The 137,072-nt window shown below is 52.6% G+C and overlaps 6 protein-coding genes across 30 annotated transcripts in view; 3 read left to right on the forward strand and 3 right to left on the reverse strand.

Moving 5' to 3' along the window:
* Positions 1-733: 733 nt before the first annotated feature.
* KATNB1 (katanin regulatory subunit B1) lies at positions 734-19,101 on the forward strand. 7 transcript variants are annotated; one of them, XM_068955428.1, is made up of 21 exons: positions 734-811; positions 1,316-1,614; positions 4,313-4,443; positions 6,573-6,690; positions 8,491-8,591; positions 9,159-9,200; positions 9,862-9,945; positions 10,737-10,852; positions 11,361-11,432; positions 11,678-11,828; positions 12,277-12,464; positions 12,589-12,722; positions 13,490-13,540; positions 13,715-13,791; positions 14,458-14,577; positions 15,580-15,729; positions 16,062-16,138; positions 16,574-16,648; positions 17,354-17,470; positions 18,093-18,257; positions 18,669-19,101. In XM_068955428.1, exons 2-20 carry the CDS (start codon positions 1,575-1,577, stop codon positions 18,223-18,225), a joined length of 1,977 nt encoding a protein of 658 aa, XP_068811529.1. In that variant the 5' UTR covers positions 734-811; positions 1,316-1,574; the 3' UTR covers positions 18,226-18,257; positions 18,669-19,101. The 7 variants fall into 7 exon arrangements, with proteins under 7 accessions (XP_068811529.1, XP_068811527.1, XP_068811528.1 ...); XM_068955432.1 differs by lacking the exon at positions 734-811 and adding exons at positions 897-1,103; positions 7,776-7,985 and having other exon boundaries at positions 18,093-19,101; XM_068955429.1 differs by lacking the exon at positions 734-811 and adding an exon at positions 907-1,103.
* A 1,953-nt stretch (positions 19,102-21,054) lies between these two features.
* KIFC3 (kinesin family member C3) lies at positions 21,055-57,880 on the reverse strand. 8 transcript variants are annotated; one of them, XM_068955668.1, is made up of 22 exons: positions 57,750-57,880; positions 52,391-53,020; positions 40,897-41,011; positions 38,319-38,464; positions 36,153-36,294; positions 33,868-34,064; positions 30,172-30,237; positions 29,603-29,743; positions 29,275-29,514; positions 28,853-29,026; positions 28,503-28,650; positions 28,230-28,360; positions 27,966-28,077; positions 27,566-27,747; positions 27,174-27,278; positions 26,600-26,730; positions 25,498-25,621; positions 24,596-24,725; positions 24,126-24,355; positions 23,133-23,267; positions 22,659-22,767; positions 21,055-22,541 (listed from the first exon to the last, which is right to left on the reverse strand). In XM_068955668.1, the coding sequence occupies exons 2-22, from the start codon at positions 52,631-52,633 to the stop codon at positions 22,516-22,518; spliced, it is 3,027 nt and encodes a 1,008-aa protein (XP_068811769.1). In that variant the 5' UTR covers positions 52,634-53,020; positions 57,750-57,880; the 3' UTR covers positions 21,055-22,515. The 8 variants fall into 8 exon arrangements, with proteins under 8 accessions (XP_068811769.1, XP_068811771.1, XP_068811770.1 ...); XM_068955670.1 differs by lacking the exons at positions 52,391-53,020; positions 57,750-57,880 and adding an exon at positions 48,482-52,361; XM_068955669.1 differs by lacking the exons at positions 52,391-53,020; positions 57,750-57,880 and adding an exon at positions 47,890-48,462.
* On the reverse strand, positions 57,472-98,988 carry CNGB1 (cyclic nucleotide gated channel subunit beta 1). Its single transcript, XM_068956374.1, has 32 exons — positions 98,875-98,988; positions 98,550-98,601; positions 98,244-98,307; positions 97,858-97,987; positions 97,519-97,561; positions 97,105-97,186; positions 96,672-96,753; positions 90,292-90,334; positions 89,748-89,874; positions 89,579-89,654; positions 89,299-89,332; positions 85,199-85,373; positions 83,079-83,141; positions 81,230-81,359; positions 79,322-79,565; positions 77,750-77,894; positions 72,149-72,223; positions 70,879-71,036; positions 69,955-70,134; positions 68,974-69,182; positions 67,653-67,703; positions 66,910-66,996; positions 66,421-66,485; positions 65,736-65,858; positions 65,328-65,469; positions 64,839-64,998; positions 63,943-64,040; positions 63,773-63,856; positions 63,038-63,156; positions 62,490-62,636; positions 61,596-61,791; positions 57,472-60,115 (listed from the first exon to the last, which is right to left on the reverse strand). The coding sequence occupies exons 1-32, from the start codon at positions 98,986-98,988 to the stop codon at positions 59,912-59,914; spliced, it is 3,702 nt and encodes a 1,233-aa protein (XP_068812475.1). The 3' UTR covers positions 57,472-59,911.
* Positions 98,989-110,198: 11,210 nt separating this feature from the next.
* On the reverse strand, positions 110,199-122,353 carry ZNF319 (zinc finger protein 319). Of its 4 annotated transcripts, none has more exons than XM_068955349.1 (2): positions 122,288-122,353; positions 110,199-118,750 (listed from the first exon to the last, which is right to left on the reverse strand). In XM_068955349.1, exon 2 carries the CDS (start codon positions 118,363-118,365, stop codon positions 116,704-116,706), a length of 1,662 nt encoding a protein of 553 aa, XP_068811450.1. In that variant the 5' UTR covers positions 118,366-118,750; positions 122,288-122,353; the 3' UTR covers positions 110,199-116,703. The 4 variants fall into 4 exon arrangements, with proteins under 4 accessions (XP_068811450.1, XP_068811449.1, XP_009664346.1 ...); XM_068955348.1 differs by lacking the exon at positions 122,288-122,353 and adding an exon at positions 121,185-121,295; XM_009666051.2 differs by lacking the exon at positions 122,288-122,353 and adding an exon at positions 120,600-120,737.
* USB1 (U6 snRNA biogenesis phosphodiesterase 1) lies at positions 121,783-128,366 on the forward strand. Of its 8 annotated transcripts, none has more exons than XM_068955354.1 (7): positions 121,783-121,908; positions 122,320-122,477; positions 123,430-123,613; positions 124,181-124,234; positions 125,628-125,733; positions 126,683-126,766; positions 127,123-128,366. In XM_068955354.1, the coding sequence occupies exons 1-7, from the start codon at positions 121,808-121,810 to the stop codon at positions 127,225-127,227; spliced, it is 792 nt and encodes a 263-aa protein (XP_068811455.1). In that variant the 5' UTR covers positions 121,783-121,807; the 3' UTR covers positions 127,228-128,366. The 8 variants fall into 8 exon arrangements, 7 of the variants coding, with proteins under 7 accessions (XP_068811455.1, XP_068811454.1, XP_068811458.1 ...); XM_068955353.1 differs by having other exon boundaries at positions 121,788-121,908; positions 122,317-122,477; XM_068955357.1 differs by having other exon boundaries at positions 121,792-121,908; positions 125,628-125,846.
* A 3,679-nt stretch (positions 128,367-132,045) lies between these two features.
* The window catches only part of MMP15 (matrix metallopeptidase 15), a 9,492-nt gene continuing 4,465 nt past the window's right edge, over positions 132,046-137,072 (forward strand). Inside the window, exons 1-4 of one of the 2 annotated variants that reach the window (XM_068955360.1) lie at positions 132,046-132,183; positions 135,743-135,891; positions 136,318-136,440; positions 136,773-137,072. The exon at positions 136,773-137,072 is cut by the window's right edge and continues 8 nt beyond it. In XM_068955360.1, the coding sequence (XP_068811461.1) occupies positions 132,046-132,183; positions 135,743-135,891; positions 136,318-136,440; positions 136,773-137,072 (710 nt within the window). Of the gene's footprint in view, positions 132,184-134,270; positions 134,698-135,742; positions 135,892-136,317; positions 136,441-136,772 lie in introns of those variants that run through there. The other variant, XM_068955359.1, reaches the window with a different exon arrangement.

Consider the following 137,072-nt stretch of genomic DNA (forward strand, 5'->3'; position numbering starts at 1 on the left):
GACATGATGTAACTTGATTTCAGAAGGACTTTGAGAGCACCTGGTAAGCACTGTCCTGAGTGAAAAGAGAAAAGCGAGCCGAGGCCGCGGCAAGACAGACACAGGGCGGCTAGCGAGGCCCTGAGCAGGTGCCAGCGCTGCCTGGCGAAAAGCCGCGCCGGGGGGGGGGGAGGGGGGGGGCCCAGCCGGGTCCCCGGGAGGCCCGCTCCCACCGCAGCCGCGCCAGCGGCACCCGAGGACGGAAGACATCCCGCAGGGACGCCCAGCGCGGAGCCCCGGGCAGGGCCCCAGGGCGGCCGCAGCGCTCCGAGGCGCAGGAGCCCGGCAAGGACCTGCCGGCCGCCGCCTCCCCTGCCGCGCCGGCCGCACAGAGGCCGAGGCCCCACCGCAAAATGGCGGCAATACAGCTTCAGCGCGCCGCTGAACCGATCGCCCTCCTCATTGGCTGAGGTCGAAGGGCTTCGCCAAGAAGCTGCGTGGTGAATGGCCAGCAGCTCTGCGGTTGCTGAGGCAACCCCCCCCCACTTCCCATTGGCCGAGCCTGTTCACGGAGGCCGGGCAACCGCGCCACTAGGCGGTGTTGAAGAGCGGGGGGGGGGCTCAGCGGCGCCTTGGATTGGCCGGGGCGCGGGGGTGGGCCCGGATGAGGGCGGCGGCCGCGATTGGGCGGCGGGCGGGCGGGGGCGGGGCGCGGGCCGAGGTTTGTTGTGCGGGGCCGGTTGTCAGGCAGCGGCGCGGGGGGATGGGCGCGGGCGGCGGCGGGAGCAGCGGGGCCCGCGCGGGGGAGCCGCCGCCGCCGCCGGCGCCGCAGGTAGAGCCGGGCGGGGGCGGCTCCCGGCGGGCGGGGGCGCTGCGGGGGGCCCAGCTTCGGGCGGGCGGCGCCGGGCCGCGGGCGCGCAGCGGCGCGGGGGCGGCTGGGCCCCGCCGGCCGCCGCGGCCGCCGCTCAAACGAACACCGGCCGCCGCCCGCTCGTCGTAGGCCGGTGTAAACGGCGGGCAGAGCGGCCCCGGTGCGGCCGAGGCGGCCTGAGAAGCACTGGCCTCCCTCCCTTCCCTGCCCCGACCCCCAGGAAGCCTCCGCAGGGGCGCCCCGTGGACCCGCTGTAATTACTGTCATGGTCGTTACCGTGGCAGGGCCAGACCGCGTTAGCTTCGCCGTCATCCTGCTCTGCCGCCGGGCTTGAGGCTGGCGGCAGGGTGGCTCCCCTGTCACTGTGCTTGCCGCTGGCTTGGCGCTGACCTTCCCGCTCAGCGGAAGAGCACTGCAGGGGAGGGGATGGTACTGTAACCCTGATGAGTCTTTTTTCCACTTCAGGCCCGTGTCATGTTGATCCAGATGAAGATTAAGTCCAAACTGAAGATCTGGTCGGTGACAGGAGAAAGGCAGTTGTTCTGGATGCGCTAGGATACGTCTTTTGAAAGAGGAGGCTCATCAGGCTGGATGCGTCTAAGCAGATCAAAAGGCGGCAGCTGAGGCTGGGGGGTTGAGCCCCACACAAATCTAGATAGTGGAGCTTTGCTGGGAGGAAGAAGGCACTTCTCCTGTGGCTGTCAGAAAAGCATCACACTAAGAGATGGCAGTGTCTGTCACCACTAAGACAGCATGGAAGCTGCGTGAGTGTCTCAGGCTTCTCTCCTGTCCTTTATGAAGTAGAACAGAGGAGTTTTCTCAACTGACAAGGGGGAAGAGAGAGACTATTTGTGATATGAATGAGCTACTTTCTTCCTTGAGTATGAAAGCCATATCTCCCTTTCTAAGTTGAGGAGTGTTTCAAAAAGTGTTTTTGAAAAGGACTGAAGCAACATAGTGGAGAAGTATAGGACCTTGTCATTACTATTTTCAAAGGGTAATGAATGGTCTGTATTTTTTCTGATTAGTTTTTGAAATGCTCTCCTAAATTTCTAGTAAGCAAAACCCATGTGACTCTACTGCAGTACAATAACAGCCAAGGAACCGATTGAAAACCATATAGAGCCCAGCTTGCTGTGGAGAGTTCTCTAGGTATTGTGTTAGCTGGTTTGGGGTTGCTCTTCATTTGTTACAGAAGGTATACCAAATTCTTTGCTGCAGGAGGGATAGGGTGATCTTTGCAGGACCTGAATGTCTCAGTCTCTTGAAATTGCTTTATAAGAGACAGTACGAATCTACTGCTTTTACTTTCATTATTTTTCCTTAGAAAGAGCAGTAAACAGTAACTAATTGTCAGTTTCTGATTGCTTTTCTGGTCACTGACTGGTAATTTTATAGGAGCTGCGAAGGAGTTGTTAGGAGCAACGGGAAGTAAATGGTTGCTCAGAAATGTGCGTTTTAGGCCAGTGATTTGAGGCCTAGCAGAAATATAGTAACATTGACTGGCAATACATTAATGGGCCTGAGGTGATTGACTTTGTTAATATATGATAACTAATTATGTATAGTAGCGAACCCTTGCAGTATAGCCAGTATTGATCATTTCATGTGTTTTTGAGCAGAAAACCAGTTTGTGATGTTTTTCCGTTCCTGAAGCTCCCAAGTTACAGGAAAAGTTGGAATTTGGTCTCAAATCGCCATTCTGTTTAAGTGGACAGAAGCTCTTGATCTTGTTTTACTGTCCTTTTCAGAGTAAGCAGCATTCTGAGTGTTAGAAAATGTTTTAATGATGTTGATTAGGAGTTTCCTATCACTGGGCTGGTGAGTGATAGCCAGTGATGATGCTTCATGAAAAAGGTTTGTGGGTTTAAGTAAATTGACACTTCCCTGGGGGAGAGGGTGGTGCTGCCTGGCCCAGGCTGGCATGAGGTTATAAGCTGGCTTTTATAAACACAGGGTTTAGTGCTTCAGCAATGACTCTTAAACTTCTAATATATTATTAAGAACAAAATCAAGAGAAGGAAAAGGTGGAACTGCTGACACACTCATTTTAACAGCAGTGCTCAGCGTATATACTTTCAATTTTAAATAGTCAGCTGGTCCCTTAATACTAATTGTATTGATTGTTACCTTCAATTTCATCTATGCTTACATATTTTCCTGTTGCATTGTCATACAGAAGATTAGTCTTTCAACACAGTGCAAGTACATTTTCAGATTTGCCCTTCTCATTTAATTTACAGTCCAGCTGCCTTTATAATTTGAAAGATGTTGGTCCAGCTGAAGTGAAAGTTGCGCAGTCTTGCTTTCAAAAAAGCACTCTTGACAGCCTCAGATCAAAATACCTATAATTATTATTGCTGCAGTCCTAATGTCCCTTTGGATTAGTGTCTCATGTTAAAATCATCAGATTGTTCCTCCCACTAAAACAATCTGAACAAAAGCTGAATTGATTACTACCTAGCCTTTTTGCGAACAAATTTTGTAAGTATTATGCATGCACATCTGGTGGACTTTCACAGAAGAGAACTGTAAGAGGAAGAAATTGGTAAATACGTTTGACAAAAGTTCCTGCCAAAAATTGGGGTGGATTTTACAATTCCTTATGAAAACAGATATCTCTGCAAAGATGCCCTTGTTTGGCTTCTCCTTACCCCCAAATTTGTTTCTTTATAGTAAGACTTCCCTCAAGTTCTGTCATTGTGAAGCCCTCACAATATCAAGCCTTTCCTTCAGCCTCCAGCTTTTTAAGTCTTTTAAAATTATTTGCATTTGTTCTTTTCTGCCCTTTAAAATATGTATTCATCCTTCCTTTGCTGCTGTTTCACACTGTCTGCATTGTTAAATTTCACCTGGGTAACATAGTGGGAATGTAGCAAAGCCTCTGCCAAAGCTCAGAGAAGGGAGCTCCACCTATCCCCGATGCTGAGTCTGACTTTTTTTCTCTGTTAGGCAACAAACTGTACTGCTGTTAATCTCCCAGTTCCTCTCAGGTTAGACAGTCTTCTGCTGCTTACTAGAACAGTGTTGGAGGGCCTTTCTCTAGATGGTTGTGGCTGCTTCATATCATTCCAACTTCTGAAACAGCTCAGCTTACTGAAACCCACCCAAGTATAGAAGGTAAAGCAGCTTCTGTAAGCAGGTTGCTACAGTCGAGCAAATCTTCTTAAAGAGCTACTGAGTTGCTACTAGTGAGAGAAGATGCTGTTGTAAGTGACGTGCATGCTGGAGTCGCAAAGAGCGGTCAGCAGTGTCTTGAATACAGCAGACAGAGCCAAGGAGGACTGTTTCAAGCAAGATAATAGTATGACTTCTTATCTGAACTCTGGGTTGCTGCAGCTTGTCCAATGGGAACTGGGAAGTTTTTCTGGAAAGAGAAAGTTCTTAGCCCTCTGGGAGGGATGGGATGGAAGATGTTTATATCAGTCTGTAATGACTGTTTGCTTGCTTTGTTTTGTGCAGAAGAGATCACAGCTCACAGCAGCAATGTGTCCTCACTAGTCCTGGGGAAAAGTTCAGGCCGGCTGCTGGCAACTGGAGGAGATGACTGTCGGGTCAACATATGGTCAGTTAACAAGCCCAACTGCATCATGGTAAGGACTGGTCTGTTTTCAACTTTTGGGAGATGGGAATACTAATTCTGAGATGTGGAGGGTGGGAAAGGAGGAAAAAGATGTTTGGGTTGTAGCTTGTGCAACGGTTGAATAGAGTTTACCAACAGAAAGTGGGATGATCTGATTCTAGCCTGAGATAGGGACAGAATTCAAGTAAGTAATTGGTGAGCAGCACTGCTCCAGAGACAATCCAGGATGCTTGTTGCTTCAGGTAGGCCAGTATTTGCTCACTCATAAATATTGAGCGTTCTGTTACTAGGTTACAGATAATTAAATGCAGAGTTTTGTACAAGGTCAGCTAGTTTTATAGCGTAAGCTACAGGGGCTAGTTTTGTGCCCTGGACTTTGCCCTCACAGAGGGAAACATCTCAAGCAGGATATGTTCCCACCTGTTCCACAGTCACTTTCTGTCAGCGCAGTGCTTGTCAGAATAGTTTGCTGACTTGACTGTGGGCTGAGGAAGAGTAATACTGGGTACAGCATGTTAGAAAGAGTCCAATTACCACAGTAGTTACCACTAACACACACTGTAAGTATATTTAACAATTGTTTGTCATGCATCCTCCGCCTTTGATTGGATGTTGTGGAAAAGCATCTTTAGCAAGTGTCCCTTGTCGCTTGTTTTGTTAACAATATAATTAATGCTGCGTTATGAAAAGTATTTCTCTAACCAGTGTGAACCTTCTGAGGAAAAAGTAGGGAAAGTAGGATCAAAAAAGCTAGAAGAAGAGAGTTTCTACTTTATTTTACCATTTGTTTACTGAGATCAAGATAAAGAGGTTGAAATAGATGCAAAAGGGGTTTCTCACCCTTGGTGGGACTGCAATTTTTTCATAGTAAGTTTACGCTGTGTTTTTCAGGCCATTTCCAGTGACACGACAGCAGTTTGACAGGGGGAAAGACCGAATAACTCCCTATCCCTTCTGTGGGAGCAGAGAACTATAGCTCTCCCGTGCTTTTCTGGGAGCCCTAGGTGTTAGGAGCTTGTATTTCTAAAGGGCAAGGATTGACTGGAGCTACTGAGATCTTGTGCTGTTGCTATGTGTCGAGAATCTGGAGTTTTGGGGTTGTGTTTTGTTTTTTGTTCTCTGAAATTCATCTTTCATATTTACATTGTTAGGATTTCAGATATTTATGTGTGGGGAAGAGGGAGAAAAGGAACTTTTCAGGTAGCCTAGTAACTTCTGGTTTAAGTTTGAGCTTTGTTTCTCACTAAGGTTATGACTGTTACTGCTTGGAGTATTGCAATTGCAGATGAAATCCATCAGGACAGGTGGCTTTGAGCTGGAGTTCCCAGCCTCTGTAAATGTGGGGGAAGCACAGAGCTGGCTTAACTGTTTAAAATACCTGTTTGAGGATAAAGACTAGAATATAATATTGCTTAATTGACAACTAAAAGGTCTACAATAGCAGTATGTATGTTGATTAGTTTTCTAGAGCTATTCCTAATATTCTTGTGTTTTAATTAAAATCTGACCTTTTCAAAATACATTTATAATTTGTAAACTTTTAGATGCTCAAGGATGAAAGGAACTGCATACATGTGAATTATTACTTTTGCCTCAAGTTAATACTTTAGCAATGGCACAACGTTGTCACTGCGACGCCCAGCACTGGCAGCAGCGTATGGTTTTTTGCTTATGTGAAGGTTTCGAAGTAGCCCTGGTTTTGCTCTTGCTTTGATTTTGTAACCAGTTCGTGACACTTATGTGACCCATTTAGAACGAGTGTGGTGTCATTGTGCTTGCACAGCGTAATTTTTGTAATGTGAGCATGTGTCAACCTTATGCGGGCATCCACACCTAAAGTTTAACTAGCCATGTCTCTGTTGATGCATCCTTCAAAAATTAGCTAAAGAATAGCGTGCCAGAAAGTGGGGAGAACTTGGAGGATGTGTGCACAGTGCTCTATACGGGGATGGTCTTTAGGATGCCCTACCACCCTGATAGCTGGTGGAGCAGAAGGACCAGCACCACAGCCAGATTTTCCCAAATCATGGCTAAATACTTTAGTTACCAATCGAGTGTCAACCATGCAATTATGGCCATAAACTTTACACAGGACTCTGTCATTAGCCATTGATCATGACTCTTGTTTTTTTCTTGCAGAGCTTGACAGGCCATACAACACCCATTGAGAGCCTACAGATCAATACAAACGAGGAACTTATTGTTGCAGGGTCCCAGTCAGGGTCCATTCGAGTTTGGGACCTGGAAGCTGCCAAAAGTATGTTTCCATGTGTTTTGGCTTCTGTTTATGCATGCTTTTTGGAATATTCTTATGCTTAATATCTTTGCTGACCTGGAAGGTTCCCAGCTAAGAAGGAGCAGGACGTTGCTTTCGTCTTAATTTCCGATTCTGTTAGAGGGCTTTTGTGCAGTTCCAGCTGAGACTGTAGAGCTGTGTATGCACACTTGAGCAGAAGTACATACGTATGTTCTGGAGATTGATCTAAGGAACTAGCTTCTAGGATTTTGACCTGAGCATGCTGAAATCTGTATTCCAGATGAGTTTGTATGCATCTGTAGGGTAACTAGCCACGTAGAAATTGTATTCAGATTCTCAGCTTAAAATTTTGGACCTTAATTAAAAGGATACTGTAAATCTAAAATCAGTTTCCAAGTTTTAAGTATTTTAATTTCTGCAGAAGCCCAGGAATCCCCCTGCCTGCTGCTCTCTTGTTCTAATTTTTAGGTTCCATTTTAATTTTCTTTTTTCCTCAAGTGATTTTCTCGTCCTCTGTTTATGCTTGGCCACATAAATAGACAAGGGCCTAATTTATAATAAATCATAAAAGCTGTATACTCATTGAACTCTGATCCTTTAAAGGAATACTGTTGAATCATATTTTGTTTATTGCATTTTTCTCAAATGCTAAAGCAGTAACTTTCTGAGTGCATTCCAGCAGAAATACTATAAAATGAATGAATGAATGTTTCTTATAGTTTGCTACTTGCTCCTCGTCAGAACATGTAAAAAAACCAGACTTTCATTGGCTGAGCTAAGAAAGCAAAAAGCAGATGGCATAAATAATAAAGAGCACTTTTTCATTCAGGTGTTTAGAATCAGTTCGGTTATAAAATAGCTTGGCTCAACCAGTGGAAAGTAACTGATCTTGCTGAATTTATTACAGACACTGGCTCATAGGTCTAGTACAAATGACTGCTCCTGGTCTGGCTCAAGAGCTAATTTCTGCCATGGGAATAATGAGACTGTCCCAGATGACTGATGATGGAGAGAGATTGCTTCTGTCATTATGTGAGCAATTTTTCTTCCTCGAAGTTGAGCTCTACATTCATCTCTGCTTTCAGAGATATGATGTACCTGTTCTACTGGTCTGTACTGGATTCCAGAATTGCAGGAGGTGTTACTTGGTGGATGACTGGCGGAAGAACTGTGATCATTTTCTTTGCCTCCTGCTTCCTGAGCATCCCTTCCCTGCACGATCTTTGGGACGCTTCTTGCAAGGGGCAGTTGGAGGAATCCAGTGTAAATGTTGGAACATAAGTGGTGGAAACCAGGCATGTGTCCACGCTGTGGCACAGCGACCTAGGAAAGAGTCTGTGTAATATCTGAAAGGCAAACGACGCAGATAGTCAAGTGTCCCTTTCACTTTTTTGCTAGAAAGTGTTTTTTTCCCTTCACTTTGCACTCTTTGCAACAAGCGGAAGGATAAACAGCTGCCTGACAGCTGCCTCAAAGTGTGACTTTTTAGTTTTATTTTCAGAGCAGAGACCTTTGAGTTTTATTCATAGATTCCATACCCAAGGACAGGAATTTCATTAGGATCACTGACCACAGGCCCTCTATTGCCGTTTCTTTGCATTGCAAGGGTAAACTTGGAAATGTTTCCATGGACTAATGCACACAGATGAATAAACTACATCAGGCATGTCTAATGTATATTGTATTAGCATCTATTTAATGGTGAAGATAGTATGGCTAAACTGCATGCTGTGTGGGGAAACAAACTGCTACATATTTGCTCCCCATTCTTTCTCTCTGCTCCACTTCTCTTTTTCCCAGTTCTTCGTACGTTACTGGGTCACAAAGCGAATATCTGCAGCCTCGATTTCCATCCTTTTGGAAGCTTTGTGGCATCTGGTTCTCTGGACACAAACATTAAGGTAAAGCCCAGCTTCTCCTAGGGATTGCCCTCTTTACTTGCAGCATCTTTGTTGTGAAGAGGGACAGAATATGTTTTGTGCCAAGCTGTTGGCGGATGTTGTATATCATCATTTGCATGCATGTGGGCAGGTGTATTTGTGAATGCTTGTGAAATTCTTGCATGTATTTTTACAAGTGTAACTCAATGATTCATTTGTGATTCATCTCTTATGGAATGCAGCTCATTCCACAAAGCTCTTGGAGTTTGGTGCCGGATGAGACCTGGTGTTAGCAAGTGTAGATGCACTGATTTGTATGGATTGCATCGGCTTTCATCAGGCTGGTATTTGACTCTAGGAGCTGAGCTTCCGTAGTTTGAAATACCTTACAGAAGTGGTTCTCACTTTCAAAGTTAGGTCAGGAGGTATACCAAGAGCAGACATAGGTTTAGTTGCCCCTTCAGGAGTTTCATTCTACAGCGTTTATCAGCTCTGTGACAGGAATAGCTCTTGTTCCAATGTGACTCTTGGGGCCGTCCCCCATATGTCATTCTAAGCCTGTGGTTTGTTTCCTTTTCTTCCCTGTAGCTCTGGGATGTAAGAAGAAAAGGCTGTGTCTTCAGATACAAGGTAAAATGCCTCTCTAGCTTTTGGGAGAAGAGGGGAGGAAAGTTCCTGTCTAGGACAAGTGTGCAAGCCTTTAAGCGATTATCTGATTAACTTCTTAGCTTCCTGATATAAAAATAACATCTGCCTCATTTATGAAGTGGTCTTATAAACCTCTGTATGCCTCTTTGAACTGTATGGGGACAGGAAATGGTTATTGTAAGAGTCACTGTGGAGTGGTTGACTTCAGCGGGGGGTGGAGAGCATCCATGAGTAAGTGTTTCTTTATACTGTGTTTATTACCAGGCAAGCCTCCACTGCACTGAGGCGATTCTATTCTTGGGCAAAGAACTCGCTGTACATTAAATTCACCTAGAAACCAACGTAATGGCACAGCAGTCCCGTCTGACCTCTCAGAAGTTTGTGTAACTTAGAGATTTGTATTAAGCCAGATTTCTATTTACCGCTCTTACACTGATGCAAAAAATGTCTAGATGGTAGAGTTTATGCCCGTTTAACATGGATAGCTTTTGAGAGTAATTTTTAAGTGTTCTTAAGAGCTGTGGAGTCTCTGATGCAGTTACTTGATTTTATTTTTATTATATTATATACAATAGAAAGGTAGAAGCCAGAATTTCCTCTAAAGGAAAAAAACCCACAATGCTACTTATGTTTCTCGTTTCAGGGTCACACACAAGCTGTTCGGTGTCTCCGATTTAGTCCTGATGGGAAATGGTTAGCCTCTGCTGCTGATGATCACACTGTAAAGGTAATTTATCTGTTAACTATTACTATGACATCCTCTTTGTAGGCTCATGGTACATAGGACTGCGGGGACTGTCTTTTTACCAGCTCTCTCATAGCCCCCTTTTGTTCATTGGGCAGCAGTGTGAGCCCTGTAGCCTTGCAGGGGAAGTCTGTTTATGGGGATCTTGTCCAGTGGCCCCAAACATGCAGACATGAGTTGCATCTGATGAAATGTACTTATCCAACAGATGTCTTGGCACTATACACATGAAAGTTCAAGTTTCAGTGATGGGTAGAATTGTGATACCTGAACATTGGTCTCTGTTGTCTTAGTAAGTGTTACAGGATGAGTTGACCGCAGCACATTGCTTCACCGTATTATTTTCTGGCTCTGCTCTGGTAATTCAGTTAGAGATGTGCTATATTACACATTGCTCGCAGGAAAAATTAACTGTTAAAGGATTCAGAGCTTTAGTGTTTTTGTTGGTTTGCTTTTAAGATTTAATTTGCTGGAATAAGTGGAACTGCTCTATTTTATCCCAGTCTCTAAATATAAAATAGAAACTTTTTGGGGACAAATTAGCAAGTAAAACTAAATAGAAAATGTAAAAGAGAATGACCAAATAATGGGGGAAAAATGCAGTCTTTAATGACTGGGACGGTAGTCCTTCTCTGATCATTGCTTTCCCTGACAAACTTAAGTATGTTCTTGGAGGGGGAGAAGGATTAGAATTGCCAGTAGAAGGAAACGCATAGTATGATTCTCTAACATTAAATCTTTTCAAGAGTCTCTCTGTTCTTTCCTTCTTCTAGCTATGGGATCTGGCTGCTGGGAAGATAATGTTTGAATTTACAGGACATACTGGCCCAGTAAACGTTGTTGAATTCCATCCCAATGAATACCTTTTGGCTTCTGGCAGCTCTGACAGGTACAGGAGAGGAAAGAGAAAGCAGGGAATTGTATATGTCAGCTCCCTTTCCTGATGCCCTGATGTTCCTTTTGAGAACACAGTACATGGGTTTGAGTTGTGTGACAATCCTGTCATTGCAAGAGACTGTGATTTAGCAAACAACATGTCACATCTGTGATGTGCAGGGTATGGAGATTCTACCTTCTCATCCAAAACTGATGGCACTTTCTGCCATATGCAATAGGCTTGAGAGGCGCACTGATCCAGCTGACTTTTTATCTGATCAGCTTTGCTATACTAGCAGGCAGTCCTTAGCTCTGGTCAGTTCTAAGAACCTATACATGTTTAGAGCCTCTGTGCATTTGTGGCTGGATCCACAGATCTTAGCTAGACTAGCTTTCTCTGTAGGTTCGTCATATATGCACAACACTGAAAGTCATTCTAGCTCTTAGTGTATTATTTAATACTAAATCCTACAGCAGATTCCAGAGAGATGAGCAATGATTTTTCTTCTGTTGTATTACAGGACTGTCCGATTCTGGGACTTGGAGAAGTTTCAAGTTGTGAGCTGTATTGAAGAGGAGGCCACTCCAGTCAGGTATATTAAATTTCTACCACAGAGACTAAAGGGAGGGTGAAAGGAGGGTTTCATGAAGGAGACTTTGTTGTGGAAAAGTATGGGCTGCTGGAGATGTTGCACGAGTTCGCGGGATCTGTAGACTCAGTGTTTAAAAACCTGGTCAGAGGTGTTCAGTGAAATCAGGGATACAGCCCTGGGGTGTTTGTGGCAGTGAGTAAGTTTGGAAAGGTGTGTCTAAATCTTCATCTCCTGCCTTCTCCCAGGTGTGTTCTTTTCAACCCTGATGGCTGCTGCTTGTATAGTGGCTTCCAGGATTCACTGCGTGTGTACGGCTGGGAGCCAGAACGCTGTTTTGATGTGGTCTTGGTGAACTGGGGAAAAGTAGCTGACTTATCTATCTGCAACAACCAGCTGGTAAGCTACTGTTTATGAGGAATGGGGAGAGGCAGCTGCAAAACACAAGATAAAATCCTGCTATGTGCTTGCAGGCCTTCTGAACTTTAAGCCTTGTGTCAGACTGTAAGTGACCAGGCAGTGTGGCTGGCACTTAGACAAAGCTTTTGTGCTTTTGCGTTCAGCTGCCTCATGCTCCATTTCACTTCTCTTTGACTTCTGGAGGGAGGAACCAGGGCTTGGTTTGACCAGGAATTAGAAACCATACTTGGCCAAAGCTTCATCAAAATTCATAGTCTTTCATAAAACATGGGCAGTTTCAAATTGAAAAAGCCAAAGCACTGAACTGAGAAATTCTCAAACACTGCTGCTCAGGGTTACTCCCGTGACTAAGGCTGGCACCCCCCCCCCCCCACACACACACACACTTTTCGGTGAATTACCTTGATCTTTTCCTTTCCTTTTCCAGATAGGAGTTTCCTTTGCGCAAAGCACAGTCTCCTCTTTTGTTGTGGATCTCAGCAGAGTCACAAAATCAGGTTCCATTCTTCATGGGTTGATCAGGGATGACAAGCCTCTTGTTCAGCCAACCCCCGCAGGGTCTTCCCTTCGCCGCATCTACGACAGGCCATCAGCTAGCTGCAGCAAGCCACAAAGGTAAGGGAATCTGCTGGTTTGTCATAATTCCAAGGTTTTGAGAGAACGTACCAGGAGCTTAGCGCTCTTACTCTAACAGGGTCTCTGTGACTGGTCCTGCCAACATCTCTTTTTTTTTTCACAGCAGGGTGAAGCACAACTCAGAGAGTGAGAGACGCAGTCCCAGCAGTGAAGATGACCGGGATGAGAAGGAATCAAAAGCTGAGATCCAGAACCCAGAGGACTACAAAGAGATCTTCCAGCCCAAGAACTCCATCTGTTAGTACCAGAGTTTGTTGTGCTTTTGAATGGTGGTTAGATCAGAGCTGTAGGCACTAAACTGATGCAGAAGTGAACTTTGGCTTACTGTCATAGTTAAAAAACCTTTATTTAATATTCTGTGCTCTAAACCATGGCTCATGTTGGTGACCTACTAGAAGGTTGCACCTTAACTAGGGTGCAGTGATGTCTGGTTGAGGTCTCGCCAGTGTGTGCATGCAGCTTTCCTGTCCTGATTAGGAAGGTCCATTGTGTTACAGGATCTCTTTGCTTGGGATTCTGGTGTATACAAAATCAGGAATTTCCAGCAGCCTCCATTAAAGAAGAAGAGAGAAAATTTTGTTCAAGCAGTTGTTGTTTAGGAGGCACAAGACCCTCCTCTCATTTTTCTGTAAATGTGAAAAATGAGATATACTATCCAAATGATTAATAGTCATTGTTTTGATTTACGTATGTTAGAATTTAGTTGGATGTGAAGTTTTTCTAATATAATTTGTCATGACAGTGCTTTTTCTTACAGTTCATCTCCCTTCAGCAATGAAATGTGTGGGTTAATTTTGCCCCTCCCAGTCATGATGGCTAAAAACCTTCGACTAAACTCAACAATAACACTAAGTTCCGGAGTAGATAACTCTGCTTGCTGTATCACCGATTGCCTAATCTGTGGCATTGTTGGAGTTCTCCCAGCTCCAAGGCTGACCTATCACTAATCTGTAGCCTTGGATGCTCCATCAGTTTTTTCCCCCCCTCCCCCTCTTTTTCTGTAGCTCGAACTCCTCCACGAAACAATGAGCCCTTTCCAGCCCCTCCTGAGGATGGTGAGTATAAAAATGACCCCTTGGAGTGAATGAGGTTAAGAGCCCTTAGATGTGGAAAGTTGCATCTCTGCAGAAATGACTACCTCTAGTCTAGCTATACAGACCTGTTTGCTGTAAGCTTCTCCCAAAAGGAACAATCAGTTTCTGCTTTTCCACTTCTTTCCGTCTTGGTAGAGCCTGTAACTGTAAAGGAAGCAGTGAAGCCCAGCCAAGCTGTGGATGTCCAGACCCCATTGCCAAAGCAGGAACATGTACGTACTGTATAACCTGTTAATAACTCTTCACACCCCCACCATATGAAAGATATATGAGTGCCTGAGACTTTACTGTTTCTTATCAAGCCGATTCCTTTATTGAAGAGCAGTAAAGGTGCAGCTCTGATCTGTGGTAGGCCATGTGTCTCACTGGAGCGGTAGGCTTGAAGGCCGGGCCTCCAGCAGATGTTGATTCTACTGCTTTTGTTCGTTTCTCATCGTTTCAGTCTGGTTTCTCCTTCCATCTCAAAATTGGGGCGCTCTGAGGAGACACAAGTGACAGATTTCTGAGGATGCTCAAACTGAGACTACTTAATAGCCAAAATCTCAGTCAGCCTACATGACAGGATACGTTATACTAACACCTTTAGAATTCCCTCTTTGCCTTTGAGCTGGCCATAGCCCATTGCCTTAATTTTAGATGCTAGTATCAATGACAGCACTCAGCATTTTTGCTGGAGCATCCCCATATTCTTCTCAAACCTTAATTAATTCTCGCTGTATACCTGAGAGATATTTTATTGCCTCTTAAGCCATGCTAGCAAATCAGAGACTGTTTTTGCGTTAGGAGGCTGCTTTGAGAGGGAAGTGGGTCAGGAAAGAGGGCGTCTGACTAGGGCCAGATTGTTGTTGCTGTAGCTCTCATTCAACTTTCTTCTGCAGTCTGACCCAGTTCAGAGGCCTCCGGTTGCCTCCTCAACTCCTGTGACCAGAACAGAGTCATCAGTGATTCCTGCAGCAAGGAACGAGCCCATTGGCCTGAAGGCCTCTGACTTTTTACCAGTAAGTTTCTCTGCACAAAAATGTCCAGATTGGTTCTGTGTTAGGTGTCATCGGAAAGGGGGTCCTCAGAGGTATAGGAGGGTCTTTTCAGGTATTTTCTGCAGCCTGCGGTCCTCGTTATTGAATGCAGCAGCCAAAGAACACGTTATATTCTGTTCTCCCTCTGCTCACTTCGTTCTTTCCCTTCCAGCCTACTCTCCTGCCTCCCAACTGCCTTGACTTGCAGTTCCTGTTGAATTAGTAGCTCAGGATCGCTGGACTGGGCCCCCATTGTGCTTGGCATTAGGCTGATGCAAACACAACGGTATTGGTCCATGCTCACTGAGAACATATGGTTAAAGCAGAGAACAAGGACGCTGATCCATTCCATTCCATGTGCTAGACAGTGATTCATTTAGAAAATTGATGTCTGCCATTACACATATACAATTATTTCACAAGAATCTTTGCCTCTTGCATCTCAGGCGCTTCTTTGCCTCACTCAGGAGGATGTGCCCTGTTCCAATACAAGAGAAAGACCAGAGCACCCTCATGATCCCAAACTCAAAACGTGAACTGATGAAGTAGAGGTTCCAGCTTGGCCTAGGCAGGAATCAAACTTAGCATCTGAAAAATTGTGCAAGATAGATGTTTTTTAATATATGCTTCTGATTTCAGAAGAACATTTTGCGTTGAAAAATAGGGCTTGCATGGAAACTTTTCATCAAAATGTATTGGCTTTGAAAACTTAATTTGTCTTCACTTTTTTCCTTTCTTAATTTTGAAAGTTTTTCCAAGGCTTCAAACTTCTGTTTGTGATTAACCTAGTAGAAAACACAGAAGTGAGTAGCTGAAATCGGAACAAATTGAGCGTTTCCATATCAAAGCGTTCTTAAAACAGTCTGCTTAGGGGTCAGTATCTCCAGGCCAAAATCAGCTCTCACCTAGGTCTTGAGAAAGCTCCTACCCTTTCTGCACCATCCTGCTGTGTTATTGCTTCTCCATTGGTGTCTGTATTTGCAGGCTGTGAAAAACCAAAGTCAGACTGAGCTCGTGGATGAGGAAGCCATGTCCCAGATCAGGAAAGGCCATGAGACCATGTGTGTGGTGCTCACTAGCCGCCACAAGAACCTGGACACTGTGCGGGCTGTATGGAGCACTGGTGACATTAAGGCAAGGATGTGGAGATATTTGAGGATCAGTAGGGGAGCAGCTGAGCAGCTTTCTTGGCTGGGCTGGAACTGATTTTCTCTTGTGCAAAATGTGGGTTTTCACAGCTTCTCTCCCCAGCAGCATGCCACAGAGTGCTGCTGTGTCCAAATTGTGGTTGTATAGCCCCAAAGAAATGGGGAGAGAAGTTTCTTATGCGAGAATTGTCTTCTCTTCTCTAACAAACTTTCCACGTTTCCTCTACTTTGACTTTGGAAAGCAGTGCTTGCTAATTGCATTAGTCTAGCCAGTTCAAACTTTGCAATAAATTTATTCTAGTTCCCTTTCTCTCTCAGACCTCTGTGGACTCTGCTGTGGCAATCAACGATCTCTCTGTTGTTGTGGACCTCTTGAATATTGTCAACCAGAAAGCGTAAGTCTTGGGGAGCTAGTGGTTGGGGTACACAAGAACTATCTAGCTGGGTGTCAGGAGTACTGCATCGTACCTGCCTCTCATCCAGTGGGCCAAGACATGCATATACTTGCATGTTTCAAGACATGAAATGCATATGCTTTTAGTCAAATCTTCAAGTCTGTAGTGCTGGTAGTTGTACAGGGTCTTTCCTATAGGCAAATGATGTCTCACAAGGAAAATCAAAAGTTTCAGAGCTTCATCAAATGATTCTTCGAGGAGTCGGTAAAAAAACGAGAGAACCTGCCGTTTTCTGTCACAAGGGGGAGTCAGTGAACTTACTCAGTAAACCAGAGTGCAGCTGGCTGGGATTTTTTGTCAGAAAGCATTATTTGTGTTGAATGAGCCTTGTAAGGCCTCAGTGTCCAGTCTTAGAATGTATCCTTTTCTTTCCAGGTCTCTCTGGAAGTTGGATCTGTGCACTATAGTCCTACCACAGATAGAAAAACTACTCCAAAGTAAATATGAAAGGTGAGGCCACCAGAACACGCAGTGGGCTAGGGGACAAGGAACTGTGTGAACGTTCATAAGAGAACTCCACTGGGTATTTTGTAGACGAAGGCAAATCCTGGAAAAATCACAGCAGGTATAGTATAACACCTGGAAAAGAGCAGATGAGTTGCAAAGTATCTGTGGGAAAAGATACAGAAAATATGTGTGGGCAAGAAGTCCTTATTAAGAGCAGGATGTTGAGATTCACTGTAGATATGCTGGACTGAAGGTACTTTTGCCAGCCAGGAGTGGTGGGAGAAGTTAATATAGAACAAGTGGGCTTCAGACACCAATAGAAATGAAACTGCTGATGTGAACAAGGGGAATGAAGTCCTGCAGCAGCCCTGGGATCATTTGGAAGATTGCTTTGAACCTCATCGCTGAGTGGGAAAGAAATGAAGCCTCTCTCTCAAGAGGGTTTTTTCTGCTCTTCCTTCTTACCAGAAGAGATGGTATATGTCAGGCCCTTTCCAAAACGCTCAACTTCTCAGTCTCAGCTTGAACGAAGACCACGTTGGTCCTTGTGGTTGCTTTCTTTTCCTAGTTACAAGTGATGGAGAGGGATTGTTTAAGGACATTATTCTGAGTGACTGGATGTGTGTGAGGGCTGTATGGTGTGTACAGCCAGGTGCTGGGAGGAAAGGAGTTAATCAAGTGGCACCTGGTTCTCTGCTTGTTTTTCAGTTATGTACAGACTGGCTGTACCTCTTTGAAACTCATTCTCCAGCGATTCCTGCCACTGATCACAGACATCCTTGCTGCACCACCCTCTGTTGGGGTGGACATCACCAGAGAGGAAAGGTGGGGCGCTTCTTCACCTCTACTTCCTTTCAAACCAGCCTTTCCCTTGGGAAAGCTTTGCTCCTTCCCATCGAGGCTTTGATACCAGACTGGGCATACCTTCCCTTTGGTTTCCAAATACCATGTGTGTCTCCCCTCCTGGTCTCAGAGGGAAGGGTCAAGGATTGCTTTTCCTTCTGTCTCTGCGTATTAGGTCATATCTAGCTGAAGTGAGAGTGTGTAAGGAATAAAGTCAGCCTGTGGCTACAGTCCTTACCTCGCAAGGCACTTGGGTTGTCGGCAAGGCCTGGGATTCCCAGCTCTCTCTCATTCGCAGCAGGGTAGCTCCGCTCTGAGAATTGACTCTCTAGAAACAACACCTCTTTCCTCCCCAGACTTTCCTGCCAAAGGGGAAAATAAGAGTGAAAGAGCCGTGCATATATGCCGTTCTCCCGCATCATCAGGATGTGGGTTGAAGGCATGTTGTTTCTGCACAGCCACACTCGCATTCCAGCCTCTTCCAGGCCTTTGGCTGAGCCTGTGTTTCCTCTCCTGACCGAGTTGAATCTCGGGTACCCCCAGGAACAAAAACATCTCCGAAGCAGCTGAGGATTCATGCTGTCTCTGCTGTCTGTCTTTGCAGGCTCCATAAATGCAAGCTGTGCTACAAGCAGCTGAAAAACATCAGCAACATCGTCAAGAACAAGTCTGGGCTCAGCGGCCGCCATGGTAGTGCCTTCCGGGAACTGCATCTCCTCATGGCTGTCTTGGAGTGACAGCTGCCACCTCCTCACATGCAAACATACAGGTGGCCAAACTTCCCTCTGTTCTTGGTCTGGCTGGATTTCACCAGTCTAGCTGCGTATCCATCTTCTTCCCCAGCATGGTAGGGAACTGGAACCTGGCTGGCTGGCTGGTCACCTGCCCAACCCCAGTGCCTTATGGGCTGGATTAAAAACCTGAGTGGAGATGCCTGTGCTGTGTGAGAGGACCTGACTGGCTGAGGGTGCTGCAAAGTCCTTGTAGGGAAGCGGCTTCATTTCAGCTCTTCATTTCATCGTCAAGCTCTTAGTTGCTCTGTCTCTGTGTGCTGGACTTTCCCTGACAGGAGGGCTCTGAACCTGCTGTCACTCTTCCTTCACCCATGTGTGCTGTTGGTTCTTGTTACTTGGCTCTGCAGCTGGGGCCATCTGGGCCTGCTCTCTTTGTCTCTCTGCAGCGTGCTGAGGACTGCAGTTTCTGCCCCGCAAGTCTGCTATTGGATGGAGTGCCCTTTTCCTGCAGCATGGACGTGACCTCATCTGCTGGCATCTGGGACTGGCCCCTTTGGATTGCTTCAAAAAACATGAGCCAGGACACTGTTCCACCCTGCCTGACATAGTCTCAAGGACCTGTTTGGAGAGGAGGTTGTCTCATAGCTTCTCAAAATCCCTGCTGGTAACCCTGGGCCACATAAGTTATCTTCAGACTGTTGCTGGGAACTGAGGTCTACCTGAATCTGTTAAAATATGTGACTTAAACAGGACTTGTCATGTGTGTTTGCCTTTGGGGGTAAGGTTTTGGGAGGGTGGAGAGCAGAGGGACATGGACTAATGTCTTTCTACATCCACTGGACTCTCAGAGATTTCTTTTTCAATAAATGGCTGTCAGAACCTTTCTGTCCCTCTTTCTTCTTTCTTGCGGGGAAGAGGTTCCTCTTGGTACTTCCCCTGCCCCTCCCAGCCTGTCTCCCATTATACACTGGAGCCTGTTCTTTGGGAAACTGTAACTTATAATGAATTTTATTAAAAAGATTTGTAACATTTTTTTAAAATGTGTTAAATGCCTCAATCTCTTTAACTACTGTTCACCCTGGTAGGGCTCCTGGCTGGGAGCTTACAGGGAGAGTAGGGCTCTATTTTCTGGATATCTGAAAGGGGAGCCTGCAGTTTTCTCACTCTGCCTGCTGGGAAGCTGCAATGAATAAGTGGCTGCATACGTCCCATCCTAGTCCTAGAGAGACCATACTACTAGGTGGCTTGCTGAAATGCTGGAGGTTTCAATCTGTGGGTTACTTCCCACAGCTGGGGCTTTAATAGCATTGTCATCATTTGCAGCTTGTCCTCCTTGGTCTGATACAGATCTCTTCTCCCTATCTCTGATTTCCAGCAGATCTCTGCATAGTGGCACATAGTTTAGGCTCTATCTCCAGGTTTGTACAGCACTTCGTCTATATGTTATTCTGTGGCATTATTACACCAGATGCTGGTGTTTGGGGAGATGGGTGAACCTGTCTCGGGTACGTCTAATGGAGCCAGCAGGAAAGCTAAAAGCAATCCATACCTTACTGATACTTCACTCCAATAGAGTGAAGTTTTAGGAACAAAAGGAGGCTTAGGCTTATGAGTGTTTTATTCACCTTCTCCAACTGTAGTTTCCCCGCTTACCTGCCTGAGAGGGAACATGACTTGTTCTCCTGCTGCTGTTTGGGGTTGTGTAACTTGCCACCAGGGAGGGGTGAGGATGCCACCTGAGGGCTTGCTTGGTCTAACCACACCTGAGCAGCCTTATGGAGCAGTTGGGGGGGGGGGGGGGCTCACCTGAACTAGGTGCAGGCGGCTGGCCCGTATCCTGCTTGTGGCTGATGTTTGGTTTGCTCTTCCTAAAATGCTGACACCGTACATGTTAACAGTTAGGTCCCAGCTTGTATTCTGCCATCATGTTCATGCCTGCAAGCCAGTACCAGTACAGGGAAGTGTTTTGGTGTGCTCCTGCCCAGAACGGTCCCTGCTGCAAGCTTCCTTCCCACTGGCCTTCACGGTCTGATATGGCTCAGCAGGATTATTGGGGGGGAGGGGGGGGGAGGGGGAACAGCACAGGACTGCTGATGGCTCATGCAGCAAGAGACCCTGGCAGGAGGCAATCTCAAGAAAAGCTGAGCTAGGCTGAAGGAGCTGGCTGCTCAGCGAGCACCAAGGAAGGCACGGAGAGCGTGCTGGCTGCCTGCCAGCCTGTAGCTGCTTGCTACTTAACCCCGGGGGCGTTCTGGAGATATTTCCATGGCTGGTGTGAAAAGGCTCCGAAAACCTCCCGCCTCCAGCTGGTGATCACGCACAGAACCAGGAAAACACAATAGGGAGCAAGAAGCTGCAGTAACAAATCCTGACGCAGCGGGAAAGTGTGAAAAGGCAGGCTAAGCAGGGATGTAAATGCTAGCCAGAGTAGTCTCAGCTGGGAACTTGGGCAGTAAGCACTGGAGCAGGTCTGGCAGATGAGTGCAGTAGGAGTCTAACTCTGTGCAGCAGTGGAGGCAAAAAAGCATCTCTGTGCATGCTGCAGAGTCACCTCCCTGGGAGAGGAGGCTACCCCTTTTGGCAAGCTCATCCGCCAGCTTACAAAGCGCCGGGGGGGGGGGGGGGGGGCAAAAACCATCTCTGCTGCCAGCAAGCAGCTGCAAGAGGATAGTGGGGGGTTTTTTTGTGTGTGTGTGTTTTTTTTTTTTAAATGGATGCTTTCTAGCAAGCCAGGAAAGGAGCCAGGGCCGGGGGGGGGGGGGGGGGGGGAGGGCATGCTGCAGGCAGCAGCAGCAGCCCTCGAGGAGCAGACTAACAGCAGTGCACGAGAACTGGCTTCAACAGTTTATTTAAAATAAGTTTTGTTACAAAACAGGCTTTTATTTTTATTAAAATACATAGAAACATCTAATCTTACAAAAGGCTAGATTTAGTTTTCCTTAGTTTTAAATAGAGTACGTTGCTGAAGAGTAACGCGAGAGAGGGTGGTGGGGGGAAGGAGGCCTCAGCGCACTTGGTCAGTTAGTTGTCGTATGAGGAAGCGCAACCGAAGGCCCTTGGCAATGCGGACAGGCGCCCCAGGAGGCGGACTGGGGGCACACGCTGTCTCCTTCACCCATCCCACCCTCAGCCGCCATCCAGCCTTCAGTATAGATAAGCCAACAGGAGTTTGGGCTGGAGGATTTCTCCCCCCCCCCCCCCCCACGCCATTTGGAGACCATGTAAACAGGGTATAAATACGTCAAACACTCTCATCTCGACCACACCGTGATCTCGCTCGACAAGACAACTCTTAAATAACTTTACAGTAGCTTCATCTGAGCCTGCCGGGACCGGCGCCCGCCGCCTGCGTTGGGCGGGCGCGCTCGCGCTGGCGGCCGCGGGGCGATGCGCGCACCCACGCCGAGGGCAGCTGGGCTCGCGCGCGGCCCCCAAGGCCGCCCTCATGCAACCGCAGCGGGTCGGAGAAACCCGCAGGGAAAGGACCCACGCAGACCCTTGACTTCAAACGGATAAAACGTGCCCTTGAGCGGCACCGCAGCGCTCGGCGCGCCAGGACCCGGCCTTTGGGGAAGGTGCCGCCAGCTCGGCCCCCGCTGGCGGCCCGGGGGCTCCCAGCGGAGCGGGACACAGCGAGCCCGTGCGCTTCGGCCGCCGCGCCCCGCTGGCTCTTCCCGCTCCTCGCTGCGGCCCCGGCTGCGCGGCTGGGGCAGGCGGGACGCGCGGGCGCAGCAGGCTGCCTTCGTGCCTCGTCTTGCCTCGCAAGCGCCGTGGCCGGGCTCGAGGCGGATGACTCCACCCATTGCTGCGGCCGCCGCCGCTCCGGCGGGGGACACCGGCCTCATCGGGTCCAGGCGGAGGGGCCGGGCCGGCCGCGCTGGCCTTCCCGCTCGGAGCCGGCGGGCTGGGGAGCGAAAGCAGCGCCACCTCCACCCGCTCCCCCTCCGCCGGGCCGGGAGCGCCTCGGGCCGGGCCAGGGGCTGCCGCCGGGAACCGCGGCGTCGGGGGCCGGCGGTGGCGGGGGGCTCAGCCTCACCCCCCCGGCCCCGGCCGCAGCGGCCTGGCCTGAGGCTGGCGTCCGGCCGGGAGGCCCCGGCCCCTCGAGGAAACCCACGGGTGAGCGGCCCCCACAGCGGGCTGCCGGCACCTGCGGCTCTCGGGGGCCGGGACGCGGCAGCTGGGGAGCGGGGACAGCGCCGAAGCCTTCCCGCCTTTCAAAGGGCGGCTGGCTGGCCGCAGGGCCGCGAGCGCTCGGGTCCTGGCCGGGGTCTGGCACCCGGAGCCAGCGCGCCATCACACGGGCACCGGCCTCAGCTTCCCTGCAAGGAGACCCAGCAGGGTTAGGCCGCGGCAGGGGCGCCCGCCGCTGGCTGCCGAGCGCCCGGCGCCGCCGAGCGCCCGCCGAAGCGCGGCCCTCCGCCAGTGCTGCTGCCCACCTGCCGTCTGGAGCTTCCTGCGGATGGAGGCGGCGCGGCCGGCGGGCGGCCCCGGGCTGGGCGACGAGTGGCCCCGGCTGGCGGGCGGCGCGGCCCCCGGCGGGTCGCTCTGCGGAGAGGGCAGGGCAGGGCGGCCGGTCGGCCGGGGCGCCAGGGACAGCGCTCCCCGCTGCCAGCGGCACCGGGGCACCAGCATGCAGGGGGACAGGGAGGGCTCCGCCATGGGGCCTGCCACAAGACAGGGGTGGAAGGGGCTGAACGCCCCGCACCAGGCCGGGCATGCGGGCTGGAGGGGCAGCAGAGCAGGACTGCGCCACCGGGGGCACAGCGCCAAGCCAGGTGCCCCCCAAGGCACCCCATGGCGATGCACCCACAGGAAGAGGCGCTAACCGCCCCCAAGGAACGGGCGTTGCAGAGAAACGGGGGCACAAAACACCCCGGCAGCAAGAGGGAGCGCGACAGCAGCCCGGTTACCTCCAGCTGCTCCTGGCTGGGCCAGGTCGCCAGCTCTGCCTTGCGGGACACGGGGCCCAGCTCCACGGAGCGAACCCTCTCGGCGAACTTGAGGGAGCAGAGCGTCTCGCTGGTGTTCTTCTCGGCTGGCGAGACCTGCGGCCGCACGGAAACGGGTGGCACGGGTCACCCAGCGGGCCACCCTGGGAGCCCCGCTCCCTGGCAGCACTCAGCTGTCCCCAGCTCTTGGCTGCGGCCAGCGCGCCGCTTTGGGGCCACCAAGCCGCTATTATTAACCCGCCTCTCCCAGCATAGCACCGTCCATTTGCCTGGAGTTCATCATCCACGTCAAATGTCCCTTGTAACCACCCCCCCACCCCCCTGTTGGTTACAGGGGGCATATTTGTCCAGGAAAAGGGAAGCTGAAAAAAGCCACAGCAGGTGGCAACAGTTCAGTGCCTCCCCGCAAAGGGAGAAGGGCAGACACAGGCATTCGGGGGATTTAGGGCGAATTCCTGGAGGGCAGAGGACGGAGAAGCTGCATGAGCCTAAAACCGCCCGGACACGGGAGGGGACAGGAGTCTGCTCCGCGCAAGGACGCCATGTCCATAGGACACGGAGATGAGTGGGGCGCCATCTCGAGACGGTCCGATTGACACCAGTGCAGGACAGCCCCTGGGGACAGCCGGTGGCCCTTGGTCCCCGGCCGAGCTTCTGCTGCCAGCGGGAGTGAGGACTGGTGCTACATCAGCACCCGCTGCGCTTGATCACTCGTCGCGCTGAAGAAAATCGCCCAAGTCAGCTGGCTTCTGCAGCCACACGGGCATCTGCCACGCTGCGAGCACTTTTTTCTCCACAAAGCACGCACCTGGGAACGGCGCTGCCCTCCCTGGGCGCTACGCAGGGGACCCCCTCACTTTAGCGAGCGCATTTTGTTCCCAACCTTCGCTCCCATCACCCTTGCGGGAGCCAAATGGGAGTTTTCAGCGGGGGTCAGGCGCCCACTGCCCCTACCTGCACCACCATGAGCGTTTTGCTGTCTCCGCTGAGGGAGTCCTGGAGCAAGTAGGTCAGCTTGGAGTTGCGGAAGGGCACGTGGCCCTGCCGGGAGCGCAGGGCGTAGATCACGTCACCCAGCGCCGACAGCGACTTGTTGATGTACTGTGCCTCGCGGAGCCGGCTCCCCTCCGCGCCCGACCTCCCCACCCGCTCCGATCCGGCCAGGTCCACCAAGTTCAGCTTCCCTGGGGGCAGAGACCCAAAAAAAAATCCCCCCCCACCCGGGTACGCGTCAGGGCCGCAACCTGCTACCACCGCGGGTCCGACCCCTCCAGGGTGCTAATGGTGCCAGGATCAGGTGGCAAGGACCAAACCCGACCTGTGCAAAAAGCTGGGCTGCGAGGACGTGCCGGACCAGGAGCGTCTCATGAGCTGGCAGCGCGCAGCCCCGATGCCCCAGCCAGGGGCTCGCGCGAGGCACCCACCTGTGGTGCGCAGCCCTGTGCTGCGGTCGAGCCCGCGGACGGTGACGATGAGGAGCGCGTGGGAGCGGGAGCTGTGCTCATTGAGGTTGGTGCACTCTGTCGCCCGGTTGACGTGGCCGAACTCGAAGACCTGTGAGGGAGGCCGAGGCGCTGAGTCCCCGCGTCCGCCCTAGCCCTTCCCGGCCCGCAGCCCACGCCTGCCGCACGGGACCTGCCAGCCCGGGGAAATAAGCTGGCCTCCAGCCCCCTGCAAGGTGCTCACGCCTCGGAGGGCGTGCTGCCGCCCACCAGGGTGATGAGAGCTGTCAGGTCTCAGGCTAGGCGACGTATGGGAATCAGATGGCGAACGCTAGTCAGGGTGAAGCGAATGCAAAGCAGGGAAGTCTGGTATCCTGCTAATCCCCTGAGAGCCACCCAGGCCCCAAACTTTTTATTTTTAAACCCTTGGGGGCTCACAGAGTCGTTGCCTTCCAAGCTCATCGCGCAGCACAGAGCTTGTCACACTACACCCAGGGCCCTATTTTGGTCTCCGTTGCTCCCCAGCACTTCACAAATGCTCCTGCTGTGGCAGGGCCCAGCAACTCCCATTGCTCTCTGCCCAGCAGACCTGCCATCTCCTCCGGTTATTTTTGTGGGTCAGGAAAGAGCAGTCACCCGTAAATGGAGAAAGGCAGCCCACTGCCGCGTGCTGCGGTGCGGCGATTTTAGCATCTCAGCCTCCCTGGCTGGGGCTACCGCTGCCCGAGTGGCTTTGGGATGGCTTTACCCTGTGCCCAATTCCCTTTGCAAGCCTGGAGGTGCCGAGCTGTCCCTCTCCCTTCCTCTGTTTTCCTACCCACGAGTTTTAATGCTGCCTTCCCCTGCCGGCCAGCCTGCCAGCAGGACCCACTGGCTGGTCTCACCTTGTTGATGTCTTCCACGCTCTGCACCCTGAACTCGGTCAGCCCGGGCACGTAGAGCTGCCCGCTGCCGTCCGGGCACAGCTTGATCTCCAGCTTCTCCTGAGGCTCCTTCCCCAGCAAGTCCCTGGGGAGAGGGGACCCCTGAGCCTCCCACAGCCCCCATGGGGGCGGCGCTGCCACCCCATGCGGCCCCAGACAGCCTCCCCCATCCCTGCGCAGCCCCAGCGGCTGCTCCCCCGCGCGCTTGGCTGGCTCGGAGGCAGCCAGCCCCGCTGGGACCTCCTCGCTCTGCGGCTTGCAAGAGGAGCCATTTCCTCCCAGGCAGTTCCCTAACCTATTTATAGTGCTCGGCTCTTTCAATTTTCTGCCGGCTGTGAGACGCGTTACTGCAGAGCAGATGTGCAGCCCCCGGCACCTGCTCCCACCTGAGCCAGGCTGCACTCGCCTTTTTTTATTCTTTCATTATCATCCCTCCCCAAGACACGACGTTTTCCCCCACCCGGCGCCCGTGGGTGGCTGCATTATCTCCTGCTGCCCGGAGTTTCTTCCCTCGGCACCTCCATCCGGGTGGAGAAGCGGGCAGGAAAGGAAAATGTTTCTCATTCCCTGAGCATCTAATTTACGGTTTCTAAATATAACAGCCAGCGAGCCCAATGCAGCGCAGGAAGGCGGATCCCCTGCCTGTTAAACTGCTGCCGGGGTTTCAAAGCCGTTAGAGGAAAAAGGGGCAGGAGCTGGGGCGCCGGCAGGCGCAGGAGCGACCGCAGTTGCTGTTCCAACGGCCTTGGCAGGGCAGAGCGGCTATATAAGTAGACGGTAGCCAAGGAACGGGGGGTTGGGAGCAATCCCAGCCGAGCGCTTGGAAAGGGCGGCTCGCAGCGGAAGAAAAAAATCCTTACACGGCCAAATCCACGGCCCCAAGCGCTGGGAACAAGATGTACGGCCAAGGAACAGCTGGCAGGGCCAAGGGCCTCACAAAGGTGCAGGAGCAGCCACCCCTTCACAAAGCGGGCTCTCCTTGCCCAAAACACCCCATCAGCTCTGCAGCCCCTCGGCCTTCGAGCTTGCTGGGTTTGCAGCTGCCCAGCTCCCCAGCTGCTACCTGAGCGCCTCGTTGTAAATCTCAGCCACGCTGACAGTGATGGCGTAGTCCCAGTCAGCCGCCTTGCTCCGCACCTCGGCAAAGAGTAGCTGCAGGGCCCGCTGGTTGATCCCTGGGTTTGCACGCGTTCCCTAATGAATTAGAGAGAGAAGGGTATTAAATAAAAAAAGCCCTCTTGCCTTTTTTCGGCACGGATGACAGCCAAGCAAAAGCAAATCCCAAGCCAGGTGCCTGTGGCTCGGTGGTACGTCCCTGGTGCTGGCAGCGAAGCCCGTGGGACTGCAGCAACAAACTGCTTTGAGTTTCTACCTGCATGCGTTCTGCACCAAATCACACACTGCCAGCAAACACCACCCGAGGCACAAATAGCGCTTGGCCACTCTCACTCTCAGGTCCTCGGAGCAAGGGGAGAGCTTGCAAGCGGTCCCTTGAGACTGTCACTTATTCACACAGAGGCTGCTCCATCAGCAGGACCACCCGCCTGGAGGAGCGATGGTGCCGTGACGTGGGATGCAGCAGGCAGCGCAGGACAGAAAACCCAGGAAGAAGAGGGAAGCAAAGCTGGCAGATTTACCTCCATTGTGTACGTTTTGCCGGCCCCCGTCTGCCCGTAGGCAAATATGCAGACATTGTAGCCATCGATGCAGGAGGTGACCAGGGCCTGAACCTCTTGAAATACCTGTTGAGGACAGGGGAGCGTCACAAAGGATTTCCCCATGCCTTTTGCGCTGCAGCCCCGTGAGCTGCGGCATCAAGGAGCCCTGTGCCCCTGCAAGGCGACGGCAAAACACGTGCTTGCTCACCCCCCAGGGTAGCTTTTGCCCAATTACTGTCCCTTTGGAGGACAATACCATCACTTCCATCCCGCCCCAACCAGTCCATGACCCAAAGAGATAATTTGTCTTAGCAAGCAGCATCTTCATGAGGCTACGGCAGCACTGCAGGGGTGGACATAGCTGTACTTACATCCTCCTGGGTTGCTTGCGGGGGAAAGACCTTGTCCAGCTCAAACGACACATGCTTCCCTTTGTGCATTAGGTGCAGCACAGCGTCATCGTCTGGGTCGAACGTCACTGCATTGGCTGCTTCCGCACCTTCCCCATCCTCCTTCGTTATGGGCCGGACTCGCCCAAACACACGGATATTGCCTTTAGGAGGAAAGCAGAAACCAACTCAGACCCCTGGTCCATCTTCTCGCCTCTAGATAATCCTGCTGCCGCCACAGGCATCGTCAAGCACCACATGGGCTTAACATAACCTGCTCGACCATCTTGCCGCACCACAGCCCCAGACTCCCAGAGACACGCAGCCAGGCCACACACGTCCAGAGACAACCAACGAGGGGCTGCTGGTGTCTCCCACACACCTTTCAGCCGCACTAGCTCATTGTGACACTTCTTGCGGAGCTGCAGCTCCCTGCGGTACTTCCTCAGGAGCTCCTGGTTGGTGCTGTTCACCTCCTCGATGGCTTGTCCGATCTGAGTGAGAGGGGAGACAGTCACCACCCCCAGCATGGCCATCCCAGCCCTCCCATCTCCAGACCGCTCCATCCTCCCACAGAGGTGGAAATAGGGGACGACGTTGCCTCCGGCTCCTCCATACTGCCTGGGGTGCATCCACGGGTCCTTACCTCCGACCTGGCACTCCGCAGGGTCTCCTGGAGGAGCAGGGGAAAGTCGCGGACCTGCCGCTTCAAGCTGTTGTAGTCGTTGGTGAGGGTGCGGAGCGCTGGCTGCAGCGTGAGCAGGTTCGTCCGAACCCCTGCAAACACAAGACATGCGTCACCCATGCTGAGTAGAGGCTGGGGAGATCCCAGCCCCTAAGCCAGGGCACTTCCCACCCAGCCAGGTGATACAGAGCCGGTTGCAAGCCCCGCTGCACATGGATCCGCTGCCCTCCTCACCCGCCAGGTTCTCGTGCACCGCTTTCATCTCCACTTGAGCGCGGGAAAATGCCTCTTCAATAGCTCGGTTCTTCTCATCCTCCATGGCTTGCATTTCCTCCAGCATCTGCCCGTGCGCCCGCTCCAGCTCGGCCTCATACATTACGATCTGGCGAGGGGAGCAGGCAGGCGGTAACACCACTACCACCCTGCTTGGCCCAGCACAGCTGCACTCGGGCATCCGGCTGGCCAAGGGGAATGCGCACTGAATGCAGCTCTAGCAGGGAAGAGCGAGGGGATGCATGCAAATCCTTTCCGACGTGTGCCTCGCGAGCTCGGGGGCTGCCTGGCTCCCGCAACACCCCGAGTACCTGCGCTCGGAGCTGCGCGGCTGTCTTCTGTGAGCTCTGCAGCTGCTGCTCCATCTCCTTCAGCACCTGCCTCTGCATTCCCACCTGCTCCTGCAGGTACTGGTTTCTGGACTGGGTCTCGCATAGCGCCTGCTTCGCCTTGGACGACTCCACTTCCACTGTTTTGATGATGTACTGCGGGAAAATGGCCCGGACATGAAATGTCAGGATTGACCTGGCGGAGTTAATTCACAAAGATATGGCCCCGATATGGGGCCAACCATATCACCCAGCCAGCAGCATCACGATGCCCAGCTCCCAGCTCTTCTTGCGCATCCCTGGTGGCCAGAAGAGGACATGCCCAAATGAGAGAGCCCCGCTGGTGGGGAAGAACGACTTCCTAGGGCGGCAGGATGCTGAGTGTGCCGTCCTGCAGAGCTCACCTTGATCTGCTGGGGCTGGGACTTGAGGCTGGCAATGGTCTCCTGGCTGTCCCGCAGCCGCCGGCTGAGCCGCTCCTCCTCCTCGGCTTTCTCAGCGAGGGAGTCCTTCAGCCGCAACTCCACCTCAGCCAGGCGGTTCGTCTTCTGCTGCACCTCGAGGTCCAGCTCGGAAAGCTTGGCCCGCGCCTCCTCCACCTCCCGCTGCAGCTGGGCGAGCCTCTCCTGCAACCTACCGTTCTCCTGCGGGGCCAAAAACCGCAGAGTCGAGGGCACCATTACCTCGTGAGGCGCTGGGCTCCCGTCACCGCTGCGCTGCTGGGTGACTCACCTGGACGTGCTCGCAGGCCAGGCACTGAGCCTGCTGCTGCCGCAGCGCCCGCAGCTCACCCTCGCAGGCTTTCATCTCCTGCCGCAAGCGCTCGTTCTCCGCCGCCAGCAGATCACGGTGCTTCTCCAAGTCCGTGCCGCCCTGCGAGTGCAAAGGACGGTGGTGGCGGCGGGGGGATAAAATCACGCCTCGGCCCCTTCTGTGGGGAGCCGGAGCCTTCAGCTCCAGAAGTGTTAAGGTAGAGAGCATGTTTCGCGGAGGAGGGCATCAGGTCAGGGATCTTCGGGAAAAGGCACCGCTCTGAAGAAACGCCCCAGGGCCGCTGGTTGCGTTGCAAAGAAATTCCCACAGAAAGCAATGGACCTCCACTCCTCTCTCGTGGCTGGGTTAAATGGCAACGGCATCGAAGCTGCAGCTCCAGGAATATTCCCGGTCTCATGCTGGTGCTGCTAAGCCACGTCATCCTGCTGAACAACCCCTGCTCCCGTGTTGAACGCCAGGACCCCCCTGCTCCAACCCAGACAGCAACGGCCACCCGCAGGGGAAAGGATCAACGTCAAAGAACTCACCAGCTCCGAGCGGAGCCTGCTGATTTCCTCAGCTTGATCCAGGAGATTCGCCTTCAAATCGTCAACCTGGCAACAGAGACAAGGTTAGCCAGTGGGCATGCCACCAGCTCCGGCCACCAACGGCCCGATGCTGCAGCCTCCAGGCAGCCCGCGGGGTGAGAAAAGTCACTCTGAGGAAAAGACCCCAAGGGAAAAAAAAAGAAAATCATCCCATTCCACGACCATGGAGCAGCAGAGAGTCATTTCCCTCAGGGATTTATTCCCTCCGATTTGAAGCGCCGCAGAGGCGGCCTCCAGTGCTCCCTGCACAGGTCTCACCGGAACACCAAATCACACCGTGGAGAACTCCTCTCCCTCCATCCCTTCGCCAACACTCGACCTTGCTCTGCCCAGTTTCGCTCTGGTTCCCCCAAGAAAGTTCCCCCCAAGAAAGGTTCTCTGAACCTGAGAAAAAACTTCTTCACTGTGAGGGTGACAGAGCATTGGAACAGGTTGCCCAGAGAGGTAGTGGAGTCTCCTTCGCTGGAGATATTCAAAACCCGTCTGGATGTGATCCTGGGCAATGTGCTCTAGGTGACCCTGCTTGAACAGGGAGGTTGGACTAGATGATCTCCAGAGGTCCCATCCAACCTCAACGATTCTGTGAAAGGTTTCTCCTCCAAATAGGCTGGATCACACCTTCATTACACCTTAATTTTCCACCTCACTATGAGAGCCTGATTCACAGGAGCAGATTAAAACAAGTGTTAATGAAAGGCCTACTTCTCAGTTATACCACAGGTATAATCTGTCCACACTGAGTATTAGCAGAAGCCATTATTAAAGAAATAACATCTTCTCTAGAGGAAGAAAAGAGACCTGTCCACAATTGTGTTTAAAGAGCCAGAAGCACCTCATCCTGCCCTTGCAATAGAGCTTTACTTTGCCTTCTCTTTTATTGTTGCTTTTTCTTTCTAGGAAAGTTGCCCTCAAAGAAAGAGGGGGAGCAGAAACTCTTCAAGAAGTCAAAGCGTCATGGGAGGACGCTCCCAGCTGCGCCACCACTCCATACAGAACATCTGCCCATCACCCAGACAGGCCTGCCCTCCTCACAAAACCGGGCAGACTTTAGCAATCTCATATTTTTTTGCACAGATTGCCTTTGGTTTGCAACTCGGCTGCTTTCCTTCCTGCTGCAGGAGGCAGGGAGGCTACGGAGAAAACATGACTGCAGTGATTCAACTCAACTGCTGCAGCTACCGCTTTGAGGAAGTCAGCTGCATCACAGGGACCGATGGGTTTTATTTTGCAGCGGTTGTCCACGTTTTCGATGCCTTGCCAAAGGCACCGTCCTTGTTCCAGGCCCCTTCTGCCCGAAAGCCCGTGCCCGCACCGACTGCATCCTCCTCGCTCTCCCCACAAACCCTCGGTCCAGCTCCGGCTGCAGGAATCTGGGGCTTCCCCGAGCCCGGCGCGCGGAGGAGGAGAGGGGTTGGCTCAGGGCCCTGTGAGAAGCTGTGACACAGCTAAATCCACCCCCCAGAAACTGGGAGCAGGATATTGCCTCATCTGCATAACCAGCCTGTTATAAACAATCAGGGCTCCATGGACCATAATTTAGGAACTGCTGATTTATAACAAATGCAAATGTGCTTGCATTGTGCTGTAATTAATTATGCCAAGTTATTAAGCCACTCCTTTTGGAGATGCCAGAGCAGCAGGCAGACGGCGAGCAGTCTTGGCACAGCACGGCGTGCTCCACCGAGGCACCACCGGCAAACGCGGCCCAGATGCAAGTTTTACAAGGCAAGTTTTACGTACTTAAGGCTACGAGCCTGGCTTGAAAACAAAGCTGTTCCCTTGTCGAGTGTTATGAAACTGCCATCTGTAATGCTGCTCCTGCGCTCAAGCCGGGAGAAGGAAAGCAAGCAGTCACCCTGCTGGCACCAGCTAACTTATCCTCCCGGTTTGTTTTGGAAAATTCAGTTTCCGTACTCAGTAAGATGGATTATCAAGATATATAAAAGTATTCACGTCCATAGCTTAGCTCTTATTGCAGTGGCTCATGTGCCTTCCTTGCCGCAGGTTAACTTTAAGCTAAAATAGCATTTGGAAGGGGGAGTGAAAAAGACCAGAGCTACGAATTTTTGTAGGAAAGACTCCACGCCGCCAACCTGAATATACAGCAAGCAAACGTGCGTTTAAGAGGCTGCCCGCTGTGGTGGGAACCTCTCGCCTCACACACTTCCAGTCACAGTCATGTCCCTCCACTGCCCCATACACGCTTTAAAAGCGGCATTTCCAGAAGTTCACAGACAAACACTCATTTAATAGAAAAACAAAACAAAACAACAGCAACAAAAAATAACAGCGCCGGGAAGGCGTTTACCAGCAGTATGTCCAGCATCAGCAGAAAATTCACACTGGAGAGGATGGCTCATCTCTGCTCCCTGGGGCAAGCGGCACCGGGAGATGCTGATCCACCTCCCGGTGAGCCGCCTCGCTGGGGAGAGGAGGAGCCGCTCTGGCCCTACCCGCACCTCGTCGGGCATCTCTGGCTGGATCCCGCTCTCCAGAGGCGACGGGGACTCTCTTGTGGCTCGATCCGGCTCTATGTGCGGCCCTGCCATCCCCAAGCCTGGGAAGCACTGGCTCGGGCTTCGTTTTGGCCGAGCTTGGTCCCCGCACTGGGGAGTCACCAGCCCCCACAAGCTGCTGCCTGCCACTGGCTCCCGTGCCGATGACCAGCTCACGGAGGGCTGGATCCTGCCTGCGCTCGCAATTGTGTCACGCAGACTATACCAGCCAAATCCCGGACAATTACAGCCACCTTTCTGACACTAGTGGAACAAGCAAAACCTGACTGTGATAGCTTCCACAACATCCACATGCAAATGTTTTTATTAGCAGCTTGTATTTCAATCTCTCTGTAATGAAAAAGGTCCTCACACCGAGAGATAAGTTTGTATTGTTACACTAAATGTTTAGGGGTTTGGCTTGGAGAGGCTGAAAAGGGGGTTTTGCCCTCAAAGGCAAGGCAAGGTTTTTGTACCAACTCAAACCTCTGTTTTTCCTCCAGTTGAAACAATCCACTCCTTTAACCACTTTCTTCTTCTTAAGTAGGCGACACTCTCCTTTAGCACTCAGTTTTTACTTCCTGACTTTTGAAAGTTGCTAAAATTAATTTGTTTGGTCGGTTTTACCAGCTCATCCTGAGATATGTCTTTCTTGCACGGGGAGGACTGATAATTGCACCAGAGCTGTGCTTCCAGCTCTCCCAAGCCTGCGATGCCCAATCCTTACAGGCCATGTCACATCCAAGGATCTGTAAGCGTTTGCCAGCTTTGCTGGAGTGCCACAATAACATCAATTAGGTGATTACAACCATTACAACGAAGACACAACGTTGCTTGGCCAAGCGCTGGGATAGCTGAAGCCAGAAGGGTAGCCGCGAGAGGAGCTCCGAATATTCTAGCTCCCAGATCCCTGCTCTCATTAAACATCTGAGCTGATTACAGCTGGCCAGCAGAGAAGATGCTTCGTGCTGTCTGTCCAGGTCCTAACCTCCTTTAAGATGCATCTCTTGCTAACAGTGTGGCCTCTGGCATTGCACACAAGCACGTTCAAAATGCAACACTCAAACCGAGCCATACCTGGAAACCTTGACTGTGCCTCTCTTTATTCCCCTGCCCCGTCCTTCCCCTGCCCATGCCATACCTGGCCTTGCAGCTGGACAGACACAGTGATTTCTTTGTTTTCCTGGGTGGAGAGTTTCTCCTGCAGAGCCAGCAGCTCCTGCTGCAGCTGCAGTTTCTCCTCCTGCAGGTGAGCCATTGATTCGACCATCTTCTGGATCACCGGGAACTGCCGCACTCCTGGCAGGCTGGCACGTTTCCCACTGTAAAGCCTCCCACCTGCAATGGGAAGAGTGTTCAAAGCAAAGGCAGAGCAGGTCGGAGAAGCCTGCCTCGAGGGGCAATGGGGCAACAGCATCCCAGTACAAAGGTAGGGTCTTTGGCTAAATGAAGAGTCCCCACACAGGCTGCAGTGGTGATGGAGATCGCAGGAAACAAGACTGGCAGAAGTACTGCCTGTCCAGGGACTATCTACCATCCTCGCAGAAGTACTGCATGTTGGGGGACTATCTACCATCCTCGCAGAAGTACTGCATGTCGCGGGACTACCGACCACCTGTGCATGCAAAACTACAAATGTGTTTAAGCCTGTGTAGAATTAAAGTTGAGGGATCCAGAGGTCAGTGGAAGTAAATCCCGATTCATCAGCAAGTTAAAGAACGGTCTGTACACATAACGTCAAACTCGCTTCTAGACTGAAAAGGCAACAGAAACCAACGATGTGTGGGGAGCCACATCCCAAGCACCACCACGCAGACCACAGCCAGCTGGAGCAGACCAAGGTGCAACACCTGAGAAGCCAGGGTGGCAATACGCTATGGGTTTAGGAAAGCAAAGAGAAAGAGGGGCTCAGCTCAGCCCGGGGACTTTGCTTCTTGCCCAGGTCCATGATACGAAGCCCACAGGAGGGCTGGCTCAGAGCCTCGCATGGCTGGTGTTTGAACCTGTTTCAGATGGGAGGTATCTGCACGATTTCGTGTGACAGGCCTTCTTTGCAGCTGCATCAAACTTGCCCAAATGCAATGGCTTGGGAGGAACTACTGGGGACCAGCCCTGCATCCCGTATCAGTCCTCCACCCTCAAAACAGCTCGATGCTTGCTAGCGAGGCATCCCGCTCCCCTCCCCGGACAGGCTCTAGAGGCAACAACTACCTGGCTAACATTTGCAGCTTCAGCAGATGCCGCAGCAGATCTGCAGATGCCAGCAGAGATGCTGGGCATTTAATGCCATAAAACAGAACATCTGCTGTAGGGTTGTTTTGCACATTTTCCAAGCGTAGGAAGAAACATCACACCAAGATGTCAAAGAACGTGGCTAGGAAGTCAAGTTCTTGGCAGTTAGGGATGGCTAAACAGAGGTTGGCCGCGCAGCCCCAGTCGGGGCGCCGTGCACGTATGTATTATGACACAGCCCAATTACATGACGAGATACTTTGTTTTCTATGGTGCTGCCACTTCACTCAGATAAATACTGCCTTTACTACATCACTCTGATTCATCCCTAGAGCCCCATATCCTTTTTTCTGAATGAGCAGGTGCTTGTGGAAAGATATGTGATCGTGTTATTAAAGACTGCATCATAACATACAAATATAATGGAAGCCAAATTAAAATTGTATTGGTACCCTGAACAGCAATATTGCCTAATCTTTGTGTGTCTGGCTTTATAACCTGCCTAATATTATTTTAAACATAGTTTTCTGCGCGCATTATAGTCATTGGGGCTCACAGAAGCCTACCTGGACGTACATCAGAGTCTACAAAATTAATCCTTAAATTACTCGGTCATTCCCAAGGAGGAATGAGCTGGCCCTGACTCATTTCCAACGTGGAGGCGAAGCTCCACGGTGGTGTGAAGAGACAGTCGCTGCCCACAAAGCCAGTCGTCAGCATCACAGCCTGATTGCAGCGGCCTCCCCTGCCCCGAATTAAATTCATGGCTACTTGAAGTGGCACCGTCCTGAGGCTTGAAAGGCAAAAGGTGATGCTGGGAACTGTTTGGCGCTCTGCCACAGCTGATGCCACCTGCTTTATATAAAATGTTTGCAACGAAAGAAGCTGACTTTGCTGCAAGACTTCATTTGGCACAGGTTACAAATAGCTGTGCCTTCTGGTTTAAAACATGCTTGCATGAACCAGACTTGTTCTCTCTATGTTTAAAGGAGTTCAGAAGCCAGCGGAGAGGGCAGAAAATCAAACAAGTGCCAGGATCTAAGCATAGCTCTGCTGTCAGTTTTGTGGGCAAGCACGGGACTACGCAAGAATATTTTCACAAGGGGCGATTTTTTTGCCTTCCTGCCTCAGGCCGGGGACCCTAAAGCCGCGGATCGGCACGCATCGCCCCGCGGCCACCACTCTCCCCGTTACCTGCTTTCTCAACGTTCATCGTGGGGGCTGGCGGCGTGGGCTGCGGGGCCGGCGGCGGGGCGCGCCGCTGCGTCTCCTCCTGCCACTGCTCCCCGTCGCGCAGCGCCGGCACCCAGGGCTTGCACGCCGCCTCCGGCAAGGCCTGCGTCCAGGACAGAAACACAGGGTGGCGTGACTGCGGCCGGCACCGCTCCCCCCGCTCTGCTGCCTGCCCGGCACCCGGCGCGCTGAGCCTGAGCATCTCGCGCTGCAGACGCGCTCCGCTCGCGTTGCCGCTTCGCCCTCTTCACAAAAGCTGACAGGGTCCCGCTGCTGCTTGAGCCCGGCTGAGCAGCAGCAGCTCCCTGCACCCTCCTGCACAGACCCAAATCACGTCGTTTGTCCCAGTTAGCTTCAGGTGACCCAGGCAATGGGTCTCTGTGACTCTCCAAGGACAATTTCACCTCGTTCTAGGAGATTTTAATGTCAGGAAGTTTCAGTGATGTCTGGCTTTAAAAAAAATCTTACCGATCCTCTCTTTCCCTGTTGCTTAGGCGCTGCAAAATATTGCTGGATGGTCTTCTATCTCCACCCTTCAGAGTAATTTTGTCAAGATAAACTTACCTGGTTGCTTTAAGACCTTCTCATAAACAACTGCTTCCATCACCTTGATCCTTTAGTTTTTGTCTATATTCTCTCTAAAGAAAGCCCCTGGACTGCACAGTGTCAAAGATGAAGTCCTCGTGCTGCCTGGCACTTTGGACTCCTTAGACATGTAGCGCCAGCCCCGGTGTGAAAGCCAAACGCCCTCCTGGTGCTCAGCACTGGCAGGTCACACTGCAAGCTAACTTCTACTTCACTCTCCAAGCACCTTTTAATGCCACAAAGCAGGAGTCAGAGGCACCCATTCAGATGGGGCACAATTTCCAACTCGGATAAAACTGGAGAAGAAATCGGGAAGGAGGGAGGGGAGTACAGGGAAGGTCAAAAGTGCAGGCATCTGTTCTATAACTGTATGTTCACTGGCTTGCGAGGGGAAAAAAAAATCTGTTTTTTCTGTGGTAGAAAAGTGCTGGCAGCATGCTTTCCGAAAGGCAAGCCACTCATTAGCTAAGGCTGCACAATTGCTCCCTACCCTGGTCAAAAGTTCCTTTTCTTACTTATATCTTATCTCGGAGCAGGTGGCGTTATTCCGCCAGCGAGCAATGTCAAAGAAATATGTCTCATGCCGGCAAAGGGAGACAGAGCGGCGAATCCTCATTACAAGCAAAATGTTTCTGAGTGCAATTTAGGAGGAGGAGGCAGCACAATCCACAGAGAGCTGTCAAGACTGGAGACTTGCATTTCTAAGGTGCCTTCATTTGAAGTTCCAGAAGGCTTTTGCTGAAGGGAATTCATTAAGGCTTATTCAAAGCTAGTTTGAGATAACAAGGTATTTTCCTTCCTTTCAAAGGAGCAGAATTTAAATGATTAGCCTGAAGCGCAAAATGAACCGTGACAGCAATGTAAACAGCACCCAGGTGTCCTGACACTGTCCCCCATCTTCACCCGCCTTGCACAACGTGCTGATCTGCAGCCCTGGGTTCGAGGCAGAGCGTTTGCTTATCTCCCTCCTGCTCTGAATTCTTCTGATTATGCAAGTCAAGAAAAGCCGTAGAAAAATGGCACTGTGGTCTGTCCGTTTTGCCTGCCTGAAAACTTGCCAGAGAGCTGACACATTGTTTCCCCCGCCGCTTCCCTCTCCACTGAGACCCACAAGGATCAGAGCAGAGACCGGAAGGAATCGTGCCCTTAAAGGGGAAAAGCTCTGTTCAAAAAAGGCGGCGCCGAAACCTAGGGGGCAACGAGCTGATCCACCGAGAGAGAGGGGAGAGCCGCTCACGGCAGCCGGCAGCTGCTCGAGAGAAGGCCGAGCAGCGGGACGCCCGGGAGGAGCCGGGCTCTCGCGGGCTGGTCCTGGAGCTCAGCCCCACGCCGCCTCCAGTCCCGCGGCTCAGCGGCACGCAGGGTGTCCTTTGCAGCACCCCACGCGCAGCCATCTGGTATAAAATTTAGGTGGCAATCACCCCTGCAGACACACAGCTGGCAAGATCCATGCTTGCGCACTTGCAGCCAGTCCCCGCTGCAGAGCGCGGCATGTTTTCGGTCTCCCAGCTCTAACTCTGCAGAGCACCAAGCGTTTCTTACCTGGAGGGTCAGGTAGAGACCGTGCGGACTTCCAGCCTCCGGCCAGCTCACACTTAGGATTTTATGCTGGAGTAGGGCAGGCAACACAGGAATGTGGGCAGAGGCGGCCTCCTCACTCCCAGCGATGAGTGAATCCTGCCCACTGCCTGAGACAGAGCAAAAACCGCCACTGAATGAACTGGCTGCGGACGGCCACGAAGGAGGGGTGCAGCCGTCGGCCCGGCCCAGCCTCGCCCAGCAAACCCACCTCCGTTGTCCCTCTTCCGCCCCCGGCTGGCCGCCACCCCACCGGTAAGGTGAAGCCAGTATCAAAGCTCCCCTCGGCTCACAAGAGCATCACAAATCGCAGTGCAGCTCTTGCCCGTCTGCTGCCCAAAACGCGTCAGGTTGCTGGCGAGTCCGTGAGCTCTGCACGTGACCTCAGCCAGCGATACCTCCCCGGTACAGAAAGAAGCGGAGCAAAACACTAAACAGAGGTCCAGCTCTGGAGCTGAGGCAGCTGAGATCTGGCAAGCTCATCTCACGTGCTCCTTGTGATGTGTCCATCATTTAGAAAATGAGCACCATAAAAGGACTCAGTATTATTAAGATCCTTGGCAATGTTAACTAGAGAAATGAGCCCTTCGGGGTAAGACCAGTTGGCTATGACTTGCGTGCTAGTTATGGGAAATCAGGTTGGAGCCTTCACGTGTCTTTAGAGAGTGCTGCAAGGGGGCCATACCCAGAGGAGCACCACCTTGCCATCACCCCATGCCAGCTCTGTCCCTCCGCTGCTAACCCCTCCTCGCATCAGCACTGGCCAGCTCGTCTCCTCTCTGCCCCTCGCCGAGTGACTCTGCTTCCCGCTATCCTATCTCCCAAAAGCTGCCAAACCCAGTTTGCATCACGGAAACCAGCCTGACGGACCCTGCCCGGGTGAGCTCACGCCACTGCCCCCAAACACGCTGCTTTGTCACACAACCAAACCCAAAAGGCAGCGGCCAGAACAGGGCAGCTGTTTGGTGCCCTTTCAAGACAAACGGAAGGAAAATACTGTCTTGAGGAGCTTTTTCTCCCTGGCTAAGGCTCTGGCCGCGGCTCTGCCACAGCACGGGCACAGGGATGTGGGCAGGAAAAGGCAGGGCACAAACTGAGCGCTCTCAGGGCGAGCTGCACGGCGGAGACTTCCATGCCAACTGCTGCAACGTGCTTTGTCCACAAGAGCTGCCAGACGCCCGAAAAAACCCTCAGCGCAAAATCCCCAGGAGCTCCTCTGCCTGTAACACAGGCTACCATGAACACATCGCCCCCACGCTCGTCCTCAGCACCAGCAGCTCCCGCCAGAATTTAAAGATTTGACGCAGTAAAGCCTCATCTGCTCAAGCAACCAGTTTCCTCCAGAGGTTTCCACCGTCGGGGCAGGATCCCAAACTCGTCACAGGTGCTCGGGCCAGGTGAGGTGGAAGCACTGCCCGGAGCAAGAGATCCTTTTGTCCTTTCATCTCACCAAGCAAGCCAGGTCATGGCTCTGGACCTCTCCCTCCCAGCCTGCCATTAGCAATAACAACATCTCACACATGCTGGGAAAATTAAACACTCCGACAGCACGCGGAGAGCCTTGGATCCAAGCTGAGCCCGAGCAATTTCTTTACCTTCCTCTCCCCTCACCCGAGAGGCCACAGGTGGAGGGAAACCACAGCGGACACCTCCTCGTTACCCCGTGGGGCTCGTTCCCGGCCACCTAACGAGAAAGGAATGCGACCGGGCCGCCGGGCAGAGAGGAAGCAGTGAAGAAACCCCATTTTCAGCCTCTTTGATGCTGACCAGTCCTACCGCTTTGCAAGGCACGTCTGCTCTCGCTGCTAGCCAGAGCAGCCTCCCAGCGCCAGAGAGGAAGCAGCCCGCAGATAAGCTGCCGCCAGCGTTTAGGAATGCAAACGTCAAAGAGCGAACAGCGAAAGAGCCCAAACAGCCCGGGCATTTTCAACTTGTTTTTTTTTCCCCAAAATCCAGCATGCAGCTCCCGAGTGACCCTGGCACCGGGAAGTGCCTGGCAGCAATGAAGGTGGTAACGGCTGCTGCCTCCCAAGCAGGCAGTGGCAGGTTTCGACAAGCAGCCTGCCACTCGCCTGAAAAATACTGGGGCTGCCGCGAAAAAAAACATTAAACTAAACTCACCTACGTGGTCTATGTGCTGCGGCGAGATAACAAATCCTCCCGAGGAGCCGAGACGCAGGATGCGCGAGGGCTGTATGCGCTGCCTGCCATGCCTATCGCTCTGTTTTCTTTCTCTACTTGTTAAATTTTAACCTTTCTGCCCAGGTTTCTCCCCCAAAAGAGGGCTAGCGCTTTGCTCCGGCCAGCCCGGGAGGAAGGCAGAGGCCCTCCTGGGTGCTCAGCCCCTGGTCACCTACGTGCCTGCTTCCAAATCCGTTTCTCAAAACCTTAGCTCTGACATCTGGAAAGAAATGTGAAAAATGCAGGCTTGCTGGTTCCCTAGCCTCTCCTCCCCGAAGTGTGAGAAAGGGTGTGAGCAAAGTAGGCTGAGCCTGAAGGGAAGGGAAGGGAAGGAAGGGACGAGCCGCCGCGCGATACTCACCTTCCAAGGGAAGGGCCTTTTTTTTCCACGCGTTGCTCACGGAGGGTCCCAGCTCCCAGGTCTTGCAGGATGCGATCATGGCATAGGGGTCCCAAGTGCAGCGACAGCTCGGCGCCTACGACAAAGCGCAAGGAAAGACATTGCAGGCTGCCTTGGATTCGAGCTGGTGATAAACTGAAGAGCCCAGGAGACTGTATTGCAGCAAACCATGACAGCAATAACGTCCTCGACTTGCTTCCTAAGCCCACATAAAGTTGCATCTCTCCACATTTTCAGACCAGAAAAAAAAAACAGAAAAAAAACCCCGGAAAATACTAAGCTTGCTAAACACACCCGGCGGATGTTATATAAACTGTGTCTGTAATTAATTTACTCATTCCTCTATCCTTTCCAGACTCCTCCAAAGGCTGAACGTGATTTATTTTGTTTTAAACGTCAGGGCTGTGAACTGCCCAGGGCGACACCCAGTAGAGGCCGGGCAGCCAACGACAACCTCCCACCCGCGCTGCAGCCCAGACTGCTCCGATCGCCCCTCCGGAGACCACCGCGGCAAGGGCAGCGCCCACCCTGGCCCCCGCTGGTTTCTCCACCGCCGCCTCTGCGCACAGCTGTTCCCGGTTCGCAGGCGCCCGCCGGTAGCGGAGCCCCGAGCCGGGTTTGCAGCCCGCCCCCGCCCCCGGGGCCGCCGCCTGCAGCCCCCGCCCGCCGCAGAGCTCACTTGTTGCCCGCCGCTGCGCTGCGCTGCGCTGCGCGGCCCCCGCGGCCGCCCGGGGAGGGGGAGCGCGAGCGCGGCCCCGCCGCAGGGGGCACCGCCGCGGGGCGGCCCCGGCCCCGCTCCCGCCGCCCCCGGGGCTCCCTGCCCGGGCGAGCCCCGCCAGCCCCCGCGGACTGAAGGAGCCGCAGCCCGGCCCGGCCCGGAGCCGCTGCCGCCCCCCGGGACCACTCACCGGCGGCGGCGGCGGCGGCCGGCCCCATCCCCGCCCGCCCGGGCCGCTTCGGCAACGGAAACGCTGAGCTCCTCCCCGGTGCCCGTTGCCATGGAAACCCCCGAAAACCCGCGGCGGCGGCGGAGGTGGGGGGGCGGAGGCAGGCCTCCCCCCGGCCCCCCACCCCGCGCGGCGGCGGCGGCTCCGGCCCTCCTGCGGGCCCGGGGGGACCGGGGGGACCGGGGAGCCCCGGCCCTTCTCGCCCTGCCCCAGGGAGCTCCCGCTGCCGCCCCCGGGTCCCCCCTCCGCCCACCCGCGTGGTGGAGCCGGTGACGTGGGGGCCGCTCCCCGGCAGCCCCGGCGCACACCTATAGCGAGGTCGCCGCCACCCGAGCAGAGAAGGGCCCGCTGGAGGGCTCACTGCCCTCCTTCCCAAAGGAGCGGGGCACGGCCCGCTTCTGGCAGCCTCCGCAGCATCTCTCACCAATGCAAGGACGAAAGTCCTGCAGTTGTGTCTGCCCAGTCCAGCGCAACCCGTGGGGTCACTGCACCGTGGGACGACACTGCAGAGCCACCCAGGTGGAGCTGGACATGTTTGTGTTGCAGATGTGCCATCGCTTTGGGTCCTCATCCCAGCCCAGTGCTGCTCTAGCTCACCATAATTACAAAAGAGCCACACGCCGTAACAAATTGCTGCTTAACGCTCCGCATCAGCAGGAAGGTGACCTGGGTGCCGGTGGCCTACACATCTCCTCTTTGAGAACCCAAAGGTTAAATTGCAAATTCACCTTCTTCCTCACCAAGTCCTCACTAGCACAGCTCGACTCCAAAATGCTGTCGCAGCCCAGCTGCGCTTGCACGGGCCGGAGAGCAGGCTGACAGCACAGCAGGGAACTTCCCCTTCTTTGCCCCAAAACGCGACCTGGAAGTGGGTATGGAAGAAACCTTGGCAAGAAAGGGTGTGGAGAGAGTCAAAGCGGCTGCTAGTACTCGTGGGGAAAGGGAGTACGGGTCAGAGCCTAGCACTGCACAGCCGCCGGGCAAAACGCTCATCTCCTCCGTGGTGAAAAATGAGAAGAATGTGGACAAAGCCTCCCCATGCGCACCCAGACCCTGCCGCTTGGTAACGAAATGATTTGGTTGGGAATGAGCTTGTAAGGAGCAGGCAGAGCAGAAAAAGAAATCCCAGCTTCTCTTTTGTCCATCTCATCCTTTGTCTCCTCCACAACCTGCTCGGATGCCCAGTGCTGCCCACTCACGTAAGATCTGGTGGTTTGCTGAGAGCTCTGGAGATGACTCTGGAGATGGGCCTGAGACCCAGCTCTCCCAGGGAAAACTATTTCTATCCTGCGGATGTGAAGAAAGCAGCAAAATATGGCTTGAGATCTCTCAAAGGGCTCTTGTATCAGAAAGCAAACAGAAAGGCTCTGGTATTCATGAATAAAAAGTTCTATTTTAGATATATTTGTATGCTTTTCCAGCACATGGTTTGTAGCTATCTGTCTATATTACACATGTAATTATTATGTGAATCTCTGATTTGGGAGACGCATGTTACTCATGATTTGTTAATGGTAATTAACTGACAATACCGGATATTTCCCACAACAAAATGTAAATCAGCATCTGTGGCTGCAGTAGGCACCCACGTGCTGACAGCTCACTTCCATATGCCCACGACTGGCACTGCGCTGCCTGCCTGCTCACACAAAATTGAGGGTTACCATCCAAGCGCGCACCCACAGCTGCTGCAGAAGCAGGCTTGTGCCGGGGTGGGTGTCAGCGCCAGCGACCCTCTCCCCGCAGAGGCCCTTCCAGCCAGGCGTGGGAACTGGGAGCCCCCGTGACGCGGGGCGGGTGGCCAGCTTGGGCTCGGCGCCCTGCGGATACGGGCAGACGCTTTTAGGTCGGCGCTGGTGCCCGTCCCGCCGGGCAGAGAGGGCAGAGCAGGGCGGCGCCGGGAGGCGGCCCGTCTTTGCCTTGACAAATGTGCGGAGATGCTCAGCTGGACGGCCTGGCCGAGAAACGCGCATTTTATAACAGAAGTCTTGTAGTGTCGAAAAGAAAAAAGTGCTGCTGGTCAGTGGAAAGCGATGAATGTGCTGCCTTCGCGTGCCAGAGAATGAAGCTAACGCCTCCTTTCACCTCCTGCACGGCTGTGCTGAACCACAGAGTTTCACAGACTTCTTTTGGGCAGTTAGGGAGCAGGAGTCAGTGTTGTTCCTTCAGCTCCGACACCATCCCAGCGCTTCCCCCTGCTCAGACTAGCTCTAAGAGCAAAACCAGCCCCCGAGCTGGCTTGGGTCCGCTCCATCCCTGCCCCGGGGATGGCAGGGGCCAGAAGAGAAGAGACCACAGGAAATAAAAACGCACATACGAGCTCTTGCTCTGCTCGGTGCTATGAACGGGTCTCATAAAACGCTGCCCTATTTTTCTGCTGCAGCTCCCTCGCTCCAGCCGTTCTTCCTAACTGCCCCAGCGCTGGGAGGAGAGATCGCCTCTGCCTTCCCCTGCAATCATCTGCCAGGCGAGTGCCTGATTTGCCAGCAACAAGTGGCACTTTGGCAAGGTGCATCCACCGCACGGTCCTGCAGCTGCCTCCACCTCTGCGCAGCAGACGCCTTTGCAGAGCAGGGAGCGCAGCAGCAGCAGCAACACCCAGAGGAAAGCGCTGAGCGTCTGCAAAGCGGCGCCTCCCTTTTTCTTCATCTGAGCTTTTCTTCACGGTTCCAGCACACTGCCCTCTGGGTGGATGTGTGTGTGTGTGCACAGGCACATGCATCCACGCAGGCCCTGACCAGCAAAGCATGAAACGTATATCTGCATGGCGTAATGCAGTGCTAAGCAAAGACACAGGAGCGATCTCCGAGCAAGCTTAACGCCGGTACAGGCGCCGGCGTAGCTGTGTCAGCATGATGCTCCATCTGATGTAATGATGTCCCCTGCTTCTCGGCAGGGCTGATGAGGCCGGGCAGAGCGTGCAGTGACATGGACGCATCCCCATGACTCGTGTTGTGCTGGAGCGCTGCGCAGCTCGGACAGCTGTGCTCCGAAATCTGCTAGTCCCTTTGTGGTTATGTATTGCTCTTAATTTCATTGTCAGGCCAAGGACAAGAGAATATGATATTCATCAGGTGCATGCGTATATCAAGGGGCTCCGGGGAAGCGTGAAAGAAATCCCTCCTGCATCTCTCCAAGGAGGCAGGTTTCTGCCAAAGTCAGGGAAATCACTCGTCCAGCGCCGCGGAGGGCAGGCGAAGGAGGGGGAAGCCCCGGCGAGCGGCGGCTGATGGCCCCTCTGCATTGCAGGTCGCTCCGGCGCGGCACAGCCCAGCGACTGCTACTGCAGCAAGAGCTGCTCCCGGGGGCAGAGTGCGCGGCTCCCCCTCCCCGCAGGGCACCGGCGGGGAGCTCAGGGGCCTTTCGGGTGCCTGCCGGCAATGCCTTTTGCTGCATTACCTTTTACAGAACCCTTGGCTTTGGTTAGATAAACTCGACCTGCAACTTATCCCAAAGCTGTGCGTGGAAATAAAGGTGGCAGATGCAGGGCTCTCCATACCTTGCCGAGTGCCAGAAGCCATGAGTGCTGAAGAAAGCTTCCCATATAGCACCCGGCTGCCATACCCCTCGATATACATGACTGCGCCACTCCTGTGCTTAAAATTATACCCTGGCTTGAGTGTGTCACTAGGCTGAGCCTATGGCTGTGGGCTGCCTTCTGGGTCCATTCAACGAGCTTTCGTTCACTTCCATCATACGGGAAAGAAAAATCCTTCAGGCTGGGCTAAAGCAGAATAAATCTGTTGCCAACAGAAGGGAAGTAACTCTCATAAATCTTATGCAGCATACACAGCTCTGGCACGACTACTGACTATGAAGAAATGGGAAACAATTAGTTGTGATGATTTGCATAAATATCCTCTTATCCATGCAGTTCATTCGGCTGGTCTTATGATAATATTGACACAGGAAAAGTTATCTTATAGATTCCAATAGCAACTGTAATGCTGCGTTGTCATTGACTTAATTTAGGAGCTGTAAGGGTAAAATCACGTTTATGCAAATTACTTTAACCAGTAAGTAATTTCCTGTCTTTTGAATGCATCAGGTTTTTCATGGCATTGCAATTATGCGAGGTGCAGAAGTTGTATCAATTACATCAAATAAGTCTAAATTAACACGGCATATATGCGCGAATTCCTCCTTTCAGAAAAATAAGTCAATGCATAAGCAGGGTGCAGAATTAGATATGCAGATGGATTTGAATGCAAATTGTCAGCTGTTAGTGTTCAAAACTGGGGGGGCAATTGCGCAGGGGGCAATAGCTGCCGGCAGACGAGCTGAGAGGCTGCGGCTCTCCCTGGAAGAGTGGGGATCCTCCGTCCCCCCGCGTTGAACTGAGGGTGTGCTGGCTGAAGCTGCAGTAACGCCCGTTAATCAGCAGCGCGGAGCCGAGGGCATTTCGTCTGTGGCTTAGGGCATGAGGGGAAACACTTTCTGGGGCTGAATACCTGAAAAGTCTCACTAAATGCAACTGCCTTTCCCACGCTCCTTTACGAATCCCACCACGTAAATAAAAGTGCCTTTACCACTCCATTTCATCTATGCCACAGCCAGGGCCAGGGACTTTGTGAGGATGGAAGAGGATGTTAAGTGGCTTCACTTTGGCCGAGCACGGGGGCTGACTCATGTCCTCGGGGCTCAGCCGAACCACTCAGCTCCTTTTCATGCCACACAGCCACCAGCTAAAATATTTAGCATGTGGCTATTAGTCGTGCTCAGAGAATGCCCATGGGGATGGTTTCCCCTTCAGAGACGGAGGTACAGGACTATGTGATGGGATCAAAGCATGAGATAAGCAATGTTCTCCTTAGCCCCGCTGCAGCTGCGGCACCGCTCGGGGAACAGTGAGCAGCGCAGGGAGCCCCTGCATGCGGCAGGTAACCCTAGATCCCCACTGTGCGCCCCCATTTGCAAGGCTTGACCTAAATTGGCTGCCATAATCTCAGCCTGGCCAGCTAGCAAGGCTCTGGCCTGCCTTTTGTTATCATTCCCAGGTCAGGTTTCCCAGCCGGCACCTACTGGGAACTGAGCATGCACCGGCTGATGGACCGCCAAAAAGGTATTTTTAGAAACGCTGTTTTGCAGGCTGACGGTGAGCAGCGGCAAAGAGCAGTGCTCGCGGCCAGCGGCAGCCTGCCGTGTGCCCGGCAGGGAAACGGGGAGGCGAGGTGCCATGGGATGCGCTGCCACGCGGGCAGAGACCCCAGCGCACTTCGCTGCACCCAGCACCACGGCCTGGCCCAGAGCAGGGATAGGAAGATACAGCCGGGATGAGCTGCGCTCACTACCGTTAACGTCCATCTAATGGGAGCTGGGTAGTAAGTGCTGCAGTGTGACAACTGCTCTCAGTTCTCTGCCAAGAAATCCCCTGGCACACGTGCTTTCACAGCTGGAAGCAAAGCAGCCTCATGCAGCCGAAAAGGCGGTAGAGCAGCGTGCAGCTGATTTCTCTTTTTTCCCTTTTCTCGCCGCGCTCTGATGTGCCGCCATTCACGCAGCCAGCAGGGCTGGCAGTTTTTGCTCTTGCTATCAGTGCATCCTCTCCCAAATGGGAAAAGCCTCATGGTTTTGGCTGCCTGCTCAAGAGAAAAATACAGGAGTACTTCAGCTGGGCTGGGGAAGGATCAATTTGCACTGGGAAAACAGCATACGGGAAGCTTGCCCAGAGCTATTAGACCCGCTTGCATGCAGCACATGCGCTCAGAAACCTCTCAGATAGCGAGAAAGAAGGTAGCTGTTAAGCCAGGCAGGTTAAATTCACATTTTACTTACCCAATGGAGTGCGATGGATTAAGGGAAGCTCCAGCAACCGAAGCGCAGCGCTAATTGGTGCCTTTTGCATTAGCCGTTTGCTCTGCCCCAAGCAAATATTTAACCTACATCTGTAAGACCTCCGGGGAGACAGCCGCAAAATCCTAGCAAAAATGTAACCCCCCTCCCCTCCTCCCTAGGAGCGACGTGCTAACAGCCGTCGCTCGTCCAGAAACGGCAGACGGGCGCATACCTGAAGCCGCTCATGCACTTCGATGGTCCTTGGAGAAAACTCCCACCCGCAGAACTGGACGTAATGAGAAAGTATCCCCAGAGAGCAATTAATTATAACCAAGCTCATTATTATAATTTCGTTCCTTCCTGAGAGCCCCAAACCAGGGGATTTCTCGGCGTTGCGGAGGTACCGTTTGCCAAGCCCACAGAAAATGATTAGCAAAGTAATAACAACCCCCCGCATTCCTTGCTATTTCATGCAAAGATATCTAAGCTCTTTAGCAAGTTTTAATTAAGTCCTAGCATGCTCAGGAGAAATTTGTACTCATTTGCAAGTTCAGAAACTGAATTAATTAAGCCCGGAGGCTCCGATCCGGCGATAGGGCTGTTTTGAGCGCGGCGCAGCGCGGGACCTGGGGAGGGGTATTTCAAAGGTTGCTGCAAGCTGCCTTTGCCCAGGTCGCGCCTGGGGCTGTTGCAAACCTCCTCTATAGCGACTCTCTCTCAAAGCCTAGGGTTTTTTTGCCGGTGTCGTGCAACACGCAGCGGCCGCTGCGGGTCTTCCCCCCTTTCCCAATTTCCTGCCCAGACCGGCAGCGCAAGGCACCTACCTTTTCCCTCTGCCATGGTCTGCAGCCAGCTGCAGCTGGCTCGAACACCGCAACCTTGCACCTTTTTGGTCCCCTCCGCTCAGCGAGGTGCCGCGGGGCTCACCCTGCGCGGCGCTGGGCAGCCTCCCAGCCGCCAGCCCGGCCGCTGCGGTGGGGAGGCGCCTGCGGCTCACCTGCCAAGTCGTTAATGTTTCATGCCGTTAACCAACACAGGCTCCTGCTTATCAGGCACTTCTTAGAAACAAGGCTAAAAATAAGCACGAGATGTCCCCGCTGAGGCTCAAACTGCCCTGCAATACCCCCGCGGCCGGGAGATACTGCTTCGAACAGACCCGGTGAGGGGGCAGCTGGATGCCAAGTCAGTTCGATCCAGGATGTTTTAACCAGCAAATCAGTCTTAAGGCCAGGCTGGAGGGCTCGGTCTGTGCCAACCGGGGGCTCGTGCAGTCCCCGCTCTGGCAGGGGTTCGTCGCTGTTCCATCTCCGGCGTTTTCTGTGATTCTTCGTAACCGCTAAACTCCGCAAGGACGGAAGCGGCGGGCAGGTCGCTGGGATTTTTTTTTGTTTTTAGCCTTTCATGACCCCTGCCGCTGATTTGCTCCCCGAAGCCAAGATCTGCCGGGGTCACTGAGCCCGTTGGTCTACCTGGCGGTGAGACACAAGGTGCTCGGAAAGAGGATTAAGGTTTCTTCTGCAGAAGCCGCAGGAGCAATCTCCTTTAAAAAATACACTCTGTTCTCAGGAAAATCCGTTATTTTTAGTGCCCCCCAAAGGGTGCTGGGCTTTGGAGAGGAAATGAAGGAAAAGCGGTAGTTCTGAATAATTTAGAAATCAGAGTTTGGGAGATGGCATAAGTGGCAGCGCCACACTGGGGCGGGCTGGAGGAGTGCGTGGCCGAATAGCAGCCAAATAGCAGCCAGCGAGTTGAGGTATGTGCACAGTTCGTTAAATATACAGGTCAGATTTACAGCTAGCGTAAATTTGTGCAGGGACGCATGGCCCAAACGCACTAAGGTAAGTCAGTCAGAGCCTTAGCAGCGGAGGGGAACTCTCTCTGCGATCCTAAAATGAACGCACCCACAGAAAGGAAAACGTTGTGGCAGAGGGGAAGCCATAAGGTGGGCTCAGCCTCTTTCCACCAGCAGCCTCAAAGCTGCACAATAATTAGAAGAGAGGACTATTTAAAAGAAGTGGGATATTCCCTACTGGATTTAAATAGCCTTCCTGCTAACCGGCTTTCACTGCTCGATATTGATCTGTCTGCAAAATCCCGCTGCAAGTTCATCTCGGCATGGGTACAGCAGCAGTGGTGCCCGCCACCACCAGGTCCCCAGCGCACTCTCTGTCACCTATAGATTTTCACATGTCCCAGGGCGCTTTAGCAAGCATCACCCATTCACTCTCCTTTTCCTCCTGCAGCTAAGCAGCAGGAGGTATTGCGACAGCAACATTGTGCAGCTTCTAAACCGAAAGCTCACCGGCAGGACGGAAATGTTATCCTCCCATGTATTATTTACACCCGCTATGTATAATGGATGTCACTACGCCCGTAGCCTGCGCTTTGCTGCGAGGCAGCTCTGCACCCCCTGCTCATGGGTGTGCGCCGGCAGCGTTTAGGGCAGTTTTAAAGGGCTGCTCCCAGGAGACTTCAGACATGGTCAGACTGACATGTTTTTAGAGCAATTTGTTAAAACCTGTTAAAACCGGCTGCAATGAGACAAGAGTCAGAGAGTTGGTTTATATGACGCCTAATGTGACCGATTGGGGTAAAAGATGGAGCTAACTTTGTCCCCTCTTGGTAGCCGCTCCGGCACGGGGTCCGGACGTTGTGTCTCCCAGCAGAAAGTGAGCAGAGCTATGGCTTCGTGCCTCCAGCGCGTGCGTCGGGTGCACTGTTAGGATGCTCATTCCTTTCAGAGACCTCAATTTCTGCTAGCGTCATGGGGACGTCACCCCAACTCACAGCTTCCCCGCGTTATGGGGCATCACCTTCCTTGCACGTCCTTGACCTCGAGTGGGCCAGCCCAGCACATGCTAGTGCTGCCTCCTGTTTATGGAGGAAAACAGCCGGGCTCTTTCAAGGTTAACTGAGTGAAATGTGTTTAAGGGCGAGTTAATGATTGTGGACCCAACTGTGACCACATTCTCACTTCTTCTAAGGTATAGTTGAGATGTGGAAGAAAATTGCCCTTGATTAATAGGAACGAAGCCCATTTGCCTTATTTTAAGCATGATCTCGTGGCAGAAGATGTGGAGGGAGATGAAAACTGCTCATCCGCATCCTCGCCCAGCACGAGACACGGCCAATGCTTGGTGTGAGCACCAAGCTCTCCAACGCGAGGCAGAACCCCAAAGCTACGTCCCCATTTCCAACCCAAAGCTACATCCCCACATCCAACCCAAAGCTACATCCCCACATCCAACCCAAAGCTATGTGCCCATATCCAACCCAAAGCTACATCCCCACATCCAACCCAAAGCTACGTCCCCAAGTCCTGACTGAATGCACCCAGCCCGGCCCTCGGATGAAGACAAGGATGCTGTCCCTGCCTGTGAGCTGGGGACCCTCAAGAGCGCTTCCAAAACTGAGAAACAAGTGAAGGGTCGCAGGAGGGATCCACAAATCTATGTGCAGACTTACAGGCGAATGTATTTTTGCTCTTCAGAAGACTAACATGCAAATAGGTATGCAACTGCTACTGAAATTCATGCTATTTAAAAATAAAAGCACAGGTTCTCCCTCCTGCACTGGTACTTCAAAGACAGTTTTCTGTCACAGCAGATGACAGGGTTTTCAAATTGCAAATAAAGTGCTATATGCTTCCCTCAAACAGGTTTTACACCAAAAGAAGGTGGTCTATCTCTTGGTTAGGTCGGTGGAAGGTCAGAAGAGGATCAAACGAAACATCGTATTCACCACCTTAGCCTCAAAACTCAGGTTTAAAGGAGGCGGAGCAACACGAAGGTGTGAAACGATATTTTCACCAAAAAAAAAAAAGTTTATGGTGTATGCCCAATGAATATTAAACAGCCACACATTTCATGGCTCTGCTGCCTGCTAGGGGCATGGTACTTAGCATTGCGTGAAGAGATTTAATTTGTATTTACAAACAGGAATAGACTCACATTCATATTTCTTTGCATACATCTCCATGATCAGCACAAGAGGAGCACGGTAAGAAAGGTGAAAGCAAGTCTTCTCCGTCAAGCATTCCCTTAAGCAATCACGCCAAGCTGGCAGAACAGGGAACTACTGAAGAAAATCCTTCTCCCCTGGCTGCTGTGACATTGCCGCTCTGCTCCCTACAGCCAGCTGCTTTAGTGGGCGAGAGCTGGCAACAGTTTTGGCTATAATTCACAAATAGTGCAATGCGTTCTCGTAGGCAAACCTTCCCTCACGCTGCAAACTGAAACGGCACAGCAGTCATATTACTGGGTTTTTTTTTTCATGCAAATCTTCCTGTGTTTTGAGGTTTAGACTGGGATCCTGTAAAGAAGTTTGGTGAAAAACGAAGAAGGATGAGATGAAAAAGGAAATTTTGAGAGAGCTACCCGCGCGGCGGCGTTAGGGTGCTCACTGCCGTAGCCAGCATAACTGAGGTGAGAACAGGAGGCTCTGGGACTAAAAATTTTTGATCTAGGTATCTCCTTCCTATGTTTTAATCTTGAAGCAATTCCACCAGAGGAAAAGTACTGCTTAAGTAACCTCTTGGGAGATGGCACGTTACAATTAAGCGAAGGCATACAAATATCGCTGCGCATTTCACGAAAACTGCTGACATCCAAAGGAGACCTTCAGGTTTGCTTGCGAAGCAAACTTTGCTTAAGCTGAAGGTGCACTGTGCCACTCACTCGCCTCCCCCGGGCCCAGCAGAGGGGCAGCACCGTCCCCACCCCACTGACGCTCACCTGCGCGCCGGCCCGGGCCAGCTCGGACCCTGGGCAGACCTTTCCGAAACAGCGTCCAGCCCGTGGGTAGCTCCGCAGGGCATGAGCAGGCGGGCAGCAGTCCCTCCTGGCTCTGCGAGCCTTCTCGCTGTGGCTGGGAAGCGTCTCCACAGCCTGCCTCTGGCCACGTTCCTCGCTCCGCTTTTTATTTCCTTTGATCCAGCTGTGCATGGAGAGTCCTATCAGAGCACTTAAGGTATACATGGCTGTAGGGGAACGGCCAGAGCTTCGCACGGAGTGTCCGGCTGGATGCAAGGATGGGAAACCCAGCTGTAAGCACGGCCAGAGCGGCGGGCTTTCCCATGCCAGGCTGCCCCGCGGGAGCCAGCCGCGCGGGCGGCATTCACCCGGGCTGGCGCCCCGGGCCGCTCTCCTGTGCAGGGTGCAGGATGGCGCGCGACGAAGCCGTGCCCTCTGCTCAGGGGCTTTTCAGCTGCTCCGCTCTCGTCGTGGGTTAAGGCTGGGGATGACTTTCCCGTGCTGCGGGCCAGCTGCCTCGGGCCAGCTACTTTCTTGGCTGAGCTGAACTGCTGGTGGCTCTGACTCGTGTGCGGCCAGAGATGGAGCAAGCAATGTCCCTTCCGCTCCCATCTGTCAGTGTATTAAGAAAATGAAAGCAGATTAAAGTCCATCCCCAACTGAGCACGGTTGGTCCCTGGCAAATTGCTGACACAACCTCTTTATTAGCATTGACAAGCAGGTGTATTTTTCACCCCACTCAGATAACCGGATTGAGAAGAGATTGGGTTTTTAGGGTCGGTTGCTCTGAATATTGGCTCTAGTCAAAAGAGGAGTTTTAGTCACAAAGGAGAAGGGTCATAGCTGCGTTTTTGCCCTTGATCAGGGCCAGGGAGCGCCCTTCTTCTCCGTGGCACAGCTGGGCTGCGGACACATGACGAAGAGGCGGAAGGGGGCTCAGTGGAGAGGAGTGGGGAACCGCTTCAGTAAAGCTACACCTTTGGACCTGACCAGCTCCATGGGCTGGAGCCCAATGGCAGGTTTTAGTAGCGGCCAGAAGCTCTCTCATTTCTTGAGGAAGGAAGCTTGCAAAGCTCCATTTCCCTCCAGCTAATCTCCCGGTTCAGGCCCAAAAGGTGCTTTATAGAAGCCAGCCAGCAACAGTGAAACCAGGGAGATCTGCAAAGCAAACAGCGATCAACTGAAAAGCCTTTGGTTACTGTTCCATAGGGTGTTTGCCAAGACACACAGATCATATCGGGCTAATTTACAAAAGAAAAACCAACATAACTAGCGGGCAGGAAAACACTTTAATAAAAGGTGCATTAAATGTAAAAAGTGATAGCGCTAAGAGGTCAAGCCATTTTTAAAGGCTGGAAAAACAGGAAATGTCAGGCAAATTGCATTCTTGAGTTGCCTCTGCATAATATATATTGAAGTATGCACTTGTCACCTTTTGTAATAGGATTTCAGGTTGCTAGCAAGGCATTTATAAAATCCAGAGATTGCCCAATGACAGGGTAGTGACATTACACCCAGTGTAACGCTGCCCTAAGCACCTTGACTTCCAGAGGGCCAAACTCATCCGAGGGAGACTCAGGCGACTTTCGCCTACATGTCGTCTTCTGCTTGAGCCTTAACAAAGATTTTGCTGTTGGAGTTGCACGCAGCCAGCTCTGAAGGCAGCCGGGGCGGCTCGGCCGAGCGCCTTGCTCGCGCGCTAGCCGAACGCAGTCGGTAACCATGGCAGCGAACAGATTTTTCACGTGACGCTGGTATTTTTGCAGTACAAAAGAGCCTCTTATCTAGACTGAGTAGTCTGGCTTGTCTTCATTCCTCCAGTTATTGCAAAGACAGAGCGCTCCCCGGGGCATGGCCCACGAGGATGCCTGGCATATTCGGGCCCCAGGACCCCTCCACGACCCGCAGGCCAGGACATGGGAGCTAGTGGGGTGCAAAAAGGTGCGCATGCGTGTGCCGTGGCAATGGTCTGGCTGCAGGGAGGCAAAAACAGTCCCCGTTCCTTATAAAACAGCTAAAGTTGAACAGCATAGAGGTTGTCATCACAGCGTGCATAAGCTTTAGTGGTCACCTCTGCACTGCATTCGCGACCCGATTGCAACTGTGCAAAGTCTAATGTGCGTTGGGACATGCCGCTCCTTGGCGATCGCCGCCCACCGCTGGCGGAGATGTCCCTCAACAGCCACATCGACATACCCACAGTCCAATTTATCTCACTTTTTTGGTTGTTTACATTGTCCCCCAACTATCCCTCCAGTTTCACCCAGAAACCTGTTTTTACAGTTTCACTCTTTGGCTTCCTGTTCTCCAAATGCTTCACGTGCTCAAAGCGACTTCTAAAAGTCGAAAAAAACACTTGAAATAAAGCCAGTATCTTGACTTCAGATGACGCAAAATCAACTCACTGCATTTTGTTCAAGCTGCCCAAAACATTCACCCTTGGGCAGGGACCAGACTTGGAAAGCTTCACCCCAAAACGGGAACCAGTCAATGAGGAATGAGTGGGAAAAGGGAAAATGGCATCCAAGCTTGAGCCAGAACAGCTGCTGTTAACAGGTACTGGCGTGTGTAACCACGCATTTATGTACTTCTCTATATGACCCCTTTGCAAATGATGATCTGGCCTTCTCTCAGTGCATTAATTCCAGTGGGAATATTGCTACACCTATTTACTCGACTTAAAATGAGATTTCGGCTTCAATACATCACGAGGTCAAGGCCAGAGAAAACAAGGACTCGTATTAGCTCTGTTTTATAGCAAGGTAAAGATGGACGCAGGGGAATTTAATTGCAGCCACAACTCAAAGCAGATGTACGCAACAGAAACAAATATAGGAAGAGAAAGTGATTTATAGACTGTTTGCAGAACTAAGAGCGTGTCCTGCTGGTTGAGATCTCCAGGTTTCAAGATTAAAGTGTTTAATTTTGTTTCAAGCTTTATAATTAAACGCCATTTAACTGGGCTTTCCGTTTATCCTGCAATTTCTTTACGGACACAAGACTAATCCACAAACCTGCTTATTAGTTTTTTTACTTTCATTATAACCTTATCAGCGATTAACCTCCAATTGCTCTTAATCTTTTAAAAAGATTGCCCTAACCATAGATATGGAGAGGATACCTGCCCTGTTTCTGTCCATAGGAAAGCAACTTTCTATGCAGTTAAATATCTCTGTCGGGTTATATTGTTCCTTTTGCAATTGAATCTTTCTGTCTATGATATATTTGTTCTCAGACTTTGTGCAGAACACTAAATCAGCCTCAGTTTTCTGAAAGATATAACAGCATAGGCCCCACGGAAAATCTTGTGTCTGCCATGTGAATACACAAAACCACCAGTAAAGATACCACTTGTGATTTGAGGGCAAAAATTAGCACATTAATAAAGAGCTAACAACAGCATACTCTACTATTTCCTTCAACAAAGTTACCTCTTCCACTTATTACTCAAAAGTAGGAAAAGGAAAAATATTGGTGCAAGAATATCTAGTTTCCACGAATATGGACATCTGAGAAATCAGTTATAAATGAAAGGCACTATAAATCAGTGGACGGGATGGCATTGCAGAATTTGCAGTGTTATGGTTGGTGCTGGATTGGCAATAAGCAACCCATAGACTATAAAAATATTATGCAAGGAGCAGAGACATCTGTATGAGATCAATACAGCACTTGAATGACATTGAAACGGAATGAGCAAAAGCTAAAAAAGCAATAAAAATATATGGAGCATTACAAAATCATTCAGGAACATTATGAGGGCAGTGGAAACAACAGACTTGTGATAAGCATATGGTGTAAAAGTATCTAATAGGAACCAACATAAAGGAAACTCATCGCAAATGCAGCAAAATTGGATTGTAGCACTGCGTGGTAAATAAATGGATTTGTAAAAATCAGCAGAAACCCAGTTTTATGATCAACCCCCAAACCCAACAGAGACGCTACATGGGCCTGGAGCTGCCCATATGCTCAGCTTATGTGGCAGGGCTGTCATTTCCAAGTAGTCCCGCGCAGTGAATGGCTCTGGGCTCAAGGCTCCAAATGTGCCTCTAAGCCCAGCCCTACCTTGACCTGAATTATTACCTGGGGAAAGGGCTAAAGCCATAAGCAGCTCGCAAAGGAGGATAACTTTAAATCTTCATGTGTTTCCAGAATTACCAGTTATGTTTCCATTATTATCTAATGCTACATCTTGAGAACCAAGATCTTCATACCTACGTATTTATCAATTAAGAAAAAACTTTTTTTCTCCTTATAGAGATAAAAATAATGTATAAAAATCTCAGCTGCTAGAATTATGCGACCATCAGAAGTTTACTGGAAAATTAGTGAACCCATGTGGCTTGGCTTTTTACTCCTGTCCTTGTCTCCATGTGATTCTGGGAAAATCTTAGGAGGACTGTTTTCTCATTCAGCTGGAGCAGAAATGTTCCCGAAAGAGTATTTGTCTTCTTACATAGTCTAAGCATTGCATTAATTTCATAGGCCACAATGCTGATTTAGTAATATATACATTTTAGTATCACAGGCTTGAAATAGTCCCCCAAATTGTTTAGGAATGGTTCTTTCTTACGAATATTCACCTTGTTTTTCTGTGTGTGAGTGAATTTGAATATAAGTCATACGAAAGGATGCCTCTATTATTTTGCACAGACTAGTCACCCGAAGCATAGATGTTTTAATTTTGGACTGACTTTTTAAGGTGTGTTTTGTTCATTCACAGAGATTAGCCATGTCAGTGGACAACACACCTTCTCCCACTTTGGAGGTAAGACAGTTTCCAGAAATCTTAATATTTTGCAGCCAGCCTTCACCAAGGCATTGCTGGTTCCCAGTTTTCAACCACACCGTTTCAGACTAGAAACTTCTTATAGATGTGCTCACATAAAGTCAACATATAAACATTGCTGAATTCAATAAAAAGCCCCAGACCTTTAATTTGATGTTTAAGAATGTATGCCTGCACATAAGAATGAAGCCTGCACATCAATTTTGCTTTCAAAAGAATAAAAAGGAGGAAAACACCTGGAATTTTGAAATAAAATCACAGAAAACTGACTGCAGTCTAAGTGGGGTTTATTGTAAATACATTGGATCGTGAAAGCCATTAAAGTGTACTATTTATTTAAACTATTTTTACAAATCATATAAAAAGGTAGTGTGAAATCAGAATCCCAGTTTGACTTTTACACGTTTTCTGGTTTGATCATTTAAATTTTTATACAGTGAAAAAACACTTGGTGCTCCCCACCAAAACCTTCCACCAAGAAGGGCATCCGGGAACAAATTGTAAATGATTAAGGATGAGAAATATTTAGAGAGGTTTTGATGCTCTTACCAGAGTTCAGGCTTTTCTCTGCAATCTTAAGGACAGTGGCAGCCTCAGATCCTCCTGTAACATAGTGGAGTTTCCTGAAGTTTTATTTAAAAGAAACCAAGTCATCGCTAATTAACATTAACACATATACTGGCTTTTTCCTCCACAGGAACTCATGTTTTTTAGCAAGAGTGAGAAAAAAAAAATGCAGCTATTACAGCAAAGCACAAAAACCCATCATGAGGTCGAGAGCAACAAAAAGGTTCTTTATGAAAAGAAGAATTGTTACAAATAACGACATGCGCTGATGACACCTGCACTGTGATACCTTTTATTATGAGCTCTGCTGTTTCGTAGGCAGACTCACCAAACCTGCAGTACCTGTCTGAGTATTTGCTGAACGGCCGAAATTTCCCTTGACTGTGTCTCAGGGACTGCTCCGTGCAGCAAAATGCGCCTCATTTTTTTCTTCCGAAGGAAGGAAAACTGGCTTCGTTTGACAGAGCAGGCGATGCTGCAGAGACCTGGCAAGCAGAAACCCAGGGGACAAGATTTGCATCTTCCCCCAATTAAGCATCATATCAAGAGTGCCTGTTTGCCTCCTCATCCCAGGAAAGCAAAACTTGTGTTTTTTGTATTAGAATAAATAGCGATGAAGGAGTAAATGAGCGCAGCTTTCAGTGGACAGGGGGAGGCTGGGCTGGACTTTATCCATCTGAGAAGCTTGACTCTTCCACGCAGTCATCGCATCTCTGCTCAGCAGCTTGCCTTAGAGTGACGACGAGGTTAAGGAAGCTGAAAGATTGGTGACGTTGGAGAAAGCAGGCACCGCGAGCCTGCAGCTCGGTGTGCGGGGTGTAAGACCAGGACCCTCATCTTCTCTCCCAGCACCACATGTCTCGCCGTTAAGCAGGGAACCGAGGCGTTGAGAGCACTCTCTGACAATAACAGACATTGTCCAAAGCGAGAGCGGCTTCGTGAAGGCAAAGTGTCTGAGATCCAACAAAACGACGGGAAGGGCTTGGGAACTGGCCGTCAGAAAGGTTGGCAGGTCACGGGCGCACAGGGAAGCACGTGGTGACCAACACACTGTGGGATCAACGGCACCTCTGCTTGCACATGGCTGACTCTGGGCTAAATGTGAAATACTGGCTTGGAGAGCATAACACTTATCTCACTTCTCTTTTCTGTTGCAGCTAGAAATCAGCAAGGCTTTTCACCTTCTTAATTCTGTTTTCCTCTTCTGTGGTGGCAGAACCATGGAAAACCAAGGCCGGAAGGGCTTTCCAGGGGCCATCTCCTGGTCCGAGACGGGCTCAGTTATACTTCTGTCATCCCCAAAAGAAGTTTGTCAAATCTGTCCTTAAAAACTGCCAATGATGGAGAGCCTACAACAGCCCTGGCAGTCTAATCCTGTCACTCACTCCTCTTTCCAACAGCAAACCCGAATTACTCTTGACGCAACGTACTACTTTTTCTCTTGTCCGCTCTTTCCTCAGAGATGGCATCTTTTACAGTTTTGCTCATTTTTGCATCCTCTAATTAGGCTACACCTATGTGGAATCGCATCCTGAGTGGGGCAGAAGAGGATCCTCATGTGTCTTGCAGGCTATGCATGCCAGGGTGGACTTTGATTTTTTCCTTACACTATGATTTGACCTCTGTTCAGCTTGTGAGACTAACCCAAATCCTTTCCAGATGAATCACTTGGTAACTGTTTGTGACAAGCTTGAGTTCAACAGAGGAATCTTATTTTTTTTCCCTTTGTGTTTACCTCTGGCTAAGCAAAGACTCAGATTTCAAAGGAGAATAACTCTTCATTTTTCATCTGAACAGACATTCATTAACCACTCAGAGCTGTAAAAAATGATTTCTTCAGGGCTACCTCTCTGTAAGGCTGGTTTTTGAGGCAAGAGGGCTGGCCTGGTTTTTAGTAGGAATACTCATAAAGATGCTCAATAAAACCTGATTTCCAGAGTGCAGGAGCTTTATGTAGTTCTAGGTGATATGGCGAAGGGTTTTATCAACAGTGGGTGAAGGTCTAAGTAGAAAAGAAAGGCAGAGCCTATCGACATCACTTAGTTAGCAAAGCCTATAGCTGGTTCACAGAAATTGTTAATGAGTAAAAGCGTCTATTTGTCTGACTTCTGCTCGTGGCACTGGCCCTGGAATTTAATATTTTTTCATTTCCCTTCTTCTATCTCTGAAATCTCAGCAGAAAGTATCTCCTCATCCTCTTGTGGGGCAGAAATCACACGAATAGCGACTAAATTGTCTGAAGATGTTGCGATGATTTCTTCCCCCTTTGGAGGGTCTGCTTTGGGGGAGGCTGTGGGGGATCGCCGGTGTACTGGTGATTTTGGTGGTGTTGGACTGAAACTGGAATCCTGCAATCCAAGAAAGGCAAAATAAACATTAGGAGACCCAGGTCTGTGGCCGGGTCCCTTAGCTGCTATCCCTGAGCTACGGCCATTAGGGCTCCGCTAGTCTGTGTCTGTCAAAGACAGCAAGGCATTTCAGAGAGTTTTACTGCACCAGATCTCATCCTCAGGATTTCACCTTGCTGAAAAGAACTATCATTGTGAGAAGGAAATCTAGAGTATAACATTGACATCTTGAGATAAGCATAAAGAGATGAGTGCAAAGAAGCTTTCTCACACCCTAAACTCTTGTTCTTTCATGAAGCATCTAGAGGGTTTTGATGGGTTCATCTTGGCAATAATTTTGCAAAACTGTTGTCATGATGAAATCAACCCCACAATGTCTTAAGGCCAGATTTCTCTCATTAGAGAGAACTGGCAGCAGGTTCAAAAACTCCTTCTTCGGACGCACCCCTGGTGAGGGACGAAGCTGCAGGTGCTGCTAATGGGGCTCTTAAGAAATGCACCCAGTGGTGATGGATTTTATTGCCATCACCATCCATGCAGCTTTTAACTCATGTTTAATTCAGTTAAACCTTGAATTGTGTGAAGTCTCGCCATGCATTTGTGAAGGACTGCAGAAATGCATTCAGGGTTCTCCGTGTCTCTCTAGATGTTTACCCAGCCATCGAGGCCGCAGCGTGCTTCACCTCAACTGCTGTTTCACTTCTCTTGTTTTTATGCATTCAGATGTGATATCCTGTATAACTCCATACCGAGGAGAGTAGTAACAAGGTCTGCATGGAGATATAATCCTTTTTTTATGAGACCAATAGAGAGAGTGGAAAAAACCAAGAACTAGTGGGCCATTATTTTGTTCAGTCATTTACAATACCAAACGAAGGGTAATTTCATTCTGAATCATATAGAGCTAGAAGGATAGTGCATCTGCTGGTGCATGGCTCTGCCCAAACTGCGCTGTGAAAGCTTTGCAGATATTGACTGCCCTGTTGACGCTGGATCACTGTCCGTCCCGCCAGCCCATCGATTAGTTAGGAAGGGCTCTAGGACAGCGGCATGGACGAGACTTTACTCTGTGGCTATATCCCAGTTTCAAACCAGAATGAGGCTTAACATTTTCAAATACAGGGCAAAAAGTTTCTGTGTTTCCCTTTTGTGTTGTAAAACAAACAGTTGCGTAAGCATACGGGAGGACGATCCGCTCTCAAGGCCATAATATAACCTGGTTGGATCGCCCTTCCCATTCATCCATACTACTTCAGGCTCAGCCTGATGGTCTGAGTTCAGTTCTTCAAGGTGCCTTCAGCAGCTTTTTGACTGTCCCAGCTGGAGAAAAACAAAAGGAAGAACTGAGAGGCTAGGCTTGTTGTTGTCTAGGCTAGCTATAAGCTCCCTGAGACCCTCACTCAATCTCTAGAGCCCACACTGGAGAGCAGCAGTTTAGCAGTTAACGAAGCAAACCCAGATACCCATCCTTTCTCCTGACCTGCATGGCCTGCATTGCTTTGAGCTCCTTGAGTTTCCACCGGAGGTGAGCGAACTTCCCTTTGCCTCCCATCTTCCCTGCAGCAGCCAGGGCGGCCTGGAAGAGTTTCGGCGTGTCAGGTTTCGGGGGAATGATCAGTGAGTCACCCGGCACTCCTTTCTCATCTTTGGGTTTATTGTTGTTTTTCAGCATTTTCCTACAACAAGAAAAACAAGAGACAATTTCTGTCCGGGGATACATTATGCTGGCTTGATTTTATAATGTAGAAAGATCGTAATTTTACAGTAAAGGGACCTCTAAAACCTTAGAAAGGACAGACTAATCTAAGCAACGCTAAAACCAAAGAGAATATTTTAATACCATTTTAAATGAATATACTTTGGCCAAGTTTGTCCCCACGTTGTATTCATTTTGTGTGATGAAGCTTTACAGGCTGAAAAATATCATTAAAAATATGTCACTCCCCCCCTCGTTAGCTCTGACATGGTATCATAGGAATAACCCATGTGGGTAATACAGAAAGCTGCAAAATAGCGGGTATGGGATTGTTTGGGATCACTCTCACGCTTCGCCCCAGAGACAGCCATGCTGGCAGCCCCAGCGGTAGCTAACCGCAAGGGACGGGTGCCCTCTGCTGCCTCACTAGCAGCTCCTCTAAACTCACGTTTTTGTCTTCATCATATTTTCAACAGACTCAAGTATGCTTCCCTTCTGGGGTCGTTCCATCTGCAGCTAAAGGGCAAATGCGTCCATAACCTGTGGCGTGTGCAGCCTGAATTTTCCCAGTCCTTTGCACACAGTTTCTGCCGTTTGTGAGAAATCTTCCCCATGATTTTGAAACCTCTGCTCTGTCTTTGTAAGGACCCGCAGCCTAGAAAGCGGCCTGCCACTCACTTAGCTTTTCTACGCAGCAACTTTTGAGACTCTGGATAATGCACCAAAATTTCGTTCAAGTCCTTCTTATCCAAAATGAAAAGATTAGCAAATCCGTGAGCTACGACGTTTGCTGTTCGGCGATTTCCTCCTCCTGCTGCCAGCAAGCTGTGTAAAACACCGAGAGATGTTAAAGCTACTGCTAACAGGCTCAATGCAACATTTATATTTTAAAATCTCACCTTTCCCATCGTGTGCCTCTGTCACTCCATTTCAGAGTTTACCTTTTACCCACAATGCAATTTTCCAAGTTTTAAGAATGCTGTGAAACACTGGTGTGAAATGCTATATACAAAATGACTTGCCTGTTTGTAAATTTTAAATACTGCAATTTAAACCAGTTTAATATACAGTAGGCACTGCTCAATGCTTATGGCTTTTAATTACAAAGATTAGAGTGATGATCTGCCTTCCCAGACCTCGTTTCCCAAACCTTGCTAATCTGCACACCTCCCACCTTAGACTCCCAGGGCCAATTGGCTGCATTTCCCTGGCGATACTTTGCTGACCTTATTTCTCCAAACACGGATCCAGCTTTCAGAGTTACCAGCACGGTTTTGCCATCAGGTCCTCCGAGCACCTGCACTTGGCCTGCCTGGATGATGTACATCTCGCGGCCGATTTCTCCCTGCAACACAGACAGGAGCAGGTTGTGCGGGGTGCGCGGCTTGTCCCTGCGTGCTCAGGACGAGCCAAACTAAAAACAAGGAGAGCTCGTGACCCATTCCCCATAGTCATACTGCTCTCTCCAAGCATGCAAACTGCTTTATCTGGATGATATTCCCTCCAAGCATCCTCATCTAACCCCAAAGTCTACTGCAACTCAGGACGCTTTTTCCTGCACCCTTGCTGTTCTGAGCTACGGCAGAAGAGGTCAGTCTTTGCACAAGATCGGGAGCAACATTATTAATTGCTACTGAAGAGGTTTTTTGCTCTGGATTTGCTCGTCCTGAAGTGGCTCAGCACCTGCCATACTCAGCCCGGCCGAACTTTCTCCCTTCCTTACTGCCCCAGGTGCGTTGCAAAGCAGTTGTGCAGCACATCAAGCCCTCGAGGGTGAGGAAAGTGGCAGCAAAGCTTCAATTTGCCATCTGCCTCCTTTTGGGTTTCCTCGGTATCCAGGCAGCTCCTTGCACCTCTATCCCGGGGCCATAGCACATGGCAGCAAGGGTCCACAGACGACACACCTGGCCACATTGGTGCTGAGAGGCCAGAGAGAATAGAGGGTTCAAATGGCTCTTTACCTTCTTACACACGTAGTCGTTAGGTAGGTAGACAACCGACCTGAGCCGCTTCAGCATGTCAAAGATCATCTGCCTGTCACAGCCCTGAGCCAAAATAAAGTGAACAGCACCGTTAGTGTGCCACAGCATGCCCCGTTCCCTGTGTCTGGACCTGCAGGTGCAGGTGGTACCTGGAAAAGTGCCACTTTGCTCACGATGTTGTAGTTCACATCAATCGCAATATCCAGCCTCATCTTGTCTGGCAGCTGCACCAACAGCTCTGACTCATCTGCGAGAGGCAGAGAACAGAAACTGCCTATTCACAGCATTTTATCCAAAGCATCATAGCGTGGCTTTGACATCTAAGTGGGAAAGTTGCCCACGTTTTGGCAGCAAAAGGTGGGAGCCAACTTAACCAGGAGGGTCTCCTTGGACTTCTGTGGGCCTGGGAACCTATAGGTCTAAAGACTGATGGGTGGCAGTGGGCAACCCTTCTGCTTTCCCTGCCCTAATGGCTCACAGAAGTAAAACAAGCCTATTTTTCAGGCCACATCTTACAGCAAGCCCAGACCTATATATTTATGACCCTGTAGTGTTGGTCGAGGAGCGCATGGGTGACAGGGCAGGTGACCCCACAGAGCTGTCCTGCCACAAAGGCACACCACGGAGGCTGGTCTGCACTTTGCTCTTCAAGCCCATGGCTCAGCGCAGGGTATTTCTGCCAGATCTCCAGAGCCGGGAAGGACTGAATGATTTACTGATAGGATGACTTGGTGGATTTGTTGTTTGCCACGATTTGGCCAGTGATTTCAAGGCCTGTGGACTAAGAGTTGCGATGCTGGGATGGATGCGTGCTGTGAGCGATGCCAGGTCACCATAACTCTGCATCCCAGCAGCAGCCTACCATGCTATATAGGTGAGCAAACAAGCACATATAGAGAAAAGAGTAAAATAAGCAATGCCCTGAACCTGCAGCACTAATGCCCTGCTGCTGTTTTGACAGTAACATTTTAGCTCTGCCAAACAATTATAGCGAAGTAGTGCAAGCCTTATAAAGACATTAATCCTCAAAGCCATTGGCTCTCACCTAGCATGCCTTGGGAATGCCACGTGTACTCGTACCACGTTTTGACCCGGTTCTGAACAGCTCTGGGGATTTTGTAGAAGTTCATGTATTTAATAGTACTGTCCATGCAGCTCCGATAATAAGTTTGCCCTGCAGTAGCGGCGCCAACCACATCTCTCATCTGAATCGGAGGAAGAGTTGGAAGAGATGGTATACTTATTGTTACTTATCCATCATACTGGTTAAGCAGGCTAGAGAACATGAACGTTGACATATACTCAACCCTAGCATCTCCCAATTCTTTTTTGTCTGCTGTTGATGCTGAGCAGCTAAAAAGCCCTTGCGTCAGTAAAACAAACCTGGGAATAATGGTAGAATGAACCGATCAGACAAAAATTTTTCCCTGTCTGAGGATGAGAAGTCCTACTTGTGCTTGCCATCACACCACAACACAGCTTTGGGAAGGGACCGTAAAACGGCACCTCGTGGGAAACGGAGATTCCCACCCACCTGGCCTATCATGACAGAGAAAGCAAAGACACCCGTGAAATAGTTCAGCAGCTGGAAGACGATCTCAAACAGCGTCTTGGGGTCCGGCAATCCTCCGATGGTGATGAGGGTTTTGACTGCCCAGTAATAACAGCGGATGTAACTAGGAGGAAAAGAAGAAGTGGTTTTCAACAGGTTGCCTTAGATCTCAGCCAAGCCATAGCCTTGCAGCCCCTTATTTTAACTGCACTGATTTCTAATCCCATCCCTCTTGTCCCAGCTATTCTCCTTGTCACCTCATCCTCCCTCCTGGGGCTCCCACCTTGCATCAGGGTTTTTAGGAACCCAGCTGTATCCTAACACCTTCTGTTTTGCTCCTGTTCATCACCCTAGGCTGTAGTACATGAGGAACCAAGGCCTAGTTTGTACCTATTTCCTTCCCCATCATAGACCCAGGTGGTAGAGCCCAGTCCTTCGTACGCTGATGCCCAGTAATAGAGGCAGGAGTTCACATGCAAGCTGTAGAGTAAATAGGCAGTGGTCCGAATCACTCTGCCGAAAAAAAAGAGGTAGCAAGAGGGAAGTTGATATGTTATCTGCTGGGAGGAACATGCCTGACATCTCCCAAATGTCACGGGTAAAAGGAGATAGGAGACACCTGAGTTTTGACAGCAAAAGTCCTGCTAACCCAGGAATTGGAGTGCTCCTGAACGTGTGGCGGCCCACTGTTCCCTCTAGCAATCGTGCACCCAAACCGCCATGTAACTCTCAGAAAAATTTAAGAAAAAGCAGCTTATCTGCTGGTTCCACCTGTTCATTGCCAATGGGGCTGTCCCCACTGCTTTGGGGAGAAGGACTTGTTTGTGTGTGGGCTCTAGGACCCACATGGCCCTGTGCTGCTAGTGCCCACCCTGTGGCATGATGTGCACATCAGCCTCTGGAGAAAAAGGCCATAATTACTGATGCACATTTTGTCAAATATGGGGAAGGGTAAGAAACTAAGTTGGAAACTCAGAATTGGTGAGCCAACCCAAAGGGAACTTATTTCCCCACTAATAAATAGCAACTCCATGATATCTCCCTCCATAAATAGTTCATCACCAGTGTCTCTCACCTGTAGATGTATGCCTTGCTCAAGATAGCCTCAAGGCGGTTATTAAACTCAAAGAAGGCCATGTACTGAGAAGAGAAGGAGAGCAGCATACTTCAATTTCTGGCAGCCACAGCCAAGAGCTCATTCTGAGCAACTTCCATGAGAAACCAACTAGGATCGTTACGTTTTAGCACTGTATGCCCTTAAAAAAAATTCTAATTTCTCCTTCCATTTTACTCATACAGTTACTCTGCAGTATGAACTACCAAGGATGGATTTTGATTACGATCTATATGTACCCTTTTATTAAAATGTGAGTGTATTTTAGGATTGAAATAAAGTATTTAATCAACAGTCCCTCGAGGTCTTAGAGACAAGACTTCCCTTCCCTCATACAATCGTCTTGTTATCTATCCGGTCTAGCAAGCAATAACTTACCCTGAACAGCACTGGGCTCTGTTACATTCACTTAAAATGATCTTCCAAGTTATGTTGTAAGTTCCAACTCACCTTCAAACAGCGAGGGAAACGTAGGAGCGGATTGACCCCAACTTTGAAGTAGAAGAAATCCAGAGGAAGGAGGCACATCATATCCATCTGAAACCCCCACAAAAAGAGAATCCCCTGTGGTGAACTGCAAGCATGGTAGGGCTCGTCTGCACTCCATTTAACTGAGAAGAGCTACAAGGGAGCCCTTTTGCTCTCATTTAATGAAACACAGCTTCCAACAAATGCAGTAACAGCGGCAGGTGCAATGACACAAACTGAAAACCGCTCTGTGTCCAATGGACGTGATTAAGCTCTAACACTTGGGAAACTGTGATGGCAGTGTCACCAGTACCCTGGTGAATTAACGCTGTAGCAGGGCAGCTGGTGTCTCTGTGGCTGTGTGGCAACTCTTCCCTGGCCTTGGGCGCATGACGCTGCCATCAGCCCTTACCCACTGTATGCCCCTATGGTCCTGTGTCATATGGGTAGTCTCCATCCAAGTGCGCACATGGAGAGAACAGGTCCCTAACGTCCTTTCCTCTCCTTTCACATCCACTCAGGTCAGCTCAAGTACATCCTCTAGTACACTAAAAGACCTTTCCCAGTGTACCCACCTATACTTGAAATATTTCAGATTAAAGGTTCAAATTAATATTCAAATTGGTTTTGAACACATGGCAGCACATTTCTTTGAAAACACTGCTGTATGCCAGGTGTCTTCAAACAGCAAAATATACGGAACGAGGAAATAAAATGTGTCAGACCTTAAAGCGCTGTGATTTCAGGTAGTTCTCTTTCATGGCCTTTTTATCACTCTGATTGGGAAGAGGAGAAAGAGAGATCATCAGCTGCAGAAAGGAAAATATGCACAAGTATAGTCATGCCTTGCTTTGCCCCTATGCCCGTCAAAGGGGAACATGCTCCCTGCGTGCATGGGAGAGGAACCAGAGTGAAAGGAGCAGAAGAAAACACAGCTTCATGCCATCTTCCCACCACAGACAACAGCCACAGCACCATGCCTTCTCCACTGGGGAAGGCGATTTGGCTTTTTGAAAGCAGGGAGGAGAAAAAGGAAGGTGTCCAGGGGCAGCCTCAAAGAGCCTTGCCTCCAGTCTGAATTAGAGTAATTTTTTCCACTTATGCCACATCCTCTCCCACCTTGTGGGGCTGCTGGGCCAAGGAGATGATTTGCTATAGTAGTCTAGACTTGCAGTCAAGGCTGGGACAGGGACAGTGGAAGCACAGTACCTGAAGGATGTACTCATTTTGAGGTCATTTCTTAGGACATCCTGTGTTCATTTTACATCCTGCAGGAATGCCACATGACGGCATCAGCACCCCAAAAGTCAGAGTTTGCAGGAAAAGCCTTTCTGTCTGTGCATTTGCTCGGACAATGGGAAGGCTATATCCCCAAAGTTTTGCTTTTCACAGCTTATTTCATTGGATTTGGAAATGAAATCAAGGGCTTTCACTTCATCCTACATCTCAGACGTGCACTCAGATTGCAATCCTTTTTTTCTGTCACTAATACATTTTGCCTAGCTGAGCTCTGGAGAATTAAAGCAAGAGCTGATTACGTCATTTGTTCTCAGCTAGAGGTGTATAAGCTGCTGGCTACACCGGAGTCGAACAGCATGTGTCCCGCTCGTCTTTGGCAGAACTGCCCTGCGGAACTGCCCCCACAGAGCAGCAGCCATCCGGGCTGACATCTGAGCATCCCAGATCTGGGAACGAGGACCCTGGGGATCAGGCATTTTCTAAATGGGCGGGCTTTGACTTTATGGGAAAAATATATATATCTGAAGGAGAAAAAGGCTACTGGCTTATCAATCAACGTGGCAGGGGAGATGTTTGCAATTCTTGTTCTCACAAGAATAGGCCCAATCCTGATGGCAAATGGTGAAAAGGAATAAATCACAGCTGTGACAGGAAAGCTGCCTGGCTGTTGGGAGAGCTTGTTTCAAATACTCATGACCAAAGCCTTCCTCGGCACTTCGGATGATGGAGTCGGGAGGTCCCCAACATCAGCCAAGGCACTCATAGAGGACTTTCCCTCCACGGGAGGCAATGTGCACTGCCACTCACTATTATGTCTCCTCCTCGGACAAACTGGAGACGGATCTGAAAGACGACAATGTCCAGGAGGTAGATGAGGTCACAGAGATAGTCCACGAGCAGCCAGTAGTGGATGTTTGCTGGCGTCTGGTAGGGAAAGGCCCAGCGGACAGGAATCAGCCAGCAGTTCCAGTTCCAGGCCAGAACAACGAAGAACAGCCACAGCACGTACATCAGGTCTACGCACAGGGAAACACAGGCCAAAATTAGCTCGCAACACTTCCTGAAGTCATTTGAATCCATCATACATGGAATTTTTCATCTCCTGTCCTGCTCTAAGTACAATGATGTCTCCTACAAAACCTGCAGAAGATTTCAGATTTCTCTTCTCTACAGTATTTAACTGCAAGTGCCAAGCAGGGTCCAGCAGAAGGATGGAAGAGTGGGACTCTAAATGCAAAGTTAAAGCTATTTGTTACAGAGCACACTGCTTTTTATCAGGAATCCCCTTCCAATGTTGTTGGTTCAACAGGGTTCACTTTAGCTTTGCTCCCACAACACTAACTTAGTTTCTTTCCTTTTTTCCCTTTGAGACTATCCTGAGCTAAGAGCTGGCTGCCTGAGACTGGTGATTTGAAATGACCAGAAAACAGAAAAGGTTAAGGAAGGAGCTGGGTTCCTGTGGGATTTGCGTGGTACAGGGACAGTGTTTGCCCACTGAAAAGGACTGAAAAGCAGAAACACACTGGCCCTTCACTGCCTGATAATGCTCCTGACAGTCACAGCCATCAGGGAATATTTAGAAAAGCCTATAGATTATAATGGGATATATAACTCTGATTTTTTTGCAGTCATATATAAGTATAAATTTCTTAGCTTTCTTCCTATCTCCATCTTCCCATCTACCCTTTTTTTTGTACTTCCTCGCCTGCTGCCCTTCCATTTCCCTCTCTCCTTCCACCACCAGGTTTCTCACGACCGTGGCAGGCAGAGTCACTCTCCGTCACTCACTGGTTAGTGGGTCTATGCTGCTTGGGAACTGGTAGTTTCTCACACGGTCCAGCCAGGGCCGACACTTGAATGTGCAGCACAGCATCTCGCAGTAATGCTCATCCTCTGCCACCTTGGCTGCCTCTGGCTCCTTTCCCGGGGGAGGCGGTGGTGCTTCCGCAGGGGCTTGCTTGGAAGGGGCTAGGAGAATTCACATAATTATTTTCTACAGAAGAAAACCCTCTTACGGTAATTTGTTTTAAGAGCTTTAAACCATTAATAAAATAGCTGTCTTCTTGAAAATGCAGTGTGCGTGGGGACCCATGAATTAAATGGTGGCTGTGAAAGCATGGGGCTTTCACAATCTCGTGCTTGTGAAGCTCCCCCCTGCTTGAAGATTCCAAAGCACTGGCTGTAAAACTGGCACTATATTTAGCTTCACAGCCTTCCTCCTGAGCCGGGAAAGTATAATGACCCTATGGACTCTTAAAGCACAAACCAAGTCACCAGAGTTGTCCAGGAGGGACAAGAAAGCTCCTGATTTCCAGCCTAGGGCCTCGGCCCATGTGCCCGTAGGAGGAAGACTTGGAGTCCTTTTTTTCAAAACATGAGAAACTTCAGTAAAAGCATCAGTCATGTCCCTGGAGAGCTTATGTTGTACATGCTCACTGCTCTGATTCACCCAGAGCTCCCAAATCATATTTTATACACAAGTAAGGCAACCTGTTTCTCTTCCTGCATCCCCGAGGGTTTTCTAGGAAGACAGCGAAGCCGCTAAGTTTCCAGCTGATAGAACCAAAAAACAATTTCTGTTGCTTGAACTTCTCCAAGCCGCAAACACTATCTGCGAACTTACGTTTTCTCGACCTCAGCAGCTTCTAGTTTTCCCCCCCCCCCCAAAAAAAACGTTATCGGTTTCAACCTCCCAATCCAACTTCAACTCACATGCCACAGGGGTCTCATCGTCAGATGTGACATCAGGGTCTGTTAGCTTTTCTTTCACCTTTTCAGTCCTCTCTTTAAAGAGCTTCACCAGCTCCTGGAGTCGGTCGTTGATGACTGCGCTGTTCTGGCTTGTGGCTGAACCAATGCGTTCAGGCAGGCTGTGAAGAGACCATCAGACATTTCACTTGTGTAGGAAAGCCCAAGAGTAGGTTCATGACCTATTTTTTAACCTATAGGAGCCTTAACTAGGATATACCTGTATGTATATAGTCATTGTATAATTAGAAGAGCATGTGTGACTCGTAATGTAGATTCAGTAAAATATAGTCAACACCACCAGTCTGACCCTCTTGTTTGCTCTAAGATGCAAACCACACTTGCAGGTGTTTGGAAAGCCCCAGTGTCTCAGGCTGGATTTCATTTTCTTGGGACTAGGAGAGCATTTTGAGAGAGATCTATGGGCTGAAAATATACTGAAAGTCCCTGAATCTATAAATGATATTGTCCCTTTTCAGCCTCTTTATTACAACTAGAACAGATTCAATTCAGGATATTTTACCTAGAATGCCAGAAAACCATTAATATCAGGGAGGGCAGAAACTAGACCTGTTTAACATCGCAGGAACTGACTGTTTGTTACTGTAGCTGTAGGCTGGTTTATTGTGATAACTGACACAGCAATTTTTGTCCAAAAAGAAGACAAAATCCTGTATAACGTGGAACTGAAGTCATTCTCCAAGGCTGCGCTTCCTAATGAAGGCAGGTCCCTCCAAGTCTGTCCCATGGGTGTACAGGGTAGGGAAGCCAGGTCCTAGAGGGCATCATGCATAACTTGTTTTCTCTTTCTAAATGGAAGAAAAAGGTTATTTCCCAGCAATCAGTAAAAGCAAGGTGTCCCACTATCACTGTAACATTTGTGGACTAAAGGTGCATCGTCTCTGTGGTTAAACCTGGTCTGAAGGAGAACATTTCTCTCTGGATACATGAAAAGCAAGAAAATAGTTTCTACTCTGGGAGACATCCAGCTTGTTGGTTTTGGAGAGGGACATTAGGAGAGAGGCATGTTATTCACTATACAGCATTAAACCCTATGCATGCACTGCTTCTTTTCTCTTTGGTATCCCAGGATTTCTAAGATCTTCTGCATTTCTGTCCTAGCACCGTGATAGGAAATCCTAAAAGCTACTCTGATTCCCAGAGAAGCCTTGTGCCTATGCTCCTTGGTTGAGCTGTGCACTTTTCTCTATCCTTGTTGTCCTGGTCAGACCACCTTCTCACAGGAGATTGGCTTGTTAAGGCCAGAAGCTCCTCTTCCAGGCTGTCTTCTGGGGCCTGCAGCTTCCTCCTAAAGAGACAAATGCAACAGTCAAAACTTAGAGGACAGGAATGAGCCGATTCTCCCCCTTCCTCATCCAATTCATCATCCTTCCCATCCTTTCCCCTGCTCTCATCTATTTTCACTTTCCTTTCTCCTACTTGTGTCTGTTTTTCCCTAATTTTTGCCATCACCTGAGGTCACCTTGTGAAAAATACACTGCTCATTTCGCTACTAAAGAGCTATTCCTTTGCATGCACCAAGTCAATGGCTAAACAGGTACATGGCAGGCCGGTCCATTTCGAATCCCATTTTTAGACAGCCTTGCCAGAGGGCTGGAAGGGAGGCTCTGCTTTCTGCTCTCCCCAGATGCCGCAATGCCATTGCCATGGCTTTTCTAGGAGAAAAGCAAGGAAAATCCAACTACTGGTAAAGCAAAGGAAAGAAGTGACATTGGGGAAAAAAAGGTAACTGGAAAGTACCTGGGATATAGCATGGCTCTAAACTTGCTCGGTGACACCTTAAACTGCTGAGACAAAGAGTGAACTGCAGAGCAGCCAATGAGCTTTTAAAACATAATATGGGCCTTCCAATGGCTGCTGATACCTGTAAAGTTGAGTGCAAAGTGTAACAGCCAAGGACTACTCAAAGTTTGAGAAAAGCCCTATAAACACTGCCCTTGAGATACTAAACCAATGTCCTCCTGAAAGATGTGTCCTAACACAGCTGGTGCATCTCCAATGCCACAGAGAGGTTTCTGAGAGAAATTCCTTAAATATTGTTCGCAAGCCAGCTATGTGGTGAAGGTAGATCTGAATGTGATGATAATAATAGCAAAAATCCAAACTAGCTTGCAAACCTGCAGTAAAGCCCAGAAGGGAGTAATTTTAAAAGCAGCAGAGAAATTGGCTTCTGCCACTGCTAGCTGTTCCTCTAAATTAATAAGCATTTCAAAAAGCAAACAGCAACAGAGCACTGATCCTTGTACAAAACATCTCTGTGCAACCTTCATAACTGTGCTTCTAGACAATCCCATGCCCACTTGTGGGATTTTAGGAACTCAGCAAGACCAAGCAGTTTATTCAGATTGCTTCCCCAGGCACAAACAGGACGGCCAAGAGAGGTAGTCATGCCATTACAAATCTCCTGAAGATAACTGAAAACAGAAAGCCAAAGTGGCAGAAAACCTCCATCTCCAGCTTTGCTGGCTCTCAGACATGCCACTCTTGAAAGTGAGCTTCTGCAGGATCTGGCAGAGAGCAGATGAACAAGGTCAACAAAATCTTGGCTACTCTTGTGTGTGGTGTAGAGGCAAAAGAGAAAACAACCCCAATGCCCCCATTAAAGTGCCCTCATTTCACTGCTTGATAGGCTCAACTATGGACCGAGAGGTTCTCAAAACCACATCAGATTGTCTCCAACAGAAATAGTCTTCCCAAGTGTCTTCAGGCTGTTAGGACAACCCCATCCCTTCTCACCAGTCTACACATCTTCCCTTCCCCACATTCACCTTCTTCCAGGGATTATGTTGCCCTCTCAGGCCTCCTCTTCCACAAGCAAGCCAACTCTATCAAGTGCTTGATGGATTTCAGCTCGAAAACGTGCCATGCTGACAGGGCATCGCTATTTCCCCTCCTTGCCCACAATATTTCACCTGATGTCCCTCAAAGCTCACTTGGCTTCCTCTGAATATGCACCAAGTTTTTTGTGTCAGCTGCTGTCTGCGAAAAATGCCTCTAAGCTTTTTACTTCAAATGAATAGAATGACCTTGGAAAGATGTAAAAGATGATAAACATCCTCAGGAAGCCTGTAAATCTAGAGATTCAGAAAAAAATCCTTTGATATTCTGCAGTGCCTGCAACTCACCTACTTTCCTGACAGATGCTACTATCAGAGGGAACAGGAGCTACCCAAAAAGGAATGCAAATTTCAGCTCATTTTGGAAGGTTGTGGGTAAAAGTTCAGAGGGAATCATGGATATTATGGTAAATCCCATGGAGAAACATATGCATGTGCAACTGTAAGTCCCAAACCCTATCAGCTCTCAGTTTCTTGTTCATCTTTGAAAAAAAAAATGAAGCACTCTGTGGTAAACTCCTAGACAAAATTCAGTCCTTTGATATGTTCCAGCTGCATTTCCAGTGGATGTTGTTTGGGATAGGACTGCCAGAGCAGTGGTCAAATTGGCCCTAAAGACCAGATTTTTCCACTGATACATAAAGACTTCAAACTGCATCTCTTACATTATGAAGTGAACCAACAGATACACAGCAAAACCAACACGAGGAATGCATACATATGAAGTAAAAGCTAAAGGTGAAAGATCAGATAAATAATCAACACAAGGAGCTAGGGAACAGATTCCAAAGTCTGTTCTGTATAGCCAGAATTTCGCCTTCCACAGTGAATGTTCTCATTAATGTCCGTTGAAGTAACTGAACCATTGCAGTTTGATCACTAGTTGACTAATAAAGACATTTTTACAGTGTTGTACAAGATGCAAATCAAATCCAACGGAGCATGCAACCACGAGCCTAAAAATAGCAAAGTGAAAAGAGCATTTTTAGAAGTGGAAACGTGCAGGCCAGATAGGAAGACACACACAAACTGAGTTACACATATGCAGGAAGAAAAGTATGAAATAATTTGAATACAAGCAATAAAAATGCAAATTGCCCCCTCCAGATCCCAGGCAGGGAATGTAATTGCCTAAATAAAGACATAATGTGAGCAACAAGAGAGCAGTGCATGTTGCAGAGAAGTCAAGCATTTCACTGCGTTCGGAGAAGACTGCAGAGGTGATGGAGACAGTGGTGCAGCCAGCCAACAGACTGGTGCTACAGTCTAGCTGCAAGATAAAAATCACAACCCACAATTTCAGTACAGTCAGATTCTCCTGAATTTTTCACAGAGGAAATTTTTTGACTGAGAGCTGACGTAGCACATTGGGCAGGCTGAGACCCGCGTGTAGGGCGTTTGCACGCAGAGGCTAAGCCTCCAAGTGCGTTCAGATAGCTTCACGACACCAGGCGCTGTGCAAACATCGACTGAGCAACAGGCTGCGATCGAAGACCTCATGGCAGCTTAAATAAGCAAGGGAGACACACGTTCAATTTGCAGTGCAAGGGCCATTGGAAAGCCAAGGCCGTAAGCCCGGGGGCTGTCTTGAGCTTACTCAGACAGACCTACGCGGGATGCACAGAAGGCTCAGGCTCAACAAGAGCTACTGCACCAACAGTTAATCGTGCCCAAGAGGGGGCTTCACTTGGTCCCTGCCTTACGATGGTGTTATCCAGCCTGTCTGAATATCTATTATCTGCAAGAGTCAGCCTATGTTATTTATGCAGGCAAACTTTGGCAACTGATAAACGAATCAAAGCAAATAATTATCTTTTCAGCGAATATATCTAGTTCATGCTTGGAGAGCATAGGCTTGTAGAGATTTTTGTGTCTCTGTGTCCATAGAGAAGAGGAATGGGCAGTGATTCCCGCAGAAGGCATTTCCGAGGCACCAGTTACTCCAAGATCAATGTAGACTCACAGCCTAGATTTGGACTCCATCTCTCTGTAATAATATTTTTTCCCTGCATATGTTCCATGTCCAGCTCAATGCCATGGTTTCCTAGTACTTTCTTTCTGTATTAAAAATTATAATACATCTGTCTGTATGGAATTTTATTTCTTTATATAGCGAAATATGATTTCCTTGCTTTTAAAAAGCTCTACCAAGGGACCGCCAGTAGTCAGCTTGAGAGACACTAGCTGAATACATAGCAGAAAGATTTATATGCTCATACATATAACTGCGAATATACAACCTCCTCTTTCAATACATGGCTAAAAAGTAGCATGAGAAGACTGAGGTGCTCCAAACAGTATCTACTTTGGGGAATACTGAGCTGTTTTTCTGGTAATCACTAATAGGTAGGATGAGTGCTCTGCACTGACCGCTTCTTCCTCTGGCTGCTGCTATCTTCTTGAAAATGAGATACCTTGCTAGTGTTGAAAGGAGCATTAAGAGAAAAAAAAAAATTGAAGAAGGAACTAGCATTTGCGTGTGATAAAAGATGACTGCAGGAGATGGGTTTGTACATAGATCTGATTAAATAATCTGAGGCTGTGCCTATGGATAGCTGGATCCATAGCTCCAAACATGCCTGAGCTTGGCTGGGATGCTTAATATGGGTATTATTCTGAATTTCTGTCCACTTTCTACTGCTATTGATGGACAAAAGCAAACTCAGGAGCTTGAGCCTGATTCAGAGGTGGATAAGCATCTATATCACAGTTACCCATCTCAACCCTCTGCTGATAACAAGAAGCCGAATATCATTGGGAAAAAGGGGGGTTGGGCAAGCACCTAACATGACCATTCTCTGTTCCAGAGTGGGGGGAGGGGGGGAATGGACACAGATTTATCTATTATGCAAGGAGAGAAAGATAAACTTAAGCTTTAAATGTTCTTATGATGGGAATTTATGTCAAGGAATAAGGTCAGAAAATATTTTGGGAAATAGTTATGCCTGTGATTTAAAAGAACGGATAGAGCTGAAATTGGTTACCCAAACACAGGCGCCTAGCACCTTTTGGGATACCTCCAAAGACAAACTACGGATGTTGCTGAAGAGGAAGGTGTAGGAAAGGCTTCGCTGGGGCAACAGCCACAAGCTGCTGGATAGAGCCCAAAGTGACATATGGCACTGTGCAGCGGGGCAAGGAGGCAACCCCAGCGCTGGCATGCTTGCCAGCCGGGCTGCAAGACACTGGCTTTTCTCTATCAGAAAATAACCTGTAATTTTCCTTAACCCAAGAGAGAAAAACTCATCCTGACCAATGACTGCAAAGAGTCCCAGTTGTGCCCAAACTCCTTTTAAGTGCCTTTCCACCCTGCTACCGCCTGTATGAGCGCCTGGAGAGGAGCTGTCTCCCAGCTCCAGAACCGGAGCCATTAATAGCATTGCCCACTGCCCTGTGCTTCGTCAGAAAGATAAGTTGCCTCATTTCCCAACCTCTTGGTCTAAAACTAAGCTCTGCAACTCTATTTTACTGGTAGTTCAGAGCAAAAGCCCAGTTCAGATCACTACTACAGGCTAATCTCTAATGCTGTTCAGCGGTGGATTAGCTTCACTGGCTCTCTAGCTCTGATCCTCTCGCCACCGGAAAACTTTCATCACTGGGTTAGTAGAAAAATAAAAGGCAGTGAAATTCTGTGAGTACTAAACACCCACTGAGTGGGCTTCCTTAAAGCTGTTTGTTAGGATGCACATTGCAAGCATTTCATACCACTGCTTTGAATTTGGTTCTCCCAATCTAAAATCCTGTTCAATAGACCGGATAATGGGCATCTTTGCTATTTCATTTTTTTCAGTTGCTGCAGGAGCTTGTTTGCTGAAAGATCGAAACTGTTCAGTCAGGATGGATATAACATCTGGTTCGCAGCAGCAAAAAAACACCTCATTTGCTATTTTTGTTACTCTGCAATAATGAACCTCAGAAAAACTTCCAAAGCTGGTATTTCTAAGGTGCAAAGCAGGGAGGAGAGGAGCAAGCCCTACCTTGGGGAGGCTGCCACCGCACCAGGCACCATCAGTGTGTGATTGGCGCTCAGGGTTGGCACCAGCAAGCACCCGTCTTCACTCTCGAGAGCATCATCTGGGTTGTCCACGTCCTTGATGCTAACGGTTGGGTATTGACTTGGCCCTTAGAGAGGAACATTGCAAAATGAATCACAGAGGGACAAAGGTGTTTTCAGGTTATTTCTAGCCATGCCTTTCCCTCAAAGTGAGCACTGACATGTTGCTCTTAATTCATACTTAAGATTATGTATGCGAGCTATATTGCTCAGATAAGTCACTCAAACAGTCCCAACTAAGAGCTGTTTTTCAGCAACGTGAAGCAATGGGTCCAGCGTGCAGTTGGTAAAATCCCCCAAACCCCATCACCCTCCAGCAAAGCTCTGCTGCTCCTTGCTCCCTTAAAAACTCTCGGTGTGCTAAAGACTCTCCTTTCACTTCATTTCCCTGCTCTGTGGCATTCCTTTCTGCTAACATTTTGGCGTGCTTGATTTTTTTCCCCTCGATTTTTTTAACAAAGTAAGAAAACCTGCTGGTTGCTCCCCTTCTGCTTTCGCACCTTGCAGTGATTTAAACGTCTCAGTGTCATCACTCAGCCTCCAATATGGAAAACTATGAAGAAAATTCCTAGAATTACCAGCTGCAAAAGCTGCCTCCTGGGCTATAGAAAATGTCCTGGCTCTTCTGAATATGAACTTATTTATCCAAAATTCCCTCCATGCAGGGCTCCCTGCCGAGCAGTCCCTCAGGGCTGTTGCAGTCTTGTTATGCTGCTACATCTTTATGCTCTGTGCAGGTGATTCAGGCTCCAAATTACAGGATCATTTGGTTTTCATGCAAAATAAGGCATTATTCAAATAAGCGCTTAAGGCCTCTCTGTCTGGAGTAGGTAAGAACTGCTTCTTGCAGTAAGCGAGAGCAGAAGCGGCCAGATAAACAGAGATGTCACATGCCCGATGGAGAAACAACCTGCCGCAGGGGGTTAGTCCGGTTAGATGCCTGCAGCTGGCTTGGCTGCAAAAAAAATCATCCTTTTTCTTAGCTATATCACCAGATGCAAGGAGTCCTTGCAGCTTTTCTCTGAAGGGGGAATTTCAGCCATCTAAAAGACCCCGGGCAGCTCCTCTCTTCTGCGCACCACTTTGTGCTGCCATGAAGGGCTGCACAGCAGCAGCAAGGGGGTATTGCAAAGAGCAAAGCTCCAGCTTACCACCTTCTTTGACTGAGTTGCATGAACGATATGGAGAAAACACACGTGCCGTGGCTATTTAACCCTCCGCCTGTGGGTCTTTTGGGGGAATTTTAAACAACGGTGGTGAACATTTATGGCTTGAAAACATTCTTTAGGGATTGAATTGGAAGGGGATGTAATTATGAGGCAGAAGCAAAAACCGTGTTAGATGACCATCAGTTTTGTTCCTTGGCTTCTGTGATGCAATGTGAAGCATGCTTTTATTACAAAAAAAAAAGCAACAAAGACCAACTACTCCAGGACTAAAAGCTGTTCCCCCCCAAGCTACGCAAGCACATGGCCAAAGCCAACTTCGCTGCTACCTAGGGGGTGGGCAGGACACTGCTCCTCATTGGAAAAACTGGGGTTGACAACTCCAGCCTTTTGCTTTCTGGAGATGAGGACGGGGATGCGGGAGGCAGTGGCGGCTCGGTAGCTGGGGACATTGGGTAGGTGCTCTATGGTGCCGCGGCAGGGAGGGGAGGTGCTCCGGCGGTCAAGCGGCTTGTCGTGCACCAGCCGGTTGAGCTCAACGTCTCGGGCACGCTTGGCCATGCTGCTAGGCGCCTAGGTGCTTCAAGCAATGGACAAGGCATCGGAAGCTGCAATAAGAAACAGAGTTGTTTGAGATGGGACAGTTATTCTGGGCGCGCAGAGAAATGTGGGGCTGTGAAGCAAGCGCCGGGACACTTGCAGAGCTGCGGCGGCGGTGCTAAACTGCAATGCTCGGCCAAGGCTGTGGGAACATGCTGCTGGCAGTGAAAAGCAACAAAACCTCCAACCCGGAATGCCAGGAATTAGCATCGCTCTCTCAGGCTGCGATAGCAGCTCCACAGCTAATTTTCATTAACCATCCATTACCTCCTAAAACATGACATTAGCATGCACTTTATGTGACAGATTATTTCCCAAAGTGAACAAAGCAGCAATGAAAATCCTTTTCCCCACCCTGCGTTTCTCCTTCGCTTGAAGGAGAAGCTCCTATTTCACATCAGGGTTGGTTTAATCAACAAGACTAATGACCGGTAAGGACCAGCCCTTCATATCTGGCTCCAGCTGACAGTAATATTGCCAGTGTACCCTTTCCACAGGATGATTTTGGCTAGTGAAAAACCCAAACTGAGCAAGCAGGCCCGTGCCACAGACAAGCCACAGACAAGGGGTTCAATTCCATGCAGTGAGTGGTCAGAAGGGCACGGCTCCGTCTTTGCCCTCACCGGGCACCTCATTCACTGCAATTCAACATCAGCCCATGTTGTGTATTATACCTTCAACCTCGGCTTCAGCGTCTTCAGCGATCTTCTCTTCCACCTTCAAAACCCAAAGAGACATTTTAAGAAGAAAAATATCTATGCCGTCAGTTAAAAAAAAAAAAAAAACAGACTTAGCATTTCTGTACAGGTTTAGGGTGTCCCCAGCACCCCCTGGGTCATATACCAGCTGCAAGCTTCTCCTCCGAAGCTGCCCTTTGGTTCAAACACTTCTGAGCGAAAACTAACCTCAGTTACCCACAGCTAGTCAAAAAAAACATTACTTTATATTCCAGGCTGCTTTGGGGATACAGCTGTAGCCTGATGCAAGCAAGACCAAGCAGTGTGCCCCAAAACATCCCCACCAAGCCATCTTCACCCCTTGCTTTTCGCTGCACCCCACTGCCATAGCTGGCGACAGAGTCCCCCGCGTTGCAGAGCCCGCAGCTTTTTTCTGGCAATTCATTATTTCAAGCTCCTCTACGCCCTCACAGTCTGGCTCTTAACTTAAATGTTGTAGGGCTCCTTTTAATAGTGACAAGCTGTCAAAACCCAGGAGACTTCAACAGCATCCCACATTTCCCGCGGGGAACGGCTCAGCACCGTCGCTGTTTCTGGGTCTGCCGGTGGCAAGTACTTATAATTCTGCGCTCGCTGAAAGAGCCAGCCCTGAACTCCCATCTGGCGGCACGCTCTGCCAAAGGGCCGGAGCGCTGCATGGGGCCGTCTCGGCGAAGGGGCGGGAAGGCTCGGCCAGGGGCTCCTGCGATTTCCCACACTCCGAAAAGGGAGAGGCTGCAGGCGGCAGGGAGCAGAGCAACCGCAGAGCGCTTCCCCGCTGGGGCGGCAGCTGCCGAGCCTCGGGCATCCCCCCGATTTTCCCCCAGTGGGGGGGACACACTGCCAGCGCCTGCTTGCAGGTACCCGCTGCGTGTGCCTGGCGGCAGGGAGCTTATTGCAACCCTAAATCTACAGCCATACCTGTATAAAAGTGCCTTCGAGGTCGCTTAGCTCAGTTCCTTCAAGGTCTGCAAAATCAGGGGGATCTTCTGCAAAGAAACTGTCATCTGCACCGTCATCAGCAATAGGGCAAGGAGGCTGGAGCAGGGGGCTGCATGACACAGAGTAAGCAGCAACGTGAGGCCGAGCTTGCTTTTGGCCCCCTCTGAGGCCACGCGGGTTACGGACAAGAGCCTCGCGTCCACGCGACCGGTGCGCAGGTCTCCAGACGTCAGGCCGGAGGGCACGGCTCAGCCGGCTGCTTTGCAGACCCGGGTTGCAGAGGAATAATAATGCACGAAGGCAGAAATCCTATCTTAATACATTAATTGCACAGAAAAGCCCACCACTTAGATTAGAAGGGACGTAGCTGTAACTTTGGAAAAAACACTAGATGAATAGTATGGAAAATAATAAATAGTATGGAAAAATACGTGGGAGATGAGGTATATAAACTATAGAGAGCATTTTCTGGGGCATACATTTCTCTTGCTGTACAAAATAATTTCTCGTACAGTTAAAATTTGCCAAAGAACAACCCAAGGGCCCAATTTCCACGCAGGAGTACCCGCAAACATCATCCAAAATCCCACATTTGCCTATATAAGGTGTCACTAGGACACACAATTCTCATTTTCCTTTCCTAACTGCCAGTTTCAGCCCCCAGAGCAGGCTCCAGTTCCACTGTGTTGACAAATGGGGCTCATAAGATTATTTTTATTGGTTAAATATAACTTTATAATTGGGAAAAAAAAGTGCTCATGCTGTTCTGTGCAATTATCTGCTGATTTGCTGTTTTTCTGGAGATGGAAGCAAAGGAACAACAGGGGATAATGAAAAAAATTAGGAGATAGCTAAATCTATGAAAACTGGAAAAACCTTTCTGCATTTGCAGCACGTCCTAAGCAGCAAGATTCATATAACAAACAGCGGCTGACTTTTTTTAAGCTCCATCTTTTGAAAAACTGTCACTTCATGCATTCGGGGTTTGTTCCCCCCCCCCCAATTTTGTACATTTAACCCCCCTGCAAAATGCAGTCGCAAACCTTTTCATCCTCATTTAGAAAACCTGTCGGCTTCTCTCCTTTCCTATAAACATACAGACACGCTGAGGAAGTTACCTGAAGTTACCACCTATAACAGCTGACGATAACAGCTATTTTTTACAGCAGGAAAGGCGTAAAAACGTACCTACGTGTATTACGGGGCGTTTGCAGGTACAGCGCATAATCCCGTCTTTAAATCCAGCTCCATAACATTCGCAATAATCCCCACTGCACTGAATGAACATTTAAGGTCTTAAATAACCTGGACCCACTTCCAGACCGCGATGCTCTTGCCCTGTTTCTGCCGCCTCCGGATGAAGCTGCCAAGTCGTTTTCCTGCTGAGTGGGCTGCGGGTTCGGGGCCCCGCGGGCGGCCGTTGCTACCAGGAGCCGCGCGGCTCCCGACCTGGGGACCGCGTCGCTAGGAGACACTTGCTCGTTACTAGGTGCCGCGCGTCAGCAGCTGGCCCTCGGATAAGCCCCGTTTGCAAAAGCATCCTTGAAAACCAGCATCCGAACATCAGCCCTCCTGCCACGCGGAGGCGGCCCCCGCGGCCCGCAAAGCACTGCACCAGCTTTTCGCGGTGGGCGCCGGCCGGGCAGCTGCTGAGGCTGAATCCTGCCTGTGGGAAGCGCAGTTGAGGTGCTTTGGCTCTGAGCGCGGTGGGCTTCATGGCTTGCAAACGCATTTGAAACAACGGCTGCATTGGTGTTTGTTGCCAGTGAAATCATAAATGCAACGGGAGCAGCTCTGGCGGTGCTTGCAGGCCTCAAGCGACACTCACCCCATGCCCTCCGTCTCTTCCTCCTCCTCCTCGGCACCATCCAGGGAGCACGACACCTCCAACCTTGGAGAGGGAGAAGCTGGGTGGGTTAAATATGAAAAATACATCCGAACCTTAAAAGTGCAAATGAATTCCTCACATGGATGTTGCCAGCTTTATTTGCACAATTTTGCAATAACCTTCCCATCTCAGGTGGCCTGCAAGGCTCTACCTCAAACCAACGTCCCAAGCACGTGGACAGGCAGACCAGTCATGCAATGGCTCACAAGCCATTACTGTCTGTGGCCTCAAGCACATGGGCAGGAATGCAAAATATCAGCGGAGGAATGGAGGGAACAAGACCTCATGTTCCCCTTGCGGCACAGGAAGAGGATATGTGGAGGGGTTATAGGCTGCTGATTTTGAACAAAATCGTAATGCTAATGAAATACCCAATCCTGGACAGGAAGCACTCACTGCCACCTTCTCAGGCGCGTATACTAAGGAGAAAAATCTCAAAAATACCTTCATAACATGCCCATTTGGTTTTGGTGGATGGGAGCACTGCTAAGCAGCAAGTCAATGAACGGGACCCGGAGGATCGCTCGCTGCTAGCACAGTTGTTTATTCTAAGGCAAACTGGTCAGTGCGAATGACTGGGATTTACAGCTCCTGCGCTAAAAATCTATCAGATGCCGGGCCCCAGGCCTGCAGGTTGTGATTGCGGGTAGCAAGCAGCATCTCGCTGCCGCGGAGGCAATGCCTACAGCTCCCAGCACTGCATGAAGAGATAGAGAACACTATACTAGATCCTCTTTGCTGCTGGTTGCCCCCTCTCTGTATTTACACTCAGTGCAAGCTGTGTTTAGTGTGACTGATGACGGGGAGAGGGTCTCTTGGCAGGGAGTCACATTGCTTTCACTGCGGCCAAGTGGAGGAAAATGAGCACGCGGGATGCAAAAAGTGAGAGTGGTTTTAGCGGCTGACTCAGAGCGGCAAAGAAACCCAGACCCAGACCCGGAGGCAGCAGCACACTTGCACTCAGCAGGTACAGCGAGAAATCTCTCCACTGCCCCATGTTCCCGCTTGGAAAAATGTTATTTGCTCTCTTTCGGGTGTCTACACCGGATGCTGTAGCAGAGAGGAATTGAACAGTCAGCTCTCCCAGGCTCAGCATAGAGATTTCAGTCCGGAGGCTGGCATTTCCCATCAGCCTGAAGAAAACCTCGGCTTCGTAACCCGGCTGCATTGCAGGAGGGTTCGGCTCTGATCCTGTTCCACGGAAAGCGGTGACAAAACTTCCTTTGATTGCAGTGGTGCATGAACAAGACCTTAGATATGAATGGCTCCTTTCATGAAACACAGTGATTTTGGAGGACTTCTCTATAGAGTTAAATAGGAATATTAAAACTACTGAACAATCTGGCATATTTTAGATTCTGCACAGCACCCATGTAAGCCTGGACATGACTTGCATTGGAGTATCTTGCACAATGATGTCTTTGCTATCAAACTACTCTAACAACTTTTGTCTAGAAGAATCCCAAACTGTTTGGGAGAGTGTATACAAAGCTCTCATCTCACTACTGAAATGCAGGCCGCTTTTGGCACCGAACGCATTACCCCATCCTTGGGAGGAACTCAGCACGAGTTTCTTTTGGAAGAAATAGGGTGAATTTTACAGAGAAGACTACAGTTTCCAAATTTCGTGGCAAATGGATGTGAAATTGATATGAAAGAGGTCTAAACTTTCTCAGTTTAGGGCCCAAATCTACTTATTAGGTGCTCAGGAGGAGCTATCCGTTAGTTGGCTTCTGCAGGTTTAATTGCAGCTGGAGCATGAAGCAGTCAGTGCACTGGACTTCATGGCTCCGATACGCTCTGCCATTGCTCCTGAGACCCAAATCTCAAGGAAAGCAGGTGGAAAGGCAGTTTACTTGTGTACCTTTCAGGTCCTTCTGGTGTCCACCACTTTGGAAATGGGCATCTCAGCCAGCTTGCCCATGCACTACATCGAATACTTGCAAGAGGGCTGCGCAGGAGGGCGTTCGTCCCCATCCCACAGTGCCAGGACAGCCTCTGCATTCGTAGCGGAGGAGTACGCAGGGGGCTGCACTTCAAACTCAGTGCACATCTCCTACCTATTTTCTTCTTCCTGAAGTTCCTCTTCTATGGTGGGCAGACGATGAGCATCTGCCACCGGCTTAGCCTCGTGATCCCAGGCCGTCGTCACATGTGTGGCTTCGTTACTCCAGTCAGCATCCATCTCTTCCACAATGAGGTCTGTCTCCACATGATTCCCCGGGGGAATATAAACTGGAATGGGAATGGGGAAAGAGATGAAAAAGTAAGAGTAGCACATTTTGGAGGGACTTGTCTACACCAGAATATATCCCATGTTTTAGCTGTATGTTACAACTGTTACTAAATGGTGAGGTGCTGCTGTACGCCGGTCTTCAAGTGCCGCTCAGCCTTGCACAGATTTGTACGAGTTCTGGTCTCTCCTGGAGCTATGCCAGACGATGGCTGGGGGATGTGTTACGGAAGGAGGAAATTCACCACTTAGCACTGAGCTCGTCAAAAGTCCCATAAAAATATAGCTCTTTGCATATAGATGTGTATTAATTTCCCTGAGCATGCACCCACCTCCACCAATGGAAGATCGAGCCCTTCTATGAACGGGCCACATTTTGGTTCTTCTTGCAAGCATAAGCAACCATGGGGAAATGCTCAAAGCATGCGAGTACAAAGGGCTGGATGCACCCTTAAGCCCCAACCGAAATGGTGCACACAGAAACGTGGGCCACAGTTCTTCGTGCCGAAACACCATGTCCCTGCATAACGGCTCCCACGCTTCCAGAGTCAGCCCTCGCTCCCTGCGAGGGAAGCACCATGAGGAACCACTCCCAGCAGCCGCCACTGAGGATGCTCCATTGGCTCCCAAAGTGATCCCAGGTACTGACTGAGCGCTCGGATTGGGAAATATCCCTCAGCCACTGGCTACTTCCTAGCACCGCAGGGGAAACGTACGCAAATCTGTTATTCAGGAGGTCATCAGACCAGCTTTCTGCAAAACGAAGAGCGCGTGCAGCTCCAACCCAGAGCCCCATTGCCTGAAAAGGGCACTTTCCCTTGCCCTCAGTCTATCCTGGCCCAAGTCCCACAGTCCCTATGCAGTTCCTATAGCACTAGTCATGTGCCAGAAAAACAGGAGGAGGAAGTACATCCGCGTACTGTAAAAAGTTTATTGGGAAGTCTCACTGACAACAAAACTCAGGGGAACTTAGATGTCCACAATGAAATTAATAGGAAACATATGCAAGTTTAAATACAGAAAGGCAAGGAAAAAAAAAACACAAAAAACAAAAACCCCACACTTTTGATGCTGTCAGTTCTACATTATATTTATCATATCACACTCTTGCCTAGTAGTGGTGCATGCAACATTGCGCCAATATCACACTGTTTCCTTCATCTTTATTCTGCTTTCTCTAGATCTGCATTCCTTAAAACATAGGACAAGGATCAGGAAGATACATTTTAGAACACGCTGTAAGGTTTTGATATATCATATGGCAATAGGGCAAATGCTAAAATTGTAGCCTGCTACCAGCTGGGTTCAGTACAGAGATAGGACCTCTTAGTTTGGTCGTTTGGACAATAACTCATCATTAAGGCTGCCTATCTTGTCCTAAAGAGATGCAAGGAGCAGGTATGTATTAAAAAGAGTGGTATTTAGAGGCTCTTGTCCAGTTCAGTGCAGGGTGCTTGGGCTTGCTATGCCTGGCCGCGCACATCCCTGCAGGAGACGTGCCCACAGGAGGTGTTTTCCCTACTGGGAAGCTCCCGTCTCCGTGTTTCAGCGCTACCTCTAATAAGCTGCATTGCATCAGGGGGAGCAGCAGTAGTCCAGGATGTATTAAACGCACTCCTTCCCGTAAGAAAAGCCCAGGCAGAGGCTATTAGCCATTAACTCCCACCTATTCAGCTCAGGATTAATCTCACCCTCCTGTATTGGCCTTTCCACTTGCTGGAAGAAAATACTCAATTAATGGAAGAAAACACTCAATTAGTGGAAGAAAACCAATACAAAGCTGCTGAGGGGCCGAGAAGCTCTGTAATGTGATGTCTCTGTGAGGCAGAAGTAGATTAAAAGAAGCCTGGGGGCTTCAGCTGGAGGTCTCAGTGGTATCAGCATGCTATGGGGTTTTGAGAGGTTCACGAGTGGGAAGCTTTTTGCCTAAGAGGTGTCCTAACTGATGTTTTTCTATCCTTACATAAATTACAGCTTGTGTCTCACAGATATTAGTCCCAGCTATGTTCTGCACAATCAACAGCTCTGGTTCATGGAGCCAAAGCAAGCAGAGGAAAAGATACTGCTGGCTGCAAGAGCATGAAAGCCAGGTTCCCTTTAGAAGCAGTGAAAAGGTCTTCACCGCCATTCCCTGCAGAGGATGTGTCAGTCCCAACACGGCTACATCCTACCACTGCTGTCAGCCGCAGGGGTCCTGGGCCACGCAGCCAAAGTCCCTACAGCGATGGCAGATGCCAGCCCCAGGGCTCCCGTGCCAGGCGCCCTGGGCTGGGAAGCAACTAGAAACCATTTGCAGACTGCACTTTCTCTTCAGGTTGGATTCATTTTACTGGGGGAAAAGGATGGCTCTCCACAGTCTTCGTTTTCCATTTGTTTCAGAGGCACTAAGCCCCTTTGCCCCCTGAAACAAAAGGAGAAGGAAAACATTAGTGAGCGTGTTGGTGGTGTGGCACACAAGCCCACATCTCGTTCCATCCAACCACTTCCTTCATTTGTCCCATAAAATTACTGGAGATGCCACAACACGCCAAATCGGGGCTTTCAAGTAAGCAATTATGCATGAAGGGTGAAATTGCATCCTGCATGTGCAACAGCATCCTGCTAATTCCCCACCTAAATCCTTCTTATTGCCCCCAGAAAGGGTTGGGACTGTAGGTGGAAGAGAGTACGCCATTCCCCAGAGGACTTGGGGGCCTCTCCTCTCTTGAGAAAGTTCATGGCAATAGTCAGGTCTCCACTTCATACAAGCCTGCAGAGAAATGCCTTCCCGCAGGATTTCCTGCATGGAAATCCCATGAGGCTGGTTGCTCGCTTGGAGAGAGCGGCTCTGCTCCGCCTCCCTAAAGGGCCATATAGCCGTGCTATCCATCTGCGCTCCCAGCTGAAAAGCCAGCATCCATGTTCCCATAGGAAGATCTCATGCCCTGGCTAGCAACCTCGACTTCCACCTCTGGAAACAGTACCACGCGCTGCACAAGGATTACCTGAAACCAGCTCTGAAACAGCCCAGCGACAGAGGCAGCTGCGCCACCCTGACACTGGGCTCCCGTTCTGCTGCACAGCACGCAACCCAGGGTCTAGCTGCCCCAAAAAAATCACTGATTTTCTTCCAGCGAGGCTGCACAGCACATGTGGTGTTGGGCAGGCTCCCTTGCTCTGTGCCCCATGAGGAGCACCCATTGGGACCATTTCTGCATGAGTTACTCCTTCCACACTTGTACGGGCATGGGCAAGCAGCAAGGCAGACTCCTAGGTATTTTCCCACAAAAGTGCATACTCACAGATAACATATTTAAATCTACTAGCAATAGTGTTTTGTTTTTCCAAGGTACCTCATAGAAGCTTTACGCCAGACTTTGAAAACACCCTGGAGTTCAGCAGCAAACTTGCAAAAATGGGTTAACCAGAGGGGCCGCTTTGAATTCGACTGTAGCACGCACCTCAGTCAAATCCCAACAGCTTGGGAAACAGCGTTTGCCATAGCTCGAGGATAGGCCTTAATGTCAGCACTAATCACAAAAATTCAGATTCAAGGGCTTCACACCCCAAGGCTCTCCTACCTCTGCTGCATTTGAAGACATAATCCCAAAGGGTGAATCCGTGCATGGGAACTCCGGTCTGCAGCAGGCCTCCAAAAAAAATCACTAGAGCTTTCCAAATTGGTGCTCCAGCTTTCCCAGGATCTCAATGGATTTTACCAAGCCCCTTACTACAAGCTGAGATCTGTTCCCTGCTCTCCCACAGCAGTAGCTGCCAACAGCCTCTCACGGCTCGTCCAGGTATTTTCAGAAGCTCTCGAAAGGGCACTGGCAGAGGGTTACGATATAGAATGGATGACTACCAGAAGCCCCTCTTCCTGAAACTCCTCACTAAAAGTTTCTAACCTATGCAAGTTAATCTACATGGTGGGAATGAGCAAACACTTACTTTCTTCCACGGGGCTCAAGGTTGCTGCTCCTCCCTACCAAAAGGAAAAGGAAAGCATGAGACATTGTAATCAGCTACTGTTCACGCTGCGAGAGTGTGTGTGCCCTCTTCTTGCCCTCTTCTGCAAACTGTGGCGTAGCCAGAGACAGTGGGGGCCTGCACAGCTCCCTGTCCTCAGGGTGCCAAGCCCTGGGCTGTCTGGCTCAGCACCACGTGGGATCCTCCCACCACTCCACACATCACCTTCACCTGCCCAGCATTTATCAAGCAGCCTACGTACCTGAGCTTCCTGCTGCGTTTTGATCATGGGCTGCGGCATCACCTTCTCCAGCTCCTGGACAAACCAGCCAAACATCCTGCACATAAGAGACCCTTGTTGGACTCCGCTTTAGGAGCCTGCTTGGCTCCCACAGCAGCCGTCCCTCCCAGCCCCGCACTGCTGCTTTTACCCGCCGCGGCCAGTGGCTCCAGATCCCAGCTGTGTCTCGGCCACTGCCTGCTCCACCACTGCGGGGATGCTCTGGCCAGTGGAAATGCTGCCTTTCGACTTCACCCGGGTTTTACTGCCTTTGGCCTCTGCTCAGATTTATTCAGAGAGAAGGGAAAAAAAAAGGCGATGTGGCAATAATTTTATACTTAGACAGGGAGGACGACCAAGGGAGGAAGATTCACCGCTGCACAGAGGGACCTTGGGGACTTCGCTGTCAGCGTCACCCCGTGAGGACCCAGCCTAGGACGAGGCCAAGGACTATTTGGGGGCACACATGGGGTTTGGATAGCCTCCAGGGTGGGAAGTGCAGGGGGATGCGAGCACCACTCTGCATCCACCTGCCTAAGCCAGGAGTGATGCTCTGTGCTCAGTAACACATGGGCGTAACAGTGTTAAGAGATAAATTAAGTTTTAAAGGGCGCTCCGAAGACAAAGTGCAGAGGGAGGGGTCTCACGAAACAGTACAGGAGCAGCTCCTCCTTGCCCAGCAGGCCGTTGCTCACCTCGCGCCGCCTCCACCTCTTCGGGCCTTTCCTCTTGCAGCTTCTGCGGCAGAAGGACACAGAGAGATGGACGGACATGGCAGCACCCTGACCTGCAGCCACCACCACACCCAGCCCTGCCCGAGCCAGGGGCAGCAGCAGGCTCTGGCTCACCATCATCCTGCCCAGCTGCCCAGCCTCATCCCTCTCACTGAACCGGGTTCAAATAAGCAACCACTGGGCAGCATGATAGCCCAGAGACCCTAAAACATAATTTTGGCCCCATTTCCTTTAGATGGGCCTTTAAGTCCCATGCTGGTCCCAAACAGAGAGGGGTCCAGAGCCCTGTGTGCAGCCAGGCTGGGGACCACAATACAACGTTTTTCTCTCCCTCAAAAGCACTCAGAGTTTTTTTTTCCTTGCCCGGAGAGGTCTGAGCCTGAAGAGAGTGAACGCAGGACGATGAAGAGCCCGCTGCGCTCTTTGATCCCCCAACGTGACTAGAAGGGCAGCGTCTCACCTGTGCTTTGCAGCTAACGTGCCCCGCTCAGGGTAAGGATGCTTCCGCAAGAGAATCCTGCCTTTCAACATAAATCTGTTTATTTTTAACCCTAAAGCAGTTTGTATGTTGAATTCCCCCCCACACACACCTTTTTTTCCAGGCAAGACAATGTTTGGCAATATTGTTTCCAAATAGGAAAACACACCAGCTAACAGCTGCAGCGAGAGCAGCGAACAGACGCAGCAGTTAGCGCAGCAGTTTGCGCAGAAGGGCGCCAGAAGGCAAAGAAGGTGCCTCTCCATTTTGCACAGTGGTGTGTCCTTCCCCGGGGCATGGCCGTGACACGCCGCAGAGCACGTTCCCCCGTGGCTGCTGGAGGTGCTGCATCGGCTGTGTCTGAGGCTTCAACGCAGACAGACCCTCCGACAGCAGATGCAGCTCTGCAGGTGTCAGGCTGCAGGCAGTGCCTGGGGCCTCTGCGTGGGGCCTGGGCTGACAGTCAGCTCTCCTGCGTGAGGTGTGCTGTGCTTGACCAGTTGCGTCACCAGATAAAGGAGCTACGGGAGGAGGTTAGTAGGCTGCGTAGCATCCGAGAGGATGAGCGGGAGATTGACAGGGCGTTCTCGGAGACTGTTCAGCTCCGGGAGTCCCCTGCCCCCACTGCAGCGGAGTTGTCGGAGGGCTCAGCACCGTGTGTAAAGGTGCATCATAACGCTGTTGAAGAGGGCTGGAAGCTGGTGACCTCTCGTAGAAGGAGAAAGGCTCTTGCTCCTCCTCAAGACTTACCCTTGAAGGACAAGTTTAGTGCCCTGCAAGCCGAGGAGAGGCTGGGCATGGCTCCAAGGGAGGCAACTGGCCGGGCAGACCCTGTGCCGTGCAGGAACCCCCGGAAGAAGCGGCGAGTGATTGTTGTGGGTGACTGCCTGCTGCAGGGGACAGAGGCACCTGTCTGCCGACCTGACCTCTTGCCCAGAGAGGTTTGCTGCCTGCCAGGGGCTCGAATAAGAGATGTCGTGGAAAGACTGCCAAGGCTTGTCCACGCATCGGACTACTACCCTCTGCTGATCTTCCATGTGGGTGCTAATGACGCAAAAGGCAAACTGGAAAGCATCAAACAGGACTTCAGAGCTCTGGGAACGGTGGTGAAGGGTCTGGGAGCCTGGGTCGTTTTCTCCTCAATCTTGCCTGTGAGGGGGAAGGATGGGAGGAGGAGTAGACGAGTTTTCCAAGTTAACAACTGGCTGCGCCGCTGGTGTTGGCAACAGGGCTTTGGTTTCTGTGACCATGGGACCCTGTTTGAAGATCAACAGCTGATGGAGCAAGATGGGATCCACCTTACCAAGTGGGGCACGCGTGTCTTTGCCAACAGGTTGGCCAGCCTGGTAAGGAGGGCTCTAAACTAGGCAAGATGGGGGAAGCGGAGTGGTGTAGTGGCAGGAGAGTCAGTAAAACACCGCTCAAGTCAGGATGCCTCCAGCGGGTGCATACAGCCAGGGGAGACAGCATGCAACATGGCTATGGAGGATCCTCTTGCGCCTCTCCTGGGAAGCTTGCATGCTTGGCTGGCTCTCTGGAATGCCTGTATAGCAATGCACGCAGCATGGGGAATCAGCAGGAAGAGTTAGAGCTCTGTGTGCGGTCGCAGGGCCATGATCTCATTGCAGTGACAGAGACATGGTGGGATAGCTCACATGACTGGGATGCTGTCATGGATGGCTAGGTGCTTTTTAGGAAAGACAGGCCAGGAAGGCGAGGTGGTGGAGTTGCCCTTTATGGGAGGGAGCAACTAGAATGTATGGAGCTCTGCCTCGGGGTGGATGAAGAGCAAGTGGAGAGCCTGTGGGTAAGGATTGCAGGCTAACATGGGTGACATGGTGGTGGGGGTGTACTACAGGCTACCTGATCAGGAAGAGGCAGTCGATGAGGCCTTCAACAGACAGCTGGAAGTAGCCTCATGATCACAGGCCCTGGTTCTCATGGGAGACTTCAACCACCCTGACATCTGTTGGCAAGACAGCACAGCTAGGCACAAACAGTCAAAGAGGTTCCTGCAGAGGATTGATGATAATTTCTTGACTCAGGTGGTGGAGACGCCAACGAGGAGAGGTGCAATGCTAGACCTTGTACTAACAAACAAAGAAGGTCTAGTTGGAGAGGTGAAGGTTGGGGGCAGCCTTGGCTGCAGTGACCATGAGATGGTGGAGTTCAGGATCCTACGAGGAGGGAGCAGGGCAATGAGTAGGATTGCAACGCTGGACTTCAGGAGAGCTGACTTTGGCCTCTTGTGGGACCTACTTAGGGGAATCTCATGGGTTAGGGCCCTAGAAGGAAGTGGGGGGGGGGGTCCAGGTGAGCTAGTTAATATTCAAGCATCATTTCCAGCAGGCTCAAGACAGGTGCATCCCTCTGAGTAAGAAGTCGAGCAAAGTGGGCAGGAGACCTGCCTGGATGAGCAAGGAACTCCTGGCCAAACTCCAGCAGAAGAAGGAAGTACACAGAATGTGGAAAAGGGGACAGGCCACTTGGGAGGAATACAGGGACGTTGTCAGAGTGTGCAGGGATGCGACAAGGAAGGCTAAGGCCAATTTGGAATCAAATCTGGCAAGGGATGTCAAGGACAACAAGAAGGGCTTCTTCAGATACATCAATAGCGCAAGGAAGACTAGGGAAAATGTGGGCCCACTGCTGAATGGGGTGGGTGCCCTGGTGACGAAGGATACAGAGAAGGCAGAATTACTGAATGCCACCTTTGCTTCAGTCTTTACTAAAGGCCGGTCCTCAGGAATTCCAGACCTTGGAGACAAGAGAGGAAGTCTGGAGAAAGGAAGACTCTCCCTTGGTCGAAGAGGATCAGGTTAGAGATCTTTTGTCCAAACTTGACATCCATAAATCCACGGGCCCCGATGGGATGCACCCACGAGTGCTGAGGGAGCTGGCGGATGTTATCGCTAGGCCACTCTCCATCATCTTGGAAAGGTCCTGGAGAACAGGAGAGGTGCCTGAGGACTGGAAGAAAGCCAATGTCAGCCCAGTCTTCCAAAAGGGTAAGAAGGAGGAGCCAGGAAACTACAGGCCTGTCAGCCTCACCTCCATCCCTGGCAAGGTGATGGAACACCTCCTCCTGGAGGTCATCACTAAGCATCTGAAGGACAAGAAGGTGATCAGGAGTAGTCAGCACGGATTCACCAAAGGGAAATCATGCTTGACCAATCTGATAGCCTTCTATGACGGAATGACTGGCTGGGTAGATGAGGAGAGAGCAGTGGATGTTGTCTACCTGGACTTCAGCAAGGCTTTTGACACTGTCTCCCATCACATCCTTCTAGGTAAGCTCAGGAAGTGTGGGCTAGACGAGTGGACAGTGAGGTGGCTTGAGAACTGGCTGGATGGCCAAGCTCAGAGGGTTGTGGTGAATGGCGCAGAGTCAAGTTGGAGGCCTGTGGCTAATGGTGTCCCCCAGGGGTCAGTCCTGGGTCCAGTCTTGTTCAAGGCATTCCTCAGTGACCTGGAGGAAGGGACAGAGTGCACCCTCAGCAAGTTTGCTGATGATACTAAACTGGGGGAGGAGTGGCTGACACACCAGAAGGCTGTGCTGCCATTCCGAGGGACCTGGACAGGCTGGAGAGGTGGGCGGAGAGGAACCTCCTGAAGTTCAACAAAGGCAAGTGCAAGGTCCTGCACCTAGGCAGGAATAATCCCATGCAGCAGTACAGGCTGGGGGTTGACCTGCTGGAAAGTAGCTCTGCAGAGGAGGACCTGGGAGTGCTGGTGGACAACAAGTTAAGCATGAGCCAGCAGTGTGCCCTTGTGGCCAAGAAGGCCAATGGGATCCTGGGGTGCATTAGGCGGAGTGTTGCCAGCAGGTCGAGGGAGGTGATCCTGCCCCTCTCCTCAGCCCTGGGGAGGCCTCCCCTGGAGTACTGTGTCCAGTTCTGGGCTCCCCAGTACAAGAGAGACCTGGCAGTAGTGGAGAGAGTCCAGCGGAGGGCTACCAAGATGATTAGAGGGCTGGAGCACCTCTCCTAGGAAGAAAGACTGCAAGAGCTGGGCCTGTTGAGCCTGGAGAAGAGAAGATTGAGAGGGGATCTCATCAACGTGTACAAGTATCTGAAGGGGGAGTGTCAAGAGGATGAGGCCAGCCTCTTCTCCGTGGTGCCCAGCAACAGGACAAGAGGCAATGGGCAGAAACTGAACCACAGGCAGTTCCATCTGAACCTGAGAAAAATCTTCTTGACTGTGAGGGTGACAGAGCATTGGAACAGGTTTCCCAGAGAGGTCGTGGAGTCTCCTTCCTTGGAGATATTCAAAACCCGTCTGGATGCGATCCTGGGCAATCTGCTCTAGAGGACCCTGCTTGAGCAGGGGGGCTGGACTAGATGATCTCCAGAGGTCCCTTCCAACTTTGGCTATTCTGTGATTCTGTGATCAGGGTGGATCCAGCAAGGCTCAGAGAAAGCAGAGAGACCCCTTAGGTCCCTCCTCAGCCATCTTTTCCTGAGCTGCTGCTCTACCCAGCGGTGACCAGCCTGATTTCACGTCGCTACCATGGCTACTTTACATCTGGAGCAAAGTGCCATCCATGCCGTGAGCAGAGACTTGCTTCTGGGTGAGCAACCAAGCCTCAGCTCCAGCTGCACCAGGGCAGCCTATGCCGCTCCCAGGGTGGCGGGAGGGAAAAGGCAGCTTTGTACCTTATGAGGCAGATTCACAGCCTCGGTTCATCCCCGGCTTGATTTACCCAGCCGACGGGATGAGCCTGGCGCTCTGAGGCCATGCTCAGAGATGGGCAGTGGTGTTCTGCTCCATCCTGTCTAAGCCTGGGCACCCTGCTCGCGGGCTGCCTGCTCCCACAGCTTTATGTGGCTTTTGGACCAAACCGTCCTGACTGCGCAAGCTTTTAGGCCAAAAAAAGCCAAGAAGTGCTGAAGAAGACACAGCTTGGTTATGTAAAAAACTATTTTAAGTGTTGCTTTTGCTGGAAATGCAGGCTAGCACCGTCACTGCTGGGAGGGCGACAGGGCTCAGGCAGGCTGCAGGGCAGCTCATGACCTCCTAGATCAAGTGTCCTCAGCTTGCTCCAGGCTAAGCAGCCACATCCTGACCTTACACAGCAGGCAGCTGCCCGGCATCCTCCAAATGCAGTATTTGTGCATTAAGTAACCAAAAAATCCCATTCAAAGTGGGAAAAGTGATTGCCCTCCGCCCCTCCCCAAGTGCAGCCCTCACCCACCAAGCGATGAGCGAGGTTGAGCAGTCCCGCAGCAGAGCAACCAGGCTCCTGCGTTGCAGATCCCCCCGCTGGGTGATCTTTTTTTTGAAAAAGTGAAGTAGGCTGAATCCCGTGAATGTGTCAGCATAATAAAAGATGATTCCCACACCTCACTTCCCACAGGAACAGAACGGTTTAGGAAGAGGATACTCTATTAACTGGGAAAGCCCTTGGAAAAAAACTAGTTTCTCCAAAACAGAGAGTTGTGCTTGCAAGGCTGATTTGCGGTGGGAAATGCGGGGGTGGATCACAGCTGAGACCACAGGACAACCAGGACTCTGAAACACCAGTGCCCCACGCACATTTTAGACTAAGCTTTGAATATGCCATTTTTTGAGCACAGCATTGACCAATGCTATAGTAGAGGAGGCATTTGCTGCTGCAAGGAGCTTCAGACCCCAAGCCCCAGTGCCCCTCTGCTTAGTGGCGAGCGTGGGAAGAACAGGGGGCAAATTCCCACCTTCACAAAGGAGGTTTGCGGCAGATGGATGGCTCAGGACAGGAGGGATTTAGCAACATGAGCATGCTTACAGAGTGAGGAGGCCCCAGCGCACATACGGTTGTGGGCATGCGCTGATGCTCACAGCGGGCCGCAGCTCCTGTGGTTGCCTCCAGCGGGGCTACACTCACCTCAGGCTTGTGCACCACCTCTGGCTGTGGCACCATCCTCTCGAAGCCCTGCACCAGCCAGTTGAAGACTCTCATGGCCGCCCTGCAGAAGGAGCGCGCTGCGTTCGCAGAGCTTGTCCCACAGCCCCTTCCGCTCCTGCCCCAGCTCTGGCCACCCCAGTCTCCTCTGCAGATGGCATTTCTCCTGGCTCCCACCTCCAAGACGGCTGGAGGGACCAAGGTGCCTTCCCCTCTGGGCTCCGAGCTTTCGGCCCGGGGCCACTTGCGGACGCGGAGGCACCACTGGAGATGTGGGAACACGTCACTCCGGCAGCTTCTCTATCGTCACAGGGGAATACCCCAGCGAAGACGCCAGCAGGTGGATGGTGGTCAGGAAGGGCAGACCAGCACGGAGCATGCACCGTCAGCCCTGCAAAGGCACCATGAAACCTACCAGTTCTCTGTGGCGTTGTCTGAACCGGCCTCACACTCGCAGGCTTCCAGCTTGTCTTCTTCCGGATCGAAGGGGATTATCTCTGCAAGCAGAAAAGGATAAAGAGTGGAATAAGGGGAGAGAGCAGGGGCCTGAGCTAACGCCAGCAGAGAGCACCCAGTGTCGGGGGTAACCAGCACCGCTCGGTGTTCCCAGCTCCTCTCCCACCAGCCCAAGCCACTGGGGTAACGGCCAGCATTGGCCAACTGGGAAGATGGAAATGCTCTCAGGACATGCACCTGGGGCTGCCCCAGGATGCAGGATGGGGTACTTTGTTCTGCTTTCAGAATGCTTTTGAGCTCGGTACAGGGAACAGTTTGAGCACTGCACAGCAAGGGCTGGGCACCAGCACAGGGCTCCTAGCTCTGGCCTTACCTAGAGCATCCTCTTCCTCATCCTTGAGGATCTGGACTTCAGTCTGAAAAGTCAAATGCAGACCATTACCAACCCACCAGCCAGAGGGCTTCCCACACCAGAAACCGTTGCTGGCTCTGGGCAGGATGCAGGCTGCCTAACAGCAGATGGGAAGGAAACTTGTCCTTTCCCTGCGTGAAGATGCATTAAGGCAGAAACCTGAGTGGGATAGGGTTTAAGCCTGGAGAAAGGGCTGTGCTCCTGATTAATATGAGGAGAAAATGGGAAATTAAGAAGGAAAACAAATATATATATGTGTAAGGGGAATACCCCGGGTCACTGCCCAGGGCCATCGCCTACCTGATCGGGAATGTCGATGCTCGTCTCGAAGCTCTTCCCGAGCGCCTGCAGTGTGCCCGGGGCCTGGGCTGGCTGGGGAATCACCTTCTCCAGCCCTTGGGACAGCCAGGAAAGCACGCTGCCTCCCACACTGTGAGGAACAGGGTGAAATGAGCGGCTGGGAGCAGGGCAGCCCCCAGGGCAGAGCCAATTCCCACGGGATGGACCCAGCAAGCAAGTTGCCCATGCTGCAGCGGGGTGAGCTCCAGGCATCCTCCCCCCTTCCCAGCATGGGGCACCCAGGTTCATGCAGACTCCCCATCCCAGGCCTTCAGCCCCCAACCGTAGCCAAAATCCAGGTGAATTGGGGGGTCACAGCCCAGAGGGCGTATGTACAAGAAAAATACCTCTCAAACATAGATGTGGATGCTGGGTCCTCAGGGACCGCAAATTCCACCTTCTTCTCTGCCCCTTTGACGAAAGCAGCAAAAAAAGAAAAAAAGAAAAAAAAAGAAAAAAGAAAAAAAAAAGAAAAAAAAAAGACAATCCACATCAGCACTTTGGTCGCCCACAAGCACCTGTGCTTTGGAGGGGCAGCGCAGAGACTGACCCTGCAGGCACAGCTCCGCATGCATGGCGGGACAGGTAGCAACCAATAAACTAATGCTGATTAATCACCTGAATCCCACTGCGTCTCTGCCATGGGAACTTACCCTCCCCGTGGTCAGGGGCAGTCTTGGGGCCGCTGGCATTTCCTTTTGGCAGCTTTAGGGTGAAACATTGAAAGGATGGTTTCAGATGAAGCACTAGCCATGAGAATGTCCCTGGCTGTGCTACTCCTGACCTAAGCTGGAAGGAGGCTGCAAATCTCAGGGATTTTTCACCTTTTCTGCAGCTCGAACAGGAAGAACATGCCCTGGCCCACGTCCCCACGGGCGCTGGAGGCAGAACGTGGGGGCATCGAGCTAAACCACCGAGTATCCCTTCACCCAGAGCATCCCCCAGCCATCCTTTCTTCCAGGCTCACTCCTTGCTCACCTTCGCCGGCTCTGCATCTTGGGTCTTGAGTCCTGGGCTTTCATCCTCCACCGTGGGAGTGGTATGAGCAGGCTCCGGAGGCTGGGGCACCACCCTCTCGATCCAGGTGAGCATCCTGCTGCCTGTGGACAGCAAAGCCGGGTCACCGCTTCCCTCTGGGAAGAGGAGTGGCAGCAGCTTTCCGCAGTGCGCTGGGAGCTGCAAAACATGCCGAGAGGCGGCACCCCAGCACATGGGTATTTGCCATCATGGGACGTTCCCTTGCCAATACTCACCTGGGCTCAGCCCTATTTTCTGCTTTGACGGGGATGTGGGGTGAATTTCCCCCTATGTTATTGCCAAGGCAGATATGGCTTATTAACAAAATGGGTGCCCTTTAGACCAAGTTTTGGGCTTCCTCCCCTCTCCCACATCATGCAGACCCAGACCAGGTCCTTCTCAACACCATCCCCCTCGCCATTACCATGAGCAAATTACACCCTCTATTTTAAGCTCAGATACTCTGTTAACATGGTTCTTCCCAAACGTAATCATTCATTTAGTATTTTCCACCTTGCACACTGTTCAGGCAGTGCAGCCGTCCATTGCTGGAATTATGAGAGGAGATGCATATGTGCAATTGTAACAGATAGTTCATTGAAACTGTGATGCTCTGTTCACGGTCTTCTATGTTTCTGCAAAGTACTAAATTAGTTTCCTTCAAGGGATGTTAAATTACAGTAGCTTAAGCAGAATTTGTTTATAGGCAAATTCATGCACTGATGTACGACTCTTCTCATTTTGCTTCTAGGGACTGGCTTTGCTCGATTGTCATTTAGCCATTTGCCGCGTGTTGAACAAATTTCCGAGGCAGTAAATTTCCACACTGCCTCCTACATCCTTGCACCCTCTCTTCCCACCTCCTCTTGCCCAAACTCTTGCCTCCCAAAGCCTGGGGCCTTCACAAGCCCCCAGACACCCCACTCCCAATGCCTGTGCCCCCACACCGTTGCCTAGTCCCAGCGGCCTGCAAGGAAGAAAACTTGGAAGAAAACATTTCTCCTGTTCCAGCCGGGAGCTTTTTTCTGCCTCATTTCCCTGCTATCTGTAGTGACACGTGGGCATCTCGGGCAGGCCCAGCACTCTGCAAAACTGTCCCAGGCCTCTGCTTGCAGGAGACACCCATGAGGGCAGGAGGAAGCATGCCCAAAGCCAGCACCTTGAGTCTGCAGGCAGCTATGCAGTTCCTTCGACCCCACGTGGGGTGCTGAGTGCCCTTGGCTCTTTGCTCGCACCTCTTTTGTCTGCACAGCTCTGCTGGGGAGCGGGCTTTGCACACAGCCAAAGCACAACCCGCAGGAGCTCAGGTGCCCCCAGCTCCTCGTGCACACCGCTGGCGGGCTCGCTGCTCCCAGAGAGCCCTGAGCCTCTCCAAACCAGCAAAGATATTTGATAAAAGTCCTCCCAAAAACCGGATTTAGAAATTGCCTTTTGCCTCCGGCTGGTGTATCGGGTTAAGGAGTGCCGAACAGCCACGCTACCCAGGGGCAGCTGGGCGAACAGGACAACAGAAAAAACCCGATGGCATGGTGCTGCATGGCACAACGGCGTTTCCACCTGCGCTTTGGGATGCTTGCAGCTCTTGCAAGAAGCAGGGGGAAAAGCAGACACAGTTTATGCCAAAAAAGCCTGCATAAAGCCTCTCCAGGACGGAGCAAGTCCCCTACAGCAACCAAGGTCTCACTCCTCGTCTCGGATATAAAGCTTGCGCAGCTGTAAAATCCTGGAGCTTAAGCCTGTCCTTGACACAGGAAGGACAGTGCTGGAGCTGGGGCCGGAGCCCAGCACGTCAGGGCAAGGGAGGCGCGGAAACATTTGTGAGTCCCCAAAGAAGCAGTTTGCTGAAAGAAATATGAATAAGCGGCTGGAGATTTGTGCACGAAGGGACCACAGAGCGGGTGGCGACGGGGCCAAGCCACGGGCGCCGTCGGTGCTGCAGGGCAGGTGCCCTCCGCGCCTCCCACGCGGGCGAAGGGCGCCGCAGAGCAGCCTGCAAAAGCGGGAGCGGGGTGCGGAGCCCGGCGTCCCTGCTCGGACCGAGCCATGCTGGCGTTCGCATCTCGCTTGCTCAGGCTCCCTCGCGGCTTTTGGGCCCCATCTTGCCTCAAACCCGCTTCCGCCTGTCTTCCCCGAGTGCTGCGCCTGGCAAGAAATGCTGGGATCAAATGGAGGTTGCAAAGTGCCCTTGGACAGGCTGAATTGACCCTCCTGGCTAAGTGAGCGGGAGCTGCCGAATCTCCACAGCAGCTCCTTGCTGCCCTAATTACCCCCCAGATCCCCTCCGGCCCGTGTCCTCTTTCACTCCTTCTGCTTCAATGGCCCCAGAGCCCAGCAGAAACGGGATCAGGCTCCTCCGCGCCCCCATGTTAGCCGGCGCCAGCGCCTCCGCGGGGAGCAGAGCTCCTCGCCGCGGTCCCGCGCCCTCCTCCGCGGCTGGGACGCTCCGGAGGACGGGAGCCTTCGCGTCGCCCGGAGGCTGCCCCTGCAGGAATCCCCCGGCCACATCCCTCCTCTCCATCGCCCCGCGGACGCTCACCCACCGCCACGGGCCAGCTCCCCGGGGAGCCCCCAGAAAACTACTGCCGGGATGGAGCAGGCTCCTCTTGCCTCCGTGCCCGGCCGCTGCGGCTGGCCGCTGATCCCGCAGCTCGCCCCGATGGGCTCCGGCGCTGCAAGGATTAGCACAGCGCTACCTGCCAATGGGATTACCAGCCCCCACCTGCCCCATATCCCTCCGGCTGCCGTCGAGGAGCTGCCAGCAGTGCAGCAAAGCACGGTTTTGTGCTTTCTGCCCCCAGCGCCGCGTCACCAGGCATGGACCTCCGCTCGCCAAGAGCCATCGCCCAAGGAGGCCAGGCTGTTTGAGCCCAGCTTTGGGGCAGGATGGCAGAGAGACTCCCCCCCCAAAACCGGGTCCTAAGAGCTCTTTGGAGGCCGGCGGAGTGGCTGGAGCTACCCGACTGACTTACCGCGTGGGTGTGAGCCCCGCTGGGTGCTGGCAGCGCTGAGAGCGAAGGCTGTCCTCTAGCCCGGGTGCAGGCAGGTGCGGAGACATAAATAAGAGCAGCAACAGGGCTGTCTAAAAAACCATGGGGCTATATAAGGAGAAACCTCATGAACTCCAGGTTGAGGTTCCCATCCGACCTGCAGCACTGCAGTCTGGGGCAGGAGGCAGTGAACCTGCGCCGTGCTGCAGTGGGTCAACGCTGAGCTAATCCTGCCCTTGCTGAGCCTGCCAATTGTCGCTTGATCCATTTAGCGCCAGCCCTGAGCGGCTCCTGGCATTTCCCATTGCCCCTAATCTCTGCTGGGGGCACAGCTGCAGGGGACATGGAGCAAGGGTGCAGAGAGGAGCGCGGCACCCAGCTGTGGGCCACCCAGCGCTCTCGGCAAGCTGTGCCCAGCTATCCCAGCGCTGGCCCAGCTTTGCCGCTCCATGGCCAGCCCCAACCTCCAGCTTCATCTCCTTCCCTGCGGCTGGGCCCAGCCTGTCCAGAGAGGGGGTGCCTGGAGCTGCATCAAGGGAAAATGGTTTATGCAGTGCCTGCAAGAGGGGGAAGCCCTCATCCTGCCCCCTCCAAAAGCAGACAGCCCCAGCACTAGTCAAAAAATGCACTTACCGTGATCCCAGACACCACAGGCTGCTCTTGCCGGCAGATTGCCACTGGGTATAGACTCCTTACCTGAGCCCCTTTCCAACCTGGCTGTCCCCAGAAAGGGAGCGTTTTACCCCAGACACTGGCTCCAGCCAACTGGCACCTCTTTCTGCTGCACTTGATGGCAGCACAGGGGTCCCACCCTTCCTGGAGGGTGACGCTGCAGGAGTCAAGGCACCGGGAGGGGAGCCCCTGCAGCCCCCTGCACCCAGCTGCTTCAGATGGGGCATGGAGCAGGTTCAGGTGCAAGGCAGCACCCTGCCAGCCCTGCTCCGGTCGCCCTTGGCAGGGGAATAAACTGGCTTTTGAGGGGGGATAGTGCTGCAGCAGGCAGAAGGCCTGCAGGTGAGAAACGCTGCTTTTTGGGCAGTCCAAGCGGGAGCGGGGAATACTGCCCCAGCACCCAGCACCCATGTCCCATAGCCACCGCTTGTTGCTGTGGGGAGGGAGAAGGCAGCAAACAGAATGACAGGAGCTCAAGCCGGATCTGGGGAGAGGCTTATGCCTGGCAAGGAAAGCTGAGAAAGTCAGCCTCGTTCCAGCTTTAGGTATTTCCCATCTTCTTATTTACTCTGCAGTGGCATCATCCAGACCTGGGAGGCTGCACTGAGTAATGCCACCGAGCTCAGGTTCTCTCCTCTGCCAAAAGGCCTTGATTTCTTCTCCTGTGCACCTGACTGTTTTCAGAAATTAAAACATAACCAGGCTGCGGCCTGAAAGCTTGATCTGGAGATCTGGATTTGGGGTTAGCCCAGAGGCAGCAGAGGGGCACGCTGCTTTGCACAGAGCCAGTGGGGACCAAAGCTTTGGCTCCAGCAGGACCGAGCTTAAAACCCATCAGGGAGAGGAAGGACCAAGCAAGAACTAATCTGAGCAAGCCAAATATGTATAAGACCTTGCTTCCCTGTGCTATTTTCTCCAGTGGTTAGTAGAAAGTATATTTTCCACTCCAACAAGCTTCCCCCTGCCTATTGCTGACTTCAGCAACATTATTTTTCCCCTTGAGGGTTCCCCTGTAAGTGGCCTCCCTGTCCCCGTTGCATCTGGTGTCTCCTGCTTCTGAAGGCCAGACGCATCCCACGGCCCTCACGGCCTTGCTGGGAGCTGTGCCACATTTGTGTCTCACCACAAGTGCCCAGCACCAGCATCCTGGGGAGAGGACGGGGAGCCGTGTCAGGGCCAACGGCACCACGCTTACTCGCTGTTCCAGCCTCCCTGCGCACCCCGCAATGGCAGTGGGACGTGTGGCACTGCCATAGCCAGGGGACAGCCACAGGGGCTGGCCGGGCCCCACTGTCCTGCCAGGGCCACCGATGACCATGCTGGCAGGCATGAAGGAGGATCTCCACCACCCCACGCTGTTGACCATCCACCACACAGACATGGACACAACTGTGTGCAAGCTCCTGGACAGACACACCAGAACCAGCATGCACTGCACCTGAGGTAATGTCACTGAGCACCCAGGCTGGGGACCACCCACAGGTACCAGCTTGCCAAAGCCTGCATAAGCCCTCTCAGCACAGCGCAGCTGTCTGGAGGCAGGTATCCTTGTCTCCAGCAGCCCAAGCTGGTCTGGCAGCTCTCGGCTGGATTGCAGTTATCCGTTCACCCCTCCCACCTCATTTCCTGGTGCAATTAGCACCCAAGCATTGCAAATTACCTCCCTCCTCCCTGTTCTCATTCTTATCGTCCAGCTTCCCCAAATGAAAGCTGCCCCCCAATTAGCAGGGTAGACGTGTCACTGGCATATCAAAGAGCTCTTTGATTTCTCCCAGGGCTGGGGGATGCTCAGTTGGCTCAGCTGTGCTCCAAGTGCTGGGGCAGCACAGCCAGCTGGGCACCTCAAGGTGCTGGGAGCTGCGCTGGAGCCCTCAGGTCCTCCAGGAGCATTGCAGCCCATTTCTAACCCAGTTCACAGGTGGCTTCTCTGGGCTGCCATGCTTACCAGCAGGCCTCAGCATTTAATCCAAGTCTATCGTCTACCAAATGTCGACTTGATTAAAACAGGTCTCCCAGAACCATGAATTAAAGGCACTCAGGAGATGGGGAGCACCACTCTTTACTTGCTCGTGGGCCAGCTGCTCGTTCTGTGAGCAGGTCACCTGTGAGCAAAGCTGAGCCTGACCCTGCTGCTCAGGATGCTTGTGGAGCACATAGGCACCCGTGCTGCCCACGGGGCTGATTTCTCCTCTCCGTCCTCTGCAGAGGACTTCGACAGAGCCTCCTTCACCCTGCTGGAGGTGTCCTGCCTGCATCTCCCCAGCCTGGTGAGCTGCCAATGCCTGCCCGGCCCCTGCCCCCTGCTGTGGGCAGCCTGGGGGTTTCCCAGGACTTTCTAGGCCACAGTGAGCTGAGCTGTAGCGTAGCACTGGCAGCGGGATTAGCTCTGTTTCCAGAGCCACTGACAGATTTGCTGCTTCCCATCCGCAGAATGGCTGAGGTTGGAAGGGACCTCTGGAGATCATCTAGTCCAACCCCCCTGCTCAAGCAGGGTCCCCTAGAGCATATTTCCCAGGATCGCGTCCAGGCGGGTTTTGAATATGTATTTTGAATATCCTAACGCTCCAGTCTGTCCCTCCTCCTCCTCCTGCTTCAATTGGTTACTACTGAGGAGCCTGTTGCTGAATCTCGAGCATTTTCTCTGCAAGGAATTTGCCGCACGAGGAGGATTCCCCCCGGTGGGAACGCAGAGCCGGCTCTGGGCAGGGGGGAACAGGGAAAAGCTGCAGGGCCAGGCGAAGGCCCCAAAATGAACAGGCTGCTGGGCTGGTGCTCAGCTTTAACAGTGCTCAGTAGTGCTCCCCAGCTCGAGGGCAGCATGTGGATAATGAGGGTTTGAATCATCAGCTCTGGTCTACAGCTGGGGAAACTGAGGCACGGAGCTGGGAAGCAGCTTGCTGGGCTGCTCCAGGAGGGCAGAGCTGAGCGCACAACCCCAGTCTCCTAAATTGCACCCCCGGTTTTCCACCGACTTGGCTGCCTGGGAGAAGCTGGAGCCCAGACATCCCTGCTCCTCTCTCCGCTCAGGGATTGCTGGAATGGGGCCTGTTGCTCGCTGCCAGGGAGCCGGCCGGAAGGATGGTGCTGGGGGTGCCCAGCCGTAATGGGGAAGAGTGGCCCAGCTGCACGCAAGCTGCAGAGGACTGGTCCCACTTCGTCGCATCAGCTAAAGAATTCGGGCTGCCCAGCACAGGTGTGAAAGGTCAGCTGGGGCGTGGAGATGGCTGCGAGGGGAAGGAAGAGCTGCAGGGCCCTGCTGCAGGTCACGGTTTAGCTACCACGTGCTGGCCTGCTACGCCGGGTGCTCGCCTTCCCTTTATTAAAACTTGAAACCACCACAGCCGACAGACAGCAAGGCCGCACGCGCAGAGTGAACCTAACCAACCTAGCCTGAAGATGGCTCAGACAGCATGAAATCCCATGCGCGTCCGAGACCGTTCACTATGAAGCAGAGTGATGACTGTTTACATTAGCCACTTATTATAATGGCAGAAACATGGCTCAGAGGCGCTTGCTGTGCTCTCCAGGTCCTGCTACCCGTGGCTGCCGTTGCCTAGCCTCAGCTCTCCCCTCCTTCCCGTCCCTGGTGCTCCCCAACTGAGCAGGAATCAGCAGCAAACCGAACCCTGTGGGTCCCGAGGAAGGGGCAAAACGCAGCATGGCAGTGGGTGCTGACGCTCTCCCGCTCTCTCCCAGCAGGTCCTGGGTGCAGCTGCTACGCAGACCGGTCCCTGCAGCCCGAGATCACGCAGACGTGGCAGGTGAGGACGCGGGGCACCCTGGGGAGGGCCGTGCTTTGCAGTGGGGGGGGGGGGGTCCAAGGACCACTTTTCCCCCAGGAGCGCGATTGCATGCCCCTGTGTGTGGTGCCAGCGGCCAGGATGGGCCCACTGGTACTGATCCTGGGAGCCACACAGGGGTGGCGGGTGGAGAGCTGGGATTTTGGGGCCGGGAACAACAGTGTCCCGGGCACCCTTCTTGTCATGCCTCCAGCAAGACCCCAGCTTGGACAGCTGCCGCCAGAAGCCTCTCCCGAGAGCAGCTCATAGATAGCCCCAGGGGGCCGTCGTGCCCCACTCCAGCCCCGGCCCCGTGCCGTGGCTCAGGCTTTTTCCTGTCTTGCTTTGCAGTGACATGTTCAGGAGCTTTGGGATGGCGCACAGGTAAGTGCGGAGCCACCTAGGTGGCATGGGGTGGGAGGGGAAAGTGAGGGGCCACGCTGGACGGGCCACACACGGAACTTACTATGGGGCAAGAGAAATGCTTTTTGCCCAGGCCACCCTCAGTCCCACGAGCACGAGTGCTGCGCTTCCCCCGGTGCAGCACTGGCCCCACTGGCCCCGTCACGGCCTGGGCAGCAGGGACGGGTTTGTGGGACCCACTGAGTCTGGTGCACAATGGTTGCTGCCGCCGCTTGCCCGCGGCTTCCTCCAAAGCTCCTGCCTGGCGGAGCCTGGCAGCCTGATTGTCTGAGATGCTCCAGGAAACGACCAGCTTGGCCCCAGAAACCTCTGCAAAAGCTTGCGAGAGAGGGAAAGCGCCCCTCCAAGCCCGTCGGCTACCCCAGCCAGGTCCCGCACCTCTGCACGCCAGAGGCAGCCAGCAGGATGGCAGGTGCTACTGTCCCCATCCCACTCTTCCCCTCTGCGTGGGCAGCCCTGGGAGGGGACGTTTAGCTGACCCTAGAGGAGTTTGCAGCAGGGAAGTCACTCCTTGGAATGAAACCAAGCCTGTTGGAGGGTTTTCGGGCCCTTTGCCAAGCAGCCAGGAGCCCCGAGCTGGGGGAGCAGCGGGGAGGGGAAACGCCTGCCGCCACTACTTTCCGGCCTCGCAGCAGGGAGGGGTGCTGTGCCGCAGCTGCAGGGCTCCGGCATGGGAGAGGCAGCTCCAGGCTCCCCGTTTCCGCCCTTCTCGGGGTTGGCTGGGGCCCACAGCCAGCTGGGCGAGGGCTCACACACCCCCAAGGCTCATGGACCGCTGTGTTTGCTTGCCTCTCCAGCTGCTCACACTACCTCCAGCCCTGGTGCTGGGCAGCAGCAACGGGCAACATGCCGTGGGCCAGGGCCCCAAGCGCAAACCTCCCTTGCTGCTGCATGGAGGGGCAAACCCTGCTGGCCCAGCCAGAGCAGCTGGCGGCCCTGCGGTGAGGTGAACAGCCGAGTGTTCCTGGGTGCAGGGGAGCTACGGCTCTGAAGGCAGGGCACGGGGACTGAGCCAACATCGGTGAGCAGAGGTGTGGTTTTCATCCAGGCTTCAATGGCACTTTGCAGCATTCCTGCTGGGCCCTGCCTAGTTGTCTCCCCTTAGCATCTTATTCTGCCTCTGCCACTGACCTCCTGGGTGGTCTTGGGCACATCCCTTCACCTCTTTGCTCTTTTGCCGGCTCGTCCGTTGATATCAAGCTTGGCAGGGCAGTGAGCATTTCGCACCCCCTGTACACGTGGCATGATGGGCCCAGCTTGGCCCCACACTCCATCCGCCACCCCAGCAGGTTTGCTTTCCACGAGAGGTTACAAGGCAAGTTGAGCAAGACGGGAGCCCTGAGAAGCAACACTCGCCAGGGACAGGCGAGTAAGGATGCTGCTTCTCCTTTAATGATACAAATGGCCCCAGACAGCATAAACCCTGAGGGGCAGCCAGCACACTGCAGCCACAGGCAAGGTGCAGGGAGAAGCCCAGTGCAAGCTGTGGACCTTCTCCGCTCTTCTCTTCCAAGCAATGCGGCTGGAGGAAGACTGGTCCATGTCCTGGCTGCTGTTCATGTCCTACCTAAAAAGGCAATTCTGCTTGAAAGGCCAAGTGACAATGTCACAGAAGACAAGGGACCCTCATCCTTGGAGATGGTCTTACATGAACATTTGCAGGGTCAGGCTTGGGGAAACCCTGTAACAACAGTTCAACAGAAGCAACATCCATCAACAGTTAAACCTATATCTCCTCCAAGTGATTTCACACCAAGGACACCCCATCTTTGAGCCAGACCTGCCTACAAAAGTCTTTGACTTATTTCTGCAAGAGATGTCCAGGGAGGGCCCCCCCACCCCGGGAGGAGGCAAGGAGAGTAAGGGGAAGGCCCTGCTCCTCAGATGGGCGATCCTACCAGCACTTTGGGCCCATTTGCTGGAGCCTCACTCAGCCTCTCTGCACAGGTCAGGCAGCAGAGCTACTTTCCATCCACTTGTGCTTTCTTTCCATTTGCATCCCTCGATTTTTAAGTTCCTGGGACAAGGTAGGCAGGACTATGCATGGCACCTACACAGAAAACACTGTTAAGTCTTCGTATCAAACCTCAAGCAGCTTCAAGGCTAGAAAAGGTCTTTTGGAAGAGCAATCAGTTGTTAAGTTGCTCTTAATAAGGCACGAGTGCAAGAGGAGGCATTTCTTTGCTAAGCTTCACCCAGCGTCCTGAACGCCGAGACTTTCCCAGCTGGTGACACAGCTAGGTTATCCACCTTCAAAGCAACCAGCCGAGGAGGATACGCACCACGATGGAGAGAGCGGGGCCCAGACCTGCAAATGGGCAACGGCAGCGTCACAGACAGTCCTCTGTTGATGCCTGCTGCGGGGCAAGAGCAACAGCAATAGGAGTAGCGCTCCTGGGGCAGAGGAGAACTCAACTTTATCAGCAGCCAGGGCAAAGCTGCTCCTCCCCTGACCTTTCCTAATCCTCCCCCCAGTTAGACTCTAACCAGAGCTTAATGCTTCAGTGCATGCCCAGATTCTACGGCTTTACCGTGACTGAGTGAAATCAAAGACAAGCAAATAAAAGCCTGTGCAAAGCACCAGTGGGTTCAATGAATTTTCATTGCCTGCCCTGAGGATACAGAATATTTCCTGAACGCTGAACCCACAAAGTTCAAACAGTGATGCCACTGAGGACTATTAAACACAGTTTAAATGTTCATCTTCCCCTGGAAAACACGTAGCAGAGAATAAGGGAGTAGGGTAGCTGGGAAAGACATTGCCCTTCAGCCACCAGGCAAATCCCAAATGCTGCCTGGGGCTGCACTAACGTCTTCCTGGGGGACACAGCACAGCTAGGAGGAGAGGAGTCCTGTCCCAGCAATGGATCCAGCTGCCCACTATCAACTCTGATCTGACACGGATGGGGATTGGAGAAGTTTACTGCAGGTCTCCAACCAACCCAATGCATCAGGCTACTCTGCTGCACTCATGCGATGGGGGTCTGCAGAAAAACTCCTGCAAAGCAGTAACAGCTAGGCATGTAAACCGGGGTCCTTGGCGCACAACATGCATCAGCTCCTATAATCGAACTGGGCACCCATTTCCGGCCGACAGAGTCCAGCCATTTCTGCCCAGAAGCCTCTGGCACTAAGCTTCCCTCCACAAAAAGAGCAGTCCCATCTTAGCAAGAGGCAAACCACATCTCAGGCCCTTCCTGCTGTTGCTTTCCACCACTAGATGCCTGCACACTCCCCGTGTCTTGACCCTCAGGTACCAGACAGGTAAGCCATCATTTCTCCATTGAAACAGTTCAGAAAAATAAATAAATAAATAAATAAATAAAATCTCAAGCACAGCCAGACAGAGTCACAAAAACAGCCAGGGCAGGCAATACCCTGCATGCTGCCTCCGCTCTAGAAATCTTACACACCCACAGGAAGATATAAATAACTATAAATTTATTAGTAAAGCAAAACCATTTGACATTCACACAGAAGAGCGGGATGTGTTAATACAATATATATATACACACATACATGGAATATCGTCTTAGAAACACACGGAGAGCAGTGTTAAAGGCACTGCAAGCCACACAAACCTCATCATCCTTGGCTACAACTTCCCATAGCCCTGGGATCTTGGCCAGAGCCACCACCACAAGTTATGAGGAGCCCTTGAGAACCTCACTGGGGCTTTAGTAAGGTCTCCATCTCAACAAGACTCCCCAGCAATGAAGAACTGTTCCTGAAATCACAGATCCACCACTCAGCGCCACTGAGAGACAAGCCCACAGCACCTCAGGGTACACCTCCAACCTGAGGTCCTGCTCTCTCATCGAGTGCCCCAGGGACGCTGTGAGAGCGGCTTCTTCACGTCCAGAAAGCACTCAGAGACGGCTGCCGAAGAAATGCTGCAGAAGGAGCACAGTGCCTCACAGCTCGGAAGAGAAACTGTGCTTGCCAAAGCCCCGAGGTAGAGCCGTAGTCCCCCAAATCTTGCTTGCCTGTCATTATTGCATCTCAGCATTATGTATGTGTGTGCAGGAACCTTCCTGCAGGGTAACTCACCACCCAACAGAGAGTCAAACTCTGAAGAACAATGACTTACAGGTTTTTTGCTTCGCTAGTTAACACCTGGGCTCTAGTTGCAGCCCGGACTTAATGGTAAATACTCAAAGAAAGTGCTCTCCTCCCTCCTAACAGTGCAAGGCCAGACTTGAGTACCAGGAGACAGTCCCAAACCATTGTCAGAGGATGCTTTCCCCCTCACCCTCCACTCCAACACATGCCCCAAGATGAGAGCGTGTGCATCTTTCCACCCTGATTGCAGGGTTGCATTTGCTCTCCAGAGTGCTCCTGGGGCATTGTGGGCATACCTGCAATCCCAGGGGTTTTCACACCACGGGGAAACCAGTTTCACACCGGGTTTCACCAGTTTAGCCATCGGCATGATCTGCCGAGCAGCTCAGCAGACATTCCCAGGGGGACCAAACAGTCAAACTGCAGCCCAGGCAGCTCCGTGACTTCTCCCCAGGGACACGTGACAGCCCTATACTGACTTAATCCCCAGTCTTGGGGACGTTGCAATGGACATGGCAACTCTAGCCCTGGTGCCTGTTTCATACAGCTCTGCTCTGGCTCCTACCCCAAGGCAATGGGATACTTGCTCAGGCTAACTTGCCAGGACTAGCTGTACTACAGACACAACCCAATAAAGCTAAGGCTGCCAGGCCACAGGGGCATTCCTAGCATCGCACAAGCCCAACGAGATGGGGGGCCTCATGGGGGGATGAGCCCAAAACATCCACTGGATTCCAGTGAGATTCACAGTCCCAAACCCCCAACTTCATTATCAGCGGTTCCCGTATCACCTGGAACCAGCCTCAGCCTGAGAGAGGAATTTGAGGGGAAGGAGAGGGAGAAGAGATCTCGCAGAGAGAATCAATCAAAATGGAAAAGGGATGAAAACAAAGCACTGCTTACAAAGAAGAATCCAACAAAGGGCAAAGACGCCTAGAAGGTCTTATAAAACTATAATCAAAATAACTGTGGAGGAGAAGGAGTTGAGACACAGATAAAGGCATCCTGTACGTAGGGTAAGGGGAAGAGAAGGTTGGTGAAAATCCCCAGGTAAAAGAGACTACCTTCTTCCTGGGAACAAGCAGAGAGCAGTCAGAGAGAAGGATGTGTCTCCTGGACAGCCTCCAAACAGCCTTTGGCCAACCTAACCCACTCCCCTCTTGCTTTCTTAAAGGTGCCTTATGTTTGAACTGCCTGCTTCCCACATGGGAAAGCCCAAAGAAGAGAAGAGCCCATCAGAAAGGACTATTCCCTACTCCAGCCCTAGGGAGCATCCCCAAACAGCTTGGCAACCAGGTCTTGAAGACACCCAAGGGGCACAGAGTCCTTCAGAGCTTGCTAAGGGCTGATACAATACCAGCTCCAACATAGTGACTCCGTTAAGTACTACAGGTCGATGAGTAACACGTGAGGCCAAGTAGAGGCAGCGTAAAGAAGCCTGCAAGTCTCTTGAAATAAACATTAGAAGGGAAGTGCAACACAGGTAAAAAGTAGAAACACGTTTTACTCCAAAGAGGCTTTGGCCACAACTGCTCTTTGGTTTGAAAAGAAATACGAACAGTTAACAGGGAGCCCTTTGCAGCGTGACACCCAGGGGACATCTGTCACCCCAAGCCTCCCCATCCAGAGCTGCTCTCCTGACACTCGCATGCCTCGTGCTATTTTCATCACTTCTCACCCCACAGTAAAAAACAAACGTGTTCCAAAGGCACAGCAACGGAGACCAACCTGCTCCCCCAGCCCAACCATATGACAGGGGGCTGCTTGCAACTAAACAATCTCCTTATAAAAATATAATCAAGGCTATCAGCAGCCATTCAATAATGCCTGCTCTGCACAGGCCTGGTTCACAACCCGCCAGCAAAAGACGCAGGAACATTCACCTGCTAACACTGAGATCTAATGGCCAAAACCACCCCTGTTCCACCACAGAGACTTTCACTGGATTCAGGCTGTTGTAGGGCAGCAAAAAAGACGAGGAGACCAAGTCACCGTGGGCCCGCAGCCAGTCCTACTCAAAGTTGATTTCACATGGCATGAAGATATTTTCAAATCTCAAGGCTTAAAAATAAATGAAGGAGATATATAGGAAGCACCTAGATAAAGGTGACCAGGTTTTCCGATGAGATAGCAGGAGAGGGCCAGCCACACCAAGCCTAACATGGTCTGTGAGTGCTCAGTGCCTCTACACCACCTGGTTTTTACCTAGGCGCCTACTCACAGGCACTGGGTTTGAAGACGTGGATCTGTAGACTTGTCCCCTTGGAGCTCTCTACAGCATCTCCTCTTGCTGGAGTGCAGCCCCTCACATGCACAGACCTGATCACATTCTCCGCTTGGCGTACTGCACGGTTTCTGCGTGCTGAACAGAAAGCCAGGGCTCCTTTTCTTCCCTCTAAGGCCTTTCCACGCTGCTCTGCAGCAGCTGAGCACAAAGGAAATGTTCCCGGACGATCACCTGTTCCCAGCAAGTGCTGATTCAAAGGGGACAGGGCTGGGCAGCGCTGTAGCCGAAGCAAAGCACGTCCCAGAGCTGCGTCTGGGACCCACCACTATCCTCAGATCGCAGGACAGAGGCCAGAGCAGCCCCGTTTCCTCCTCTGCGCTGAACACTAGGATGCAGAAATCGGAAGGTAAGAATCCTTCTTTGCAATGACTTGGCCAAGCCATCGAGGCAGAGAGAAAATGCAGAATCGCTCAGGTCTCCGGGGACAGGAGAGAGTAGAGTACAGCCATTTGGTGTCCGCATTATCGATTTTCCCAAATCTCTCCTCTAGCCAGCAGCTGACTCAGAAAGCACGGCCACAAAGCCACTCTGGCCAGCAGGCTCCGTTTCACATTCTCCTACTACAAAGGTGAGCCTCCCCTCTGCCTCCTGTATGGAACCATACAGCCAGCCAGAAAGAGCTGCCAGCACGGTGCTCAAGCAGTCAGGTTACCCGCTGAACACCTTGCTCCACAGGACCCATCTCCAGCCAAGCACAACAGTTGTGCCAGGCTGCTTTGGGCAAGAGCAGTGAGTTAACCACAGCTTGAGGAAGCGCTGACGCCAGACGGGAACAGAACAAGGGTTCACGTGGGTGCTGCATTTCTAAACTGACTGTGAAACCATGGAGATGACAGATCGTGTGCTCACAGCTAATGAGTGGACACCTAAGCAAACAAATCCAGCTGGGAAGGCAGGAGGAAGGGCCCGTTTCTCAAGGAAGGTAGTACTGCTCCTGGCAAGATAAGGGACGGCCTATCTCCCCACTTGAGAAGGGCTAGATCACTGGAAGTACATAGGTATATCTGCCTCCACAGCCGCTCTCTTTATCTCAAGGGTGTGGTATTTACTACACAATAGCCTGTTGTTTGCCATTTGACCACTTTCAGGAGTCTAAAGCATAACACTCAGTCGATACACCCACACCTACCAGGCACTGCTTCCACCACCAGCATGAGTCCAGAGAATACTCAGAGAGAGATCTTCACCGTCACTTAATTTGAAAGAGGCATTTGCTAACTCATGAGCCAATTCAGAAGTGCTAGTTATTCCCAGCAAGTGTCCAAGGACCAAGCACAGACCAGAAGACTGAAGGGCTTTAGAGACAAAGAGAGGCCAGCTGCACAATAAGGTGACTGCACTTTGAAAATACGGGCTTTAGTTCCCCAGCTCTGAACCTAACCTTCAACCAGGGAGGCCTCCAGCACCATCAAGCCCAGCCCTTCTGTCAATACAAGGTTAGCTTTCCTTGTTTTCGATTCATTTTTACTCCTATAGTTAAGCATACACTGAACTCACTATATATTAAACATCAAAAAACAGCTACCTAGAACTGGAGAGGTCTTTAAAAATCCAGGTTGTCACATCTTTTTTTTTTTTTTTTTTAAAAAAAAAAGATCCAGTATGACATCAAGTTAAACTATACAGGATTTTTAAAAATGAATATTAACAAACTGCTTTAGAAAAAGCAAAAAATGTGGAAAAAGAAACACAGACAGAAAACTTGGTAGGAAGCTTTACATCTCTGAGGCTACGTGAAGTAAGATGAGCATTGGTCCCTCCTCCTTGGGCAGCAAAGAGCAAGGTTTATTTTAAACTCCTTAAAGCTGCACATGAAGAAGACTCAGCCCTGAGGTCAGACCTGTCACTGAACTGTCCCAGCCCCCTGTGAAAATGCCCTCTGTTCCTCCTGACAGTGCTGGAAATGGAGACAAAAAGCCTTTCTCAATCTTTCAGATTAGTGCCCGCTACAAGCAAAGCAGGCACAGCCCAAATTTCTGCAAGGTTAATCTCTCTATATTTGCTGGGGACAACATTTATTAAACTTGTCCTCATCACCTGGGCAGCACATGGGCAATTTATTGGCTACTGCTCAGAAAACAGTGAGCCGGAACAGTCCTAACTCAAATAAGGGCTAGCCAAGATGGAGAAGGGAAGGCTGGTGGGCAACCTAGTAAGCGCTCCTTCAACCTTAAAGGCATCTAACATTGGTCATGAGATTGGTCATGAGAAGTGAGCAAAATCTTGAAGAGGAAAACACCTGAGGCTGCATCAATCTTGCTAAGGGGAAATTTATTTTTAAGTGATGTTTACAGGAACTGTGCAAAACCTGAAAAATATAAAGGAGATAAAGAAAGAATAGAGGGGTAAAAAGGGACTCCCATAAGAGGGGGAAAAATACGCTCCTCCTTTACCTCCTGCTAACCTTCCACTTCCCATGGAGCTGACCCCACAGGCCAGGAAGGATTCTTCCCTGATCACTCTGGACAGAACTATTTTGCTCCCAACAAGTCAGACATCAAGCCCCAGGCGCACAGCGTGGGTTACAGCTGAAGATGGCCAAGCTCATTTCTGAAGTCGTAGGTTATTAGTAGTGTTTGCCTCACCTGTTAGTGTTCAGCTGCTAGCATGTCCCTTTGCTTGACCTCTCCTCCCGCCTTGGAGGTATGCTAATGGCCTAAGCAGTACAAGGAAGGAAGGGGCTTGGAGGCAAGTCTTCAGAGGAGAGCTAGGTCCCTCAAGAAGCAGACTGTAAACCCCAGGCTCTTCGCCAGAAGTACGGCGCAGAGACTCTCCTTGCCATGCTCTCAGGTAGCGCACAGTGCTTGCTGCTCTTCCCCTTGCTGCTGGGCAGGGATGGAGGACGGGCAGGCTTGCTCGAAACCCTCACAGAGCGTTACAGCCAACGACTGCAAAAGCAGCAATGCCAAAGTGCGTTTTGGAGCTGTGCAGCCCCATGGCTTTTCCCTTCCTATACTCTAGAAAGAGAGAGAGCAGGGGAGGTCCGGGCAGTCAATCAATGCTACGGATCTGAAATAGTCCTCTTGAGTCACCCAATCGAACTTGGACTAACAAAGCCGGGAGATCCCAGCAGCACAAATCTTCTGTCTGTCACCGAGCAGCACACCCAGGGAGAAGGAAGGGCAGGCTCTGCCTTGTTCCCAAGCACTCTCCAAGAGGAGAATTATCCAGCTCTCTCCACTGACCTTACTGGACAGGACAGGGGAAAGAGGCCACGCATGAAGGGCTGCTGTCCACAGAGGGCAGGTGAGCAGAGACCTGCCAGCTCCCAGCTCTGGAACTGCAGACACAGTTTGAACTACAGTCCAGGGGACACCAGGCAACTACAGGCATCATTTCCTCTCCCCACCTCCCTCCTTTCCTCTCCACCCCCTTCAAGCTTTTCGCATCATCCCATCACCCCTGGAATATAGGTGACACACCAACCACAGAGGCCAGAGGAAAGTCTACCTGACTGCCCGTTCTACCTCCCCTTTCCCCCACAACTTCCTGGAGGCCATCTAAAACCGAGGAGAGGGAAGGGGAGGCCAAGGCTCAGGGGCGTCACATGCAAGCTGAAAGCCGCTGAGGGGCTGGAGGCTCACGGCAAGCAGGCAGCCACCTGGTAGGCGCCCTCGGCCGTGTGCTGGACGCTGTGCTCCTGCAGCAGGCCCAAGTCCAGAAACCGTTCGCCACACCACATGCACTTGTACTGCTGCTCCCGGGCGTGCACACTGTGGTGTTTGTTGAGGTGCTCGCGCTGCTTGAAGGCCTTCTCGCACGAGGGGCACTTGTAGGGTTTCTCGCCCGTGTGCACGCGCCGGTGGCGCTGCAGGTCCGAGGCATACTTGAACCGCTTTTCACAGTCGGGGCACTTGAGGGGCTTCTCACGGGCCGGGTCACAGCGGTGCTGCACAAACTCGGAGGAGGAGAAGAAACGTCTCTCGCAAAGCGTGCACTTGAGCGGCTTCTCGGCACAGTGGGCCAGCTGGTGCTTCTGCAGGGCCGAGGCCCGCTTGTAGGACTTGTTGCACACCGCACACTTGAAGGGCCGCTCTGCGTTCTGCACGCATTTGTGCCGCAGCAGCTCAGAGGACTGGTTGAAGCCCTTCTGGCACACGTTGCACTTGAAGAGGTTTTCTATGCCGTGCACATGCTGGTGGTACACCAAGTGTGAGGGCTGCACAAAGCCCTTCTCGCACAGGTTGCACTTGAAGGGCTCCTCAGCTTTGTGCGTGCGGCGATGGCGCATGAGCGCATACTGCTGCTTGAAGCTCATCTGGCAGAGGTCACACTTGAAGGGCCGCTCCTCGCTGTGCGTGCGCTCGTGCTGCCGCAGGTCCGAGGGGCGCTTGAAGGCCTTCTGACACTCCCCACAGCGGAAGGGCCGTTCCCCGCTAGGCGTGCAGGGGTGCTGCAGCAGCTCCGATGACTCCTTGAAGTGCAGCTCGCAGACGTTGCACTTGAAGAGGTGCTCCCCCGAGTGCGCGTACATGTGGCGCACCAGGTGCGAGCGGTGCTTGAAGGTCTTCTCGCACACCGTGCACTTGTAGGGCCGCTCCGAGCTGTGCGTCCGCTTGTGGTGCACCAGGTGGGATGACTGGCTGAAGCTCTTGTCGCACAGCGTGCACTTGTACGGCTTCTCTCCCGTGTGGATGCGCTCATGGCGGGAGAGCTCCGAGAGGTGCTTGAAGGTCTTCTGACAGATGGAGCAGCTGTAGGGCTTCTCTGAGGGGTCAAGAGGCTGAGAGTGCTCTGCCTCGGGAGGCTTGTAGGTCTTCTCGCAGATAGAGCACTTCATGGCATTGCCATTGTGGACGTTGTGGTGCTGCGCCAGCGAAGTGAGGAGAGAAAAGCCCATCTTGCACACGCCACACACAAAGGGCTTCTGCTCCACCTGGATGCACTGGTGTTCAAGGAGATCAGTGGCCTGGTGGAAGATCTTCAGACACTGGGTGCACTGGAAAGAGCGGTCATGGCCTGGCAAGCACTGATGCTCATGGGGGTTGGACAAGTGAGTGAGGTCATGGCCACACACACCGCATTTGTGGGACGGCTCTCCAGCCTGGATTGGAGCGTGCTGGTGGTGCTGCAGATTGGGGTCTGGCTGGAGCAGGATGCCGTAGACAGCACAGCCCAAGGGGTTCTCAGCAGTGCTCGGTGGGATGGAGTGCTCTGGAAGGGTGGCGGCTCCAGTATGGTGCTGCTGTGGCGGCGGCTGCTGCTGTGCTTGCTGCTGTTGCTGCTGCCAGCTTTCTGACATGCTTGGGAAAAAAAAACGAGGTTTTAGCAGTGACAGCTTCAGCTTCTCGGTTGAAAAGGTTCTAGTAAAAATAAAAACAAAAAATATCCAAGATCCTGATTCTCTGCAGCTGATCCTGAAATCGAGGAAAGGAAATCCAGCCTACAGCCAGGATCTTTGGAGGCAAGGAGGAGACAGAGATGCCACAGGTTCTTCCTTAGATCAGCAGAAGTTCTTTGTGGTCTGGGGGGTGTTGGGTTTGCCTTTTTCTTTTTCTTTTTTTTGATAAAAGAAAAGGTAGGCAGAAGCAAGTGTCCTGAAGACAAGAGGAGGCCCTTGTCCGTACTGGCTGTGTCAGGCTCACATCTGGGAAGGGCAAGGGATGCAGTCCAAGGAACAGCTCTCTCTGCAAGGAAGAAGACAGCTCAGGTCAATTCTCAGAGGAAAGCCAGGCAGTTCTCTAGAGCATCCCGTACCCTGTGGCTCACTCTGAAAACTCTCCTGCGCTCCTGCAAAGTCACCACAAAGCCAGCATGCGGGAGCTAACCGGAACTGAAGCACCCCATGCTGCTGTCAGAAAAACCTGGGAAAAGGTGTGCCCGGCAGCAGAAAGGGACAGAAGGCTCCCCAAGCTCCTGGTCAGGCCTGGAGTACAGATAACCAACCGTACATGGTTACCCTGTAGCTGCTGGCCACCAGTCCTTCAGCCCCGCTTGGGGCACAGGCTGAGAATTGTCAACAGATCCTCCCTGAGCGCTCAGAGAGGCACAGAGCAGACTTATTTAAGTAAGATCCACTTCTCGGTCAAGAAGCATTTCTATCAGAGCAGCCTGGATCAGGCATAGTGGCGGGAGCGTACTAGTTACAAGACGCACTCAGCCTTTTAGATTCTTTCACATAAGCCTTTTCTGAAAAGCATGCAAGGTATGGTCTAACCAAAAGGCTTCTCTCCAGAAGCTCCTGATCATCTGCCAGAGCAACTTTAACACGATAAACACATTTACTAGTCTGTCTGCAGCATGGGTTAAAGTATGCTAAATGCTGTCTACTCAAAAAACTACTAAGTGAAATTTTACAGAAATCAGGGTAAATTTCAACCTGATCTGACCACATCTCAAACACCCTGGTGAAGTCCCAAACCTTTTTCTGAAGCTCCAGGACCGGGCACATTAACAATTTACAGCATCAGAGAAGGAAGGGAGGTACTTAGGAGATTTCCCCCTCTCCCCATAGCATTTGCAGACTAGGGAGAGCCAGAGAGCTCTGAGAAAGTTTTGCCCTTTGGGGCTGCTCTGGACATTATCCTATTTGCTGACTAAACGCAGCACCCGCAGGTATCGTGCACAGCACTCTGAGTGAAGATAAAAGAAGCGTTAATGCAACTGTGTGGCTGAACACCACACTGTGCAACAAAAATACACTGAAGCCTAAGTACTTGCACAAGACATCCTCCTTGGACTTGCTAAGATGCATCACAGGGTTTCTGGTCATAAAAAAAAGTTTCAGTCCTTCTAGAGCATAAACGTAGACGTTCAGTAAAACCTGAGCTCAACTTAGAAAGGAGTTAAATCCACTGCTGAGCAGCAGATATGAACACCACCAGCACACCCCAAGAGAAAGGAAGGGTCCAGGCCTTGGCAACTAGTCTTCCTGGGCCACAGGCCCCCACCCACACTGATGAGCATACCTATTTCTGTGTAAAACAACATGCCCGAGTTCAGCCTCAGTCGTCATCTTGGTCAGGAAGGTGTTTATTTTATTTTGAACTAATCAATAACGAATGTTAGAAAAAACCCACTTCCAAACAGCCCCATCTACTCCAGCACACAGCCGAGACCAGACTACACCTCACGGTTTGGGAAGCAGTAGAACATGCTTCTGCCTAGGCAGACACTGTATTACTTTGTCCTTCCGCACAATTTGGGGCAGTAAAACACCCCGAGGCACCGTCACAGCCCTGCCAGGATACAGTTCCCCACCAGGATCTCTAATTTCGTCCCTACATAGCTCATCTCGACTGTTGACACGAAGCGAGCGTCTGCCATTATGATAGCTAGAACACGAGCTATCGATACGACCTACAACTTTGCGTCCTAGAGCGCAGGCCGGTCGCTAACTTCCCCCGCAGGCTGCGCTAGCCGCGACACTAGCAACGCAGCGGGAGCAGAAACCGCACCCCAGACCGTCTGGGCTGGCGGCCTAACGCGGCTGAGAAGCGTGCACAACCCCAGAACGGAAGGATAAGAAATACCAACCTGGCTTACCGAGCGCTCTACATAAATAATTGAGCTAGCGCCAACTCTGAGTCTAACTCATCCCTCCGTGGGAGGTACAAAGCGACAACCATTTAAGGAGAGAACGGCGGAGCGAAGAGGTACTTTCAAACGGGAGAGACGGGCCGCGAGGCAGCCCCCGGGCACGGGCCGCTCCGACCCCCGCGCGCGGCTCCCGCTCCGCCGCCCGGCGCCGCCAGGAGGAGCGGCCCTCGGCGGCGCGGCCGCCCGGCGGGCTCGGGGGCCGCCGCCGCCGCCGCGCCGCGCCGCAGCCCTCGCCAAGGCCCGTCCCGCCGGCGCCTCTGCCCATGGGCTGCTCCCCCGCCGCCGCCGCCGCCGCCGCCGCCGCGACCGGCCGCCCCGCCCCGCCTCGCCTCCACCTGCTCCCGGCCGCCCCCGCCTCGCCCCCGGCCCGCGCCGCCCCCGGCCCCAGCCCCGGCCCCGGCCCCGGCCCCGGCCCGCCGCTGCGGAGCCGGCGCGGGGCCCGGCCCGGCCGCGGCCGCCGCGGGAGGCCACACAAAGGGCGGCGGCGGCGGGCCGGGCCGGGCCGGGCCGGGCCCCGCTCACCTGCGGCGGGAGGCCCCTGTCAGCCGCTCGCCGCGGGCGGGGGCCGCGGCCTGCGCGCTCCGCCCGATCCCCGCGCTGGCGTAGCGGCGGCGCCCGGCGCGGCGCGGCGCGGCGGGGCGGGACGGGGGCCCGCGGCCGGTCCCGGCGGCGCGGGGCGGGGCGGGGCGGGGCAGGCCCGCTGGCGGCGGCGGCGGCGGCGGGCGGGCTGGGCGGCGGCTCGCAGCCTCGGGATGCAGGGAGCACCCGGGCGGCCGCGGCGGCGGAGGAGGCGGGGCCGCCGGCCGGGGCGGGCCCGCGCTGCGCTGCCCCCTGCCGGGCCGCGCCGCCAACAGCGCCGCCGCCGCCGGCCGCCCCCGCGCAGAGCGGGGCGGGCGCCCCCACCCCGGAGCGGCGGCGGCGGCGGCGGCGGCGGCGGCGGCGGCGGCGGCGGCGCGGGGAGCCGGCCGGCCCGAGCCCGCAGCCCCCGCCGGCCCGGGGCAGGGCAGGGCAGGGCGCCGCGGCGGGCTCCCGCGGGCCCGGAACGCCGCGCCGGCAGCAGCGGGTTCCGGCGGGCCGCGGAGGCCGGCGCACGGCGAGGCGGCGGGGGGCCGCAGAGGCGGGTGCACGCCGGGCCGCGCCGCGCCATGCGGCGGGCCGCGCTGGTGGGCTACAGCAGCAGCTCCGCCGAGGAGGAGGAGGAGGAAGGGGGGCGGCGGGGCGGCGCGGAGGAGCCCCCCCGGGCCAGGTGGGTGCGGGCCCGGGCCCGGGCCCGGCCCCCTCCTTGCCTAAATCCCTCATCCAAGCTTAGCTGGCCGTGCAAAGGGCGCGTTGACGACGCGTGCCGCAGCCCGCCCGCCTGAGCGCCGTGGGCAGCGTGGCCGGCAGCGGGTGCCCCGTGGGCCCGGCCCCGTCGGGGCTTGCAGCGCCTTGGGGCATCCTCGTGGGGGCGGCGGGGCCGAGGCCCCCGAGCTCGCCTGGCCTCGCCTGGCCTGGCCGCCGCCTCTGCAGGCACCTGCGGGACGCGTGCGGGCGAGGGGACGCAGGTCTCCAAGTCGCGCTTCGGGCGCGACGTTTGGCAAGGTGAGCCGGGCCGGCACAGAGGGGCATGGGTGAGAAACGCTCACTTTTTTTCCTCCTTACACCGCCGTCACAGCAGCAGCCTGGCAGCTCCTCGCCTCCCTGTCCCGGACAGCGTACTGAACATGTTCAAAGAGCAGGAGGAGGAAGTTGTAGATGACAGCTCCAAGCACGGTGGCCGTGTGCGCAACTTCCCCCACGAGCGGGGCAATTGGGCAACATATGTCTACATACCGTGTAGGTAAATTCAGCTCTGCCCTTACCGTCTTCCCCACCAGGGACAAGAAGGGCTGGAGTAAGGGAAGGACTGGGACCTCCAGGGAGCAGAGCTGTCTACGCCAGTCAGTGGTGTTGGCTGGTCAGACGAGGCATGAAGGATTTTGCGGCTGCCCAGCTTAGGAGCTGTGGAGCAGGAAAGAGAGGATAGGGAGGGCTGTGAAAACCTACGTGTCATCAGTTAAACAAGTGTTGTGACCGTGCCGGTCTCTGCAAACGCTCTGCAAGCAGAGGCCTTGTAACGGGCAGGGATCGCTCTGTCCAGAGTGAGGTGCTATTTCTGGGCGCTGTCAGTAAATGCGTTTGCCTCTCGGACAAGTCTAGAAAGGCCTTTTCTTCTCCCTGAAGGCACACAAACTCTGTAGGGATTGCTCTTCCAGTGGCTCTTCCCAGGAGCAGGAGTGACTGCTGTGCTAGCAAGTCCGGTCATCTTTGAATCTAATGCCAAAGTCCGATGGAAGGGTGGGAGAAGAGCAGCTTGCTAGAAACCAAGGTTGGAACATGCACGTGTACATGCGTTTTTCCCTGGGCTCCTCCTGGTCTGTGGTCTGGTACAAACTGGTTACTTCATTGGCCCCTTTCTGCAGTAGGGCAAGGCAGTTAGCATGCCATACTGGGAATCAGGGAGCAGGGGTATCGTTCCTGACTTGTGCCTCAGCTTTGACATCTACATGTTGATATTATGGATAATACTGTTCCATGCTTCCTCAGGGAGATGTGAAGCTCTCTTAATACTTGATAAAGTTGAGATCTTGAAGCGTGTCTGGGAGCACAGAGGCCCCTGTCTCCCAGCCTCTCCCAGCCCAGGCTGCTTCTGCAGAGACAGTTACTGCTCCCTCCCCCATCTCTGAGATCTGTGGCAAATGCTCTGGGGAGGGAACAGGCTCTGACTGTGCTGCTCTTCGCCCTGCAGATGAAGTCCAGGAGGACTTCCTGGAGTTGCTGGACCTCCTGGTTTCCCACGCTCGCACCTACACTTCATCGCTCACTGCTATGGAAGAGTTCCACATCAGCCTCTCGCAGAGCGTGGTGCTGCGCTATCACTGGATAAACCCTTTTGTCCAGTCCCTCAAGGAACGCCTGGCCTCCTTCGACAGGTAGGGACAGCAGAGCACTCCTGCACTTGCCTCTCTTGCCTCTTGCTCTGGGTCTATGTTTCCCCAGACTCCAGAATCTACATCATCTCTGCAGAGGCTGGTGCTGCACCAATAAAGCCCTGGGAAGGTTTCTGTCTGCCTCAGGATCCAGCACCAGAGAAATCAGGCAGACAGGCTTTGTGCGCCAGCAGTGTTGCTGTGGCGTACAGGAACTCCAGTTTCAAGGACAAGGCCAGAGTTGTATCATCCTGTAAACCACGGATATTCACTGCTGGTTTTGTTGCTTATGTTTGGCTTAGACACCCACTAAGGATCAACTCCTTTAGTGCTTCTGTTGCCATCCGGGCTTCGGAAGGCTGGAAACACAAGGAGTAATGGATTAATTCAAGCCCAGAGAGGATCCAGTTGCACCGATTCACTCTGACTGGAACAAGCGTTTGTCTTTGTCTTTCCACAGCCAGGCAGAAGTTTTTAACGGTCCCTGATGGGGACCTCTGTCCCCTCCCCATCTTCTCCTTTTTTCTTTTTTTCCTTTCCCTAGTTGAAATATCATCTTTCTTATTTCAGGTTCTTCTGTCTAGCTGATCAAGTGAAGGTTTATACCAACCAGAACAAAACCAGGTGAGTGAGTGGCAGGGCGGCCTGGGCTGCCTGGGAGGAAGTGTGGGGAAAGGTGTGGGTGGATGGAAAGTGCAATGCTGCCTGTCCCACACAGCCCCGGGGAACAGGGGGAGCCATGTGAGAGGGCAGGTGAACGATCGCCTCATCTGACCACCTCATTGACAGAGGTTTCATATCTTTCTCCAGTCGTTTTCAGGAGTGGCCCAGGATGCACAGATTTTTAGCTTCAGCACTGTTTTTCAGTACTGACAGCCTGTAAAGTGTTTATCGAATTATCTCTGCCAGCTAGTACCTCTCTGCGGTGACTGAACCTCAGGCTGCAGAATCTCAGTCTCTTTGAGAGAGGAGATCTGTTCCCAACATGACCTGAGGCAGACCTTTCTGCTTGGGTTAGATTAATGCTCTGGTTTCACATCAGCTAAAGCTGGCAGCGCTGCCAAAGGAGGCAGCCCCGTTCACCACCGTCTCTGATCTGGTTTGTTCTGTGGTTTCACGAACGCTTGTGCTAGCTAAGGGAGTGGGTGGTGGGAACGCGCAGCCTGGGGCAAGCAGAGTAGGGGCCACCTCTTTTGGCAGCAGTGCCAGCTTATGCTGCGTGTGAAATTGCAGCACAGGTCTTCAAAGAGCTTGAGACAAACAGCTTAGACAGTGCTAATCCTCTCGGGTGTCAGCTCGGAAGCCTGATGGTGCTGATTCCAATTTAACGCAATTAAGTATTTTAAATGTCAAAGCACATTAAAAAGAAAGGTGATTAAAATTATGAAAAGTTGCTGAATCTAAGGGGAACGGCAGCCCGCAAAAGTATACATTCTGGGTAGGACTTAGGTTTTCCCTCCCCTCTTGCAGTTGGATACATGAGTGGGGGAAGCGTCACAGAAACAATCCTTGAGGAGCCTCTTGGTCACTTCTCTACAGCTTGGTACTTCCCCATTCAGGCTGTTCGTAGGCAGCGCCTTTCTGGCCACTTCCCGTCCCATTGTACAATTCTTATAGTAACTTCTGTCTTTTCAAACATAACTACTACTCTTGCTCTCCTGTACTACCCATATCAACTGCATTTTGTTTGCCTAGAAAATGAGTTTTCATGTCGCAGAAGGGCACTGAGTTAGTCTGGTAAATCTACGCAGTACATCATCCAGTCCTGCTTCTTGTATTCCCTCTTTTCCCCTACTTTCCTCCCATGGTGTTATTTATTCTTTTCTTCAGAATACAGTCAGTATCTTTGAATGTTCTGGGACTCGAATGGCTTAGGCCTGCAGTTCCCCAGATGAGCTTTTTTTCTCCTTAGATAAGGGCTAGGGAATTTATCTGGTAGGAATGCAGGGTTAAGTATGCTTATGGCTGTGCTTCCTGCAGTATGAAAGGATGTGCACTGTCTCTTGTCTTTTTGTAGGACCTTTATTGGCTTGGAGGTCTCTGCTGGGCATTTCCAGTTGCTGGAACTGGTCTCAGAGGTGGACAAAGTTATGGAGGAATTTAATCTGCCGACGTTCTACAAGGCGAGGCATCACGCTTCCCTACTTGTCCAACGATGTTGGCTGGTTCTTTACAAAGTGGTGGGGAGGCTGCAAGTTCATGAAATGTCCAACCCCAGATACAAGGGAGCAAAGAGGTTAGACTCTATTGAAATAGTCTCCCGCAGGCCAGTCATAACTGCCTGGGTTCTGGATGCCTGTTCATAGTAACCCCCTGCACAGAACCTTGCTGGGAATGGGACTAGCACAAGCCTACCACTTCTGTACTGTATCCTGTCCAGGAGAGCAACAATGTTAACCGCTGTCTGGTGGCCTGTGAGAACTGGGTTTCCTGGGGCTGAGTCAGGTGCCCGAGGGCAAGAGAGTATATCACAGACACTCCCCTGCGCTAGGTGGAAGCACAGTGATGTGCCGGGATTGAATGGGCTTGGGGCAAGCATTGTGGGACAAGAAGGTATTGTTGATGCCTCTTCCTCAGCGAGTTTCCTGGGGCAGCAGTCCAGCCTCTTTGCTTGGTACTGACTTCTGGAACAGGTTTGGATTTTGAAGAAGCGAACCTTGATTTCTCTGTCTCCAGAGTAAAGCAGGGAGCTCTGAAGCATTACTCAGAGGTGACCCACCTACCCACTCCGGTGCTTTCTGTGAGGGGTTCTCTCGGTGCATTTGGAAGAGCTTCTGCAGAGCTGACAGGAGAGAGGCTGGGAACCAGGCAGCCTTGCCAACCGATGTCATAGGAGGCTGGGAGAGGGAGCACAGACCTCATCTCATTTCCATCTCTGCCTCGTATCGGCTCTGCATCCATTGAGCTGGCTGCTGGGACTCCCTGCTTCAGGATCCTCCTGCCTGTGTATTTGGGGTGCTCTGAAATTCTGGGCAGGGCAGCATTGCTGCGCCGTGCCTCCCACTGCAACTTCTTGCGCTGAGCAGAGGTTCCTCTAGTCCCTGAGATCTGATCCTTGTTTTTTGTCTTCAGGATCCGTCATTCCATATCAGCTTGGCCTGGTGTGTTGGGGACCTGACTGGCAGGCTGGAAGGGCAGTGTCTGCGGGAGCTCCAGGTACGTCCTCGTGCAGCATGGAGGGGAACGAAAAAGTAGAGCTGGTGTCCAGCCACGTCTTCCTTCCTAGGGCTAGGGAGATGCAAAGAATTTTCTCCAGCGAGTGAAACAAAAACTTCACCGGATTCAAAGAAGAGAAGCTTTTGCGGGGAGGGGGTCGATGAGTTAAATCACCCTCATGAGCCTTAGGGAAAGTCAGCAGCAGCTTTCCAGCCACAAACCACTTTGTCTCTGACATGGTTCAGAGAGGGAGCTGCAAGCTTGTATGCTGTGAGCTGCCAACTCCGTCCTCTGGCAGCCGGCAGATCCACCTTCCTTATACAGATCCTGCTCCTGCTCCTGCTTGTATTTTCCAGGACATTGTGGACAGGTTTGAGGACTCGGCGCACCTGCTGCGTATTCAATGGGAGCAAATCCGTTGCAAGTCAGGAAACAAGTACTTCTCTTTCCCCTTGAGGTAGGGCCCAGCAGGCTGTGTGTTTCAGAGCCCTGAAGACCCTGCTCTTCAACACAGAACTGTTCTCTACTGCAGCTCTGAGCAGCATGGGCTGTCACACGCATCCCACACTCTTGTCTGCTCAGCAGCTCCGGGGAGCTTGTGGCCTCGAGCCGGGCTACTTCCAAGTTTAAGCTGCTGGCTGAAGAAATGTGTGTTTGTAGCAGATTTCTTCCTAGCTGCTGACGGCACCCTGCTGTATGTGCTGTAGTCAGCACAGGAGGTTCCAGCCATCCCACAGTTGCTAATTTTGCTGGTTTTTTTTTTCTTCTTTTTAAATCTCTGTGGAAGCCATAGATGCCTTATGGTGAGGAGAAGGTAGTGTGGGAAGCTGTTGCTAAAGGAAGAGTGTCTCGCACAGTCGGAGATAGCACTACCTTGTCAGCAGGCTCAGAGCATGCTGACTCTACTGAGCTCAGAGTCGTTAGCTTTGATTTGTAAATGCGAGGACACAGAGAGCTAGATGCTTTCACCAGCACATCTCCCACCTTAAGCCAGTTCAAACCAGTTCCTGTGTCACATTCTGTCTCCCTCTTGCACTGTTGCTGCCTCCCCAGAGGAATTTCAGTGAGCTCCTCCTGCCAAACAGAGAAAGATTAAATCTTGACCGAGAGATACCCCTTGCGTTCCAGTGCTAACTAGTCTGGCTCCAGGCTGGATTTAAAAAAATGACTTAGGTTTAAGATCAGGTGCTTGTCAAAAGCACCAGACTTTTCTTGAAGGGGGGAGGGCATTTCTCATCAGAAGTTTGCCGTTGTGTCACGGCAAGCCCAAGAGAGGGCGGTGTTGGCTTTTGCATCTTGACGAGCTGGAAAGGCAGCGCCTGCTGATAAGCTTCGATTGGGTAAGTGAAGGGGTGGCAGCCTTAACCCGTGCTACACGCACTTTCCTATTTAAACTGTAATGACCCTGCTGATTGTGGGCTGAACTTTTCCTGTTGGGAGAAGGTCTTTTTTAGCTGTTGTACCTGCCAGGAGGTCTGCTGCAGCCTCTCTGGCATTCCGAGCAGGATGCTGATGTGCTGCCCTGAATCTTTCATTCGACGTTTGTCTGATGAGAAACTGTGAGACTTTTTCTGAGTATTAAAATCTGTCTCCTCATGTCATAAAATTGTTTCCGTGGTATACTTCAGCCATTCAATTCCAGACGTGCTGGCTTCGGCAGTTCCAGTAGATTTCAAATGAGATGATGTCTGCAAGCGCTTCAGGGGCTGGGCACGGCCCTGCCCTTTCTCTCCTGGGCAAGAGAGAGGCCAGGGGGCCTCGGGACCATTAAAACATCTGCCTCAACACGGGTCTTTTATGCGAGAAAACTCCCTTGCGATAGCTGGTTTTCAAAATCTTTAATACAGTTCCTGGGGGGGCTTGTAGTGGAGAGCAGCAAATGCAATGCCTTGTTCACTTAAAATGAAAAAAAGCCTCCCCTTTTCTTTCTTCTCCTTCCTCCGTTGTAGTGGGTTGGGAGGGGTGCTGACACCTGATGGTCTTAGCACTCATTCACTGGTTTGCTTCTGAGTCATTAAGCACATCGGTGCTGGCAGAGATCCCTTCTGCTTGTGCAGCTTCACATGCAGATGCCAGGTCCATATGACCTATGAAGATCCACATGAGAGCCTTGATTTCAGGGAGTCAGGATTTCATCCCAGGAGGGCATGCTATACCAGTGGTCTCCTCAGGAGACACTTGGTCTCTTCCCACTCTGGAACTCAGGCACCTGGCAGAGCACTGTCCTGCTCGCTGCCAATTTGAGCATTCCCTTTCTCCCTTTTTATGCAGGCCCTGTTTGTAACCAGTTAGTTTCTGGGATGGGGATCTGCACAGACCTTAAATGATTACAGTCTGAGTTTTCTTTCCTTTTTTTTTTTTTTTTTTTTTTGTTAAAGACTCATTGACATTTAAGACATTTAGCCCCTGCAGACTTTCAGTGAAACGTGGTTCCTGCAAGATGGAGCCCAGACGCATTTCCTCAGGGTTTGAGTCCATCAGCAAAAGGTTAATGCTCAATGAGTAACCATGGCAGCTGTCTGCTCTCTCCCCAACAGAGGCCAAGGTTGGCACATCCCAGAGTTTTGCAGCTCCACTAGGCCTCCCTCAAACGGCTGGTGTCATTGGTTAGGCCAGTCCTCAACCCTCCCAGCTCAGCAGGGTGTGGGGACACCCCGGCACATTGTACATGCTCCTGGGGTCAGTCCGCCTGCTTGTCTTTGGGAACTCTCCCCTCTGCAAATGCTGTGTGATACTTGCCTGGATTCCTCAGAATGCCTTGATACAAAAGCGTCTCTGTTATGGGAGGTGGGAAGCATAGGCTCAGTGGGCAGTATAATTATCGCACAAAGAAAAGCGTTGGCTAAACTCAGCTCCTCTCTGTTCACCGAAACCCAGCCAGACAAGAGCTGCAAAGACACTGTTGCGCTTGCAAGAAAGACAGAGCCTGGGGCGTGCAGCCTTGGAGCCGTACCGTGTGCCGAGGCAGGCCGAACAACCGGGCCTGCCTAGGGTGGAGAAGTGCTTGGCGCGTTCTCAGAAAGCACCCTGGTCCCTGGAACAGGCCTCTGCTCTGTGTGCACTTAGCAGTCCCCTGCCTTCAGCGCAGGGGAGGCACTGCGTGTTGGCAGAGCTTTTCTGAGCTTCCTGGCAGCTCAAGGGAAATCGTCATCTCCCCTCCAAACCCAACTCTGTCCCCTTCCATTCAGCAAACAATCGCTTCCTTTCCTGTGGCCACGCCTGAGGGGAATAGAGGAAGGAGCCTGACCTGCTTCCTTATCTGGTGGATGGGTTCCTGCTCACCGGCGCTGGCAGCGCAGGGCTGTTTGCGTGGAGGAAAAGGCGCTGGGGGACTGGTGGGGGGGAAGACGCTCCCTGCCACTCCCTGGCTGTTTGCTTTTCTCCTCCCAGGCGTGGGTGAGATTTGCAGGGCTCAGCTGCCTTCCAGCCAAAGGATCCTGCAGGTGAAATGGCGACGCATTGCCTCTGGGTTTCCTTCCAGCTCTCTGTCATGGCAGGGTACAGAGCGGGAGCCCTCGAGATGCTCTGGATCCGCACCAGTGGTGACTAAGCAGAGTCCAGCCCTGGCTCCGTGATGTGCAGGCGACAGCGCTGGCTGAAGGAGGCTCTTGTGTTTCTCAGACTGTCGTGCCGGAGGGGACAGCTTGCTGGCTGGGTCAGCGCCCGGTGACGGACCTCGGGCTCTAGCATGTGGGAGGCTGTGTCCTCCTCTGCCCAGGTCCCACCAACGCTGCGGGCTCTCGAGCTGCACTCTTCCCCCCCTCCCCGGACACACAGCAGCGTGACAGCCTCTGTGTTAAGCAGGTGGCAAGTCCACCAACCCCCAAAACTGGCTTGCTCAGGCCCTTAGCAGTGGGTCCTCCCCGCGTGGCTGGTTTCTCTCTGAGCGCATTTGTGGCAGCACTTGCGCCATCCCAAGACCCCTGGCCTCCAGGGAGGATGAAGGGAAGCGGAGGGTCGGTGGCTGAAGGATGTGTTTAGCACAACGGGCATTTACGGAAAGCAAATCCCGCCGTGCCTCCACGGACGGAGTAAACGCACGGGGACGCGGCCCAGCTGGTCTGCTGGGGTACACACGACGTGGTGGGAGGTTTGTCAGCGAAGTCTGGCCCACGGTGCTGCCAGCTCTGCCCCCATCCCCTGCTCCAGGAAGGGGGCCGGCCGCGAGCGCGGCCCTGCGAGACCCAAACAGGGCAAAAAGCCGGACGGCGCCGAAAGTCCGGCAGGGCCTTCGCTGTCGCCAACCTTTGCCGTGAGCCAGGTGTCCTGAAACCAACCCCTGTGCAGCAGGGTGAAATCCCGCAGGTAAAGAGCCAGTTGCAAGCAGAGCTCGCAGCCGGCCGCCAGGGCTGCCCGGCGCCTGTGCCCAGGGCCCGCAGGTTGCTCGGGAGCTTTCAGACACACCTTTGAGCCTCCTGGATGTGAGTCAACCCTCAGAGGCTCCCCCGCAGCAGGGACAAAGTCCAGAAGTTGAATGTTTATAGAACAGAGCAGGGGTTACACAAACGTAAAAATAGCAGCTGAGAGAGTTGGAAGCCAGGAAGGCCCCGCGGAGTTTGCAGCTCGCTCTGCCCCGGGCTGAGCTCCGTCTTGCCGGACAGCGCGGCATGGCGGCGCTTGCGGGACAAAGTGGGGGGAATCCACGCGCACCTGCCCCGAGGGCCGGCGTGCGCGTGCGTGTGCGTACGCACGCGTGTGCACCTGGGGCTGCGTGAGCCCGCAGGGTTGTGCGTGTCCTCCGTGCGTGGGAGCGACTGTGGGGGGGCTGCAGGCTGTGCGTGAGGCTGGGGCTGTGCACGCGCGGGTCCCCCCGGCTGCGGGGGCGCGGGCGCGCGGCTCTGCCGTGGCGGGGGGGGGGGGCGCGCAGCGGCGGAGGGCGGCGCGCTCCCGCCCCTCCCCCGCTCGCGGCTGCCCCGGCGCCGCCGCCCCGCCCGGCCCCGCCCCGCCCCGTGCCCAGCCGCCGCCGCCGCCGCGCTCCGCTCCGCTCCGCTCCGCACGGCCCGCGGGGCAGCCGCGCCGCGCCGCGCCCACCGCGGGCCACATGGGCTGGGCTGCGCCAGCCTGAGCCCAGCGCACAAAGGCGGGCCGGGAGGCGACGGGCCGCGCCGGCAGCGCCGCCCATGCACCTTCGCCGCAGCCCGCCGCGGCGGCCCGTCCCCGGGCCATGAGGGCGGCGTAGCTCGGCCAGCGCCGCGCTCGGCTCGCCGCGCCGCCCTGCCGGAGGGCAGCCGCGAACCGGCGGAGCCGCAGCCGCTGCGGCGCGGGGCCCGGGGCCCGGCATGGCCGGCGGCGCGGGGGCCCGGCGCCGCGGCGCCTCCTGCCGGCCGGGCTGGGCGCCGCGGCCGCGCTGCGGCCTCCTGCTGCTGCTGCTGCTGCTCGTCGTGGGGGCGGCCGCGGGCAGCGAGGTCAACGCCGAGGTGAGCGGGGGCGCCGGGGGGCCGGGCGCTCGGAGCCCCGCGGGGCTGGGATCGTGCCCCGGGAAGACCCGCCCGTCCCGTCCGGTCCGGTCCCGTCCGTGCCGTCCCAGCCCTGCCCCGCGGGCCGCCCGCCGGCACGGGCGCGCTCGGGGGCCGCGGGGGCGGGGGCGCCGCCGGGCTCGCCGCGCCCGCCGTTGCTGCCCCGGCCGCCCCTCGCCCACCGGGCCGGGCCTGCTGGGCGGCCGCCGGGCCCCGGCCGGGGCGGAGAGGCCGGCGCCGGCGGGCGGATGCTGGCGGGGGAGAGGAGGCTCTTTGTGCCCGCGCTAGCTGGTGCGGGAGGAGGGGGTGAAAGGGCCTTTGATAAAGTCTCTGCTCCACCACCCTGGCTCTAAAAACATAAAGGAGAAAAGGAGGACGCCGATGCAGGAGGGAAGAGACCGTCAGAGCCTCAGCACCCAGCGGCTGCCCCGCCGAGGGCGACACTCCGTGCAGGCTGGCACCCGCTGGCGGAGACCGGAGGCCCCAGGCCTCCGTGATGGGGCGGGCGAGCGGGGGGTGACCCCCCGCTGCGTGCTGAGCCTGCTGTGGAGCTCCCTGGGGGCCGGCGGATCCCGCAGGACAGAAGCCCCTTTGTGGGTGAAGCGCTGGGCTCCCATGGCTCATCGCGCTGGCTGCAGACGGGGAGGGGGGTCCCGGGCAGCGGGAGCCGTGCTGCGTCGGCGGGGGGATGTGCAGCTCGACTCCTCTCCCGGCCGGCTCCGGCGAGGGCAGCCGAGAGCCTGGCCCCGCTTCCATCTCCGGCTCCATCTGGCTGCTGCTCCGCACGCTTTCCCGACCCTCCCGACCTCTCTCCGGGGCTCCGGTTTCGCCCTGGCCCTCCTGGCAGGTTGCCACCATGCCGTGCGGCCCCGGGGGCCTGGCCAGGGCCGGAGCGGTGGGCTGGGGAAGCAGCTCCTCTCCGCCTGACCCCAGCAGCTGAGGCCAGGCTCGCTGCTGGCCAGGTCTTGGCGTGGCGGAGAGGGTGCTTGGCCACCTCGGTGGGGGCACAGGTCCCGGCCTTTCGGCTCATGCCAGCTGCCACCTGCCAGGGATGTTTTCCATAGCCCAGGTGCTGCAGCTGCACCCCGTTTCCTTGTGCCCCCCCCCCCCCCCCCAGACCGGGTGTCATTTTCCTGCCTGGCCGAGCAGCCCCCAGGAGATCTGTGGGGGTTATTGCGGGGCCGGCCTCGCCTGGCGGGAAGGAGTGGCTGCAAGGGCCCCTGCGCTCTGGCTGGGCAGCCCAGGAGATTTTGAGGGCCGGTTTTTGCCTCTGCCGTGGGGCAGCTTTGCTTAACCTCCCTGCGTCCTTGTCCTCTCCACACGGCCGCGTGTAGGAGCGAGGCGTCACTGCTCCCCGGGACAGCGCTGCCTCCCTGTTTGTGCAGCACCTAGCACACCAGCTCGGTGCAGGAGGGGGGTGCTACCTCCATGCAAAAAGGAGAGGAACAGCACGAGGCCGTCTGAGCACGGGGCCCAGATGGGGGCTAGGGGAGGCTGCCGACGTGGGAAGGGGGTGCCGCGGCCTGCTCGGCGCACTCAGCCCCGGCAGGCTGTGCAGTGCAGGAGCATGGAGCAGCAGCGCCAGGACTTGAGGGCTGTGGAGGGGGGTGTTAGTTGGGTTGGGGCCCTGGAGATGCTCATTCAATGTGTTGCAGGCAAGTTGCCAGGCTCTGCACCTCAGTTTCCCCACACCAGCTTTGTGCTGGTGCTGGAGAGGAGCTTTGCTTGCTGCACGTGAAAGGCTCTGAGCACCGGTTGAATTCTTTTTTTCCCCATGTGGTGCCTGCAAAGGAGCTGCAGGGGCTTGACCCAGCACCCCAAGCACCCGCGTGTGGGGTAGAGCAGTAAACAGGCAGTGACGCTGCCTCTGCTTGGTATTCCCTGAGCATCTTGGCACAGCTCACCTGCAAGGGAGCTGCTGCCTTCCCCAGCTGGTGTTGGACAAGCACCGCAGGACAGATCCTGCTGTTGATGTTCCTTGACTTTGAGGCTCTTCCCCGTAGCCTGGGGTGGGGAGGGATCGTGCGTGTCCACCTGGGGCCTGCTGCTGCTGGGGGGTACTGAGCCACCTCACACTTCTGAAGGGCAGGGAAAGTGTGCAGGTACGGTGCTCGGAGCGGAGCCTGGCCCTGCATGGCAGGGAAAACTCAGCCTGCATCCCTCATCCTTTGGCTCCTTGGATTTGGGGCTGCTGGGGTCCTCAGGGCACCTGGCGCAGAGGCCCTGGGGCTCTTGGGGGTGCTGAGACCTGGCGTAACTCAGCAGAGCTCAGCGGCTTGGTGGTGGATGAGGCGAAGGGGCCAGGAGCCAGCCAGCTTCTCGCGGCAGGTCCTGGCAGCTCTCCCTGGAAACCCAGCGCAGGCAAAAGAGCTCTCGCTCGGCTCAGCAGGAGGTGGGAATGCACCGCAGATCCCGCGTGCCGTCTGTTCCTGCCCAGCTCCGGGCAAGGGCTGGGCCATCTCAAGCCGTTTCCCGGTTGGTGTCTGTGGCTGAGAGCTGTTGTCCCTGCGGCGAGTTTTGGGAACCCTTCCTGCATTGCACGCTGGAAGGGGTGATGCAGGGCCTGATCCGGGCTGCTGCTGATCCCCCATCTAGTGTCTGTAGTGGAGGTCGCTGCCTCCACGATGAGGCTGGGGTAGCCCTGTTCCAGGTGCTGCTCTGCCACGTGCCCCCCACCCCATGCCTCAGTTTCCCCCTGTAATCTTGGTCAGCAGGGCAAAGTGCTGCTCTTTTAGAAGCACCCAAGTGCCTGCCGTGGTCTTTACTGGCCCCCATCCCATCTGTATCCCTCAGCCCCACAGCACGCTCCCCTTGGTGCCTGTTCAGCATCACGGGAGCATCCCAAGATCCCCAGGCAACCTTTGGAGGTGGGCACCAATGGAAAAAGCGTCCTCCAGAAGGTGCTGAGCACCGCAGCTGCCCAGAGGCAGGCAGGCCCCTGCAGCTGGTTCCCTTCTCCCATGGGCCAGAACTCATCGGAGACAATTGCTGTCTCCCTTCCCATTGGGGTATTGAGCAGGTGGCAGTGGGCAGAGGGGGTCTTCGAATCTCCCCCTCTCCAGCCTGCCCTGGGCAGGGCCAGGGCTCTATTCCTGGTCTCTGAAGCTTTGGCTGCATGCTAAGACTTGCCCGGCACTGCCCACCTTCCTGTCATCCTGCCTGGATGCAGCATTTCCCCGCCGGCAGCTGGCACACTAAGCACCCTGCAAGCACAGACACCTGATCTCATCTGGCGAGGGGGGAGAGAAGGGCTGCTCTGGCTGGGCAGGCACATGCAGAGAGGAGAGTATGAGGTGCCAGCAGGTGGTGAAAGCAGACCAGAGGGGAGCGATGGGCTCGGGATGGACAGATCCAGTGCTGCCGGATGGATGCTAGGAGCTTTTTCTCCTGGGAGAGCTCCAGCCTGGGTTGGCAGTGAGGGTGTCAGCTTGAAGGGGAAGGTTCCCTTGTCCCTGCCTGTCAGCCCGTTCCCAGGGTGTGGGGAGCAGCCCGCCCTCTCATGCTCACCTCTCTCCCACAGGCCTGGCTCCGGCTCTATGGCTACCTGCCGCAGTCAAGCCGGCAGATGTCCACCATGCGCTCCGCTCAGATCTTCTCCTCTGCCCTCTCTGAGATGCAGAAGTTCTACGGGATCACAGTCACTGGCGTCCTGGATGAGGAGACCAAAATGTGAGTTTCTCCATGCACTGCCCTCTTGCTCGCACAGAAGGGAGCTCGACTCTCTCCTGTTCACCTCTTCCACAGGCCAGGTACCCTTAAAGGGAGATTGGCCCAGGGCCCACAGCACAAGTCCCCTTTTCCAGAGTGATGGAGAAGACTGGTCTGCTCTCAGTGCTCCGCATCACTCCTGTCATCTCCCGTTTGCAGTGAGCCCCTAAAGGGTATGGAAAGCTCTGCCTACGGGCCCCACGGCTCTGCCTGCACCAAGCACCTGCTGCGTGGATGCAGCCTCCCCTAGGAGCTGCATCCCTCCTCTCAGGGCCTGTGCCCCTGCAGCCAGGACATGTCCCCTTGCTGGCCCCAACTGCCATAATTCCTCAGGGTCCTTTGCCCCGGCATGGCACACTGAGCCCTCGCTTGATGCCCTCTTGGCAGGTGGATGAAGCGTCCTCGTTGCGGGGTCCCAGACCAGTTTGGGGTCCAGATGAAGTCCAATATGCGGCGGAAGCGGTACGCGCTCACGGGGCGACGCTGGAGCCAGAGTCATCTCACGTTCAGGTACCCGAGACCTCCAGAGCTTCCCCTGATCTCTGCCCGTGGAGAGTCGAGGCAGCGTGTACCCAGGAGGGATGGGAGAGGCCAGCGGGGTCCATGGTGGCATGGAAACGTCACTGGAGACCAGGTGCTCTTTTCATGTTGGCATCGGGGCCCCTGTGCCAGCATGTCCCCAGCACCCACCACGTGACAGCGTCTCCTGACTTGGGAACTGCTTGTGGCCACGGGGGGACCACCGGCTACGAGCCTCTCTGGGCCAAAGCAGCAGTGGGGTCAAGGGGAGCGAGCCTTGCCCTAGCCGCCCTGAGCAAGCATCCCTGCTCTTGTGCCCGTAGCATCCAGAACTACACGGAGAAGCTGGGCCGGTACCACTCGTACGAGGCCATCCGCCAAGCCTTCAGGGTGTGGGAGCAGGCCACACCGCTGGTCTTCCAGGAGGTGCCTTATGAAGACATCCGGCAGAAGCGGAAGAAAGAGGCTGATATCATGGTGCTTTTTGCCTCTGGCTTCCACGGAGACAGCTCCCCCTTTGATGGTGTGGGGGGGTTTCTGGCTCATGCCTACTTCCCCGGCCCAGGGATGGGAGGGGATACACACTTCGACTCAGATGAGCCCTGGACGCTGGAGAACACGGA

Source organism: Struthio camelus, chromosome 10 (assembly GCF_040807025.1).
Source record: "Struthio camelus isolate bStrCam1 chromosome 10, bStrCam1.hap1, whole genome shotgun sequence".
Lineage (NCBI taxonomy): Eukaryota > Metazoa > Chordata > Aves > Struthioniformes > Struthionidae > Struthio > Struthio camelus.

What these genes read in the sequence shown, in the direction of transcription:
- USB1 (XM_068955351.1), top strand. Translation starts at nt 121,808, where the DNA reads ATGCGGCGGGCCGCGCTGGTGGGCTACAGCAGCAGCTCCGCCGAGGAG. An exon ending in AACATATGTCTACATACCGT is followed by an intron (nt 122,478 to 123,429) that starts GTAGGTAAATTC and finishes TTCGCCCTGCAG; the next exon opens with ATGAAGTCCAGGAGGACTTC. An exon ending in ACCAACCAGAACAAAACCAG is followed by an intron (nt 124,235 to 125,627) that starts GTGAGTGAGTGG and finishes GTCTTTTTGTAG; the next exon opens with GACCTTTATTGGCTTGGAGG.
- KIFC3 (XM_068955668.1), bottom strand. Translation starts at nt 52,633, where the DNA reads ATGTATACCTTAAGTGCTCTGATAGGACTCTCCATGCACAGCTGGATC. An exon ending in CGCAAGCAACCCAGGAGGAT is followed by an intron (nt 27,279 to 27,565) that starts GTAAGTACAGCT and finishes TGTCCTCAACAG; the next exon opens with GTATTTCAAGAGGTTCAGGC. An exon ending in CAGGAAGCTCCAGACGGCAG is followed by an intron (nt 22,542 to 22,658) that starts GTGGGCAGCAGC and finishes GTCTCCTTGCAG; the next exon opens with GGAAGCTGAGGCCGGTGCCC.
- CNGB1 (XM_068956374.1), bottom strand. Translation starts at nt 98,988, where the DNA reads ATGCTCACCTGGATCGAGAGGGTGGTGCCCCAGCCTCCGGAGCCTGCT. An exon ending in GTGTCCTGCCCACCCCCTAG is followed by an intron (nt 77,895 to 79,321) that starts GTAGCAGCGAAG and finishes TTCCTCTCTAAG; the next exon opens with GGCCAAGTCAATACCCAACC. An exon ending in GCAAAGTGGCACTTTTCCAG is followed by an intron (nt 63,857 to 63,942) that starts GTACCACCTGCA and finishes ATTTTGGCTCAG; the next exon opens with GGCTGTGACAGGCAGATGAT.
- KATNB1 (XM_068955426.1), top strand. Translation starts at nt 1,575, where the DNA reads ATGGCAGTGTCTGTCACCACTAAGACAGCATGGAAGCTGC. An exon ending in GAGGAGGCCACTCCAGTCAG is followed by an intron (nt 11,433 to 11,677) that starts GTATATTAAATT and finishes GCCTTCTCCCAG; the next exon opens with GTGTGTTCTTTTCAACCCTG. An exon ending in AGCTGCAGCAAGCCACAAAG is followed by an intron (nt 12,465 to 12,588) that starts GTAAGGGAATCT and finishes TTTTTTTCACAG; the next exon opens with CAGGGTGAAGCACAACTCAG.
- ZNF319 (XM_068955349.1), bottom strand. Translation starts at nt 118,365, where the DNA reads ATGTCAGAAAGCTGGCAGCAGCAACAGCAGCAAGCACAGCAGCAGCCG.